This window comes from Anabas testudineus, chromosome 23 (assembly GCF_900324465.2).
Source record: "Anabas testudineus chromosome 23, fAnaTes1.2, whole genome shotgun sequence".
In the NCBI taxonomy this organism is placed as follows: domain Eukaryota; kingdom Metazoa; phylum Chordata; class Actinopteri; order Anabantiformes; family Anabantidae; genus Anabas; species Anabas testudineus.
In genome coordinates this window covers 2,173,561-2,316,809 of record NC_046631.1, presented here as the reverse complement: position 1 = coordinate 2,316,809, position 143,249 = coordinate 2,173,561, and the positions used below count along the sequence as shown (strand labels likewise).

The 143,249-nt window shown below is 42.2% G+C and overlaps 7 protein-coding genes across 16 annotated transcripts; 4 read left to right on the top strand and 3 right to left on the bottom strand.

Moving 5' to 3' along the window:
* Positions 1-23,964: 23,964 nt before the first annotated feature.
* On the bottom strand, positions 23,965-31,459 carry LOC113164196 (cAMP-regulated D2 protein). Its single transcript, XM_026363368.1, has 8 exons — positions 30,868-31,459; positions 30,476-30,677; positions 30,009-30,142; positions 29,483-29,610; positions 29,276-29,394; positions 28,727-28,867; positions 28,327-28,499; positions 23,965-24,459 (listed from the first exon to the last, which is right to left on the bottom strand). The coding sequence occupies exons 1-8, from the start codon at positions 31,351-31,353 to the stop codon at positions 24,007-24,009; spliced, it is 1,836 nt and encodes a 611-aa protein (XP_026219153.1). The 5' UTR covers positions 31,354-31,459; the 3' UTR covers positions 23,965-24,006.
* Positions 31,460-32,055: 596 nt separating this feature from the next.
* Positions 32,056-37,658, top strand: LOC113163163 (uromodulin-like 1). The gene is made up of 19 exons (XM_026361532.1): positions 32,056-32,094; positions 32,167-32,219; positions 32,316-32,376; positions 32,653-32,807; positions 32,901-32,981; positions 33,058-33,151; positions 33,329-33,592; positions 33,679-33,972; positions 34,077-34,328; positions 34,469-34,783; positions 34,877-34,998; positions 35,257-35,476; positions 35,610-35,765; positions 35,874-36,064; positions 36,144-36,295; positions 36,425-36,682; positions 36,868-37,021; positions 37,126-37,246; positions 37,522-37,658. Exons 5-19 carry the CDS (start codon positions 32,955-32,957, stop codon positions 37,644-37,646), a joined length of 2,745 nt encoding a protein of 914 aa, XP_026217317.1. The 5' UTR covers positions 32,056-32,094; positions 32,167-32,219; positions 32,316-32,376; positions 32,653-32,807; positions 32,901-32,954; the 3' UTR covers positions 37,647-37,658.
* A 683-nt stretch (positions 37,659-38,341) lies between these two features.
* On the top strand, positions 38,342-43,811 carry krr1 (KRR1 small subunit processome component homolog). Of its 2 annotated transcripts, XM_026364480.1 has the most exons (10): positions 38,342-38,442; positions 39,123-39,298; positions 39,830-39,964; positions 40,150-40,275; positions 41,109-41,192; positions 42,008-42,064; positions 42,944-43,114; positions 43,241-43,318; positions 43,445-43,541; positions 43,623-43,811. In XM_026364480.1, exons 1-10 carry the CDS (start codon positions 38,367-38,369, stop codon positions 43,775-43,777), a joined length of 1,155 nt encoding a protein of 384 aa, XP_026220265.1. In that variant the 5' UTR covers positions 38,342-38,366; the 3' UTR covers positions 43,778-43,811. The 2 variants fall into 2 exon arrangements, with proteins under 2 accessions (XP_026220265.1, XP_026220264.1); XM_026364479.1 differs by having other exon boundaries at positions 43,445-43,811.
* Positions 43,812-44,460: 649 nt separating this feature from the next.
* glipr1a (GLI pathogenesis-related 1a) lies at positions 44,461-46,666 on the bottom strand. The gene is made up of 6 exons (XM_026364481.2): positions 46,407-46,666; positions 46,079-46,327; positions 45,878-45,984; positions 45,090-45,175; positions 44,747-44,773; positions 44,461-44,657 (listed from the first exon to the last, which is right to left on the bottom strand). Exons 1-6 carry the CDS (start codon positions 46,575-46,577, stop codon positions 44,494-44,496), a joined length of 804 nt encoding a protein of 267 aa, XP_026220266.1. The 5' UTR covers positions 46,578-46,666; the 3' UTR covers positions 44,461-44,493.
* Positions 46,667-46,938: 272 nt separating this feature from the next.
* cmah (cytidine monophospho-N-acetylneuraminic acid hydroxylase) lies at positions 46,939-61,547 on the bottom strand. Of its 5 annotated transcripts, none has more exons than XM_026364474.1 (17): positions 61,367-61,546; positions 58,321-58,387; positions 57,836-57,928; positions 55,606-55,816; positions 55,433-55,524; positions 53,668-53,777; positions 53,269-53,459; positions 52,200-52,280; positions 52,034-52,100; positions 51,858-51,939; positions 51,610-51,747; positions 50,928-51,063; positions 50,532-50,675; positions 49,760-49,934; positions 49,188-49,304; positions 48,919-49,034; positions 46,939-48,481 (listed from the first exon to the last, which is right to left on the bottom strand). In XM_026364474.1, exons 4-17 carry the CDS (start codon positions 55,809-55,811, stop codon positions 48,391-48,393), a joined length of 1,746 nt encoding a protein of 581 aa, XP_026220259.1. In that variant the 5' UTR covers positions 55,812-55,816; positions 57,836-57,928; positions 58,321-58,387; positions 61,367-61,546; the 3' UTR covers positions 46,939-48,390. The 5 variants fall into 5 exon arrangements, with proteins under 5 accessions (XP_026220259.1, XP_026220258.1, XP_026220261.1 ...); XM_026364473.1 differs by having other exon boundaries at positions 57,836-57,925; XM_026364476.1 differs by lacking the exon at positions 57,836-57,928 and having other exon boundaries at positions 61,367-61,547.
* Positions 61,548-63,396: 1,849 nt separating this feature from the next.
* Positions 63,397-68,174, top strand: ccdc107 (coiled-coil domain containing 107). Its single transcript, XM_026364259.2, has 6 exons — positions 63,397-64,051; positions 65,170-65,384; positions 65,494-65,563; positions 65,665-65,755; positions 65,906-66,015; positions 66,523-68,174. The coding sequence occupies exons 1-6, from the start codon at positions 63,901-63,903 to the stop codon at positions 66,915-66,917; spliced, it is 1,032 nt and encodes a 343-aa protein (XP_026220044.1). The 5' UTR covers positions 63,397-63,900; the 3' UTR covers positions 66,918-68,174.
* Positions 68,175-71,510: 3,336 nt separating this feature from the next.
* kcnc2 (potassium voltage-gated channel, Shaw-related subfamily, member 2) lies at positions 71,511-128,878 on the top strand. Of its 5 annotated transcripts, XM_026363012.1 has the most exons (5): positions 71,513-73,387; positions 119,604-120,537; positions 122,254-122,424; positions 126,766-126,862; positions 127,644-128,878. In XM_026363012.1, exons 1-4 carry the CDS (start codon positions 72,833-72,835, stop codon positions 126,825-126,827), a joined length of 1,722 nt encoding a protein of 573 aa, XP_026218797.1. In that variant the 5' UTR covers positions 71,513-72,832; the 3' UTR covers positions 126,828-126,862; positions 127,644-128,878. The 5 variants fall into 5 exon arrangements, with proteins under 5 accessions (XP_026218798.1, XP_026218797.1, XP_026218796.1 ...); XM_026363013.1 differs by lacking the exons at positions 126,766-126,862; positions 127,644-128,878 and adding an exon at positions 122,595-125,747 and having other exon boundaries at positions 71,511-73,387; XM_026363011.1 differs by having other exon boundaries at positions 126,766-128,878.
* Positions 128,879-143,249: the final 14,371 nt, after the last annotated feature.

Below are 143,249 nucleotides of genomic sequence, written 5' to 3'. Positions count from 1 at the left end.
AGTCCATCCGTCTCCCTCGAGGTCTCGCTGCTGCATTATCGTGCATCATCGATTGGGCGCGGGGATGAAGCCGTCGGGGGGCCACCCATTTGTTTTCCCGCTGCTGTTGTTTACGATCGGTGTAATCCCCACCTATCGCTCTCTCCCTCTATCTCTCACACACACACACACACACAGTTTCCAATCCCCCAGCAGCTTCCTCATAGAGAGCCTTACTCTAAGATAAGTGACACTGAACATTACATTATTGCACTGGAGTGTAGTGTTTTGCTGATGTGTGCAGCCTAGTCTAGTCTGATTTTAATTTACATTTCCTAACATGAAAAGTATAAAATGAAACATCTAAAAGTCCTGTGCAAGCATGCACGTGTTTTGTGACTGACAGTGGAGCTGGGACTGAATTCGAATGCAGATTATTGTGCAGCGTGAAGATTCAGCTTGTGTGCCTCTCTGCCGCACTGTGCTCAGGATGGAAATCCCTCCAACGTGGCAGACAAACCAGGCAAATGTAATAGCCTGCTCTCTCCCACTGCCATCGAAGCCCCTCAGCTCTGAAAGGGTGCCACGGTGCACCCGGCAGCACCTGACAGTTGATTCTGCAAAGCCCCGGTTCTCGCACTTTGATGCCTTTCTGAGGGTGTGGACTTGAATTGTTTCGTCCGTGCGCACAGGGGCGAAACCGGCGAGGCCACTGGGATAATTGGATTGATGTTGGGATGTGTGCGGCCATCAGCGTCTCCCTTAATTCCTCTGACTCACTCATTAGGCTTGGATGCGGGTCTTTAATTATTTTCAGCACCAGCTAATTAAGGATGGAAGTATGAGGTGTGTGTGGTGTGCATGATAATAAAGGGAAAGGTGGGCCTGAGCCTCAGCGTGTTGATGGCACCAAACATTTTTCCATTTCAAAAGAACCGGGGTGAAACATCTTTAATTGCTAAGTAAATGGAAATGTGGTCATATTTTTTTTTCCCAGGGCTCACCACTTTATGTTGATTCAAAAGTTCTTAGTATGATTTGACTTAACAGCGTCAGGCTTTAGTTTAGTTTAGTTCAGCGGTGACATTGTAATGTCAGCCTTGAAAAAGCCCCGCTGCTCCGCTTCTTCCAAACAGAGAGACACCCAGCTGCACACACTCTCCCGCTTCTACTCCCACAGTGCATAAATCCACCTCCGACTGACACTTTCAAATCTCTTTTGATGTGATTCCCTTGTGCTGAGAGTAATCCTCTGAATAGTATCTCTGGAATATCTTCTTCACAGCTATGCCTTAATCCAACCTGCAGTTTATAACAAAACGCTCTTTGGACCTCCAATTAGGCAGCTTAGCTGGCTTGTGGTGAACAAATTATGGATTTTAAGTCCTGACTGTGCCAAGATGGAGCGGTTTCACCAGCCCAGGCGCCTCACAAGCTGAGCTTTGCTGCATTATATCGCGGTTGTTTACCAATCAGCTTGTTTGTTCGCCCCCTCATCGCCCCAGCCAACTCATCACCGTGTGCTCTGACCCAGGTGTCAGCTTAACTGCTCAATTTTACATTTTCTGGTAGTGTAATTTATCTGAGGTCAATCTGGCAACAATCGGGTGAACGCTGACAAGTGCGGGGTCAAACCTGATGTGCAAATGTGTCTGCACGCTACGCATGCTGTTATTTCTAAGGCTGGAACAGCAGCGGTGGCGTTTTCATTCCTCTCTGAGATTACCGAGTTACCGGCTCTGTTTGGTCAGACCCGTGTTCAATTGAGCAGATGGCAGTTGCGCTTCTCTAACTATATTCAACAACCTGCTCTTGTTTGAAGTGCGGCTCGCCATTTGCCGCATCCGCCTGTGTGGCTGATGAAGCGTAAGAGCAACATTGTTCTCTCAGCACTGCGTTTCAGCATGCAGTGGAATTCTAAGGCCGCTTTTGGAGACTACTGTTCAGTGAGGGGCTTTTATGGGCCACTCTGAGTGGTGTGATGCTTTTATCATGGCAATTACCCTTTAAACAGTGCAAGGCTTGGTTAGAAGGTAATTCTTTGAGGTACAAATAATCTCCTATATGTTGAACCTCGGGGAAGCGGGGAAGATGAGGAAGCCATGAAGCACCGTTCCTAATGGAAACAGCAATCAAAACATGAAGCATCAATGCCCCATAACCTACAGGCTGATTTTAGTTCCCTGTTTGTAGAACAGGATCCGAGTGGCCTCTATAAAAAATAGGAGATGAAGGACAACCACAATAATCAGCACTCAGCCAACTGAGGGAAATATGAAAGCAACCAAACATGGAGGAATCCTTCGAGAAAATCTGTTCAAGAGTGAAACAACCGAGCCCCTCACACTGGGACCACGATTCATCTTTCAGCGTGACAATGGCCTGAAGCGTGTTTATCTCCAACTGAAAAGATGAGGACCAGATGATTTACATTGCCACACTTATTCTATTGAAATGTTCCATGAATGGATCTGTAGTTTTGAGATCTCCTCCTCATCCAGGTTTAAACTAGCTACCAAGCTTTTGTCTAAATCTCAAGTTGAACCCTACCAACATCATTATTCCTGCATCCAGAAAAGCTTCAAGTCACATAAATCCTTGTCTGCAGCTCCAGTTCCCAAAGCGAGTCGTGATGAAGACGTGCTGAAATTCGCCTGGAAAGCACTTCATCAGTTCGTGCACGTTGGACAGTGGATCACTGAGTACGCGGGTCAGGCTGTCACCCACGGGTGTTAAAGCGACTCTGCCCTGTCCTTTAGTGGTGTTTTCCAAGCCAGTGAAGAATTTTCTGCTTATACCTCCTACGGTTCAGCACAACTGGGGGCTTTGACGTCACGCTTACTGTGTGTGACCCCTGGGGACGCACCGTCCCTCAATGCGCTCTTGTTGGAGAATAGCCTGGAGGTAGCCATGATACAGTAGCCTTCGAGTGCCGTGACACAAACATAAGCCTCCTTTCTAGTGCAAACTTCATTTAGTGAAACTGTTAATACCACAGTGAAATGGCATCCTGCCAGAGTGGGGAATGCGTTTGCTACTACTACAGTAATATGACCATCAGTCAAACATGCACAGATCGCTCGTGGCTTTTCGTCTCCACATTACAGGCCGAGGACAAGCTGTGAGTAACTGTGCGCGCCGCTTCTTCACACACTCATACTGCAATAATTATCTTTGATACATTATGGATTATTAATTCAATTTTTTCTGCCCCTGCTGACTTGACACAGTTTAAAAACCAATGAGGATTTGGCATTTATACAGAAGAGTTGCTACAGAAAGCTAAAAATAGGCATTGTTAATAAAAAATGCACCAAGGAGAGCTTTTGGATGGATGTATTTTTGCTGTTATGTATCAAAAGAGCCTTTTATTCATGGAAATCATGAGGGTAAATCCAGAGAGAGTTTCATTCCTCCATCTACAGGACTATCTACAGTGTGATTTCACATATGAGCGAGGTTAAGGGAGAACTGTTTGACGGTAGAACCCTGAGAAAGAATTAAAAAATCCTGTCACGTGCATCAAATGGATTGTTTCTTTGATAATAACCATTTTTACATTCATACAAACACACACATGACCCGAGTCAGCACTTTTTTTGATACACAAAGTTGCTTACTCAGCATTGACAGATCATTGGTGTCTCCATTAAAAGCTCACTTCACCCAGAGCACGACGTTGCTTTCCCACAAAGCTTCTGTGAATTCTATTTAATTTGTTGCTGCTTGTCAAAAGTGCTCCCTACTGTTCCCATTCAGCTCCACTCAATTATGGTACCGTGTTCCCTTCTGAAAGACTGACAGCGCTGACAGCTTGTTGGTTGATCCCTCCAAGACGTCTCCGAGGACGTGGCTTAATTATAACCTCTTTTCATCCACAAATTCTGGCAGAGGCCGGTCTCTGTGGAGGAAGAGTCATCCATCTCCCCTGCCCACGGTTTGGCACTCATTTGCAATGCAGATTATTATTTTTTTTCCTTCCACTATTGTAGTATTTTAAATGTAAAAACAGTGCACAAGAGGTCATGCACAGGGATACTGTAGAAAGTAGCTGTACATGTATAAAGAAGATGATGTGATGTCTCCATTCTAGTAGACAAAGAATACACTTTGTGCACCTTTGAGGTGAGGTGTGTTAGGCAGTTGGTGGTATCAGGCTGAATAATGTACAGAACTGGCATAAGGGAGGGAGCAGGCTGCTGCAGGAAATTCACTTTCCTCCATCTCAGTCACAGGTTTGCTTTCAGAGTCCGGGGCCCTTACCTTCCGTCCATGCCCTGCCGTCTCCCGGAGACATGTTAGCGGCGCTGATGCGTGAAATTGTAAAATCGCTAATGACATTTTTCTTGCATAATGGCGTCCCCTCGAAATGGTGCTTACAGCAGCCGCTGCTTTGATTGAGTAGCGCGCGCGCGTGTGTGCGTATGTGTGTGTGTGTGTGTGTGTGTGTTGGAGGGGCATGCCTGAGGACACATGTCCTCCATTTTTCAATTTCTGCAACCCAGACTGCCAAAATAGCTTAATGTGGGTTATAAATTTAATTGGATGGATAACTGTGCCCTTTTTAATGCCACCTTTTGTCATGCCCTTGACTTCTCCTTTCAATGAAATGTTCTTTTCATTCGTGTCTGTGTTCACTTAGTTTCTATTTATTTACTGACAGATGTCATAAAACTCTTGGGTTTTTTTATATGTTAAACTAACTTTTTGATTTTATAGCTTTCATAAAAGTTAGGCAGCCATAGTGATGAACAACAGATGGACAGACAATCTGAAAACATGATGCCTCTGGCCCTGGCTATTACTGGAGCACAAGCATAAAAATAGTAAATATTCAGATTGTACATAGCCTTCAGTTATTCTTTTCAGTTGTGGGGTTTGTAGTTCATTTGAAAACCGATATAATTACACACATAGCGTACTGCAGCGCACACAGTGTGTTCATTGTAGACTAAACTGTGTTTTTGTGTAGTGTAAATGAACAAAGGCAGCAAAGAGCAGCGCAGTCCGCACCATAAAAAGACAGTGGACTATAAAAGTTTCATTCACTCCCCGACATAATTAACTGTTGCTATTTCAGGCCCAGCGTGCGACGTGCATGTTTTTTTCGCGTGTGCGTGTAGGTGTTTCTGTGTGAGCCGGTCCAACCAGAAGGTGTTTGAGGATGACACCAGTATGTTTAGACTGAAGCTGCCACAGTTTCAAATTAGTCTTCATTACGAGGCCACAGAGTGTCAGTTTGTGTATCTCCATGCTGGAGATGTACACACAGACATTCACGCGCTGTTGTTTTGCAGATTTTTTTTCTTTGCAGTGTTTTCAGGGTCAGTCTTGGCCTCGCCTCGGGCCGTGTCAGCCAATGCTATCAGACTCAAAGAGGAGCTTCTCTTCACATGAATAATAATTAGGATACTCTGTGCCAGTTCACAAAGAAATGGACCATCTGGGTTCGATCCTTCCAGCCTCACACAGTCCCTGCTGTTCAGTGTGTGTCCATCTGATGTGCCGCAGACTTCGACCATGTGGCAGAAGAACGCTTTTTATAGACAGCAGAGCTCGTCTCCTGCCACGGCGCGTTACAATCTGTGGAGTGCTGCAGACGAGCTGCACTGAAGAGGGTTGTTGTCTCTAAATGGAAGAAGATCACAATCCATATGCACACACATACACACACACACACACACACACACAGAGTTATTTCAGTTGCACTTCACAAGTTACAGAAGTTGTACTGTCTTCATATTGTTGGATTGGATTTACAGTTTGGATTTCTGAGCTACTGTTTTCACCATATCTGAATTTCTTCATGTACTTGTTGGAGTAAACATTATTATAAACCAATTTACATAACTGACGTATAGCTCATAAGCACTGTGCTCAGCTTGAGTTGCCTTTACCACTCATTACCAATTTCAGCCATTCAGTATGTATGCCACTTATTGAGGTCTGGGTTAAGGCACAAGCATTTTTTTTCTCATTGGCTACTCAGCCTGCAGCACCTCACTGGAGATTCGTAGGCGTTTCTCGGGCTACATGGGATGGATAATCCCTCAGGCGAATTCTGGGCCTGCCCCAGGGTCTCTTTACACACCTCCACAGGGAGGTGTCCAAAGAAGATGCACAGACATCTCAAGAAAGAGCGGTGCTACTCTGAGCTTCTCCCACTTTCTGTGGGCTTTCACTGTTGTAATTGTGCTAACTGATTGTAGAGAGCCCTGTATGATGGGGACTAATAAAAAATGAAATGTGCAAAGGAGCTCAAGCTCCTCTTTTCCAATAGAAATACAATTCTCCCTGCCTTCTCTCACCTTGTCAAGCTGCAGGCTGGCACGAGGATCCAATAAATTAACAGAGTCTAAGCCTGTCTCCTGTATTCCTGCCGTGTGTCTTCGCATTTAGCTGCTCTAAAGTATATTCCCCGCTGAAAATCTTGACCTACCCTACTCCACGAGAGCTCTGTGGCAGAAGGTGGTTTGAAAATATTAAACGGCGCCTCAGCTTTATTCATATTTCTGTGTAGACCACATTCAGACCTGTTGTATAACGCGAGCAGCTACTGAATGAATTACACTGTATAGGTTTTTTTTCTTGTGACGAGATATTTTGCACAGTTGCTATTATATTATTATATTTTTCTTTTTATGCTTCTGCACCGGTAATAGCTGAGGCTGGAGTCAGTATGTTTTTGCGTTGCCCCTACGTCTTGGTTGCATATACACTAATCTTTTTTGAAGTCACATGATCACACCAGAAGAGCTCCATTTATTAAATGGACAGCGAACGCAGGATGGACGTAAGCAGCAAAGGCATGAAAACCTCTCTGCTGAAATGGGTTTGCTGCTAAAAAGGAAGGCAGATATAATCAGTTAACCATCAATGGATAAATAAATAGTACAAAAAAATAACTCTCTGTGAACTGATGCCAAAAGCTGCAGTCTGTTATCTTGGCAAATGGAGATGAAAACATTTGAATGTGTCTTTTCTGGGGCGGTGATGACCTCTCTGCAGCCCATCGTCTCTGATTAATAGAGGCTGCTGGTGCCCAGACCAGCCAGCCGGTGGAAAAAAAAAAAAACGGAATCGATGTGACAGTGATGGTGTTTTATGATGCCAATAAGATGCTCTCTGCGTCTCTCACCCTGTGCTATAAACGCAGACACTCACAGACTCTGTAATGGACTGGACTGGCACTTGTAAAGCCAGAACATGCTCGCGTTAAAGAAATGGGATTCCAGTGTCTCTGTCGGGTTAGAGATGAGTGGGATTTGACTATTTTGTTGCTTTTTTGTGATTCTTCACAGCGAGAATGGATTCCACATGCTGACCTAAAAATATAGCTCTTTTCCCTCTCTGCCACGCATCTCTCAGATACATTATGAATAATGGATAACATTTATATCTTGCTTGGCTATTTCCATTTCTCAAAGGCTTCAAGTGTGCCTGCCAGTGTGGAGCATGCTTGCATGTGCGTGTGAAGTGCTTTTCTGTGATGCACAGTTATAAAGATATCCAGATTAACATCGTACTTCCATTAGCAAGCTCTTGTGAAGTGGGCGGCTGAGTCTGCAACTGTTGAATGGCCTTATTTGCATGAATTAACCAGTGCACGGTGGAACAATAAAGTCTCCTGTTGATATTTAGGTACAAATATATATATATATATATATATGTAAGACATACAATTAAAGTTCTTGCAAAACATATTTTAGTTTGCAGTTTAGCTGTATAGTTACATAATTTCTAGCAGACAGTGTGTTTACAGTGCAGCCGCAGCTGAAAATGTAAAGAGAGAAGAACATCACAGCGCCGACCTGACAGTTTGAGCAGCCTTCAAAGTCTTTAAACTACATCTTTATTATTTGATCATCCTCTCTGCTCTGCAATATTCATGCACTCAAAGTCTTCTGTAAACTCAAGTGGCTCATTTAAATGCGTTCCAGTTGTGTTTGCTTGTCTGAAGTAACATTTGTTGAACTTGTTCAACCGCCAATACACCAGAGAAAAAAAAGAAAAACATGGCAACTCATCGCAGCAAATTTGTGAATCTCCAATACCACAATCTTTTTTGTGGTAAAAACTTCCTGATGTTTCTCATCCTTGTAAGAGAAGGCTCTTGTTACCCTTAAAGCAGCAGAGGACTATTCCCACATTACCAGCTGACCGTGTTTGGAAAATCAAAAATTCTCTTTGCACGAAAGAGAAAGCTTGATGTGTAGATCTTTACACAGTGTTGTGGTACATTAGAACTTACCTGATTGCTTTTTATACAGCGATGATTTACACAGTTTAAATATATACCCAGCGTTTTCTCCCACTCTTCTTCTCTCGTGCACACACAAACACACTGTCCATCCCTCTGAGGTCATGGGCCAGTCTATGAATTGGCAGAGCATGCCCAGTATGTGTCAGAGGGTATTGGTGATGTCAAAAGACCTTTAATCACCGAGTGTGTGTTTGCTGCAGAGAAAACACTGCAAGCGCCTCTGGGGAAATAACACACCATCTACGAATCCCACGTAATGTCAATAGTTCCACACTGCTGCATTCATTCATGTGCCAGCTCTTCTAAAACGCCGGGAGGCAAGCACCTGACAAAAAAACAGCCCGACAATGGTAATGAAAACTAGCCAGTGTGTTAACGTGCACAGTAATAATTAGATGCAAGGGGTCGAGACGAAAGGCAGGCTGTTGAGGTGCTGTAACGGGCCTGTGGGAGGTCCACAGCCCAGACGAGTGGCTGTGTGCCAGTGGACAACGTGGACATTTCAACAGACCGACTAAAGGCACAGTCCGAGCATTCGTTCTCCCTCCTCCAATGAGTCTTCAAGCAGATGTGCATGAAAGATGTTGCTGTCACTCAATCATATTATCATTCACTGTCAAATACTGTGTATGGCTGTTGTTCAGGCAGCTTTTACTCAGTTGTTTGTTTTACTCTAGTCCAAATAATTACTTGGGGTTTAAAGTGTTTTTTCTTCTGTTTGCACAAGGAATTGCTGAGATTTGTGAGGTTAGAGCTTCTGCAAGCTGCCAGCACCTACACTTAGCCACAAGAGATGTATGAGTTCACTGACCTCTAAGTCAGCTCTTTCTAGAAAGATGATTTCTTTGGATATATATAAAAAAAAAAAAAAGTTTTAAAGAAAAAGTGAAAATGGTGAGGTTAGTGGATTCATCATTGTTTCTGGAGGGAGATGTGAGGCTGTTGAATATTTAATGCTGTAAGTACAACAAATGCAATTTCATTTAGCGCACACACACTCACACACACACACACACACTGCAGTGTTTGACCCTTACGTGTTTTCCTCAGTTGCCTAATTTGAACATGAAGCCACTTCCCTTCCTTTACCTCACAAGTTGACTTAAATATTCTCTTTTGCACAGCTAAATTATTTCCTCAGACATGTATTGAACATGTATTATAGAGCCCTTGGCCAACGTCTGGTCAAACTCAGCTGAAGTACTTGATTCTGTTTCTAGTGGAATTCTCGTTGCAGGCGAAGAGACTGTCAGCTGTCAATGTTTGATGCAGCCCCACTCCTCTCTGTGGAGTACAGACCTAAACAGACGGAATATGTGGCTACACGTTCAATCAAGGATGTGAAATGAGTCTTTGAAAAGAATCATATCCAGTGCCGTTTGTTTATTCAATTTAACTAATGATACCACGGCTCGGGGGCCTGGACCTCGATGCCGACCGCTCCCAGGGAGCGCTTGGCCTCACTTCACAGCGCACTTCAGAGACTGCCTCGGTTTATCAAAGAAACTCCAAACCACTGCAGATTATTCCCTATTATTTCCTCAAAGAGAATCCGAAATCAGTTCTGCGCGTCTTGCAGAGGGTAAAGTCATCTTTGTTAGTGGAAGCTCCCGCTGTTCGCTCTAATTCATGTGTGACAGGTCCTTCTCTGTCCTCTCCTAATTGTGTCCTTGGGCCCTGCCGCTGCCCTGCTGGGTAATGAGAAGTAATACAGGGGTTTGATGTTTGTTTTTGTGTTTTGTTTTTTAATAATATGGATGAGCATCACTCTTTTTATTTATCAGATATTGATCTGTTTGAATCAAATCATTTGAAAAGTCTTTAGGAGTCATTTCGTTCTTTTATTTAAACCCTAATATTGTGAAAGCGTGGGGATCATCCAAGTCCATGGGTGCCATGTTTTGTTTATGTGTTCTATGGACATAGACATGATGAGGTAATACTTTAATAATTTTCCTTCCATCCATTACCTTTACTGCTTATGTTTTCTTTTTTTTTCACCTACCGTGACCTCACTGACTGATAGGTATAATCAGTTTACAGAAAGGAGCTCCTGCTCTCAGCGGATTCTGTTGAATTTAATCCATTTATATGAGCATTTCTAGTACCCGCTCTCCACGCTGAGGTCACCCTTGTGTTTGCTCAAATCCGTGCTCATGTAAAGGATTGTCTACACGTAGGATCGTTGTGTTTTTATCTGACAGAGGTTGTTAATTTGCAAAGGAACCATAAAGAAACAGATACATGCTAATAAATAAGGACTAACACCTTCATCTTTCAGTGAGTTGAATCATTAAAGACTAAAATATCAAAGTGCCCTTTGCTTTGCTCCCGTGTCTTAGTATTTCATTTAAATGTCTCTAATCTGACTTTGCAATATGATGCATGTGTTTTTATGCACTTGCCCTGCTCAGCTATGCTTCGCTGTGACCCTTGATGGAAATGCGCGCTGCATCCAGAAACCTTCTGGCCACGGTGCATGTGGTTGCCATGGAAATCGCAACGGAAAGCCTTTGTTTTATTAAATGGCTGCGAGGAATGACAAAATGCACGTGGGCGTCAGGCGTGAAGGATGTTCGATCAGGTTTTGATTTATTCACCGTGTCTCCCGTTGAGGCCATTTATTTATTTATATATGTTTTTTTAATGGAGACAAATTGCTCAGAACAAGGTTGTCGTGTATGCCTTCCCAAGAGTCTGTCCCTTTCATGGACACGGCCGGGGCTTTCATTACCTCTGAATGCTGCAACATTAGATAAATTCATGAAAAAGCAGACGGCTGCCAGAGGCTTCCTGCCTACAGTGTGCACTGGGTACACAGCCTTTGGTTGCAAACCTGGAACACTATGTAAAACCTCAGCCATTTGTCTGTGCCTGTCAATAACTCTTTTGTCTTCCTCGCTGAATACAAAGAGAGCAATTGCTTTTGTTCAGCTGCTATGCGTTTGTTTTCTCATTATCTGCACTGTTGCAGAGAAAGAATGTTCTGGGGAGAAAAATAGCACCATGTAAAGCAGTCTTTGTTAATTATCCATTGATGCTGAACTTTGGCACTGTAGCCTGCGACGAGGCATGGAGGGTTAGTTATCGGATCACTTCTATCAGTCTAAAAGATTTTATAGCACCTGTGAATTCTTTCAAATTTGTTTTGGATGCATTATGTTTTATCCATCATTTAAAGACACATCATCAAACTTTATTTTTATGTAGTGTGGTGCTGTCAACCCCAAAGGTTTGCCAGCCATGGAAAATGGATCTGACCCCAGTGTGCATGAATTAAATTTTTCAAAAAAGGAAAGGAAAGGTGGACCTGACTTGAGGATAATTAGATGTCACCCAAAATGCACCCCACATAGGCACACAGACCTGACCCAAATGGGGTTCTGGGTCGGACCCAGTGGACTCGTGAAGCCCTCCAGGTGGCAGGAGTTTTAGAAATAATGGAAATATAAAAATGCAGCTTAGTTAAAACTACAGCAACTACAATTAACAGCAGGTGTCATAAATGAGGTTAGTGTAATGTAGCCAACTGTACCCTTAAATGTATTCAATTCCTTCTTAATTATATTGTTAGATAACATTGCCCCCTCCATCCTACATGCAGTACTTGGGTCTTTGCTTTTCTCTCTCCATCCCCTTTGTTGAATACTCAACAGTTGATGCTCTGTATTTAGAGCGATGTCCGTCTTATGGTTGCTGAAACACAATACACACCTGATTGCCCATGCAGAGAGACAAACAACTTAATGCAGAAGGTTTGGGGGGGGGGGGGGGTCTCTTGGTCTGACCTTTCTTTACAGTCTGCACACAAAAGTACCCACAATCATGCTAAAAGAACATCCTCAAGGATAATAAGAGTTTCATATAATTATAATCATTTTGTTCCACATGAATCAGGATAAAGTGGTGGTCAGGAAACTTAAATTGAGAATCGTCACGGTGAATCGAAATTAAAAGTTCTTTTCTGTGTATATTATGCTTGTGCTGTACAAAATGAACAGAGGCAGCCGCCACCTATAAGACCATCCCAGTATCACACACTCATTAGGAGTCATCAGTTACAGTCAAAGGCATGATGGCTGCCTTGGCTGCAGCGTGATGCGAGTGCTAATCCTGCGTTTAAAAATCACTGATCTGAGGAGTGGATAATTCTTGATCAATAGAAGTCAATCAATATGCTATTCACAGTCCTCACTGAGTGTCACGGTGCTCACAGGAAGATGCCGCTGCTAACGGCACAGCTTTGACGGCGGTTTATTCTTGAAGAGTGCGATTGTGATTGTGTTTTCTGGGTCAAGGTACCTGCTGTATTGCCTTCTGAACACACCACCAGACATACAGATGAGCTGGCGTCACCTCTGAGGGCGCACTTGTGGCGGACCAAATGAATCTGCATTGTAAACATCCATGTGTGTCCACCATATTTACACAGATGAGGGCGCTGGCAATTAATTGAGCCTCCCACTGCGGGCCGGAGGTGAAAATATTGCGGCGAAAAGTAAATAGCCCCATGAAACTATTCATGCGGTGGACTTTTAGCGAAGGCCAGCAACAAGGTGACGCATTGGTATGCACAAGGCCCCTCTTGGTTTTTAATTAACTCAAACTGCATTGGAACGCGATGCGCATTCAAACCCAGGCTGAACCTCATCCCCTCGCCTCCTCCTCTGTCATCGGGGCAAGAATGATGCAATTTGTGCAATTTTATGATCCACTGAATGCAATTACTGGACCTGTCAGTGTTTTGGGCGTCTTTTGTCTGTGATGTATGCACTGTGCAGACTCAGCCCCTGATGCTGTTTACACACTCTGTCTATCTGCCACACACAGGCACATCCAGGCATATGGCGATGCATACACTGTAAGTGATTAGGAGTATGGGATGGTAATATTAGCTGTGCATGGAAATATATATTCCATGTAACGTGCAAGCTGGCCTTGTTTTTGCGCCAGTGCACGCATCCTCTATGGTGATGATTAGTTGCTGACTGTGTTTTCGTGTTTGTTGTGATAGTGCTGCTAAGTGATGCGCGGTAATTTATAGCTTAAAAGCTGGTTTTATTTATAACCACCGAGCACTTCCTATAGCAGGAGCCTCGCAGCATGAGGGTCCTCTGTGTGAATCCTCCTGCAGACTGAGGCATGTTCTGCGCCCGTGTGGTTTTCACATGAATACGTGTACAGTGCTACTACACTACTTATACTGTTGATGCCCTATTCTAACCTATAAATCGGTGTATGATTTGAATAATAATGAGCTATTCTCCCATTCTAATTCTTATCACGCTTTAATTGGTCAATTATTAGGAATAAGTGAGAGCTGTTCATCAATTTTTTATCTGTCAGTCTTCCAACGAGGCAGCGCGTCCTTCACCTCCCTGGAGAGTGGCTCAGCAAACACTTCATAACAGGCCTCGATCGAACCTCCACGTCTCATTAAAGTCAAAGGAGCGCTGGACAGTTCGCTCCAAGGCCACGGGGTAACTGCTCCTTTGAGCCTCAACATCCCATACCTGTTAAACTTTTCTTACATGTTGCTATGGAAACGGTTTGATAGGGTTGGAGCGTTCGAGGCTGTCATTGCAACATGCACACGCTTACCTACGCACCCCGCATGCCACTCAATCCCTGGAGGAGTGCAATGGAGTCGAATGCGGGCGCAAACTTCCCAAGCTGAACTGAACATCTACAGGGAGAGAGCGGGTGGAGGGATGGAGGAGGGGTGGAGGTCTTTCCTTTTTCTCTCATTTTCGCTCAGTCTGAGGTGTGAACACACTTGGAAACAGAGTGGGCTGAGGCAGCTGCCAGGGGGGCTCCTGCCATTTTACATCCACACTTCTCTGTCTCTGGGAAAGTGGAAATAGAAAGCGAAAGCGGGAGAGAAAATGGGATAATGTGGAGGTGGGAAGTGGAAATAGCTTGTTACTCACCATTTGGGATGGAAAGAAGCTGAGATGTACACAGGGCCTGTTCGCACCTGGCTGCAAAGATTCAATGTAGATGGATTATATTTACACCCAGCGTACCACTAACGCATCTATCTCTCTTGTCAAATTGCTGTTTGTAGTCTACCATTCACAATAAACAACCTTGTCTTGCTTGCTCTCTATTTACCTGCATCCGGAGTATCCATCTCTGTCACTATCTCAGCTGTCTGTTTGATTTGTTCCTTGTTTATTGTGTTTACACCTTGTTCTTCACGCTGCAGTGTGTAGCATCGTGCGCTGAGAGCGTAAAAGCTGGCAAAGGCCTGTGCACCTGCTGAATCCAAAAAAGACGACGTCACTTTGCCATTTTCTTGCACCCATGCAGGGTTAGCTATGGATTTTTCCGTGCTGCCCTAGTTACAGTTGCTAGGGTTTGACGCTATCACACTTCAGGGAATGGTCCATTGTCTCCAAATGGGTCCAATGGAACCCAAATGGAATGGCCAACTTATTAATACATGATTATTAAGTCAACTTCATATCTAATTAGTGCACATACTGTAGGTGATGGCGCCAGTAGGGGTTTTTGGTGTTTTGTCCAAGGACACCTGGAGGAACCAAGACTGTTTCACCAACTGATCAACTGTTTCCCCATAAAACTTAAGAGAATATATTTCAATCAACCATTTCATTTTTTTTCAGGAAATATACCAAAGGTTCCACTGTTGTCTTATGGTTTCCCACCAGTATAGTTTCTCAGCAACATGAGTGGGAGTAGTATTGAGTAACAAGTGGGTGGTGGGTATTGAAACGACTGAAATCATTATCCTCTGTCGCTGTGTGTGTGCTAGTATGTTTTAAGAATGGTTAAGTGTATAGACAGCCCGCAGGTACTTGGAGCACTTTGTTGGTTCGGCATATGGCTTTAGAATCACTTCAGAGGAGCTAAAGGTCATTTAACATCTTAGCTCCATTGAGGGCAGCAGCTCTTTGTGCCAATGGGAATATCGCCACTAAATGGCTGGCATGTAGAAATGTAATAAGCAGTGGGGGTTCATTCATGTACAAAAGAAAAAGGGGAAGAGGTGTAGTAGCTGGTGCTTGTGGGGAGCTTTGCATTAAGGGAGCAGGGGTGTGAGCAGGATGTAAAGCTGGTGGTTTCATGTTCTTTCTGGGGGGCTCTCCTCTTTGAGTCGTCGGATACTTGATACTGAGAGAGGAGATGCTGTTGTTACATTAAAGGCAACAGTTTGCAGAGGGAACTTGATGCTTTCTCTGCTGAACAGGACGGAGTTTAAGCACTTGCACAGCAATGCCCTGGTTGCTATGTGATCGCTATGTTCATCACTCTTTCCCATTTGGGAGAACAATACTATAAAAAAAAAATGCCTTAATGATCATTTCTCCATTATAATTAATCACAGATCAAAGCAACAATTTTGAATATAAATCAAATATTAATGGCATAATCATTCTTGATGATAAAATACACAATGAAGCTGCTGAAATGGATGAAAGTCATCATCTTGGTCATGTGTGTTCAGTGGATGAGGGAAAGGTTATAGAATGGGAGAAGGACAGTGACTGCCTTCCTTAAAATATGTGTGTGGGTGTGTTTAGTAGCACAGTATAGTGTCTGTGTGTGGTGTCGTGTCAAAAGCCCTTGAGGTCTGATGGTTGAGGCCATCGCTCAGTCAGCCAGAGAGTCTGAGTAAACTCAGACCCATGGTGAGGAGACACACACACACACACACCTAGAGTGGTCGATACGCACGACGCTCAGGGTAAGGGCACCACAACAAACAGCGTCAGACTCTGGAGAGCTGATGCAGAGAGACTGTGGCAGCACTGACACAGAAGAATGTAATGTGTTTTGAAAGGAGCTCAAGGCTGAGCAGGAAAGAAAGGCGCGCAGCGGGTGGGAAACGCTGGCACCGCACTGAAGTTGTGGGCTTCTTTTAGGAGAACAGTTGTCTATTTGGCTTTCGGTCAATGGTGCAGGCTTTACATGCACCCCAGCAGTCTGATTTCAGTGCACAGCGGAAAGGCGCAATAAGTTACATATTTATTGACCTGGAGCTCAGAATGACTTTAATATATCTGCAGGAGGTTGACAGGATTAATAATCAATACCTCACCAGCAGGAGGCTGGTAATTAATGTGTGCTGGTGGGCAACGTCAAACACCAAATGCCAAGGGGCGTGCTGCCAAACAGGGACCTCTGGAAAGCAAGAAACAATCAAACATGTATCCTTTCATGGCGACTGGGTTTCATTTCCAACTTATCTCATGAAATCCGAGTTGTTTTGCACGAGGCTTTTACAGTCTTTGTATGTCTGAGCTTCACATCAGCCCATAAACACATCAAAGAAGCACATCCCGCTTTCAACTCGGACAAAAATAAAATGTGGATGATAGTCGTTAATGAAAGCAAGTTGATTTACATGTCGTAATGAAGAGGATGGAGGACGACTGGAGGCCAGAAAATGCAGGTGAATGTGGAAGACTGGGACAGAGTGGGGATCAAACCAGAGTGACATAGGGGAGAGACCAGGTACTGAGGTTGTTTCTCTTGAGAGACTCCCCCAAATACACTGGAGGAGAAAACATTTACACTCCACACACTGTGTTCACTTCACTTGCTCGGTGCAAGTGCTCGGAGAAAGGCAGCAGAAGACGTTGATCAGCTGTATGGTGAAATAATCCAACCAATTATGTGTTATCTTTACTCCGTTAAGTCCAAATCATGTCCTACGTGTGCAAAACCAGTAACAGCATCACGTTTCATCCACCACTAATGTTTTGATAGCAGTGTACATTCTACATGCTGGGTTTCCGTATATGAAACACCTCGTTTTAGCTCCTGTTTCTTTAAAGCCTCCCCTCAGCCTGAACTGATTGGACAGTTTACAGAAGCCTGCCTGTAGGCCACACAGAGCCTTGAGTGAGTGGGCACAACTGACCCAAAACAGAGGTCCAGTAATGCTCCTACACAGCCCATCTGGAGTGTTTAGGGAGGGTATGAAGTCTGGACAAATGCAGTACATCGCTACATACAAGGTGCAACTAAATATAGGACTCATGTCTTACTTACATGTCTGTATGAGTTAATATGGCTCGATCCTTTTTAATGCTAATAATGATCATGTGTTAAAATCACAGGGTTGATTTAACGGAATGATTAAACAATAAACAATAGGACAAATAAAGGTAAGATATTTAGATAAACAGCATTCAAAGGGTTAAAGTACGACAAAATAGCACATGCTAAATAGTAACATATCATGAAAGGTAGCTATGGCTGTGTCCTCCTCGTGAATATTTAAAACTGATCAAATAGAAATACACACACACACACACACACACACTTTGCCCTGGCAGTGATGACAGAATCTCATTCTGGCTTCCAGCAGTGTACCTCCTGCTGTGATGCAAGTAATGATGTGACCTTCCCAAAGGTCAGGGCTGTTAGTGAAACATGGCAAACTACTGCCAGCATTAAAGCGCCAGTCACTGGATCTTTTCACCAGCGTTGTTGAATGTTTTCAGGGCCCGGGTCCGCGAGGGGGGGTGCGCCTACATTACAGCGCCCCAGCAGACAGTTCTACAACTTCATTATTCTGATAAATCTCGCGTCAGACAAAGAGGCAAACACCTCCGTACTTGCTGTAGCTCTACCTCAGCCCTCGTCAGCGTGATTGACAGCGTCTGTCTTATTGGCCCCTCTGCTTGCATACACACATGAATGATTTCATTATGTGCCAACACAGCGCTGCGTGGGCGGTGAATGGTGACTGTCAGTCATATTAAGCAATGAAAGCATCCCATAGCTATGATGTGTAGCTCTTCGCTTGAAACTAAAAAATACTTTTTTTTACACAATAAATTAATTCTGCGTTAGACCTGAAGCTACTGACTTCTTCTCATATATTTTTGTCCAAACTTAAAACTGAGAACGACACACTGCTCGTGGCATTGTTGCAATTTTAAATCTTAAATGTGGCTTCATGGGAACACGTTGACTACGTTGACGCTCTCTATCCATCTGCACCTTAATGATGCATTTAATGGTGAACACTTCAGTGTTAGTGTTGGGACTAATGTTCTCATTTCAGCCATTTCACAAACTGATTAACGACCACAGCTCCATCACTGAGACGAGTAATTACTTAATTGCACTAAAGCTAAGCGAAAGCTTTTAAAATGTAACGCGCCAAGGTGGTCTGTGCGCCGCATTATACCCCAGACATCACTGAGAAAACTCGCTGCAGAGATTTGCATGTGAGATGTGTGCTGTTGTGGAGATGGTGCTTCAAGTGGGACACGCAGTCTTATTTGTTGGTGCTTGGGGCTGGTGGTCATCTTTTGGGAACTGTAAACAAATTTTCAACAATGAAATTTCCATTGCACGTAAATGTAGTCAGTTCACAATTGGTCTCAGAGTGGCCAGAAAGGTGATCAGCTAAAACCCGTGGACCGACTGGAGCGTTTGCAGGTCATACTCAAGGAGGGGTTCCGCAGCCGTTAGTGCCACGTATTAAAATTCGGTGTTGCTCCAAGAGCTTACTGACGCGATTATTCCACATAAAGGGGAAATGGCCTCATAAACTAACTTTATGTCGGGGTTCATAAAACAGCTGCCCTGTGGGACTGTGTCTGATGAGCAGTGCAGTTAACTTAAGGTGCACCTTGAACTGTCTCAGTCATCAGTGGAGCAGCCTTGGGCTCATGGACAACTCTGATAAATATACCCAACAGTGCTGAACCACTGTGCTGCATTGATTTGTCTGTCCATCACCTGGCGGCCGTAGCTGTCTTCAGTTAACCACTGTGCTGAGGCTAAACGGGCTGCTAATGATGATTGCTAAAACAGTGCTAACCTCTGGGACAGCTTAAAGGCCTTGAACCTGACCACTTGTCCTGCACATGTCTTCTCAGATCGTCTTCTTGTTAACTTGCTGTCCTGTATTTACTCCATCCCCATTGGACCTTTCATATGCCATGCAACCACAAACGTGCAGGAAACTAATGAGGTTTATGAGAATAAACGTGCACTCTGATTGTTTAATAGACTAATAAGGGAACTTAAATGCATTCTTCTGGCCAGTAGATGTGAACTCCCTAACTTATTGGTTCTTTAACCCTTTTCTGGACCTTCCATCACATCTCATAGTTCAGTGAAGATGTAAGCCATAACCATAACAGAGCTAAAAAAAACTAATTGTGCATTTGCACACATTAAATGTATTTTACTTTCAGTCAGTTCACACAAAGCTTCTTTAAACCTATAATACATAAGGTTACTGTGTTGATGCTGTAGGTGTTTGGCTCAGTACAGTAAAAATGTCCTCTCAAGTATTATTGTTACAATAAACTTTAACAAACTGGTGACTGAACGCTGTGCTATCTCTTCCCACCCACCTGCACTTTCTTCCCTGCATAAGCCTCTACTCAGAATTACAGCGCTTTTTGTGATTTATGAGCAAATTGCTCTGTAGTCTACCTTCTGAATTTACGCTGATAGCTCTTGGGTCCAATTCAATTCAGGTTGGGGAGGGGAAGAAAAGCCCTGGTTGCTGTTTTCCCATTACATGGTAAATCTCCAGAGAATGAGACACAGGCGTGCAAGTCAGCAGAAAGTCAGATCTTCTGAAACCAGCAATTTATATGCACATGGTTTCTGTATCACAGAGTAATAAAAAAGCTGATTAAGTGCCTTTTTTTCTCTTTTAATTGCCACTTGAATGGGCCCATATGCCTAAAGGACCTACTGTGAGTGTGCAGTGTTTTTCAGACCATATTGAGGAGGATGACTTTGATAACAGGGATATACTGTATAGAGCTTAAAGCAGAATAATTGAGTCCTAAGTAGCAAATCTGATGGAAATGATGTTCTTGAGATGCAATTCACAGTTCAGGGCCTATTTCTAATCCAACTGGATAATCCAAACTTGCCACTTTGTGTTCCCCTGACATGATGTTGAGTTAATTTATTCAGCTAGAGGTTTTTCAATGAGAAACAACTTCAGTCTCATGGTGTGCTCATGCTTTAATCCATGGGCTTAGCAATTGTCTGTCATTCTGCTAAATGTTAAGCATCACTACAATGAACCAAGAGGTTGGCTGGAGGCAATACAAAAATACAAAAGCAGCCAATACACTTCTATAAATACTAAACCAGCATTTAGAAAAGCTCCATAACTATCTGTGTTTCGGCTCCTACAGCTTCCCTCTCGCCCTCTAGCTAGAGATAGTGTTGAGTGTTCGAAGATCGATATGTCTCGCAGAAAGTTTATTTTTGGCCATGAAAAAAAAAACAAATATTACTTGGGGCTGGTACAATGAAATGTGTACCTGTATAATGTTAATGCTAGTTATTGTATCCCATGGCACATGAATGATGTTATGATGCTGACTACACTCATTATTTATGCAACAAAAATGGAGGAAGATCTCAAACGAAAGGGAGCTGTTGCATAGAGAGAGGTAATAACATAAATCATGCATAAATCATTTACACTTGTATAAATGGAGCCCCAGAACAAAATAGAAACCCTTAATTAAGCACAATAATATAATATACAAACTACTTGTCATTGGTTAATTTCAGTTGTTGCATTGGTGCAGTACTGCAGTGTGAAACATTGTACAAAAGATTATGCAGCTTTGTTCAGAGTACAATAAATGGCACATCTGAGTTTGTCCTCAATTAAATTTTCCTGCAGCACTAAAATGTAATAGTAGAGAGAATCCCACTTTGGGCTCATTCAAAACAAAACGGTTACTGAAGACATAATGCGATGCTTTTGCCACAAGCCCTTCTTCTGGGTTTTGAAGTTTGGAAATAAACAACAGCATGTCTGATTTCATCTTACCTCTCATATCTGGCCTTGAGCCTTCACTGTGTAGAGACACAATTCTGCACGTGTGCTTGTGTTGCTTTTTATTCATGTCCCCCAGCTAAGAAAAAGCGAACAGACACAAATTACTCCATCATAAAAGCAAAAACTGTCTTTAAACTCTCGTGTTTCTTTTCACAAATCAAAATCAGCTGATAAATTATACCTCACGTATGCCTCTCTGTTTTCATGCCTTGAATAAATAGTGAAACATTTTGGGAAATACCGGCGTACCTGGAGAAAATCCAAGGCGCTCACATGCTGTAGCTGTATGTATCGATGTAGTGTATCGATCTTCCCTTGGCATTGTATTTACCAAAATTTCAAACTATTCCTTTAAGCTGAATGAGGTCAGTTAGATGAGAAAGATGCTGATGAAGACAACAGCTTTCACCCACTGCAGTATCCCTACAGCCATGCCACGAGACCTGGCATCTGATTTTTAATTGCGGCCACAGAGGCTACAATCGAATCCTCTTGAAATGCAAAACCAGCAACTGTGATGTAAAGTGCAACTGTGAGGGCCAGACATCAATTTCAGTTTCATACATTATCCAGGCTCTCGCTTTCATTCAGTTTTCACTCTTATCAGTTGTCACTTTAATGAGAAGCAGGATTTGGGAGATGGAGGAAGAAAGGGGCATCCTGTACAAGTCCAGCTATGGGCACGGAGCTGGGATGAAATGCAATTAATTAGCTGTGCGGCCATTTTAGACAGCTCAGTTGCAGCTCAGGCTGTGCTTTCATACTCAATGACAGTAAAAGTAAAGGTCTGCTAAGATAAAGAGGAAGCTCTGACATGCCCTGCGTGTCAGCATTTTACCAATCAATGTGCGTCTATATACAGCCAGTAAAAAAAGGTGTCCACTAGCCATAACCACAGCTGGGTCGACTGAAACTGGAACATGCTGTTCTCCAGGGCAAATATACAACAGACATCAGTGTCTCCTCTCCATGATTAGAAACATTTCAAGATGAGATGTGACTCAAGAGCAGCTGAGTCGTAGTCCCTTTTCTTCTTGCGTTGGAAAGCCTTGCTATCCATTTTCCTTGGGCTCCACTAAATAGAAAACACTTGTATAGCCGGAGTGCTCCAGAAAGGAATGCTGTACAAACAAACATATTCATCCTCGTTACAAAATAGAAGCCTTACCATGGTCTCTTATTCAGGGCCATGGAGATGATTCAGGCAGAATATGCTGCATTAATTACCACGGCCTCAGAGATGGTAACATTAAATTTTGATAATAAAATACCAAGAACATTTGCACTCAGAAGACCTGTTCTCTCCTTTATGGGGACTAATACACACTAAGGTAGAATATTTCAGTATTACCTCATTCATTTAGTTTGTCCTTTTCTTCATTAAAATGTTTGAGGGTAATAGTATGAATAGACCTCTGATGACTGTGTTTTGTATGCTTTAACCCTGCACCCTCATATACAGTTCAAGTAAATACAGCAGATCAGATCTCAATTGAGAAAAAAATGATGCTGGATATCCATACTGATTTGGACTGGGTAATGTGTATGTTTGATGGAAATAAAAATAATCAACCTACACAGGGCTGAATTTAAAGACATCATAAAAATCAAAGTGACAAAATAATGCAGCCAGTTAGGCACTCAGGAGGATGATGTCTAGACTGTAGAGGTCTGTCGGTCCCTCCATTGATATGCCTTCCCAGACCATCACTGACCCACCACCAAACCAGTAAAAAGCACAGAGCGACCTTTAATTGACTTGATGCTGTGCTACTTTTCTTGAGCAGTGTATATTGTAAGCTGCTAGGAGTTTTGACTGTACCATACTGAAACAAGCCTTCAACAAGAAATTTAATGCAATGTATTCATTTTATTGATCAGTCACTACTTTGACCTTGTCTTTTTATGTGTTTGTATGGACTTATATTATTTTGTGGATCAGTGGAAGGGACATTAACAATATGAATTTCAAAGTTTGTTGCCATTGTCCAGCTTGGATTTGATTTATTAGTGCTGTACTGAAAACTGTTGTGCTCAATGCACATGTACTTTTCATAATAAACATCTTACTCATAGTAAAGTTCTTTCCTGAGGCCCAAATCTCATTCTTCAAACTTACAGATAAAATGAGAAACTGTGATTCTGTGTGCTCATATGGCTCAAGGCCATATGAAGTATTAACAAATATAATGTACCTAAAATAATAATACAAAAAAATGATGATCTTTTATGTCTTTATTGACTAAAAAAAAAACTAAAAAAACTCACAGTGGAAAAAATATGTCAACCCTAATGACATAATGACATCAAAAAGCTAATTGGCTAATTGTTGTTAGAATGAGTTACAAAAATTAGTTTCGACTGACAAAAACCACACTAACTTTTTGAGTTCGCTCAGCACAAGAAGAATACGCCTATGTGAGTCATGCCTCACCTAAAGGAGCTTTCAGATAAGACAATCAACAATTGTTGATTTACAAAAAGCTGAAAAGAGTTATAAAGTTATGTCAAAGACTTTAGAAATTCACCAGTCTACAGTTAGTTAAACAGTCTACAAATGGAGACACAGTGGGTGGCCATTTGAAATGACCCCAAGAGCACAACAAACCATCATCAATGAGGTAAAGAAACAACCCTGTGACAGCAAAAGATTTGAAGGCATCATGGGAACTGGCTAACATATGTGTTCATAAATCTACAGTACATAAAACATTGAACAAGCAGGGTGTCTATGGCAGGACACCACAAAGAAAGCTGCTGCTTACTAAAAAGGACATTGCTGCACACCTAAAGTTTGCAAAGAGCACATTAACACTCCACAGCAGTATTGGAGAAATGTTTTGTGGACTGATGAAACTATATTTAAGTATTTGGAAAGAACACACAACACTACATCTTGTGATAAACCAAACAACTTCACCCTGCAAGATTTTGTAAATGAATTGTCCCCTCACTAGTAGATGCCCAGGTGATCCCAGAAATCACATATATGGTTCCTAGTTCCCACTTCTGCATGTGAACCTACAGTTATGTTCATGACCAGCCAACCACTGGTGTCGGAGTAGCGTGGCCAAAGGGGCAGACGCTGCTCTCGGCAGAAAGTCGTTTGTTGGGCTCGTGAGGAAGGGTCACTAGAGTGGGCAAACGTGCCCCAGTAGCACAGCATTCGATTGGACAGCAGCTTCTCTGGATGCGACAGGGTGAAGTTGGCCACAGACCCAGAGTCAAAGAGGAAGGGCAGCTCTGCGCCATGGCAGGCGTGGTGGTAGCAGAATGTCAAACCTGACCAGACACGGTAGTCTGACACCACGTGGTCGAACACATACATCCACATCTTACTGCCGGTGGCTGTGTTACTCCGTGCAGACAACCTGGCTGGACACAGGAAGACGTAATCTGTGATGATCTGAGAAGTGAAAAGGGAAAAAAACGACAGACAAGATAAATGTGAGTCGGTCAAGAGTCCGCCAGTTTCCAGAATGATAAATCAACAAGTACTGAATGAACTGACATTAGTTTTAGAGACATTTCTGGTTCCCACAGGGTGACGAGTTTGGTGATCTCCTGACTTTTCCTCTGGCACCACCATGAGGTTGTTATTTGACAGTATTTGATGAATTACCATGAAAACATATGTGGTCCCCTGGGGACAAATCCCACTAACTTGAGTGAGCTGGTTTTTATGCCAGTGTGAGAGCGACAACTGTGCCTGCAGGCATGTTTTCAGCTTATCCATGCTATTTTGATATGATGATGATGATGTGATGAGGGAATCTCTTGCAAATAGGGATTGGACTTAAGGATGAACTGATTAGATTATGCCCATTCCATTCTTTTGAATACACTATCTCAGGACCACCTTTGGGGGATCTTGACTGGTTGACTGCTTTAGTGAAGTTGAAGTGTTTAGTGCTAAATTTCAGAATGCCAACAATATAGATGAACATAACAGACACTATACTGCACCTGCTGATCACCAGCGTGTTAACATTGTCAGCACAGTATGTCAGCGTACTGATGTTGGGTTTTAACACACACAGACAAGAGGCTAATTTAGGATTCATATCCCTGTGTTGTTTTGTTACCTGTGTGACGGATGTGACTCACACCAAAGAAACAGTAATCACGGCTTTATGCAAGATGTTCTTTTCCTTCCAGAAACATCTCTTGTTCAGCTCTAACATCAGACGTTCTTTTTTATTTTTCCCTTCTTGGAGGAAAAAGCACACAAAAGCTCCCAGTCCTGACCACACTGACTCATGTAAGTATTTTAGTGCTTTTGTGTGACTGTCATTATGGACTTTAGATGTCATTTCTTTCGCTCCTTTATTCTTTATAAATGCCTTTTCCATCCCTAATTCTATAAGTATAAAGAAGTTTTATATAATCACTACCCATTTACTAGCTTATAGTCACTGACAAATGAAAAGAACTGAACCAGTTTGGCTGGTGGAGAACAGTTCTACATTTGCTAGTTACCAAGTCCGAGTCCGACCTCGAACATGAACTACAGACAATCTGCTTTGCATGTTGAAGAATGGCCCGGCTCTGTTGAAGGTGTGTGCTTTACAGCGTACCTTTCAGCTGTGTTTCTGCAGAAAAGAAAACGAGTAAAACTAATTAGCGCAACATCTACACAGAGGTGGCCTGAGGGCAGAGCAGCAGAAAAACTATTGTTCCCTCTCAGCTAAAAAGAAGCAAAAGCAAACGGAGGCAAGCCGTCTTATTTTATTTTGCCTGTTACCTGGAAACCGACGTGTCTTTTTCAGCAGCACACAACCTGCACCCACACAGTCGCACATCTGACACCTGAAAACAAACAGGCTGACTGTGGAATGCTCTCTCCTCTCTCTCTCTCACACACACACACACACACACACACAAACAGACGTGCAATTTTTCTTATCTTCACACACACACACACGCTTGTTTCAAATAAGCACAAATGTATTAATCTCTAAGGAGAACACACTGTGTCCAAAGACAAGCTCACACACACGCATGTGGGTACTGTAGACGTACAGGTAGAAATAAAGTTATGTAACGTCTGCTATGTATTCAAGTATGATGCCGTGGAGATATACTTTTCCTGTGCTCTCTCCTTTATCCACACATCCCCGCTGTTCACTTATTCATCTCTACATCTAACCAGTTTTCTCCTCTTGAGTTTGCCCCTCCACTATATTTTTCTCCACGTCTGCCCACTTTCTTGTGCGTCTTCTTTATCTTCACTGTGGTAAAATCAAGAGTGTGCAAGAAATTATCTGCTAGAAAATGGTTTAACTGTCAGTTTTTTTTTTTTTTATTTGCACAAACTGAAACTGCTGTGTAGCCATGATATGATGCCCATCCAACCAAATTACTTAAATGGTTTATCATGTTAGGGTTTGCAGGGATACAGAATCTGATGCCAGCTCTCAATGAGCAAAATGTGGGGTACAGTCTGGACAGGTCTCCAGTCTATCCCACATGATATGATGTGGGGATACATAATTAGTAATTTTATGCAACAATTCTTCAGTGATCAGATTACTTGAGGTTCTTAAAGCTGCATTAATCCTTTTTGGCCTCATGGGGGAAGAACGTCAAAACAAGCTGAACATCACCGCCCATTTGACATATGATGACCTGAAAAGTCATTGTTATTGGTAAAGTCTTGGCAAACGCTTGCATTTGTACACATCCAAGGCAGATGAGGACCAACATTAGAATTTGTTCAAGTCACTCTGCCAGCCTTTATCTGCAATTCCTCTGCTGATATCTCCTGTCGCTGTAGATGTTCATGAGAGAACGGCCACTTCTTAGTACGAGCTGCCATGCAGCATCTCAAATGGACGAACTCCCTGACTCTAGGTGGTCCACATGCTTCACCCATACAAATGATGGTTAAAAAAAAAATATTACAACAACAAAAAATAAAACACTTATATATCTTTGAGTTAGGTATAGAGACTGAAACTGAAACTGTAGCTCCCTCTGTAGGCAAATAGTAGGATGTGATAGTGGAAAGGAGCAGCACTGACATGTGTAAGGTGCTGAACAATGATGCTCTGGACTTTTCTACAAGGTGACAAACTGAGTGCATGGCCACATATACTGTGTGTAGACGGTATCCTCTAACGAATCGCTGCAGCAAAGGGAAACAGTTGTTTTCAATTCCCCTATCAGGCTTGTTGGATGTTGCTGTTAAGCGCTGGGTGGGACATTGATCCATGCATGGACGCCCACCTCGAGTAGCCACTGTTATTGATGCATGCTTGTGTTTAGGTGTGTGTGTGTGGGGCAGGCTGTGTGCTCACTTTGCTGGGAGCATGAGAAAAATCACTTCTTTTGCAGGTTGCAAAAAAACCAAACAAAAAAAACCCAAAAACAAAACAAAACAAAATATTTCCACTACCTACTTCATTATTTTTGAACACAGACAGCACATTCATTCTGGAGAGACACTTGCAAAATGTAAGCCAGCTGGAAACTAGCTGACAGTTTCCTGACAGCCACCAGATAGCTAATAATGAGGAGACAAAGCCACATAAAGTGGAAGGAAATTATATGCAATTTGCCTCAGTGTGATGAAAAGCAACTCGCTTCACTAAAATCGTCTTCCATGAACTGGACTTCAGATACGGTGTCTACGCTTAAATTAAAGCTTGTCAGTGGAAATGCAGTCTCCTTGAGTGAATTTTGCTAATTAGCGTCTGAAGATGGGCGTGCAGCAAATGTAAGAGGATGTTGTGGTCGTGATCTGAATAAACATGGAATGAAATAGCACTTGAACGCCACCGCCACAGTGTTTCCACAGTATTATGAAACAGTTTTAAAACTCTGCAGGAAATGCTGTCTGTTTCTCAGCAAGACTAAGATTCGACAATCCAGTGCTGTGACATTTGTCACCACGCCCTGTCCCCGCCGGTCCTCTGGAGAACTGCCCTTTATAAAGAGACTTCACCGTCTCCATCTTGCACTGTGAACTGTGACTGAATACTAAAGATGTCTAAGAGTTTCAAGCTCCTGATTTCCTTATATCTTCCTGTCTTTTGTGTTGAAAATCCTGAGAGGCGAGTTTTCTCTCATCCATTTGCCCAGTCCTGGTGTGTGTCTCTGAGCACTAAGACAATTAAGACAATTAGTGGTGTGGAGACAATTTAAATCAAGTTTCCACTCAGGATTAGTGCAGGTTTTGTTGGGCCTGGTCCTGCTTGGGCAGTAGCCACAGCAGCAGGGGCCAGTGACCTTCAATGCCAGTGAGGTGGGACTGTGAGATCACTGCTCTTACCTGGGCAAGCATATCCCTGCGGTCGGCATCCCTGTACAGGGGCAGGTACTTGTGCAGGACCTGCAGAGCGTGTTGCTTAAAGATGGCTGTGATGTACACGGTAGACTCCACAGCCGAGACGGGTTTATTGAAGATGGCATACACGAAGATCACCCCCTCTTCTGAGGTTGTACCTGCAGGACAGACAAACAGAGCCTCAGTCAAACAAACAAAAGGGACGTCCATGTTGCCTGTAGAGAGTTGCTGCACTGTACAAACAAAAAGGGAAGAAACCAGAGAGTTGGCTGAATATTTATTTCACAGCACTGTACACGGGAGTAGATAGAAATAGAAATAGAACATAAGTAAAGAATAGCTACTGCTTCAAATACACTGTCTGTCTTCTCTTAGTGTGTCTTACCCAGCAGCACTGGTTTGTCTTTCTGCCAGCGGCCTTTCTGGAAGGCAGTTAGAGCCTGCTCTTTTATTAACTCCCCGTCAATATACGGACCCCACGTCTCAAAAGCCTCCAGAAATCGGAATGGGTTCACAATCCTGGAACCTGAGATTGAACACAGATCAGTTAGATAGCAAATGCATGCTTTAATATTAGGATGAGGCCTTTTTTAAAGCCAGAAGCGCTGAAATGTCTGGTCACTAGTCTCTGATGTTTGGACCTGAGACTGAGTTCAGACAGGTAAAAAACAGCGGATGATCACAGAATCACTGAGTCAGTGATACTGATCAATAACCCTGTCAACCCTGCACATATATTACATTTATTTTGTGCTCCGAGGCAGTAAAATCCATCTAATTGCTCCTTTAGGGGCTCACCGCTCCTCTGTTTTTGTGATGTTGTCATCTTTTACAGATAAACATACAGTTCCCTGCCTTCTTATGTAACTGTGTGGGCAGCCCTGAGAGTTGCTCTAAATTTGGTGAGTGTAGGCTGGAGTTTGCGGCGTCCTACTTGTTTTCATCTGGGCGGCCAGGACGGCCTGCGGAGTGAGAGACAGCAGGCAGACGATGTCGCTCGCGGAGCAGTTGGTCTGTTTAGCAAAGTCTTTCCCCAGCTTCAGGGCATCGTGTCTGGGAAAGAGTTGGCAGTGAAAACAAAGCTGTCTTTGAATTGTTTAGGGTCAGGAAAAGATAGAGCCCTCAGCTGACAGTTGCTCACCTGGTCTTCAGAGGGATGGAGAAGGGCAGACTCTGCAGGACGGCTTGTTTAAACAGAGGCTTGCTGCTCTGGATCATCAGGTGAAGGCTCACCGACTGAGCGCCTGCACTCTCGCCAAATATTGTCACCTGATGGCCACAACGCAGAGGACAGGCATTAAAAGAGACACTGCATTTTTGGCATTGAATAGAATGTTCTGGGTCGTCGTGGAGCTGATTTTCTTAGCGAGGAACGGCCAGACAGTGCTTGGAGTTCTGCCTAAAGATTTGGTGACAAACATGTTCCTTGTACTCTCAGAGACCTTTACACGCTGCGTGGTGTGTTCTAAACAAGCTGTGGCGTCCAACTGACTACTCTCCCATAAAAGCCTGATTGATAGAGTCTTACTGAGATGTTCATGCTTGCTGGCAGATTTTCCCATCTGTTCAGACTTCTGAAGTCCTGTTAGAGTGACCGTTGCTCATTTCTTTGTTAAAATTTTACTGTGTGTGTGTCTTTGTGAGTGTGTGTCTGCCTGTCCACTTGCCTTGCTAGGATCACCTCCGAACATAGCAATGTTCCTCTGAACCCAAAGCAGAGCGGCCTGCTGGTCCAGGATGCCGTAATTTCCAGCGGCTGACGTATGAGGGTCCTTGCCCGACACAAGGAACCCAAATGCACCTTCAATCACACATCAGTTCACATGATCAGAAACATGTAATTAACTCCAGCAGGACATTCATTTCCTCCAAATTACCCTTCATATATCAGGCCTCCTGTTTTGAGTCTTGCAGGAAAGCAAAGTAATTACCAACAGGCTTGGCTATTACAGAAATGACATGCACACATTATCCAGCCTCTTGAGAGATAAATCTCTTCCACAAGATGCCTGCTTATCGCCTTCATCGAGACAATGTCCTTAATTTATCTCAGCACTTATATTACAATGTACAGAAAGGCCCACACTGTATTAATATACATGCTATGACACAAATACAAGTTAAGCTTTCTTACCCAGTCGATATTCTATGCTTACAACGACAGTGTGGGTGAAGTTACTGATGAAGCGTCCGTCATACAGTGGCTTGGAGGCAGATCCTGCGATAAAATCCCCACCGTGGATCCACACCATGACGGGCAGTGGGCTCCGTAGAGGGGAGCTGAAGTCCACATCCACAGGGACAAAAATGTTGAGGTAGAGACAGTCCTCACTGACCTTTTTGGTACATTGGACATACAGATATGCGTCTATGAGTCAGTTTCTGCTCATGAAAATCAATATTCTAGTAAGAAGTAAAGGAGGTTTGCATTTACTGCATGTCAGTCTGTACTAGAATACCAATGCACCCATCTCTAACATCTTCAAGTGAAACATCACAACAATGATAAATAAGTTTGTTCCTTACATTCCGAGGACACTCCTCAGCGATTGGTCCTCTGCAGGCCTGCATGCATGCCGCCCTGGGGAAGGAGGCATCGTAAACCCCTGGCCACGGACTCACAGGCCTGGGGGGCTTCCAGCGATATGAGCCAACAGGTGGGTCTGCATATGGTACCCCATAGAATACATGGGCCTTATCCAGTGTAGCCCCCTTGATCTGCCCATCTTTGGTAAACACCACAGGTCCACGAGACCCATTCGTATCCAGACTGACTGGTTTGTCCTTGCTCTGCTCTTTGATTGAGAGAACCACCGGGCGCCCCAGCTCCTTGAGGGAGTTCATCTCAAAGTCTCGGTTCGTGATGAATGGCTCGTCTCTCACCAGCACCCCGGGGTAGACACTTCTCAAAAAGCTGACAAGGTCGCTGTCATCATAATTTCTCGTCTCCTCTCCAGAGGCCGGCACTAAACTTAGAGTGCACAGCAGCAGCAAACAGTGCCAGCTCTCCATATTGTTGGAATTCTCCGGTACTTTCCCAGATTCTGCTCCTCAGATCTCTATATGTCTTGAAATGTGTCCCAGCTGAAGTAGAAAAGCTGCAGCCCCCTCAACTGAAACTCTCCACGGGCTGTGTGTGACTTCAATTTGGCTGCTCGCTTGGTAAAATGTATCAGACAAAAGCTGCTCTGTCAGCTTACTGCTGTCCGGTAGACCCTGAACAGCCGGACTTTGCCTCTGTGATGCAGGACCACTAATAGAAGACAAACCGTCTTTCCTTTGCTTAATGTAATCACAGTCACACACACACAAAGTAAGTAGGGGATAAGTCACGTTGCAGGCTTAGTGGTGGAATGAGAGCTGTTATTACATCTTCATTTTTTATCATTCAGTTTTATCAGCTACTGGTGTTTTTAATGTCAAAGAGTTACAAACAGTGGAGTGTAAAGTGTCCCATTCACTTCCACACATACAGTAGTGATGCCCAACCTTTAAGGATAAAGACACTCACACCAACATGAATGCAAAGGTCCAGACCAGATTTATTCAGCAAACAGTGAAATGTGAAAATGATGGAGAACTTGTCAATTACAAATAAATACATTTTCTTCAAAAAAGGTAAATATACTCAGTTACTCAGTGATGACGCAAGGGCCGCGCACCTGTCGCTTATTAGGAATGAGCCGCTTCCGGCTGAAGTCGGACTTTAAGAAGACACAACATGCGTTTCATCGCTGGACTTGCAAAGATAATGTAAGAACATTCGTTTTGATCAGTAACTTAAGTCACGGGACCGGGTTAATGATCTTTTTTTAACATTTCCAGGAACTCCTTTCCATTCTTCCTTTTGGTGCTGGTGCGTCTCTCCATCTCGTTTGGTGAGTTGCGCGTCACTGAGGTCTCATAATCCGGAGTGTGTCTCATAATCCGGAGTGTGTCACATTACCAGAGACTCCTGTCGTCTCCCTTTTCAGGACGGTGCCACCACATTTCCTTCTCTATATGTTGGATGAGCGAGGCCGGTGCTTTGGAGAGGTAAACGCGCTTTGGAAACGATCCTGGACGCAAAACAAACCAGGGGGCGCATCTATAGGGGGACGAGGGGGCGGTCAGCTGCAGCCCCATAATAACAATTTTAGCTGTTTTCTTCTGTAGATATGTGAAAATATTAAGCTTAGATTTTTGTAACACTTCAGTGAACCTGGAGAAGGCACCAGACTATGCCACATTTCCCATTTCCCAAATTCACCACTAGTATCAATGAAGCTTGTTGAACATGTCATTCAAGGGGATTATTTTCTTTCTCTTTAGGACAGATGGAAACATATGGCTCGATAACATAGCTTTGGAATCTATCAGTAAGGTGGGTAAAGTGATGTCCCTGACGGTGTATCCAGCTGTAGAACACAAGTTAACTCTCCAATATCGAGGCTCTGTTCACACATGGGCCATAAAGATCACTCCAAGTAAGCATCCTGATTTTTTTACCTTCAGCTTACATTTATACAGTCAAGAGTTTTTAAATGTAAAGGGACATTTGTGTTAATTTGACTGCAAAGGTACAAAGTCCATCAAAGTCAGAGGGCGGCAGAAACCTTCGGAGCATCCAACAAATGTCACTAAGGTTCTTCTACCATAACGTATGAAACTCTAATTTTCTACCGTATTGATGGAAAGCCATGTCTGATGTTTGATCCATCCGTGTTCTTTCTTCAGGACTACCTGGACATGATGAATCCCACCGAGGTGTTTGCATGTGAAAACGGCACAATATTTTTCTACCAGGATGAAAACCTCTTACTTGCCACAGGTGAGATTATCTTATTTTATGTATTTAGTATGTTCTTTAACACATTAAGACATAAACAGCACTTGCATCCTCTGTTTTTGGTAAAGCCAGGTAGACACTGAGGCAGATTTTGATGTTCAATTCTGGTTTATACTGCAAATAATGTTCATCAGTGAATTTTTTTTTTGTTCATCCTAGGACACACTACGCGTCTTCCTGTCAAGCTCAGTTCTAGGAGTACCTCCATGTTGCTGGTCTCTTGGGTGGAGCACCGTCCAGCTGTCAACGACAGTCACACTGTGACCCTGTACCACCCTGAACTGGGCTCATTTAATGCTCTCCGCATGGGCACCACCCCTAACAGACACTACTTCTTCACAGCTTTAGACTCCTGCAGCGCCTACATGGCCTGTGTGGAAATTGCAGGCACTCGCTCCTTCACCTGCCTCTCTGCTCTCACTGGTATGGACTGCTGGTTGGATGCATTGTTGAGTCATGAAAGTGACCTCTGGGTTTTGTGCAGCTGTTTCGTTTTTTTCCCTCAACAGATCCAGACAGTCCCCAAGACTTTGAGGTGACATCATGGAACAGCAGTAGCATATCGTTGGCCTGGGACTGTCCAGAGAACCTCAAGTACTCCCTCTTTCTCCTGACTATCTTTTACCTGAATACTACAGACCACATGATAGTACAGGTGCCCTTGTGGCACAAGGAGGACCGCTTCGTTTTCACCTTGTCGGACCTGCAGCCCTGCAGCAGGGTTAAGTTTGGCCTACAGACTATTTGCATGGAAGGGCTGGAACACCGCTACAGCAACATGGTCCAGAATGATGGCAACTCAGGTAAATCCTGCATGGGATAATGAACTGATTAATCCAACTATCTCTGTTTGTCAATTTCAAGCCATTTTAGATTAAAGATAGCAAGTCCATACTCTGCTCCTTAGTCCATTTCAACATCCAGGCCTTGCATCAGATATCATTTGGCCCTGACAACTACACGCTGAGGTGGGAGGTAAAGAACACATCATCCATCTCCATGTTCAGAGTATACCATGACGAGGTGCTGCATGGCACCACGCTCATCACCAACTACACTGTTGGGGGACTTCTGCCATGTCAACGGTACCAGGCTAAAGTGGAGGTGCTTTGTGGAGAAAGTGTGCTCATGAGTGCCAAGACAGTCACGGCACACACAGGTAATGCAGAAAGTGATAACATGGCAGAATGGTGAAGTACAGTTCCAGTGGTTTTGGAAAACGAGCTCAATTTATATGGCTTTTAGTTTACTGTGTGTCCAGTGTGTATATACAGTAATTTCTTCCTGATTTGTGTCCAGGACCTCGTGGTGTGTCTGAGCTCAGGTTTCACTCCAACAACTCCACTGCCATGTGGGCACCTGGCACCACTCAGCAGTCAGCGGTTGTCTTTTCTTATGAACTGTCCCAAGAGAACGGCAGCACCATCCAGAGCAGCCGCTTGACAGGCACAGAGCTGCATCTCCCAGGGCTGGAGGAAGGAAAGACGTACATCCTCGACGTGTGGGAGAATTGTTACGGACAATGGGAGTCGGAGCATTCCTCTTTATGTATTGAGGGCGCTAATTCATCCCTGCAGCCTCTTGTAAGGGCCACTGGGCCTGATCAGAGCCAAGGTCAGTTTGAGGCATCGTTAGTCTGGCAAATTTTCATAATGTTTGTTAATCATCTTTGGTCATTAAACCTAATCCAATGTGTGATTCCTGTAGAGCTGCAGGTAGATTCATCCAGCATAGGTCTCACCTTAGTGTTGCCCTGGTCACTGCCTGACGATTTCCAGAATGATGCATCGGAACCGAGAGCCAAAGTGGAGAAAATGTTCAAAGAGAAGGTGAGAGAGAAAGTGTTGTTTACAACAGTGATCACATACTGCACATCCGGTGTTCATCCTACTTGCAGACGCTCCTGTACAAACCTAGATAGAAACGAGAGGTTTTGTGTTTTTAGGAATTAAATCTAAAATATGTAAGAAAGCATTAGGATGGATGGTGATGTATGCACACATTCATGGTCCCCTGTGGATGAAGTGTAATAACTTTGGCGATCTACTGCTGTCATCAGGTCAAACTCCTTTTATCTTTGTGTGCAGCTGCAGGAGCTGTTGAAAGATTTTGACCAGCCGGCCCGTGTGGAGCTGGTCGCCATCGTACCAGCAAAAGAGCCAGACAAAACGGAGATCCTGTTCACGGCTTTTGAAGCTTTGAATACAAAAGAGGATGTCCCCCTGCCCGCTGAAGAGCAACTGGATTACATTCGTGCCCTGAATTGGATCAACATCACAGTAGAGAACGGGGTCATTCACTGGGGAGGTAGGTGATGAATTTAATAAATAACTGTACTTGCACATAGTGAACGTCCATGTCAGTAAAAACCTTTTCCAATTGATTAGCCTTGTTTTTTTATGGAATTGTATTTTCTTTGGCTTTTTGTTTTTAATGTCAGGTCCAGATCTCTGTGATTCCTCTGAGCCAACTTTGTGTCCCTTCAATTCTCTGTGCATCAACACGCTGGGCTCCTACACTTGTGTCTGCCAACATGGCTATTATGATGTGGGCTCCATCATCAAGCCTCCTGGGGCTACACATCCAGTCTGCAGTGGTATGAATTAGTAAGGCTTTATCTGTGTGTTATGTCAGTATTCTGTTGAGGACTGTGTCCCCTATACACTCTTGGCCTCTCACTGCTCTAATGCATTTTCTCCATTAGAAAAAGGCCTTTTCAGCCAGTGTCTGGATAAAGAGATGACCGGTGGAATAGCAAAGCCCTACCTGACTTCTCACATTGGCGGAAAGGTTGCTGTGAAGCTGAATGATGGGCAGTGCCCTGTGGATGAGAGGGACATCTTTTACTACTTCCGTACCTCACGAAAATCATCTGAATGTGGAACAGAGAGGCAGGTGAGTGACTGCTTAGCAGGAATGTTTGCAGTCTCTTTATTAGCATGGCTAAAAAACGCTGGGACTCTTCGTGTTTCAGGTTAACAAAACTCACATCGTGTTCCAAAACACTCTGACCGTGACTTTAACCGAAGAGCAAACCATCAGCCGGCGGGATCTGAAAGTGGTCTGGAAGTGTGTGTACCCTCGTCTTCATGTTCGCAAAGCTCAAGTCAGCGCAGATATGGAATGGTGAGCGTGGATATAAGCTGAGCTGGGGAATAAAAACATTTAATGGAAGTCGGATCAAACTTTCAATAGTATGATTTCAGATTTACTATATTTTTTTTCTTTTTAAATTAAGCTCTCTATTTGGTTCAGGTTTACCTCCCTTTCCATAGTGGAGTTGAGCTCATCGCTGCAGCTGGCTCTGACCATGACACTGTACAGAGACGAGTCATACACACATCAGTACACTGATGCTGTGTACCTGGGGCTTGAAGACACCCTGTTCTTCCAGGTGGCTCTGCAGACCAATGACTCTTTACCTTCAGATATGCTGCTGCAGGTGGAGTCGTGCTGGGCCACTGAGAGCACCAACCCCCAGGATACAGTCCAGGGGATTTTTCTTCAGGATGGGTATCTTTAAAATGTGCTGGAATGACTTATCAGCTCAGTCTAAAGATGAATTTTCTGTTTAAATGCTAGCTGCAGTTCCTTATTAATGTCAGCACTGGTTGCTCTAGTGAGATTTCTAAGTTGCTTTACAATGTGTGATGATATTTAAACAAATTGTCCTTGGGTGATCGTGATCTTATCCTCAGCTGTCCTGTTGACGACACGTTCCACTGGCTCTCTGCTAATGGCCGGACACAGAGCAGCAGATTTTCCATTCAGATGTTCACCATGCCCAAAGGGCTGCCTCTCTACTTTCACTGCCTGGCCAACATATGTGGACACGATGAGAACTGTACAAAGGTAAACCACACCACTCCAAGATGCATCCAGCAGTGACAAAGACCTACTCCTTCTTTTTCCTGTTTGACTTGTGTCTGATGAGTAACAACTGATTTTTGCTGCAGAATTGCACCAGTGACCAGCGCACGAAGAGGTCGGTGACCCAGAGGGAACGAGCTGCAGTTGTGTCTGCTGGACCTCTGGTGGTCAAGGCGAGAGGGAAGTCAGGAGTCCGACCGACGTCCTGTAAGTTTAGGTCTCAACTGAGCAGACGGAGTTTAATCTACAGTTTTTACTTGATAGGACTATATGAGTATTAATCACAACGTGGTTCAGATAAACCCAGTTTGTGGTTTGAGTATTCCAGCATGAGGTCAGATTTACTGTAACTGAAATATCTCTCGGGCTGTTTGGTTTGAAGTTTTTTAACTTTATCACAAGTCTTAACATAGTTCATTGCCAGGTGTGAATGTGCACTGTGACAACAGGTGGTCAAATTATTGGCATTCATCTCTTTGCAGGGACGGAGCACGTGACAATGATCCTCATCGTTACCGGGTCAATAGGAATTTTGGGAATTACCGTTCTCTCAGTGAGTGCGACCAAAGCTATCATGACTTACTACGAACAACTACAGCAACAATAAAGTGCTCTGAACACTATCTGAGTGTCTTGTCAGTACTGAAGTCAATTCACCTAACATTCACTTATATAAATCACTCCAACTTTAAAGGCTTATCTCATAGCTGGTATATTAAAATATGATTACATGTGAATCAAGGGGGGGGGGAAACAAATGTAAATGTGGGCTTAGTAAAAAGTAAGTCTCCAGATTGAGATAATTACACAAATTACCTATATACATCATAGTACTTAGATGTTAACATCGCTGCTCTTGATACTTTCATCATAGAAACAATCTAATGTACTGCTGCAGCACACTGGTCAGTGGTCAACTGACTCAACTGTGCATCGATGTGCTGTTTTGAAATGCTAACGAAACAAACTAGTTAGTTTGGTAATTTTGCAACATTTCCTAAATGCTACCTATGTTATTCTGCTCCCCTGATAGTTTGAAATATGTTTTCTCATACAACCTGATTAACTGTATTTGTATTAATATAACAAGTTATAAAAGCTTTAATGCTCTAAAATATATAGTGAAAATGACCAACATCTAGGTCCAGTCACGTCCATGCAAAACATTTAATTTATTTTAAATTTAAAATGTGTAGTTTCCTCTGCAGCTCCTCTGTCAGGACGTTTGTGTCGTGAACTCGCGGTGGCCGCTGGGTGGCGCTGCCTGCCGTGGAGCATCAAACATGGGAGAAGAGCGTCTGTACGTCACTTCCGCTTCTTTATAACTATGGCGTCCTCCAAGACTGGAGACGGCGTGAGTGAAACGCAAACAGGGAAAAAATCGAAAAAGAATCAAAACCAAGGTAGGTTTATGCGTGCTGCCAACGTGGAGACTGTAAATTGATAACCTGTTTCATTCTCTATGAAGGAGAGTTGAATTTAGTCGGCTAATATGCGTGGTGACATGTCTGAAGCAAGGCACACATGAGTTCAGTTAGCATTGAGTTAGCAAGTGAGCTGTGCTGCGTTGTAAACATCGTTTCTGTTTACTTGTTGGACTTTTGTCTGGAATGGGAAAAAATCGACTTTACTCAGTGAATAACCACAGCTAATTTGTTTTATGTGAATAGTTTAGCTTATGTGTTATTATTGGTGAAAGCACGCTGCTGGTGTACACGAATAATGAGAAGAGTGAAATTATTCAACTAACCCCTATAATTGTAAGTGAGAAAACGACTCCGTCTGTTTGGAACTGAGAAACTATCAAATGCATCAAATAAACTGAAGATTGATGCATATTTTCATTAACAACATTAATAAAGATTCTTACGGAGCTCCACGCACAGCTGTTCTGAAGAGCTCATTTGTTCTTTCGTTGTAAATCTTTGTTTGACGACTGTAGTACAAAGTACACACAAACCAAACCAAAACGCAGTTGGACAGGGTGGTAGTTTTCCAACACAGTGTTTTATTCTTTCATATGACATTACTATAAAGAAGACGGTGTCCAATCTTCAGTTGTTCTGATGTCTGTGTCATGCAGTGGATGAGTCTGAACTCTTGACTGTTCCCGATGGATGGAAAGAGCCGGTCTTCACCAAAGACGACAACCCCCGTGGTCTTCTGGAGGAGAGCAGCTTCGCCACACTCTTCCCCAAATACAGAGAAGCCTACCTCAAAGAGTGCTGGCCACTTGTGGAGAAGGCTTTAGGAGAGGCAGTAAGTTCAGTGATGCAACTGTCTGCAGACTTTTGTCATACACATGCAGCTCACTACAAACCTGCTTATATGTACACATGGCAGAGAAATCGGTGTACGCTACAAGAAATCTAGCTGGGGAAAGCAGGTTTTCAAATACCCTACTCTGATTATAGAAACCATGGTTATCGTTTGTATGTCAGTTTTGAAATGACTACAAAATGTGTTGGTAAAAAAATAAATGCAGTGTATGGAAACTTAAACTTTTTCTAGAAGCACTATGAAGTTTTTATTGTTCTCAAAAAAGACATAAAAGATCAGAATTTATTTCATTATTTTAGGCACATTATACTTGTTAATACTATTAACACATACTATTTATTATAGTCTTTTAATGGTACGTTTGTATTTTAGCCATGACCTCATTCCCATACTAAATGTAAAGTGACCCGAGCCTGGCAGGAATACGTCAAAGAGTTGTGCAGTGTAGGTTGGGTATTTAGGTACCCATTTTCTTTTAGTCATGTGTGATGTGGGTTCTGTTTTTTTCAGCACATAAAAGCTTCTCTGGACCTGATAGAAGGCAGCATCACAGTTTCCACCACTAAGAAAACCTTTGACCCGTATGCCATCGTAAGAGCTAGAGATCTCATTAAGCTGCTGGCCAGGAGCGTCCCATTTGAACAGGTAACCATCACTGTGGTCACATACCGTACACTGTCTCTGTGTGATGGAGTTAATTTTTGTTGTTTTGCAGCCCAAACAGTATGTATGTGATAGTACTTTGATAAACTCTTAATGAGGAAAGCATTCAAATTCAGATTTGTTTTTTTCCCAGATTTTTTCACCCTGTTTTTATTCATGTCTTTTAGGCTGTGCGGATATTACAGGATGACATGGCTTGTGACATCATTAAAATTGGCACCCTGGTTAGGAACAGAGAGCGTTTTGTAAAGAGGAGACAGCGTTTGATTGGTCCCAAGGGTTCCACCCTAAAGGTGAGCACCACACCTCAGTTCAGCTTCCATGCAGCTCATCTCAAACCTGTTGAATAGGAGCTCTTATTTCAGAGATACTCAGCAGAGTGACAAAATCACAAGACTGAGAAATATCTCAAAAACAAACATCAGAAAAACCAATGAAGCTTTTAACACTGATTCTGAGGTGAACATTTTCATTATTTATGATGAATCACGTTCTGGGTATTTATACAGGAATTACCAATAATTAGACATTTTAAAATACACTGCTCGTCAAAAGTCACTCACTCCATTTCATTGGACCGCCTTCAGCTTTGATTTGTCTCGATAAATTTCTGCTCAACATTTATTCCTCGTCCAGAGTTACATTAATTTTTCACCAAGATCTTGTAATGATGATGGGAGAGTCGGACCACTGCGCAAAGTCTTCACCAGCACATCCTAAAGATTCTCAATTAATGTATCTGATATATTCTGTAGTAAATGAGTACAGGGCAGTATGTGGGTCAAGTCAAATTATTATTGTATTCGTTCTGAGTCATCTTTTTGGATCTGTAAAACCTTACTGTAAAAAAGAAGGAAAAAATTAAACTGAGCCACATCATTAACAAAGTGATGTGCTTACTGGGTATGTTTACTGGTCTGCCTTCATTCATTATGGTGCATTTATTTGTAAATATCTCTAGGTGGCAGCATCGCTCCTAATACGCTGCAGTGTCTCAGTGTTTGTATGACTGGATCAATATATTGTAGCAACACTGTGAACAGATTGTTGTTGGGGGGTTTTTTTTTTGTTTTCTTTAAGCCTGGAGTTAAATGCTGTACTTTACTCTCCCATCTTTTTTCCTCAGGCATTAGAGTTGTTGACCAACTGCTATGTGATGGTGCAGGGCAACACGGTGTCAGCACTGGGGCCCTTTAAAGGCCTAAAGGAGGTAAGAAGTTCAAGGCTTGTTTACAGGAGTAAAAATGAATAACAACTGTCTCTATTGAGCTGTATACAGAATGGGTGCTAACACCACCCATCTAAAAATTCAGGACCTAATGTTCTGTGCGTGCTATGTGTGTTGTTTGTTGCTTGAGATAAGGTGCAAAAAAAACTTCCCTCAGGTTTAATTAGGCTGTGACGAGCTCACACAGAGGTGAGATCGGACTTATGAGCCCTGATGGGCATGGAAGGGATGATTTAAAAAAATGTAAACATTTATTAAAACAAATATAAAAGGTAAAATAATTAAGAAGAAATTATTAAAATGCAGGTGAAATGATTGTAACACTACTACTACTACTACTACTAATAATAATAATAATAATATTCGAATACTAATGATTTATGCAGCTTAATTCATCAACAGTCTGTTTTTATTTTGTGTCTTTTACATCATGTTACTTGTCATGACCACACTGTGCACTTTCAGCCAATCTCATGCCCCCTTTCTCTTAAACTAACGAGATCAACAAACCGCTGCCTGCTATTTTACGTATTGAGGTCATAGTGTGTGGTGGAGTCATTCTGCAGTGGGGGTCAAAATATCAGAATCACATCTCAATATAATGCACTCTGTCACTTTTTGACAGTTTTAACTTCTGTACATATGAGTGTATATATTTAGCTTTAAAAGAGGAGGTTGGGAGCTCTGTGTATTACATGGTATCTGTGCTGTTGGTAGCAGAAGATTAAATCAACGGCGCGAGAGAGACTTTTCTTAATAGGCCAGTGACGGAAACTATCTCTTCCTGTGTTGTTCAGGTTCGCAAAGTAGTGATGGACACAATGAAGAACGTCCACCCCATCTATAACATCAAGGTACGTTCAAACTGCAGCTGACAGAAACCAGACATTCTGCTGGGACACAACCCCACAGCAGCAGCAGGTAGCCGTAGGGTAGAATAAAAGACAGACTGAATTCATGCCCAATGAAGATGTTTTCCATCCTTGTTCTTGATCTCCTGACTGAGACAAATCTCTCTGGGTTTGTACGCCATGGCTGGCTCAACCTGGAGCTGAGGGCATTAGGTTTTGTAGTTTTAAGGTCTAGTTTTTTTTTTTTTTTGTATCACATCTAACCAGTTTACATGTACAGGTCAGTTCTTTTTGCTTTTGCTGACCTAACTGCTTAACTGTGGGGCATCAGCTTGTGCATTAGTGCAGTGTTTGAACAAGTTTCAGAAGAAGATGTTCAGAGAAAACAGCTGATCTTTTTTTTTATTTAACTTTACTCAGTGATGAGTCAAAAGCAGTGTTTGCATTTCCTGTTTCTTTCACAAAAAACAAGAAGCCTGTTATCTTCAATACTGCAGCAAAGAGAATGATGCATTTAAGGAACAAATCCTCCTACTTTCACAACCTCCGGTCCTGGTATATAAGACACACCCGAATAAATATAGTGGGAACTACACAAATATCTATATGTAATAGTGCCTACAGAAGGTTGTGGAGGGATAAAGCATATGTTAAACAAAAAGTTGTCAAACCAAAAGTCTGATAAAATCCTGACGTGATGGCGCTTAAGTCATCTTACACTCAAATTGCATTGTGGGTTAGTTAGAAATGAATGGAATAAACAACGATGCTAAGTCTGGTTCAGATGCGGCATGAAGTGTGAATCATCACCACAGAGCCACATTTTCACAGCTTCTGTTCCACCCATTCCCCACAATCCCTTTCCACGGTTGAAATCGTCAGACGCTAATGATCAAACGGGAGCTGTCCAAAGACCCTGAGCTGCGGATGCAGAACTGGGAGCGATTCCTGCCCCAGTTCCGCCACAAGAACCTATCCAAGCGCAAGGAGCCCAAGAAGAAGAGTGTGAAAAAGGAGTACACGCCGTTCCCTCCTCCACAGCCAGAGAGCAAGGTCAGGAGAAGTCTACACAGCCAATACTGTCTATACTGAATATGTGTCAGTCAAATAAGAGTGGATGTAGTCTCAACTAATAGCTGAGCGTTTATTTTTATTGCTCATTTGAATTCTTCTATGTAGGTTGATAAGGAGTTGGCCACAGGAGAATTCTTCCTGCGTGAAAGTGTGAAAAAGAGGAAGAAGATGGAGGAAATTAAGGTGAGCACTCACAAGTCTGCAGTGGCTGTTCCTTATCAAGAACAAGCAGCTGGTTCAGCATTGAGTAATAAAGTTATGGCTTCATAAATCTCTGAAATACAGCAAAAACTTGTTCCTTTTTCTCAGGTCAAACAAGCAGAGGCACTGACTAAGAAGCAAGAAGAGCGGAACAAAGCTTTCATTCCTCCTAAAGAGAAGCCTTTAATGAAGAAGACTACTAAAGGTAAAAATAGAGGGCCACATTTATCTAAAAATAAGACATCTGAAAGTGCATGCTGTGATATTTTGACCTGTTTTGTCACAGCTCCGGCAGAAAGCAAGCTGGACATCGAAGCCATCAAGGACAAAGTGAAAAAAGCCAAAACCAAGAAACTTGGGGCTCCACCAGTGAACCCCGCTCCTCCCAGCAGCACCGCCACAGACAAGAAGAAAAAGAACCAATCCAAAAACAAAAGCTAGGAGACCAGCCACACCACTTCTGTAATGCACACCACATGAGGTGGGATTTGTTGGACAGAGTAAGGACTCTGGAGGCACACAGCACGATGGGACGTCATATAAACGGAGTCAAGCTTGGGTTGGAACCAGTGATTCCAGTATAAACTATCAGAGGCATTTTTTATTGATTTTGTATGTTCAGTGTTTATATATTGCAAAATATATTTCTCCCCATCATCAAGTCTGCGTGTTCAAGAAATTAGTTTAAAGCAGATTTCTGTGTTCTTTTCTATTTGGATCTGAAGAGCAAGAAGCCGACATCAGCTTTCATTTACAACCACGATTCTGTCAACCTGATGCTTTGTTTTGGTCTCCACAAATTGCTCTGGCCTTTCAGTTGCTACATGCTGCACCCACTTGGACAGGTGGGTACGGTGGGTATTACTGCCGTTTACTGGACATAATGCTAATGAAAGCGTTTCACATGAATCCAAAACAAGAGGTACAAATCATTTTCATAGACGTGCTTGGGTAATTCTCTGTGGGCACATCACTACAAGTGGCATGTTTCACATTACACAAAGTGATTAAACCAAGAGAAATGTAGTCATAATATATATAATTATGAATCTTTTCATACAATCCAATTTTTGCAGTTTATGTACATCTTAGTTGAAACCTAAGAGCTATTGACAAAACTGGCAGCATATGTACATGTTAAGTTCAATGCAATAGCTCTAGTCATAGCAGAATGTGTTTGGGTACTTGTAGTGGACAGCATATGCTGTGAGAAAGGTGAATAATAGGGCGAGAGGCCGGAAAACGAGAATAGCCACGTAGCTTGGACGAGACTTTTCATTGCCTGGCAGGGCAGGGTCCCAGTCTGGGGTCCAGTTGTAGCCTGCAATGAAAACAAGTTCGAGCAAGTGTTTTTTAACATTAAACAGTTTTTTTTAAAGGGACACTTTTAAATGTTAGTGTTACACTTACTTTTCTCTGCGTCTCGTTCTTGGCTACCTGCAGAGATATTACAGCATGAGGCAAAATGTTGAAATACAACCTCCAGCACAGAAGTTGATCTGTTCTTGTTTTGTCTCGTTCTTGTCAAGTTATTTAGGGATACATATTTCACATGTAATTTTACATTTTTGTAAAGTGACTTGGCAAAAGCTAGAGTCAGTAGCTATGCATACAACAAAGCAAAGCTCTTGTTTGCTTCCGGTAATATGCTGCACTTGAAACGGGTGAGCTGGGAGATTAGCAGAGGTCGCACAATGTGGCCAAAATTGCCCACATTTTCTAAGTTATCATAAAAAAGGATCTGAATACTCACGACAGAGTTTCTCTTCGCAGGTGCCTTCGCACCCAGAGCAGGGTGCCCCTAGTGATTGATATGGATGCTTTGTTGACCAGTCTACCCTGCACAAGGGAACCATTGTCCAAGTTAACGTCACTTTCCCATATCGTGTTTGTTCATTCTGAGGTCGTCCTTATCAACAGAGCACATGAAAAGTGTGCCACCTCCTTTTCTATTAGGCCATTTTTACACCTTAGCTTGTTTGCTCTGGTCCAATCACTTGATAAACTTGCAAACTAGTAGCAGTTTGCATCTGCAATAGGAACAAAATTAAATACAGGAAGAAGGCACTGTGTTGTAAACTACTGCATGTTCCTGTTAGATGGGAGGGACAATTATGCAGGGGATGTATAAAACAGGTTGGTCATCTTTCAGATGCTTGTTTGTTACATTTATTGCACATTGCACTATGTCACGACTCTACAATTCATCCTGCAGCATGTTTTGGGCCAACAAATGAAGGAAGTTCTACATATAATTCACTGCACCAAGATCGAAAGCAAAACTCAAGAAACTTGAGTGTGGTTCGAGTTTGTAGGTGTGAAAGCACTCTTGGATAACATGAAGACTGAACCTTGCATAACCCTTACCCCACCCCAGCCTCAAACCCTTGTTATCAAATAGCGTTGGATGAAGAACATTTTCAAAAAGCAAACTTGAAATCTTAAAAATCAAAGGTGTGGCAGCTCTTGTTGACTATGATACAAAATATTTGAAGGTCATTAACTCAAAAGTTGTGTTATTTGTGGATGTGTGCCACTCACGGAGCGTAGTTGCATACAAAAAGGGCCCCCTCCCCATCGTAAAAATGAGCAACACTTGGGCACAGCTGGACGGCACAGCCAACTTTGTAACTGCTTGACCTCACAACCTGGAAACAACAGAAGTTTTCAGTTGTGCAGTGCAGAACACGTATCGAACACGAAACTGAAGCTGAGAATTATTAACAGTAAATGTGCACACACCTGTGTATAGTGGCCACAGACACCTCTACAAGTGTCGCTTTGGTAGGTGTAATCTTTTTTTTCACTTATCCAACTGTCCATAGCTTTGACCACACTAAATGATGATGGAGGGTAGCCCGTCCATATGTTTTCTCCTACAGAGGAGAATTTGGGGTGCATGCGGTGGACTTCAAAGAGGTGGATGTTGTGTTTAAACTCGCAGTTCTTTGCCCACGCTCTTGCAGTAATGGCAAGGGCCTCATCCCACGTCTAGATAGGCATACAGAAAATGTAAAGCATGGCAGAAACATTACTTTATCAGTGCATACTAAGTGCCAGTTTAACCTACCATGTAGAGCATGTCACTTGCAGGTGGAATAACAGACGAGCGTGCCTTGTTGTGTTCCCTCACACATTCGTCGATGAACGTCCGATCAGTGATTTCTGGTAGTTTAACTGAACTTGCCGCGGAGTTCAGAAGAATCCAGGCCCCCAGTAACATCAGCACCGTGCCCCTCATGCTTCGGATGCCAAGACGCAGAAGCAGCTGTTTGTGAAATGCATCAGTTTTAACTGTCAAAGGAAATTACACATTCAAGAGGAACAGGATGTGCTGTTTATAACCGTTTCAGTAGATAGCCGTACGTCATCATGGTTAAATATGTTGGTATGGTGAATGGAGGAAGATTTGACGGTACAGGAAATCAGGTTACAGTGAATGACTTCCCCTGGCTCTGTTCCTCTGACTTTATAACTATATAAGTCAAGAGTAAACACTCTACATGCACTTCAGATTTATAATAGTACAGTTATTGGATGATCGGACTAGGAATTAACGTGTGTCAAGAGTCAAACTGCAAGATTGAATGTATTTGGATATATGTATTTTATAGTTTTATTTTATTCATGTTCAGTCCAGTCATACAACACTGTGGATTCATCACATGCTCAAATCTAGTTCCTCCCTCCATTCTATTGTTCTCTAACGCCCCCCTGTGGCTGTAACATTTACCATCACAGACGTCATAGCAGTGGTTCCCGAACCTGGTCCTCAGACCAGACTTTGCATAACAATAGATGATCAGGGAGTACAGATGGTTAAGAAATGATTCACAGGGTCATGAGAACGATGACACTAGAACTCCCTTTATTAAACTGACGCCACAGATGAACTGTCAAACTAAAACCAACAAAATACTCAAGTAAAATACAATACAAGTGCCTCAACATTTAATTTAACTGTGAAAACTGTTTGACTCTTTTACTTGCTGCCCCCTCACTCAAGGGCATTCATGTGTCTTTCTCCTGAAACAAAACTCAGAGCAAAGGAAGCACTTGTGTACCTGGAATACATGAAGTCTTAATAACAATACAGAAAACAATTAGTTTAGGACACGAAAGTGCAGTACGTCTGACTTAACACATCACCCCTTACATTCCCCCCTTTTTATGAAAACCATCAGAGGAGCCTCTTGATGGGTAAATACAGTAGATCAATCATCCAAACATATCTTTCAAAACAATACATTGTCTTATAAAGATGTCTTTCAACAAATTAACAGTGAATGATGGTGTGAATGGGCGTCCCATTGGAGCTCCTCTGTCTTGCTTAAAAGGATCAATTAGAAAAACTAAATAGCTGTAAATGTATAACTTGAGGTACAAGGAGGTACAGTAGGCTTTCTGCTGTTGTTGGATCTTGGATTCAATGCCTTCTGTGCCACTTCTGTGCCACTGACGTACTGTATATACATCAAAATATAGAAGAATAGTTTCTTCTTAGATGCTAAGATTAACTGAACTTTGCACCTACTATGAGTAAGAAGTGATAGTGGAGTTGCACATCCCTGAGAGATTACTTAGTGCTTTGTTCAGGGTGTGACCTGCCTAACCCAATGATAGCTGGGTTATTTTCCAGCAACCTCTAATAGGAAAAGTGGTTAAAAGAACAGATGGATGGATGAATAATAAATGCTCATATTAAGAACACCTGCTGTATTACACACTAAGGTGTAGAATCAAACAAAATAAAGGTGGCGTGCATAGAAAGATGCTGACAGATGATGATGGCATGACACAGAACAAAAGTTGAAGAAAGTTAGGTTACTATAAAACTACTATAAAATTATCACAATTTTCATAAAATATTCAAAAAGAAATCCCTGAAAGATCCTGAAAAATAAAAAATGTGCAATTTACAAATACAGTACTAATTATCATGTAGTTGCTTGGTGCTAATGACCTACAGCAGAATGGTTAGCAGATCTTCATGAACCAGTAATTCAAATGGACATTCCCCAAAAGCTCCATTGCGTTGGCTCGTTTTGTAGCATTTAACGCTGAGGTGTGGGGTTCACCTGCTGCAGGAACTGGTCCCAGTCGGGTCCACGAAGTGGTAACTCTGTCTGGAAGTGGTTCCAGAACCTGGAGGTCAAGAGGTGGTCAAGGTTATGATAATAATAAAAATAATAAAGTAAAACTACAGTAAGCATTTTGTTCATTATAATTGCAGTTGAAGTCAAGCACTGAACTCACACTGACAGATCTCAGTAAACAGTGAGATGAAACAGATGACACTGTTAAGCAAACAGAAGAGTCTGCATATGTTTAAAGAAGTAGGCGAGTTTCGTTAGACAAGAACTTAAATATTAGAGCTGTCAGGGTAACAAAAGGAACTACTGTTAACACTTCTTCCCTTAGTTACAGTTAAATATGGCTTATGGTCACCGCCCAAAGATGCAGTGTTGTGGCATCCTGGAAGTCATTAGAACATGATTCCCTATCAGTAGAAAATGTCTGGTGGATTTTTAAATTGATTGATTTCAAATGACGCTTTGACACATGAGGTAAAGCGCGTTTACTTGTGGTGGTAGACGTCAGGGTCTCGGCTTATGCGGTTCTGGAAGCCGATGTACAGATCATCCCAGAGGCAGCCGTGCAGCACCACGTGTCTCATCACCCCAATCCTGTTTTTAATCTCGAAGGAGGAAACGGAGAAACTGGACTTAAATGGATCGTTATTATAAAGAAGTGTAAACTAGTGAACGAGGGTAAAAATGTACTTACTGTTGAAAACTCTCGTTCTGAATAAGATAATTTTTGTTTGTGCTCTACAGTCAGTGTGACTCACTTCGACATAGGAGTGTTCTCTGTCAGGTCTCGTGGGAGGGAACGACAGATCCAGAAAGTCCACCAAGTAGTCATAGCCGTCGGTGAGGGGTTCAAAGTTGTCATCTGACTCAATCATCTTCAAAAAACACATGTTGGAACATTTGCATTTAATCTAACAACAAGTCAGCAGTCGAAAAGAAGAAAGGGTCAGCCAGTAGGTTATATTTTCAGCCAAGCCATTAGACTGGTGCTTTTGAGTGAAAGCAGCTGTGAAAGCTCACCCAAAGTAGAAAGGCAGAGAAGGAAACAGAGGAGACCCCCTAGCTTTTAAAATGAACAGCATGAGCATTTATAGCAGTGTAATTATGAGTATCCTCATATGCTCAGGTCAGCACTGTGACCTTTAACATGGCTCCAGTGTCTTAGCCTTGCTATATTTTACATCGGGGAACCATCTGTGGGAATAAAGGAATAGGGTCTATAACAGGTCACTGGCTAGAACTGAACTAAGCATGCAAAGAAAGAGCGACAAGTGTCCACGATAGATGCTGCCAGAGAACACAGAGAATCCTTAATGTCAAGTATATTTACCCGCACAACAAGGTTGTAGTGTTTAAAGCCTGCCCAGGTGTAATAAAACTGGATCCAGCTCTGATGCTTAAATATCTCACTGCTGATGGCACTGTTCAGCTCATCCACATACAAGTCGAAATCCCAGCTGTCCTTGGAGATTTGTGCACTGGCTGGGGGATTGATGATGGCTTCACTAGGTTTGGTAGTGTAGTAAAGGAGATTTTAACATACAAATATGATGAAGCTTACACGTTTGGTGCAGTTTAAAGGACATATTCTTTGTATTACAACGTAGATGTTTTATGTAGTTTTGGTTGTCATCATCCTCATCCTCCAGTTGCTGTTTTATTAAGCTTTCTGTTGTCACGTGGCACATAAGCCGTTTACAGTTTCCTTGATTTCAGATAGTTACAATTAAAAGTTGAAAGTGCGACAATATCCGTGATATCATGGATATCAAACTTCAGCATTGTGTACATGCTGCAGCTGCGCGTGCACATGGTTTCCCTGCTCTAAGAAATTATTCTAAAGCAATCCAGGTGAGCTCACTTTTACATTCACATCCATTTGTAAATACAATGGTTTAGCCCTGCTGTGACCTGTCTGATTATCTGTCTCACTCAGTATTTCAGAGAGAGATGATAGTGCGGTGTTATTACAACCAGCCACACTGAGCGCTCTGACAGATTATGTTGATTTAGTCATTGGATAAATACTGTACACACACATACAGATGCACACACACACACACACACACACACACACACGCAGTTTTTGAGGCGTTGTCAACCTGCTCATGGGGTCCCTCAGAGCGAGGCCGAGATCCAGCACAGCGCCTGGCTTGGGCGTCCACGTCTTGATGTCTGGTGCATGTTTTGTGATGAGGGCATTGAGGTTCTCTGGGCTGTTTTTAACATTTGTCTCCTTAATGTATCTTCACACATACACAGAGAGTAGAGACACAGACAGACACTATTTAAGAAGGACACAAGGATAAAGTGAAGTCTTGTTTAGATTAGATTCACTTGCCAAGATGAATATATCAAGTCTAAGATAGAGCTAAAGACATCAGCTCTTTGACGTGATGCCATGGAAACATAAAGACAATTCAAACCCAGTTCCCTGGCTGTAATTTTTTCAACCACCGACATTGCACAGCCCATACATCAACCTGGACATACTCTACCTGTCGGATGGATGAGCCTCTACGAAGTAGCCAGCGAATGGGCAGTAGATCCTCGGCTGCAGGGATTTCACCAGCAGCGCTTTATAATTCAGCAGCTTTTTCCTTTCATTCCTGATAAACTGCTCCTTCCATGAATCTGGGTACAGAAAAACACATTCGTCTTCATGTCAGCAGTGTCATCTATTCCGAAAACTTGCAAGGGAAAAGGAAGTGAATTATTTTCTGTTACCAGTTTCTCCAAAGTCGCAAATATCAACAAACAATAAAACACAGTCATGATTGTTCGTGCCTTTGTTGAACACACCCAACCAGGTATTAAAACACGCACATCATTCTATATGTTTACTGGGTGTTCTCATGATGTTTCGTGTCTCTGTTGAACACATCTATTAAACAGAGTATAGAGTGATGGTGGAACATCGTCAGAAAGTGTTTTACTAAATGGTTAGAACACATTTTGCAGCGATATCCTCAAGCAAGTGCTTCCTGTTGTCATGGATTCGACTTGCACAGCATTTAGGAGGATCTCTGGACCATTCCTTCTCACAGAATTGCTTCAGACATATTCTTAAGAAGATCTGAGTTCCGACTGGGCCACTCCAAAAGGCAGTTCAGGAGTAGATTTACTTACTTACTTTATTGTCCAGCGAGAAGAAACATTTTATTTTTGTTGATGGTTTACCTGTGTATTTCCCTCCGTAGAAGGTCATGGGGAATCCAGATGCTCCCCCGGCAAAGTCACTCATCATCAAGTCCACTTTCTCTGGTAGCCTGCCCCCGTTCGGTCTGGTGCAGTCGACAGTGTTCAGGATCTTGTGGCCTGCATTCAAGACAACTTCAACAACCCAAACAAGCACAGTGCCAACAATCCAAGTATTTTTCACACTCTGTCACTCTAGTGGAGATATTTAAAAGATATAAATGATGCACCTTTATACTCAACAATGATGCAGGTGTCCATTTCAGGATGTACACCATCCATCAGGATCATGAATCTCAGGTGTTCATCAATCTGATGGAGAGGTGGAAGGGATGGCGGGTCTATTATTACATCATCTTTTTAAAAATGTTACTCTAACATTACCATTTGTGTCACTGTGACTTACGTTTTGCCACACACCGAAAGGAACGACATTGATGTTGGTCAGCTTAACTTGGCTTTGCTCTAAATACCTGTTGCATGAAGACAGACACCAAAATAATGGTTACTAAAAAATGTCTGTTTAAAAATAAAACATATAATAATGAACTAATTTCCATAACATTACCAACCAAAATACTGGTCTTGATGTATCACCAACATAAATGGGGACATCTGGCCTCCTTTCTGACAAGACCTTCAGTGTGGGGTAACTGGAAACAATATAAAACAGGTACAATTAAGAGAAATAGTAAATGCATCAGATGTTAAATTGATGAATGCTGTGCATCTAAAATACAGCCTTGTTTCCAAACATGTATCCAATGTAGCTAGACACAAAATAAACGTTTTGCAAATGATTTAATACCTATATTTGACCGAAAAATGCACGCCTATGATTAATTTACACTGATGAAAGGTGGGACTTTTTCTTCAGTCTCTGTTTCTCTTTTTCGACTGCTTGCTTCTGTGTCGCGGGATTAATCACACGTAACTCAATCCCAGTCGCAGAATGTTACAGAAAAAAAGTTCTTTTATCCAAAGATAACAATGAGTAAAAAAAAAAAAACAATGAGTGTCTGAGATAACGTTTTCTCTGAGATGATCATGGGAAAGCCTGCTAATAGGTGTAAATAAGAGAATACACAAAAGTGACTCCTTGTTTGAATCTATTGTGTTGGAAACTCCACCGCATATGAAAACACATCACAAGATGAAACTGAGATTGTTTATTTAATAAATATATGCTCCTTTTGGAATTGGATGCCCTAAGATTTTTTTTTTATTATTTGAGTGCATGTTCATCGCTGTGTTACATCAAGGAACTGATACCATTAACTGGCCCTCATGCTTGCCTGACCTAAATCCAATAGAATACGTCTGGGACGTTATGTTTCAGTCCATCCAACATTGCCACGTTGCACCTTAGACTGTCCTGGACCAGACCTGGCAGGAGATGCCTCAGGACATCATCTGTCATCTCGTTAGGAGGAAGTAATGGTGCCTTCTCGGATGTACAAGTTAGCCATGCCATGTGCACTAGCGCACCTGCACTCAGCCCTATCAAGGATGGAGGCTTTTGAGGGGGCAGCGTTTCTGGGTCTTGATGAAATTTGCAAATTCTTTGCAAATGTGTGTTAAAAAATGTTAGTGTTAACTATTTAGCTTTGTCAAGGCGGCTACAACTCTCGCAACATTTACCTGAGATGGTCAGAGTGCATGTGGCTGATGTAGATGAGATCTGCTGCACATAGTCTGTCCAGGGAGTCTGCTGGAGGCTCATGGAGAAGCCACCAGCCTCTGGCGAATGCGGGACCCTTTAACCACGGGTCAAACATGAACCTCAGCTCACCGAGCTGCAGCTCCATGCAGGCGTGGGTTAAGTACGTCACCTAGGAGGGAATTTCACAAAGGTGACAGATTCCTGTTTACTACCCTGATAATCATTCTGTCATGGTAAAACATCATAAAGACAAGATTGAATCCAAAAAAAGTATGAATTTAAACTTTGTCCCAGTCTGAATTTTGTGCCAATGTGCTTTCGCTTGGTTATGTTATTTCCATTTTCAGTGTAGGCTGTGAACAAAACAGGGTACAAACTTTCACTTCTCCTTCCTGGAGCTCCAGAGGCTCTCGGGGGTCAGTCAACCACGGGTCAACAGGGTTTAACTCAACCAACTGAAAGCCACCATTATCCAAGATCTCCACCTCTGTGCATATGACATAACATACTGTACATGAGCAGCAGAACACAAGAATGCACAATCTGTTGAGAATGTCCAATAAAAAAATAAAAAAATAAATAAAAGCTTATTGGTCTTGACATCACTTTGGCCTCGGAGACTGGATTTCAATTTTTAAAGCAGAAGAACAATGGCCCTTTGTCCTCCTTCCCGGTTTTAACAAATCATGTATTTACACAAACCTGGCTATATCCAACATTCAATTGAGTGTTTGCAGACATCTGGAATCCTGGAGCACCTACTGACTCTGTAAATGAACTGCTAAAATAAACCTGTTGCCTTACAGTTTTTCTCCCATCCCCTAATCTTTCCATTAAATACTGTTAGACTATATTTTTACAGTTACACCCTTAGTCATTTTTAGTCATTTTGTTCTATGAAGGTCAACTTAAAGTGAGAGAGTGTTGTAGCCCTATTGTCAACATTTCTGCACAAGTGTTCAGTTTGGCCTTCAGTTAAACTCCACACATCCGTTGTGCACACAACACAAGCCACAGAATGAACTAATTTAGATTGTAGCATGCGCATAATGTGTGAATATGGGCTTAAAAAGATTATTAATAAAATGCTGTTTTGGTGCATGTAAGTTAGAAAGGCCATGAGAATGATCACGCTAATTAGTGACTTCATAGCTGGAGCCGCTGAGCCCTGGTAAACTTCTCAAGAATTCAATGGCGACCTTTTCAAGGTTACTCAGTCAAACTTTGTGTAAAGCTGAAGAATTGTGCTGTTGGAACAGAGCGGTATCTGTACAGCACTGCAGCAAGTCCATTTATCTTCCCTGCAGAGTTGTGGGGAATTCTCTCCTTTCTCCTGCTGCCAGCAGCACAACACACAGGAGAGAAATAGTGTGAACTGCGGGTCTGTGGCCAGCATTTGTTCCCCTTCTTGTGTTACTGTCCTCCCTGTGTTAGACTGACCAATGGAAAGAACCCTGTGCCAAAAGGAAAGGAAGGACATTTCTCCCTCAAAGTTTACATCACCACAGAGAGTATAGCGTTACTTCAAATCGAAAATACATCTGCACTGCTCTGTAACGCTGAGCCTGTTTCTGAAGAATTATAATAAGCCTCACAAAGACGAGTCATTCTCTGCCAGTAGTTTTTTTTTAATTGCCGTGACACCACTAAAATCAGTTTTTTGGAAGCTTAGCAGTGGGGACCTTACATTCATGCATTCATTTCTTTAAAGCCCATTGTCTTTCAATACACTGCCTGGCCAAAAAAAGGCACTATTATATTATTATATATCAGTATCAAATTGTGGGAAAGTGATTCAAGAAACTTTAATCATAATTTACACACAACATGTGGCAGTCCAGGCCTTAACCACAATGAAAATGTTTGGCATGTGCTAGAGAGGACAGTACCCCGAGGTCTGACCCCATCATCAATAAAAGACTGTAGTAAAAACCTAATAAAACTCTAGATGAATATAAAGCCCAGGATGAAATCATCTGACCAGAATGTGTTTTTCTCCTCCAAGACAAAAGACGTCATACAACCAGGATGTGTTAACTGATATTCATGAGTAAAGCTGGTGAATTGCCTCTTTGAGTTGCTGTTTCGTCCTGCGCCTTACAGTTATTGAAACTAAATACAAGGCAGAGGTACAGATCTTACCGAGTTCATCCTGTAAGAAGCTGTCTGGTGGATTCACGTATTTCATTGTTGACACATTTAATTTCCAGTTGTGTTTAGTGCATTTAACAGTCCTGTAAAAAACAGAGCAGCCTGTCAGCTTAAATGTAAACTTTGACTCCTGTAATCCATCAATCCCCCGGTCTGTTTCTCACCTGCCATCCAGGTCCTCAATGTCTTTGATGAACAACCCCCCTTGATGCTTACACTGATTCTTGCAGGCTCTGAGGCTTTTGCCGTTCTTATATATGATGTAACATTTACCGTCCTCTGCGCTTTTCTTGAAATGAACCCCGTCTTTGAGTGAGCTGGCGGCTTCAGCATCCAGGGACAGCACCACCTTCGCTGTTTGAGCTGTCATTTTATCTGGAAACCAGAGCAAAGAAAATGATTCAAACATCAGACAGTCTCTCGCAATGTCTAATGTTTAGTTTGATGTTATTGGACTGAGTTAAAAGAAATCATGATCAGAGCAACAGATCCACCTCAGTATGTGGATCACATGTAGTGTTCTATTCTGATCTGTGGAAGTATGTACTGAATGATTGATTTCTTATTACTGTGCATGAAGCCATTTCTCATATGCTGCTATGCATTTCCATCAAAAGGTACATATTTGCTGTTTCAGATTAATAGTATTTAACTTAATTGTCTTCTGCTATTTGAAGAATGATGTACACTGGCTCATTACACATGCTGTTGGTTAAAAATTGAATTAACTTTAAACTTTTTAAACACATATGACTATATCTTCAGTTACGTCTGGCTCCAGACTCCAGTGGCCATCTGCCTCTAACTCTCTGTGGAACATGGTATTAAGTGATATGTTTTTTTTGTTTTTGTTGTTGTTGTGTTTTGCACTTACAGGCCACCGTACTTATTTATGTGAGAAAGACTGTTGCAGCCATTATGCATTAACATGTTAAAGAAGAGTACAATGATGAGAGGAAGTTGGAGAGGAGAGTGCTTTTGTGGTATTTAGAAGTACCACAAAAGAAAAAAAAAGGCGGGGGGGAAATACTTTTTCACAGAATTGTACGTGGTGCACATATAGATTCCCACACAGCATGTGTGTATAACATTGCTTGTTTGCATGCAGGACCCCCAATACCACTTCTGACATAACATGTGAGCTACACCATAAAAAGCAAATTAAATAAATCAAATTTGCAGATTGGTGTGTGACACACAGACCATGACTGATCTACTATCGAACCATTGTTGCTCGATGATGCTACGAGGTCCAACTTATTCATGCCTGTCACTGTGTTTAGTGTAAACCTGCTCTCATCTGTGAAGAGAGCAAAACCTGCACATCAGTCAGGTTGGGCAGGTTGTACAGTTGGTACGTGCATATGTGCAGTTTCAAGAATGGCTGCTGTGTCTGTGGGCGTTGGAACTTTTACTCTACATTGTCAATGCAGGACTTTTACGTGCAACCTAATACTTTTACTGCATTTTAGTTTATTAGTAGTGTCGTCACATTTTGTTAGTGTCCTCTCTCTCTCCCTCCTTTGTCTTCTAATGGTTAATGATTTCCCATCTCTCTGCTCACAGTTCTGTCCTTATCTCCTCACCCACCCAACATCATTCTTGACAAGGTAAAGTCCTTTTCTGTTCTTTTAAAAAAATATATTTTTTAGACGATTTCACTGATTTAAAAATGAATATATTGTTGTTTGATTGCAAGTGATCAAAACTAAATTATACATTTAATTAACACACTGAGCAGATGATTTAGTTTAGTGACCATGCACATCTTATTCTTTTACTGTTTTGTCGTCTTTACTCTCATGCAGTAACCTTCACTGCAGTGCTATACAGATGTTTACATAGCATGTTATTAAAATCTTCATACAATCAATATAATCCAATAATATCTGCTATTCACCCTCAACCTCATGCTTCATCCAACACAGTGAAGTCTGTTCAATTCCATGTTTTAAGCCTCCTACTCTGAATTTGAAGCCATTAAAAGCAGATCAGTGTTGAACAATGTGCTCATATCAGCTTTATCAGAGGGAGGCAGCATTATATTATCAACTGTGTCCAGTCTCACAGCAAACTGTGCCGTTAATAGAAGAACTGCTCACTTTACTGCAAAGACCACAAACTGTGGATGGAAACAAAAAGACACTTTGCACACATGCACAAACACTTTGCATTAAGCCCCTAGTCTCATTATTCCTGTGCACTTCTTCTAGTTTAGTTTTTATTCATTGGCGAAAAGCTTTTTTCTTTTTTCCAGACCAGTATTTGTCGCCGCAGTCAGCGCCGGTTCCTTTTTGCGCAACAGTTCATAATTATATATATATATATATATATATATATTTAAGCGTGGAGTTGACGTTAAACTGCAGAACAGGTCAAATACACAGGATTCACCTCCAAAAAAAAAAGATGCTGTTTGCTTCCAGGACGCGTTGTTGAAGTGCAGTGTGTGTCCAGTTCAAGCTCATAGAAGATGTCCAAGATCTACTGAGTGGAAAGTAAAGAGTGAGTGAATCAGCCTCAGAGGCAAAGGAGAGACTGAGGCTGCTTCCTCATCACGATCAGAAATGTGCAATCACATACGGTTCAATTGTTATTTAATCCTAAAACGTCTTTAAATGTACATTTAAAAATATGGCTCAACATTTTAGAAATGATAATAAAATTCCCGACAGTCTTTTATGCATAAAAACAATGTTGCAATGTGTTAACCTGCATTAAAAACAGTAATAATAATAATAATAATAATAATAATAATAATAATAATAATAATAATAATAATAATAATAATAATAATAATAACAATAATAATAATTATTATTATTATTATAGCGCCTTCTATTTCCTAGTATCAATATGAAATAAAGTTGAAGCTTCACCTTCAGTGATCAGTCCCAGGTAAACGTGTCTGACTCCACTTGCAGGTGGATCAGGTACTTCCTCACACTGATTTGTGGACACAGTGATAACGTCAGTGTGGATATTAACCAGTGTGGATATAGAGAGAGAGAGAGAGAGAACAGGCATCCATGTTACTATGATCTGGGAGAAAAGAGAGGGCTACTGCAGCTCCCAGCTCCTTAAAATCAGCAGTACTACTACAAACCAGGGGAATTATCTGCCTAGAATAAAAGTATTTATTTGTTAGAATTGTTTCTCTGTTAAAATATCAGCTTTTGCAGCAACTTTTAATGGTTATGTTTGGTCACATATGCACTTTGTACTTGGAAATGTATATTTTAGTATGTAAAACTCCTTACAGATATATTTGTTTGTGTTTTACATTTGAAAGTCGTCCCTAAACTTGAGAACACCTGGAGCACGACTGAAACGTGCACAAACATCATATAGGCCATCATGGCTGGAATGTAAATGGTAAATGGTTGTTAAAATAGAGCATAAGCGAATGGTTATCATATTATAATCTTTTATTTCTTCTTTATTGTGACAGTATATGCAGTTATAACATCATGGGGTCTCACGGGATCAAGGTCACAACAAAAGGCAAGGTGTGGAAACACACAGAGAATAGACAGAGGCAGAGACATCTCAATGTTAAGTAAACAGACCTGTGAAGCTGTAGTGATAGATGCACTCTGTGGTTTTGTATTGTCTTGTTCAAATAGGTAAAAGAAAAATAAAAACACAATGTCTGGATGGGAGCATGTGTGGCTCTATCTGTGGGCATTCGTGGCTTCTTCTTAGCCGTCCACTCCCCGTAGCACAGACATTAATGCACTGCTTAGCCTCCGTTTTTTCACTTTTGACAGACTCTGACTCTATAATATTATATATTATAATATAATAATATAATATTATACCTCATAATGTTTCTGACCTATTGCCAGTTAAACTAATTAGTTGCTAATTGCTTTTCCAGCTCTTCTTTTTTATTTATTACTTTTTACAAACTGACTTCTTTTCTTTTTTAGCCGTGTTGCAGCCATCAATTTCAGAATTACCTTATGTTTTGTCAGTTGAACCATTTGATGTGTTTTCTTTGTTTTGTTGTGAATTAAATATCCTTGCATTCTGTTTAAATGTGTATTTTACACATCACTCCAACTTTTTAGGAATTAGGGTTGTACCAAAAAGCCGGAAGCACACAAGACAATCGGGGAAGGAGCACTGGGAAGATGCCACTACACATCTACCAGAGTCAAGGTGTGTATAATAATGACACCCAGGTATGTACAGTAGTTGGACAAGGGAAAGGTAAGGCAATGGCGACATCTGGTGGCTGTGGGGAAGGTGAAAGGGAGAAGGGACAAAGCAAAGGACCATAACCCAAGAGAGCTCATGCTCAAAGTCATGAACTGATGGCCGGGCAATTTACTTTACAATTTACTGGGAGAGCGCAGAATTCATGGTTTCATGGTGTTTTGATAACGGTCAAACCACCTTCGGCAGCTGTACTATGACCTCCAGCCAGTGCTTGCAACTGTAAAACGTGGAACAGTGGTGAACCTTCCTAGGAGTAGTCAGCCTACCAAAATTACTCCAAGAGCACAACGATGACACATTCAGGAGGTAATAAAAGAACCCAGAACAACATCTAAAGAATTGTAGGCTTCCTTTTCCTCCGTTAAAAGAGATCCAAGGTGGAAACCACCGCTGACTTGAATCCAATAGCTCGTTTGCCAAAAAACAAGGATAACTACATTTTTTTTTAAAGGGGGGCCTAGAGCTGCTCAAGTGGGGTTGTTGGGTTTTTTTTTATAATATATATAATATTCTGTATACAGTTATATTTGTAAGGTCTTGAATCTTATACTGCAAAGTGCCCAAACTGCATTTTGTATTTACTCGAGTAATCTTTGTGTAAGATTAAAAATCTTTTGTTTTTGTTTTTTGTTTTTTTGTTGTTATTTTCTTAAAAAATTTGAAAAAGCCACTTGGTCAGCTTACTCGGTGTACAAAACACAATTTATCAGACCCCCAGAAAATTATGTCATAATCATAAACAATATACATTTTAGGGAATGGGGTCTAATGAAGGGAAGAAACGACCTTTTCTACTCTTTATTCTTGTAGCATTAGTGTTGTCACATTTTCTTAGTGTCCTCTCTCTCACTTCTTTGTGTTGGTTGATGATTTTCCATCCCACATCCTTCCTGACAAGGTAACCCTTTTTTCTAACCCTTTTTTTTTTTTTTTTTGCCTACATGTCACGATATCACTGGATTGAAAACTATTATATTGTCTAATTGTCCATACAAAATAAAATGATGAATATTCTTTCATTTTATTGTGTATAGCATATGATGTAGTGGAGTAGTAACATCACACATTTCTTGCTTTTAATATCTTTGTCTTTACACTACCACACCCTTGCTGCCTTTAATCTTCATTTACTTCTCCTTTCTACATTAACTAGTTTCCAATACATATTACTGCACATATACAGACGTTTACATAGCATGCTAAATCTTCATACATTCATCAGCAAACTGTTGACTGACTTTCACTCACTGACTTGTTGCTGTGCTGCTATTCAACCTCAACCTCATGCTTCATCTAACACAGTGAAGTCAGTTAAATTCCATGTTTCAAGCCTCCTACTCTAATTTTAAAGTCAATAAAAGTAGATCAGTGTTGAACAATGTGCTCATGTCAGCTTTATCAGAGCAGCAGTGTATTATCACTGTTTTCAGCACTATATCAACTCTCTCCAGTCTCACAGTAAACTGTGGATCTCTCCATGCAAACTGCCACCACTCCCGCACTGTTCGGTCTACTGCAAAAACCACAAACTGTAAATAGAAAGGCACTAGTGGAGGATGGCACACATGCACAAACACTTTGCATTAAGCCCCTAGTCTTATTATTCCTGTGCACTTTTTGCGCAACAATTAATTATTATACATATATATAAGTTTGGAGTTGACGTTAAACTGCAGAACAGGTCAAATCCACAGGACTCACCTCCAAAAATTATGCTGTTTGCTTCCAGGACGCGTTGTTGAAGTGCAGTGTGTGTCCAGTTCAAGCTTATGGTGAATGTCCATAAGGAAAGTAAAGAGTCAGTGTATCAGCGTCAGAGGCAAATGAGAGACGGAGGCTGCTTCCTTATCTCAAGACTGAGAGAATCTACAGGGTGCAGCATTGCTGTCTGACTTCTTCAAAATTAGCAAGACGGACCTGTTGTCAAATCCATGTGTACACAATAAACATCTGGATGTATTATTATTATTATTATTATTATTATTATTATTATTAGTAGTAGTAGTAGTAGTAGTAGTAGTAGTAGTAGTAGTAGTAGTATTAGTATTATTATTATTACATCTGGCATAATTGTTCACTTGGACATAGGTGATCTGGAAATCGCAGATATCTTTCTAAATTAAATGTTGTGCTGGCTGACATTTTAGGTTTAGGCTTTAAATTGTATTTCCCTTAAAATGACTGTTACAATGCTCCCACAAATAATCTGAGAGAGAGTTCTCCTTTTACATTTGACTCTTGTGAAACTGCCATTGTTATAACTTAAAGGGATTCTTGTGAAGTTTGCCATTGTCCTTTGTGAGACCTTTATCTTAGGGAGTCATACAGGATGTTCCCGCGTGGAATTCACCACAAGAATCAACTGCAAGGTCACAACTGTTTGTTACGTCTTTAGATATAAACAGAAAAACGTCTCCCTCCCATCTAACATCCATAAAAGGAACTGTGTGTGTAAGACACTTTCAGTTTTGCCTCAGTCAGCTGATGTGCTGAGGAGTGCATACTGCTGTTTTGGGGATCTCTAACGATGCTCATGTTCTCAACTGTTCTTGTTGATCCATTCTGTGCACGTTGCTCAGGGATTTCCTTCTTTTTTAGGACAATCCAAACTGATTTATGGGCTATGGCAACATTTTCTGCAATAACACTGTTTTTTTTTTCTTTCTTGTTCCTCAGATTCACGGTGGTTTGCCGACAAATTCTGGAGCAAGCACTAGGAGATGAATGTGAAACAGGGTTTAAAAAAAAAAGGCTAAGTGGCACTTACATTGATATTTTACAGTCCATATACATTAAGTCCATCACAGACTACAAGGGGTTGAACACCTGCCTTATTACATACAGTACAAATCTACACCTTAATGTGAGAACAGAGAAATTCTCACTATAGTTGCATTGACGACAGGTCAACAATTTCTTTGCTGGTCACCTGGCAACTGCATGTTTCACACAAAACTCCCAGAAGAGTTGCTGGAACATCACAACAAAACCCTGTTGCTGTTTTTTAGGGGCAAAAGCAGCAGGTAAACAGGTGACTATGATGCACAGATGACACAAAGTCAAATGTGGAAAGAGAAACATCCCCTCGTTCGGAAGGCGCTGCCCATGTCCAGCAGTAGAGAGCTGCAGGCATGGTGCCAAAATAAAGGTCTGACTACACGAGAAGCAAGAAATAAGCACGTAGCTTCTTATCACGTCGCACCAGCTGTGATAGAGGGCGGCACTGATAGGGGATATGAGCTACTGAGCACAACAAGCCTCAACGAGCTTTCAGAAATGCCCAAATTCCTGCTTCTTCCAGTAAACTAAACATCCTACCACCATATTTGTAAGTCATATAAAGGACAGGCTCTACCCAGAACAATCTGGTTGTTTTGATACTATAAATACAATAAATATTTACTGCTAATACTTGCAGGCAAATGACATGAAAACACTATACTTACAGTATACTTGAGTAAAAGATTGAAATACTTCACCACTTGTCTACGTGCTGATTCATGTTAATGGATGCAATCATTCTAATCTAATGTCTTCAAATGTTTGTCTTTTTTTTGGGAGTTTCACTGGACAGTGTTTTCCTGTTGTTTTGCAAGGAACCGTTAAAATGATAAGATCTGCAGAGACGCTTTGAAATGCTTTTAATGGGTGGACTGCAGATTTAATCTTTAACCTAAATTTAGGTTTGGAATGGCACAGGCATTCATGCACACATGCACGCAATTATCAAGGAAAAAAAAAAAAAAAACACGTGCTGATAGAGATAATCATGGGAAAAAAAAAAAGTGAAGCTATTAATGATTTTATTGTGAAGCGTCCTGTACAGCATTAGGTTCAGTACATCTTAGAACAGATGGGACCTGCTGTTCAAACTGCTGTCATTATATTCAGAAGCAGCATCGGGGTGTGGAAATTAGATTTGTGTGGACACCTGCTCATGCAGCCATAACTGGAAATGAGAAAGTTGATAAATTAGCCAAGCAAAGAACACACAGGACTTCATGAGGGGTAGACAGTAGAGGCTTGGGTGGCCTGTAGGTGGCAGCAGTGCGACTATTTTGGATGCCGGCTGCCTTAAAACACCAGAGAAGAAGAAGAAGAAGAAGAAGGAAGAAGAAGCAGCTTCGGCCCGAACAAGCTCGTTTCAGGCATCATCTGGCACAGAGGTGTCTTTTTATACTGTCCTGACAGCTCAGCGTGTCCTCCCCGTCTCCCGTCTTTTCGGCCACACCACCATGGTTTTGTCCACATCACAACAAGTCGCCCTGGCTTTCACCGCCGTGCTGTTTACGTTTGTCGTCCTGCCGAGGTTGTTCGGCGTCGGCGGCGGCGGCGGCGGCACCGGGGCGAAGGACGCTCGGTTTGACCCTCGTTACACCAGAAAAGGTAAGAAATACCTCCACCTGTCGCAGGAGGGAGCGACACAGAGCAACACGGGTCCTTTACTGTGATCTACTGTTTCATTTCGCCTTGAGCGCACTAACGTAGCCTCTCCTCTCCCCCATCGACGCTAACGCTAGCTATTACAAAATAAAAGCCCCGACACGGGACCGCTGCACAGTGCACGGTCCACAGAGATGGAGCTCAGTGCCACACCTCAGGGTGTGACGGTGCACGGATGTGCGCACCCATTCATATGCAGCTATCTGTTTATATGAGCAATCACTAAGAGGAAGGTCCTGTTCTCTTCGCCAGCCGGATGCCCTCCAGCAGCTGCCAGCAGCTGTTGTGAGACTGTCAGGGACCTGTTGACATGAAAGTCATCAAACCAGTTTCCGTGTTTTAAAGATGAGGCTGGAGGTTTGGACCATCTGTGATGAGGCTGTGTACTAGTATCTGGTGATACAGCACATGCTACGATGATGGAGGGTTACAGTTCACTATATACAACAATGTGATGAAATGATGCAAAACTGTGAAGATTACATTATATGCATGTTGACTATAACAAAAATGTAGAAAATCACTGGCTTGATTCTGTAAAGAGGGCCTCTGCCTTGTCCACCTTCATGTCAAGAGGCTGTGAAGTAACCACAGTAATGTTTTTCAATCATTTAGTCTATGAAATGGCACAAATACAGATGAAATCCCACTATAATTCCCACAGCAAGCCAGCGTTTGCACAAGTCTAAAGAACCAAACAAGATAGATGGCTCTAGAAGATTCTGCCAGGTCAGTTAGAAAAGTTGCATTCTCCCACTCATATCATATCAATAATTTAAGCGGATGAACATAGTATTTTTAACCGGGCCCTCCCACATTTGGATCTGGTAGCTTCTAAGAAATAAAAACAAAATTTATGGTGGAGTGGCTTATTGTATACTTTACAAGTATCAGATCAGTATCAGTGTCTGCTGATGCACAGTTTTAAAGGAACTTCATGTCCTATTATGCCAGGAACAAGCTGTACAGCTGTTGAGCTGAGACTGTTGAGCTGTCTTGTGTCCGGCAAGAAAGGACAATTTCAAATTTTCAAACGAACTGAAAGTCCATTTGGCTTTCAGGTCCAGGCCCAGGTGCAGTCAGAGGCCAGCCCATCAATGTGAACGCCCCCGGCTCACCCCAGAGTCCCGAGAACGTGCAGCAGATGAAGAAGCTTATGGAGCAAGAGCTGAAGAGTGACAAGTACAAGTCCAACAACAACAAGGGCTACGTGTTCACACTGATGCCTCTCTACGCCATCGGAGTTGGGGTGTTCGCAGCTTACAAGTTTTTGAAGGTGAGTGGTGATACCTGCGACCCCAAAATCACATGGTCAGAGCTGACCTCTTTGAAAAACTTATAAGTAAGTGCAAAATGTGTATGGCTGTATTCATCTGAACCCGCAGATCAAGTCTGCAGATGACAAGGCGCAGAAGGACAAATTTGCCAAAGGGGCCAAAAAATCAGTGGAGGCAGGTGTGTACACGACATTTCCTACACACTTGGTTACCATGAGAACGTGAGACATAAGGCTGTTCTCTCTTTATCTTCTACTGTGTGTGTTTGTTTTTGGGCAGAGAACCAGTTGAACGAGCTCGAACAAAGGCTGGCACAGACGGAGAGGATGCTCAATTCCATCCTCACCCAGCTGGACCCGCTCACCAACTGGTGAGTGATGATGACCGTCGGTTTACATGTGTCGAGGTGTGCTCCGTGAATAAGCGGCATCGTCTTAGCTTCATGTTGAAACTAAGACTTTCCCGTGGGATCTTTTGCTGTGTGGTGTAGAGAAAGTTTTCACTTTTCTTTTCCCTGCAGTGTGAAGTCAGTGGCCCAAGATCAGAAAAACGAGATCATGTCTCAACTCCAGACTATTCGGTACCTGATGAAGAAGAGAGGAATGGACTGTCCCCCAATCAACATCAACGGTGGGCTCATCATCTGTTCACACTGCAGCCTTATCCAGTCTAGAATTACTATGGAAGCCCATTCGTTTATGTCAGATATTATGCAGTAGAGACATATATGTGTCTTGTGATAAAACCACTGTTTGAAACTCAGACTGAGACACAGGTCTTGGTTTGTTTTGCATGTCATTTTACAGATACAAATGTGGTTTAAGGTCAGAACACACGTGCGCAGCGGCGTGTGGTAAAGTTGTGAACGAGTGACACAGGTGTGAACATGTGACCTTTGAGCCGTGGCTGTTGCAGGTGGACTGACATGTTTTGCATGAAGCTTGTGGTTTGGTAACTGGAGGTGTATTCAAATCAGAGTGGTTGATGCAGACAGTACAGATATCAGCACGGCTCCACTGTCTTTATATAGTCGGCATGATATTGACTAAATCTTTTTAACCTTACTGTAAATTTACATTATACACAACTTATTACATAAGGTAGTTTACTTAATATTGCTCGTTTTGTCTCTTTCAGAGACGTCTTGCAATCGCAATCTGGACGACCTCATCGAGTCCCTCGGGGCGTCAGCAACAGAAGCTTCTGCGGAGGACAAACGGACGTCTGCAGCGGCTGAGGCTTCTGAAATGGTCTACCAGAAGCATTCAGACGCTAAAGACGAAGCTGCAGCAGAAGGTGAAGAGATGAAGCAGCTCACACCAGGGGGATCTGAGGGGGAAAAGATACAGGAAGGAGGTGTGGTAGAAGAAGAAGAAGAAGAAGAGGAGGAGGAGGAGGACGTAGAAGAAGAAGATGATGAAGAAGGATTGGAGGAGTCTGAGCTCTTGGCTTCACTAGAGCCTCCAAACATTGAGGAGGTTGGAGCAGAGCAGCTTCCGTCCGGCCTCAGGCGACGCAACAGACCCGATTGAACCGACTGCAGGACTCCTGCACTGTACAGACATGTGACAGATTATTCTGAATATTTATTATTTGAAATATTTTCCTTCAAAACTGCTTTGCATACATGCTGTTAATGCATTAGTAAGAAACGGTAACCTTTCAAGGACAACTCCAACTATAAACACTTGAACACCTGAGCTTGAATTTTGCTTCTGCGTTGGAGCTACACCGTAGGTCTGGCGTAGGCACTGTGTAGCCCAAAAATGTTTGTAGTGCACCAGAATAATTCACGGTGTGTGTGTGTGTATGTGTGTGTGAGTGTCTGCATCTTGTTGCTCCTCTCACTTTGCACCACGTGGAGAAAGAACAAACTCTCATAGTGGTTTGAGTCTTTGAGCTGACGTGAAAATAGAGCCCGTTGTCGAGTCATTTTCTAACGCTAATTATTACCTTTGACGTCACCATTCCACTATGATAAAGGCCACCTGAGCTTGGCTAAGACAGAGCTTCTATCAAACACAGCTCTGTGCTGCTGCTGCCTTGAGGTTGCTTTTAGTATAACAACAAGTCAGATGACAAAAATGCAGAATCCACAGAAGCCTTATCATTAAACAACCATTGCTTTCCCATTTTATTTTTGACTATATACCAAATTAGCTTTAACCATAAAGGAACTGACATTAATGCTGCTGGATGTGATGAGTCTACTTATACTGCATTAATATTATAACTTGTGAACTTGGGTTTGCGGCATGTTGTTAATACATCAAATCACATTTGTGCATGTTTTGTTTTCTGTAACACTTTTGCCTGCACTGTGCGACTGCATGATAGTTTATACATTGACAAGGAAAACGACAATCATTTGATCATCAATTATTTAGCTCCACTTTTATGTCACATATACAGCTGAGGATAATACTGTGATTCCATTGAACTTTGCATTATATGATAGTCGACCAGGTGGTAGTGAAGCGTGCTAAAATGTGGTAGTTATCGTATTCCCCTGTAGGACGTAATTTACTGTCTAATAATGAAAGTCATGACTCCGTTGGAATGAACTGTTTTACCTGTACACTTTGCAGGGTGTTGTTGGCCTCATAATTTCTGTTCTATCTTCACATCGATGTCTCAATTCTTTGCCTTAAATTATTTTGTAAAAGTTCTGTGTAGGTTTTTACCTTTTGTTGAATGTTGTATGTTTCAGGTGGGGGGGGAGGGGGTTGAGTGGGAAAAAAACAAAACAAACTCAGCTTGACTTAGTAGAAATTAAAATTGAGATGTGACACTTTGGTTTATGACTCGTATCATGCGTAGAGACAGTTAGTGAAGGTAAGTAGAAGGTGATGGGTTAAACTGTTGCCAACCATCATCCAGCCAACGTGGAACAACATTAGCATTCATTTGGAGTGTCGTCTCCAAATGTCACTCAACCACCAGGTGAACTTCACCAGAACATGTCAACAAGTTGAGGTAATGTTGAAGAAATAATTACATGTCATTAAATGAGATCAAGTGTTCTGATGCAGCCTTCCATCACCTTTATCTAAGTCAGGAGTATTAACAAATATAATATGCAAAAAATATAATAACACAAAAGAAATTCTGATCTTTTATGTTTTTAAGTGAGAGCAGCCATAGAATTCTAGTGTGTTCTGATGCATCTCCAGCAAGAACATTACAGGAAAAAACTTGCAGTAGTGGAAATGGGCTCATAGTGTTGAATGTTTTTTGCACCTGCATTTAAAGAAATGTTTAGTACACTAGTTGAAGGTAGGAGTTTAGTGAGCAGTAACAGCATGCACACCTTTTAATGGATAAATGTTACCTGAAGGATTTTACAAAAGTCTAATAAGCTGTCATCAAATATGTTGCATTTCCCCTCCCCGCCAGCAGATGTCGCTACAGGCTGTGTCCGACCACACACACACACACACACACACACACGTGTTTGGGATCAGCAGCAGTCTCCACAGTAACGCCAATTAATGCCAAGTAATGCCATAAATAGCTACAGACAAAATCACAGCTGATGATTTCTCAGTCACTTTTGTTTTTTTCTTTTAAGTTTAGAGTCAGCACATCGTCTCTTAAGGCTGATTCAAGGTCCAGAGATCACTGAAGGGCTCCCTGTAACCATCAGAGGGCACCACAGGACAGCAGCTAGCTAAGATGAAGGTAATCAGCACCAAGCACTTGGTAGATTTCACTTATTCTATGTGGAAAATAGAAATGTATGGATGTTTAAAGAGAGCCAAGCACAGAATGTCATTAAGAGAAAGAGCAATGACGACCTGCAGTAAAAGAATCACTCCTATAACCTCTGTCTGAACACTTCCTCCAAAGTAACCTGCTAAAATAAACCAGTCCCTCTTATCATAACTCATAATTAAACATGCAGAGTTTATTAATGACTTTCTCTCATGCAGCGCAGGAATAAATAAATAAATAAATAAATAAAAAAAAAAGATCTGGGATTCATTGCAAATGAGCTTGGCTCTCTCAATTAGGAAATCAACATTTTAATCAGCTCAGTTTTCTTCCACTGGGATTTCTGCCTAATTCCATCCAAGGACCCGTGGTTAGCGGGATAATTTGTTTGTTTACTGTGCTCCATGCTCGTGAATGGAGAGTTTGCAGCAAGAGTCTGCATGGGCCGCAAGACAAAAACTCCCTCCTGTCAGAGCTGCACTTAACTTGCAATTACACACACACACACACACACACACACACACACACACACACACACACACAAAAAAAAACAAATGCTCAAGAGGTGTTGAGCTTTTCTTATGTTTAAAGGGCCGAAATGTTTATAGTGAGTTTAGCAGAGCTAAAGAAAGTAAGAAAAATACTTTGTCATGATTCGAAAAGACTTGTGAAATGGGACCATTTTATATTTTGAGGTTTCAGACGAAGACCTGTCCTGTCGCTCCCCAGATGCCTCCAGAGTCAGCAGGATTGTGTTGTCGGGCCTCTGGGAGGCAGTCCGAGGTATTGTGCTTCATCAGATACGTATAAACCCAGCAGACAGTCTGTGCAGGAGGAGACAGAAAGTTCCGACTGAAAGGGGGCCTCTCGCCTCTCTCTGCCAAGGTCAGTGGAAGTAAGACACTTCAGTAGTTTTAGTTTATGTGAAAGTCAAACTGTGCCCTAGTATCTAGATGTTTATTCTGTCTTTATTGAACAAAATGTCTTCTCCTTCTTCCAGATCAGCTTCTTGTATTTAATAGAAAAAAATCATTTCTGTGACCTAGATTCAGTTTTTCTTTGATAGTGCATCTACTAAATCTCCTACTTAGAAAACACTGAGCATAATCAGATCATACCCGCTTCTCACTGATGTTATTGGGATTTTGAATTCAAACCAGTCAAGGCTGCCTGTCTGGCCTTCAGCCCCCTCTGGGACTGATCTGGTGACTGTACTTGGAGAGGTAAATTGGCTAGTCGAGGATGAGGTCCTTGGCTTTCCAGTAGACTTTCTCCCTCTCTCTCTTTGATAGAGATCAGCAATCTGGCTGCTCTATTTTTAGTGGGGATATTACAGGGAACGATAAGAGAGACTCTGGATTCTGTTTGCTTCCTGTATCGGGCTGTGCAAGGATGGCTGTTTACAGGCAAGATGCATCTTGACCCACTATAGTCCCCAGTATCTGTGTGATGAATGGCGTCATTAGTAAAGTATTAAAGGGGCATCGCACCGCGCTTTTCAGAATTTTCCACCTGCTTCATTTTAAATTGAAATGGGAAGCATCGTGTTCTAGGAGATGATTAATGTAACCACAGTAGACAGTTTTTCCAAGAGTTTGTTTACTGGCCGACCTCAGCTGACCTCTGCTGGCGATCCAGTAAAGTCAGCCTCTTTGTAAACCTCCACTGGAAAATGATGTGATGTTTCTCAGTGGCTGGCAGCAGCAGATCCCTCTGTCCACTACTCTTGTTCATACTGACCACTTCCCTAAACTCTGACAATGACAGTGTTTGGGGGCTAATATCCATAGTCTTTACTCAAAAGTTGTGGATCTAAAGCTAATATGAGGCTTCAGTTGGTGCATGTCTTCCAGAGTTAAATCCCATGTTTCCCTGGACAGCACAGAGACTACATCCAGGCCATATAGCACCCTTGTTATCTATTATTATGCCCGTGTGATATGATCCACTCTGTTATTTCAAGAGACCGTACGTAATTGCAACCTGATTACATTTTCTATTTCCATAATGACCATATGTTCACAATTAACCAACAAGTCGCCAATACGTTAATACTTAGCGTGTCACAATATGAAATTTACACAGGCAACACATTTCTTTTTTCTTCTGCCGTAACATCAGATTTACAGCTTCCTCTTTTCAGCAAAAATATCCCATCTTGCACTTCAATAATCAGCTATGTGAATTCAACGTGACACTTGGCACTTGGTTAAGGTCAGGGGAAGATTGTGGATTGGCTTAATGAAGAAAAAACTTCCCACATTCCCAAATACGATATATTTCGCAGGTTTAAAGATGTGGACATTTACCCAGCAGAGAGGGTCTGCTTTAACATCCTGCCGCTGTAGCTTGTAGTTGTTTTGCTCAAACTATATTTGGGATTACAAACCAAGTGGTTTGAAGAAAAGTCCTTTTATGAAGATCAGATCCATTCATATTTATGTGATTTCAACCCTTTGCTTTCTAAAATAAGTCTAGTTTTCACAGCTGGACAGCATATAAATCACTGAAGAAGTGAGGTGTTTCACTGTTAAGTGGGTTATTACTATAATGGTCATGCAATTTAAGTTACAGCAAAGAAAAACCCCTCAGCAGCAAATGTGATCGAGAAGATGAGTAATTAGGTTACTCAGGGGTTACAGTTTTACATGGCAGCCTTACAACGGGGAATAATGATGCATAATTATAGGCAAGAGGCCTCTCGTGTCTTCATGTTGATTGAGCTGTGCTTAGATTCCCTGAAGACGTTTCCTCCTCATGCACTGTGGAGAGCAGAGCCTGTCAGATGACGTGCCCACAGGCAGACAGCTGCTTTTCTGTCCTTATCCGCAAAACCCTGTGGTTTTCAAAAGCACCGGGACGCTCAGTCACTGATGGCAATAGAGCTCGGCTGGGTCTGGATATTTGTTCGTGACCATTCCCTGGAATTGTAAGGGTCCTTGTGAATGGGATTCAAACTGAAAGAAACATTTGAGTCAGGAGGTAGTGTAGCTGTCGTGTTCTGTGTTCACTATGAATACCTGGAGGATGGAAGTGATATGAGGCCACAGACTTCAAATACTCCTCCTATTATTATTGAATTTATAAAATGGAATCCAGCAGATCACTGGAGCTGTTTTTGTGTCATGTTTCACCACCAGTGGTCCTTCACTGTCTGGCTCCCAACACTTCTTACTTTCATGTGAAACCTTCATCTCAAATGTTGATTGCTACTGTAGCTGCCACATCATTGGAGATGACAGATCAGTGACTTTTCCTAAGTAAGAGAGGCAGCATTGAATTTTTCTTTTTAAAGGAAACACTCTCCACTGTGTGTGGAGTCTTACGCCGATGCGCGGTTGTGCGTCTTGGAGAGGGGCAGGGACGCTGGAGACGCGCAACGGCAGCAGCAGCAGCAGCAGCAGCAGCGCAGTCTATTTGGAGCCACCGGTTGAGATCATTCAACACTCCCGGAACAGTGACTGTCTGGACGGACTGTGGGATACACACCGACGTCCTCCATCACCAACAGAATGATCCAGAACAAACGATGGACCCCATCATCGCCACTCTACACAGCGACGACAGCATCGGATGAGTGAAGTCGGACAATGCTGCGCATCACGACCGAATCCATGGAGCTTGTTTGAACAGGACTGTGGGTGTGTGTGCGCGCGTCGGGCTCGCCGTTACCTCCGGACTGCACTCGCCAACTTCCCCCCGCTTCCCATCAAGTCATGTCTGAAACAGAGCGATGGGCAAGTTTGACGACAACGAGAGGATAATCCTCAACGTCGGGGGCACGAGGCACGAAACCTATAAGAGCACCCTGAAGACCCTTCCGGGGACTCGCCTGGCCCTGCTCGCCTCCGACTCGGACATCGACTCCGTGCTGGATCAGCTGCAACAAGTCCCCGGCTTCATCGAGTACAACGCGCGGACCAACGAGTACTTCTTCGACCGCCACCCGGGCGTCTTCGCCTACGTGCTCAACTACTACCGGACCGGGAAGCTCCACTGCCCGGCGGATGTGTGCGGACCGCTGTTCGAGGAGGAGCTCTCCTTCTGGGGCATCGATGAGACGGACGTGGAGCCCTGCTGCTGGATGACATACCGGCAGCACCGGGACGCGGAGGAAGCTCTGGACGTGTTCGAGCTCAACGTGGACAACGGGGACGAGGACGACGAGATAGGGAAGCGGCTCGGCATTGAGGACGTGGCCGCCGACGGTAACATCAGCCTGTGGAGGAAGTGGCAGCCGGTGATCTGGAATCTATTCGAGGATCCCTACTCCTCCAGGGCGGCGAGGGTAAGGGCGCACGGCTGGAGCGCACACACAGTCACCCCCAATGCACGCACATCCTCCGCAGCGCACACTGCACCCAGCCCATGTGGATGAGTTATTGTAACGCAAACATGTTGCAGGAAGGACAACTTCCAGTGTTTGCGCTAAAGAGGGAGAGGATCATTACTTTCAATTCAGGTTCAACCACTCTGACGCTGATGTGAGAACAGGTGCTGCTGCTCCCACCTGTCAGGAGCACACAAGGTGTTAACACAGTCGGGATGGGTATTCATAGCAGCAGCGGTGCACTTGAAATGTGTAGGCCTGTGCCAAACAGAGGTCATAGCCTACATTTGTTGCAGCCGGGTTCTGTTTATTTTAGCTGCGCATCCTATATCTGTCTGTCTTCACGTTTCCCTGTGGCACAGGCTTTGTTTGTGGGGTTACAGCTCTAGAAATGTCACTTCAGCAGTCACATCATGTTAGTATCCTACTGAGATCTCATTCAGTGCATTCATGTTTCATAATTAGGTTTATTAATGGCTTTTCACAGTGCACAGTTTGAACTAAGAGCTTTTACTGTGTCTGGAGTGCAAAAAAACACATGTTAAGAGTTAAGATTGAGCATCTCAGTGGACAAAAGTGATCCATATGTTCTGAAATAGAAATGATCTGTGCAGGACAGGAGCTCTGTCGAGCTGCCCCTCGGGCTGCAGGTGAATTGGAGTTAATGGGGAGGGAACTGTTCCGTCACTGGCAATCTGAAGTGTCACTGCTGGCTATGATGTCACCTGGAGATGGAAATGAATGCACAGCAACAGCTACAGGAATGCCTTCATGATATCACAGGCGTGTGTGTGTGTGTGTGTGTGTCAGGTCAGTAGGGGTGATCACAGCAAGCAAAACCTGTTTCAGCGTTCCTGTGGGTACCTGACTGCAACTTATCCTTCGAGTGGACCACAGTAGCAAGTAAAAGAAGCAGCTCACGGTTTGATTTGTGCTGTGATTACATCATTCCTCCTCTTCATTGTCTGCAAGTGCCTGTGTGAACAGGGTTACATAGACTTTTCTATCAGGTCGAAGGAAATAATACAGCAGCGTATTCAATTAGGAAATATGAATCCAGTCACGAGCACTGTTGAGCGTTCTTCCCACATTAGCTCTCGCACAATCAATCACGTTGAAATGGAAACTGATGACCAGAATATTCTGCTCATCATCTGTTGTTTCCTCGCGTTCATCCACCAGATTTCACTGGTGATTTCTTGGAAGTTATTCTTGGCGATTACCCTGCTGACTGAGGCGCTAACTGAGATGTAACAGAAGTAAATATTGAGTTAGTTTTCCAGCGATGCCTCGCTGGCAGAAGGGGAGCTGATGGAGCTGAATGCTTGTGTTTACTACACGCATACATCTGTCTCCCTGTACCAACAGTCGAGCGGCACAGTAACAAAGTCATGCCACGTCTTTCTTTCACCAGCGCCTCTCTGTAGCATGTGTTTGTTTTTTTTTTGTTTTTTTTAGAAATGCCTTCAGATCTCTGTCATCTCCATGTGAACTGCGTTCCCTGATAGTCAACGCAGATATTTCTGCTTTTAATGAAGGCCTATTGGATTACACACAAGACACCGGAGAAAGTGTGTGTGTGTGTGTGTGTGTGTGTGTGTGTGTGTGTGTGTGTGTGTGTGTGTGTGTGTGTGTGTGTGTGTGTGTGTGTGTGTGTGTGTGTGTGTGTGTGAGACAAAGACATAATGCAGGGTGTGAACATGAGTGTGTATGTGATTAAAAGAAGGCCCTCAGCGGCTATAATCCACCCCCCTGACGAGGCCCCAGGAGAGAGTAATGTAGAATAATCCTCTGTGGAAATGAAAGGTGTCAGTGGAAATCTCAGTCCTCTAACACAGGTTTACCTTTGACCCTGACATCACAGCGCTGACGGTATTAACTGTGAAGTGCTCTTAAACTGCACAAAGACCATTCAATAGAGCAGTGAATGAAGACGTGGATGATGTACGTCCTCTGCTCGGCGCCCATCACGTGGCATCGATTTATATATCGTCATATTGCGGGTGCTGCAAACATCACACAGGCTTCCAAAAAAAAAAGATCGGCCGACTCTTTACTGCAAGTCAGAAGTTAGATCAAGTGAAAGAATGAGGAGAAAGAGAACTTCAAGAAACAGTTTTCTACTCAGAACGTAGAAACACTGAAGGCAAAGTGTGCTTTCATTGCTCTGAGGCTGGGACTCTATCAACTTGTACACTCCAGTGTTAAATTTTCACTCTGCCACACTGCAGCAGAACGTGTGAAGTGTGGAGAGAAATGAACAATGATGTCTAGACGGCTCAGTGTCATTATAAACAAATGCAATAACAAGACTAAAACCCATGGTTGACAGTAAAGAATCTGAATGCTAGCAGGGGGTTATGGGAGTTGTGGTCTGAATTTAGCAACAGCGTGACAGCGCACCACTCCTCTTCATTCATTAGGAGTGTAATCAGTGACGTCAGACAACAACTCTGTGTCAGCTCGGCTGTTAGTGTCTGTCAGGAAGGCCTCCCTGTTTGTTTCTCCAGGTAATCTGAAAACCCCCAAAAGTCTGATTCCCTCCTCCTAACCGACTCATCCACGAGTGTTCGTGTGCCAGCAGTCAGCAGTAGCAGGCGTGTTTCTCTGGACTCCCCACGCTGTTTCTATTGTTGTAACCATCCTGTTCTCCGCTCCCTCTCAACGCTGCCTCTTTAATCTGCATGCAGTATGTTTTACCAGTGGCTGTCGGTGTGCTCACTTGTCTGTGTGAATTTCTCGTAGACTTTTTTTCTGTTTCTCATGATTGTTTTTTCTGAAAAGAAGGAGAAAATCTGACTGTTTTCTATGTGTGTAGGTGTGTGTATGTGTCTTCTCCTATGTGTTAATCTGTTTGTTTGTCCCTCTCATGTCTCTATAGTTGGCCATTTCTGGATTTGGATGGTAAAAAAAAAAAAAAAGAAGACAGGAATAAATAACACCCACCACCTTCTTCATTTCCCATATCTGCGCTCTGAGGCAGAGGTTTTAGCTGATGCCTGACTTTGTAAACCCCCCCCCCACCCCGCCACAGCACTTCACCCTCAACACCCCCTCATCCTCCCCGTGATCTCATCTGAGACTGCAGCTTGCTTTCTGCCACTTAAGAGGTTAAAAACCCAAACCGTCTGGGTGCTGCCTGCTGCACGCCTGAAGATACCAAATCCAGGCTGCACGCTCAGCCTGCCTGTTGTCATGGCAACATCATTGCTCATCACCACAGCCTGTTTTCATTGAGATCTGTCCGGTGCGTGTAACTGATTGATTTCAGAAACCTGCTCAACCATGAACCCTTATTGCTCAGTAACCCATTGTGTGCTATCTTGTTAGTTTTGGGGCAGTGATGCAAAAAAGGATGTCGGAACATCTCTAACACAACTGATCCACGTGTGCATGTCTCTTTAACTGCTTTCTTATTGTTGTCAGAGGTGATGTGCTTCAGCTTCATTACTTTCTGCCTCCGTCTAACTGGAGCCACAGGTGGACGAGGGCCTGTCCACCCCATCAGAGCGCCCTTCTAAAACGCACTGTGTCAGAGTCCGAGGTTGAAGCCAGGAAATGAGGCTGATCTGCTGCAAGCAGACGGCGAGGCATCATTGAGTAAATAGAGTCTGACGTGTAAACAGCACGCTGGGTAGGAGAGCAGGGGCAAATAGCAGGCCGAGCGTGGGAGGTGACGGCACGCCGCTGGGCATGTTTGTAGCCGCTGCCAGTCACATTAATCTGCCCCGCCAATCATCTTCCTGTGCTGCTTTGGTAACTACAATAGCTCAGTGTACAGGAGGAGTGCAGAGGGTGGCAGCTATGGTAATTAGGAGAGAGGCTGGAAAGAGGAAGACTTTCCTATGAGCAGTTATATTTGTTATAGGTGTAGTTGTTACTATGTACTCGTCACTGTAAAGTTCATTCAGCACAGTGTGTCCAACGTGCGTCAGCAGTTCTCTTCGGTTAACTTCTTCCACAGTGACAGTAGAAACATGTGAATGTAATTTCTGTGACATCACCTGTGATCGCGTTAGGGGAAGTTTTGAATTCTCCACATACTGTAGGTGCAACTTGTTGTTGGTTTGTTCTCTGACGTTATCATGGAACCTTAGGGCTCTTTCATAATATACACAAGCTATTTAAGGCCACACAAATATTTTATATACTTGGAGAATGTGCATCAGTTGATGCCAACCCAGTCCCCTGAACATCACATTAGAATGCAACTAAACTGCAGCCACAATTCAATTTTTGTAGAGAAAGTTCATATTTTGGTTTAAATTCTTCCCCGAGCCTTAACTCATTGCTGTTAGTTTGTTAACCATAAAATACTTTTAACACAAAACCGGACGTTGAACTGCATGAACAGATATTTTTGCAGAAAAGAAAACTGGATGTTGCAGATCACATGGTTTGATAGACAAAAATCCATTGTAGTATTAAGGGATTTACTTGTTATTTACGTATAATTACGTTTCCCACAAAAACATGTGGTTGCAGGACACTGAGTTGTCTTGGTGCATGGAAGGCGGATTTTTACCTGGGCAAAACCTACAAGTGACCACAATAACAAAACTGCAGTGTATATATAAAGGTTTGGTGAATGTGAAATATTAGTTTAGCCATGACTGTGTTTTATAAATATGTTAAATCAGTTAGCAAAGCAGATATCCCCCCAACAACAAAAGGAGAAAGGGCAGGAAGGTGTTTTTGTCGGCACACATTGGAGAATAAGAGCAGCCTGTTGTATAGTTAATGAAGGGGGACTTGTTCAGTATGCACAATCGGACTCCATGACTCGCAGTTGCTCGCTATATACAGCATCCCGTCTGGCCTTGTTATCTCTGTCTGGCGTGGCACACGCAAACGGACATGCACGCACTCAAACACCCAAACGAAGGCCGCGCCCACTCCCTCTCCCTTGCAAAGGGACTTTTAAATTATTCCGCAGCAGATTAAAGCGCCAGATTTACCTGATGACAGGGTTACCGTGAGGCCTTAAACAGGGTCTCTTGAACAGACTCCGGACCTTTGAAACAGAATATTGACAACAAATATCACACAAATAAACGGTGGTGCTGGAAGGTTTGCAAGCTCTTTAGAATTTCCCCTATTTCTGCAAATACACGAGTCACAGCATGATCCGATTTTCAAATCCTAATACGAGATAAAAAATGTATTCATTTATTTACTCATGGTGTAAAATAATCCAATCTCATTATGGAAACTTTTAGTGAGGTTTAAAATAATGGATGGCAAGCCCCATCATATAATGTCATATTTATGCAGAAATGGAGAAAACTGCAAGGGCTTCACAAACTTTTACTGGCTGCCGCATACAGAGATGTTCTGGTTTATACAGTATGTAAGCAGGGAAGACTACGTTGTACTCTGGTTGGCATGATATGCATTTGATTCAGAATGATGCATTTTGCAGCATGAGATGAGTGCATGTATAAATTTCCGTCCCGACAGGACTCCTCTTTGTCTCATTAAAGGCTTCAACAGGTGTTAATTCAACAGAGCAGCTGACAAGAGTGGCGCATTTTATTAACCCACTTCCACCCTCTGTCTTCCTGCAGCATCCAGGCTGGGCTCCTACAGGTGCACATTGAGGGGGAGGTGGGGTAACAGTATAAGGGTTAGTCATCAGGTCATGTGTCTGTTGTGGAAATGTGTGGAAACAGTTGTTGGTGTGACAGTCGCCTCAAAATGGAAGACATGGTGGGTGGTTTATGCAAAATGCACATGACTCAGTATTAGCCATATTGGATGCACTCTGTTGCTCAATTTGCAAACAGAAACTGGTGTCACGATGAGTAGAGACTGCGAGGAGCTCTGCTGCAAGTGGAACAGATCAAAGAGAAGGAGACGTGTCTTGTACTTTGATGTCCGTCTCAGCAGGAGAGCGCCCTGAAAGGTACTGGATTATAGATACACTTCAGAGTCAGAAGTGCACTTAGATAGTGGTTAGATGAGAGTTACAGTATGTATCATGCATTTATGGATGCAATGGCGTGCATGCTAAAGGTGTGCTCCTCCCCATTACCTGCCAGGAGTGGCCCCAGTTTGGCCCCTGGAGCTCTGTGGGCTTGCAGCAGACGTGCCGCGTGTTTGGACTGAATGCTGAATAATTAATTCTTATCCATTCACTCTAAAAGATTGAGTGCCTCCCAAGGACAATGGATTTACTGAAAGTTCTTCTCTCTGGCACCGATTGTACAACCCCGAGGCTCGCACATTAAAAGGTAATTAATAAATCAGACTTTCAGCATGATTTGTGCTTCTTGACTCTGCGGCCCAGCTGGCTGACTGCGGCGGAGTCGCTGTTCCACAGAGTGTAGAGTGGATTCAGTGAGAGCAGGTTGAGTTTGAATGTCTCATTTATTTTCCATTAATTCTATTCAGTAGATTGAATGTTACATTTTTCCCCCCATATTTCTCAATGTGTTCCAGAATTGAGGACAAGAGATGGATCGTTCCAGTGAGCATAGATTTTGTGAACACACCATTTTAATCTTACTTCTGGATCCACTGACAATATCACTCATTGTTTGCAGCACAACAAACATTAAACACTATAAAAACTATACATATCAACTCTCTTTTGCCTGGGTTGGTAGTCTACCATCATTGCCTGCAACCTGGTTCCCTTGGTTGTTCATGTCTTGTTGAAACCTGCTGCCTGTTCCCGCAGGAAGAAAAATGAGAGTGAAACAAAACATTAAAGCAACAGGTGGTAAATAAAGATGATAAAATGCTCTGAAAAGCTTGGGGCAGCTGTGAGATCTTAAAAAAAATAATTTCAGTGTTATAGAAACTGTTAACTGGTATGTATGTATGTGTGTGTGTGTGTGTGTGTGTGTATATATATGTATATATTATAATATCAGGGAGTGGGAGGCCTCAGCAGAAAACGGTGGACTACTCATAAGTCTGGCACTAGCTTAAGTTGCATATTGTAACTGTAACAAAATGTTTTGTGTATGAAAGTACCATTTTGACTTGTCAGTGATGTGCACTTACTGTCTAAAAAAATAACCCAAATCTTCCAGTCTGTCTGTTTGATATCCCGTTACTTAGCAGCTGAAGGCTGATGTAGTCTTTTGTCATCCAAGCCACAAACTACTGCAGAAAGTATTCACCCCTGCAAAAGATTAACTCACATTTGGTAGGAAGGCAGCAACAGAGACTTCCAGACTTCGCAGACAAAGGTCAGGCCACATTTTCATGGAGGTGTTTATACCCAGCACCATCTTATTTATATGCTAACAGTCTCATTTATAACATGGTAAGCTCCTGGGTGACAGCAGACAGCCGAGCTATTCCCACAGCTTTTATTGGGAAATAATCCAACCCCTACCCAACCTCTGTAGGCACAGACAAGGGTCAAACTGCAAACTGAAAATGTCACTTCAGCAAGCAGATGACGGGGGCGTGACTTGCACAGAGAGTTGTCATGTTGTAATGATGGTGGCTAGATGTGGGCTGTCGCGCTCATATCCTCTAAATAAAGATAAAAAGTGAAGCTGTATATGACATCAGTGCCAATCGAGGTTAGGTTATGTTACTGTTATCATAGTCAAATACTGTGCTTCAGAGGGAAACAACATGAAATAACTCTTGCACCTTGGAGACCAGAGTCGAGCACTACGTTGCTATGGAAATGTAACTGTAAATACTGTTAATGGAGCTTCTTTGAGAACTGTCAGGGTTTTTTTTCTGGTTTTTGATGATGGCATATGGTAATGCCGGCTCCGCCAGCCTGATATCGACTGCAGTCAGTAACAGAAACCTCCCAGGAGATCATCTCGTGGAGAAGAAAGTTAACTGTATGAAGGATCGGTGGATTGCCTCCGCCCACTAATACACATAGTCAGGCATATAGGAGATCGCAAGGACTGTTTCCTTATACTTCCTTACAAAGTTCTTCAAGAAATCCACAAATACACAATACATAGAAGAGATTTTCCCATGCTAATAGATGTTAAAGATGTGTGTATGAGTCACGGTGAGTGAGGAGACTTTTAAATGTAGTAAACATGAGCTGCCTTTGAAGATGAACTTTTAACAAACTGAACTTCTTCCAGTCCAGTCCGTTTCACTTTCCCTCGTGGGACTCGCAGCTTGTTTGATTTGATGCCGAGAACATTGTCGGGTAAACCTCATGCTCTGCTGAACAATCCTCTCTCTCTCTCTTGAAACTCCATTCACACAACCATGTGGTTTAAAGTGTACAGTATGAAGTGTTTTATAATTAGAACTGAGTGAAATCTGTTTTGAGGAAAAATATTCCTTTAAATTGTCACTAATATTTAAATGATGCAGAGAACTCCTCTGTGGTACAATTGTGGAAGTTAAGGGGTAAGAAACTGGTTGGTGTTTAGGTTATTGTGTACAGCTATGACTCCCTACGTTAATTTTATAGAGGCTTTAAAGACGTTTATTATAGCCACTATAACATGACTGACACCAAGCAGGAAAAAAATTTCTTTATATTTCTTAAGTACAAGAGAGAAAAGAAGAATTCCTTCAGTGGGGATCAGGGCCTGTGGTCTGAGGACACTGTGTGCTGAACATATTAAATAAAGAACGCTACTATACCTTTGATTTATTTTTAATACAACTGCAACATGGTTGTCTATCCCTACGAGACATGGCGAAACCAAGCTGTGTTGTGGAGTAACAGTACAGCTCTGTCTATGGTTTCAACTGGAAGGCAATTAATGGTAATACTTAGATATCTCAGTGATCAGGAGGAAAGGTCTACATATATATTTCTACTACAAAATCATCCAGTGAAAACCTAAATCTTAATACGGATGAAAGCTGTTTTTTTGCTTCAGTGCCAGCATTTAAATTAGAAGACTATGGAATTACATTTCAGAAAGGCTTCAAGAGTTACTGAAGTGAGAGTGAGCTGACCCTAACCCCGCACTGCAGCGCTGGAGTCCCTCTCCGCCCGAGCCTTCCACTATGGTTCACTGATACCGCCTCGGCGGAGCCAATCCCATTAGTAATTCTCTACTGGATTTAAGCTCCCGGGGACCCAGAGGATCCCTCAGACCCGTGCAGCCCTCTCCTGTTCGACGCGCTCGCAGACAGAAGAAGATAGTCACGCCTGGGTGCATTTGCTCTCCAGTAAAAACCTCCAGAGGTTTGCTTGGACAAAGATATAGCAGAGTACCGTCTCTGAAGGAAGAGGTTAAAGGCCCCGCGTCTGAGGAGGTTTCATTCTGCTCAATATACTGTACGTTTGCAGCAACTGTTTATGGAAGACAGGCGTTGTCCACGGTGGATGATGATGATGATGATGATGATGATGATGTGTCCGATTCCTCCTCAGTGCGTTTCATACTTGAAGTAATAAATTTGCTTCATGGAGTGAAACTCAAACTCCAAATGTAGTAAAATGTGGGGGCAATAGTTTAATCCACTGAACTTTATGTAAATGTGCAGCATGCTCTGCACACAAGAACCAATCCATTTGACCAAAGAGGCTTCCACCAAATAAATACACCGACTCTCCATGCGTGTCTTCTCAGAACATATTAATGTCAGGATTTCTTAACTTGCATGCCTCCTCTTTCTCTCCACCTATCAGGACTCTGACAGCCTGGAGGAAGGACAGAGAATGCCTCTGTAGTAGCCGGTTGATAAAGAAGCAGGGTTGAGAAGTGAGAAGCCTCATTAAGGTAACACAAGGTTTTCGGAACGCAACGAAACAGAGATAATGAGACTCTGAAGATAGGGTCGTACACAAACGGCATTTTGCTGGAATGGAAAATCAAATAGTGTTAGTAGAGAAACTGACAGGTAGATTGATAGGAACACTTGAATACTATTTAAAGTGGCCATATTATGCTTATTTTGGGGTTTATATTTTATTCTGGGTCTTCGTTGATACAAGTTTCAAGTTAAAAAAATGCAATTACATGTTATGACCCCTTTAAGGTTAGCCTTGGGCAAAATAATTAAAATCAAATAATGCAAATCTGTGAATCTGCGTCTTCCACAGCGCCTCTGCAGGTGCCAAATTAGACGTGTACTGTACAGTACAGTACATCAGGTGTGTTTACTGTGGGGGCAGAAAAGGAAGAGCAAAAACATGACGGTCCCACAGGGCTATTCAGCTCTGGCAGGACATGATTCATTACTCACCTGCCCCTGATAGAATGTGAGCAACAGCCTTTCTTTCTAGAAATCCCTAGTTCCCTACGCTGGTCACTGGTTTGGCACTGATTAAATATCTCATGAGAGAATGAAGATACAGCGATTTGGTTCTTAATTTGACATTGTTCCCACGGGCTACAGTTGAATTGAAAGACAGATTAGCATTTGTCCAGACTGGGAACAAAAACTAACTAACTAACTTTAGAGGGCGACTGGTGTTTGGACGTAGACCTGTCAGTAAAGTTTTGGATCATAGGTAATATGACATTAACTACAAGCCACCAAGTCGAACTGTGTGTGTGTGTATCACCCATTCTTCCTGTTGTCTCCACCCTTCTCTCTCTCCTTCTTCCTCTGGTCACGACTCCATGTGGGTCTTTGTCCACATTTTGTGGGTCTCAGTGCTGCACACACCGGTGACTGAAATAACATAAATTTTTGGGTCAGCAGCAGTTTATGTGTAATTAAAAAGTGACCTGCTTCTGCTTCTGGAGCAAACCACTCAACAAAAGTGATTAGAACGTTTAACTGTCACAGGCATCTTCTGCCTGTGTCCAAAAAGTGATTTTGTCCTTAAATTCTCCCATGTGTTCTGTTTATGTGCAGATATGACTCATAGTAGTCAGTAACATGAGTATCATCCTTAATATCAGCCTTTGCTGGTGTCAGTGGGAGTCGAGTAAAAATCATTAATTTCAAAACATGAGTAGGAGAAACACGTAGAGTGAATAACATCAATTTTATAAAAACTGCTCTTCTGGGCGTGCGTTAGTCGTAGTGTAAACATTTCACAACCTAAAGTGATGAGAAGTGGCGACGAGAGGTTTTCTGCATGTGTGTCAGAGCACAATGCTGATTCACTCCCACACCAGCAATTTGGTGGTTGACTCACAAATCTTGAGCGTTGCGGGAATCGAGCCGGGACTGTGAGAACATCACCCGGGGCGCTGTTCCACAAATGACTCCAAAATTAATCTCATCTGTTTGGTGATAACGCTCGAAAAGTCATCGGCGGTACAAATGCCTTCATTTAACCCAGTGACGTCCAAGCATATGGCACGCAGAGATCCAAGCGGCTGCAGGTCACTTCGCTGTCTGGCTGAAGGTTTTATCATCAGTGAACTGACGATAGACTGCACAGATGTGTGCGTTGGCTAATTTATTAGTTAGTTGTTAGTTGTTAGTTGTTGTTGTTTTGTGTTTGCCTATTAACCTAAATTGGATTCTTTGTGGTAGAAGCGATTTTTGGCTTCATATGGATCTAACATATCGTCAGTCTGACTGTTCCCCCACCTGTTCTTCAATACTGTCCTGCCACAGTTGACCTGAATTCTGTGGGAATCGGATCAGCTCGACATCGAGGGGTAACCGAGCATCCGCTCCCGCAGGCCGAGGAGCCATTTTAAGAGCTTGACTTGGGCGCCGCTCGAGCGCAAGAAACGCAAGCCTCTCGTCGGCGTCGCCTGCCGTTATCCAAGGACAACTACGCCTCTCACTGCTCTGCAGATGGAGGATGCTCACCCCGTGTGTGTAAGAGCAGATGCACGCCACTGTGTGCCAGCCCAGTAATGCCTCGTGGCATGTGAAATATCTTAAATTACCACTGCTGCTTACTGTCAGGGAAGAGGAGCTTTTTAAGTCAGGAAGCGTTTCAACTAAACGGCTGTTTAATCTACCTCCTAGCTTCACAACTCAATTCAGTGCAGGTTAACTCCTCTTAACACAGCTGTGCATAAAAATGCAATTCGACACTTAAAACATCCTGTTACAATCACAACAGGGGCAGTGCCACCTTTGGGCCTCCCTCTGGTTCGAGTCTGACATTTTTAGGAAATCTAGTCTATGACACTAAAGACTGCACCAGGGATCTGATATTTTCATATCATAGTTTCATGGACAGGGGGGGGAAAGAAACGATGAGAAGGAGTGAGGAAGAAGACAGCAGGAAGGAGCTGAGGGGGAAAAACAGCAAAGTCACTATGTGTCTTGAGTTTTATCTCAATTACCTCAGATATCACATTTAGGTGCTGAACATGGTCTGATTTTGAGGTAAACACTTTGACTTTGGCAGGAGCAAAAAAAAAAAGCCAGAGATTAAGACGTTCTAAAGTGTCAGTGACGCAGACTGCAGCTCAAGGTTGTTAGGATATTAAAGGCAGCGTGTTTCACCTAACAGGCTGCAGCAGGTCGCAGGGTTCACGGAGTCCAGCTCCTTAGGACTGATGCAAATAGCTGTTCCACATTGAAACATAACGACACGACGAGGACGTCCAAAACTGACATCTGAGAGCTGTTTGTGCAAGGCCGACTGGAGAATGACCTACTGTGTGACCTAAAAACATATGAAGACCTCATCCTTCTTTTTAAACAAGCCATTTAACATTGGTTACCAACTTACTAACTTTATTATTGTTAGTTTTTTCAGGGATGAACTGTGAAGAGGCCAAAACAGCCAAATTACATTTGTCCTGATAATCTGCCTCGCCTTTGTTTTGGTTAAATCAAGTGAATTGTACCTTTATTTACCTTTATTTTTATTTTGCTGCAACAGAGTTATTAGTGTGAGTTAATTATAATGTTTAGATCCACTCTAATAAGGATACTTTAGTTAGTCAAAGTAGAAGTAAATTATGTGGTGATAGCAGCTTAGAAATAATATTTTAACCCCATGTTTTTATGTTCTCATTATTCAACAGGTCTTGGGTTCGTTTTGAGTTTTTGAGCAGCAATTAGCCATCCTGGCTAATCACAGATGGTTAAGAACTATATGAGCGTCTAGCTAATAGATCTTGCTCCACAATAGTGGAGCATAACAACCAGAATCAGCCCAGATGCGACTTGGGTCGAGGACTATATAAGGGTAGGGGTTGCTGTCACTGCAGAAACCATAATTGAAGTTCGATGCCGTTCGGCAATTGTGAGACTGCAAACATTACAAGTGTGGACCATTTAGTGCAATATCGTTCCACTATTTATGCAGCAGGCAGCTATGGGAGTAAAAACAATCAGGCGCTGTGTGAGATCTGCAGATTGTGCACCGGCTGCAGTGTCAGATTTAAATGCTGTTGTGTGTCTGCCTGTTCTCACAACCCAGCATGTAAATACAAGCCTCTCCTCTGTAGCACCCTCGTATTCCGCCCTCCTCAGACACAGGCAATTATGCTATTCACTCTCTGCCAGGCTCTGCCTCGAACCATGACTCTCTTCCCCCATTAGAACTCACTTAAGCAGCCGGTGGAGTTGTGGAGAGGGTCTCGTTTTTCTGCGCGGACGCGCGCACACGCACGTGCACACACTTACACTTAGACTACTATAAGTATAAGTGGCCTTCCAAATGCTGAGAAATCTTAATGTGAGTGAGAGTCGGAGAAGCTCCATCTTCATCTTGTATCACTCAGCTCCTGCCCACTTCAGCTTCCCGCACCTCTTTAAATTACACACAAGAAGGTTTCAGACCTATCTGCTCCCTCCTCTTCTCCAATTCCTCTTTTTGAGTCACGCTGGGTGATAATTGTGGTTGTAACTTACATCTTTCATCGTCATCTTCATTTTGTTCGTAGTATTATTGCAGCATCTATAGTAGTAATAAACAAATGGAATCTGACTCATTGTAGTATTACAATCAACATGGAATTATGAATGTGTCTGTCCGTAAGCCATCGCTGTCTCTATCATGTGAAGCGACTCTGTTCTCCCTTTTGATCTTTTGCTCCCTGTCTGCGAGCGCGGAAAGCAGGAGGGCCGTGGCATCGGAGGAGCCCTGCCTTGACGCCATCTGTGCAGCTCTGGCTCTCCACGCTCACCGTCACATGATGACACTAATGTCACCGCGTGGCCCACATGCGTGCCTTGACACTACATACACGTTTACGGTACACATAAACTACATTTACATTAACCACACTTGGCAGATGCTCTACCTGCAGTGTCTCTGCATGAATGATTAAAATAACTCATAGCTGATGGGTGGGAGGGAGAAACCAAAGCTTTGACCTCAATGTAAACATACATAAGAATAACCTGTGTTTGTATGTAACTTGTATTAGTATTGGAAGCACTATTGGGATAGTTTGGATTGATAGGTTGACACTGATTGTTCTTGGATCTGTTTTTTTAGGTGAGCCCCTCTTATATTTGGAAATGTATTTATTCTAGTGTTCACTGGTCTTTGTAGAATCCTAAGTTTGAATAATTTGTTCAAGATCCTCAAAAGCCTCATCTGCACTTATTTATTTGTATATTCTGTAATTTCTGGGTGATTGTCGCTTATCGTTGTGAGGTGAAGTGCTGAACAGCTATTGCACAATAAAGAAGGCACAGACAAAACACCAGTGTTGATATGTAATTTAGACTAAAATACAAGAAATTCCTGTGAACTTTGGTGCGCCGTCCTTTTTTATGTATGAACCAAATTGTAGTAGCCACTGCATGTGCTTTTGGGATGGTCTAAGAGAATCTAAAATATCCCTTGTGACAGCAGCGTGACACACAAATTGTAGTCCTTTTCTGTGAAATTGATTGGTCATGTGTGTAGAGGCGCGAAATGTCCCTTAAAAGCCCTTTCCTCATTCTTTACACAAATCGCTTTTCTTGTAATTGCAGCTCTATGAATTCCTTTCAAAGGGATTCAAAGGCTGGTCAGAAAGTGTGCATCGTTCCACATTTTCCGGAATTGTGCAGAGGTGATGAGAGAGATGCCACAGACACAGAATGCTTTGAGAGCAAAGGGGTAACTCCTTACTTGAATAAATATTATAAACTGGTCATTCAGTGTGATATGCTATTTATTTTCAGGGTGTCCCTCTTAGCGAATATGAAGGGTGAATCATCATTATCATATGACTCAGCATTAGTGTCCCATTATAGTAAAACTTGTCAATAATATTGTACAATCCTGAAACACTGAATGCTTTAGTATGACGATATTGGATCCTGGTTACATGTGATAAAGGACCCACATACATAACCTTGAAAGCACCTTGCTTATATTCAGCAGATGTTTGGTTTTGCAATAAATCACGGACTCCCCGTCCTCTTTGCCCTGAGTATGAGCATTAGTGCAATCTGCCGTGTGACCTCAGCTGATTTTGTTATGCGCGGCTTTCCAACTGTGACAAACTGCAGGCTGCCACATGTAAGCACGTCCCTCCTTGAACCCATAAACCCTGGCATTTTGGAGGCGTTTCTGTAGTTATTCCTGGTTCCCCGCTAACAAAGAGTACAGTAGCGCTTAGCAGAGGACTGCAACTTCCATTTTCAAGCATTTCTGGAACAAAGCTTGAGGAGTTTGGTTGACGGTGTTCAACAGACAGAAGTCAAGTGTTTCCAAGTTGCCACTTTTTCAAACTGTACAAACTCTTGCAGCTCATTTGCTTATGTAAGCCACTTACCCTCAAATGTTTCTCTGGGTAAACCATCACCAAAAAAGTCCAAAGCTTTTTTTAAATGTGTACTTTATGTAGTTTTTTATGTGTTGTGACAAGTGAAGTTACTCAGGAGAAAGTGGGCGCAGGGAAGTGCCCTAGGCGCCCTGACATCCAACAGTCCTCCCACTCAGCTGGCAGAGGACCATGGTCGGAAAGGAAGGTTGTTTTCCCAGCAACTGTTAGTGTCCTCCTAGCTTTAACACGGTTTAGTTTCCTCAGCTGTACAAGTTGGATGCCGACCTTAGACCACGCTGCAGTGCTGCAACTGGTTATTATTTGTTATAGTTATTATGTGCAGTACGTTTCACACTTTATCACTTGGCCTGCACTGAACTCAAATAAGGCTCCACAAACTGTAGTGACACACAAATTCAGTTTTTCTCCCCAAAATCAGCACTAATATTCAGTTTTTGTTGAAAATGTTTCATTCAGCTGTATGCTACTGTTGAACCATACGAATCACAACCACTCCAAAACAAATCAAACGAAAAATATAATATCTAAACAAGAATGCTATTGACAAAATGTCTGGTTTTACAGTAAAGGCTGAGGACAACATTAACTTTAAAAAGCACTATAGTGAGTCACATGCAGGAAGTAGCCACTTAACCATCGAAGGAGTCTTATTTCAACCTCAGGTTCAGTGGTTTCTTACCCTGCTACACTCAAATGCCCAAAACAAAGCCAACCTCTTTCTCATTAATGCATACTTTAAAGATAGAATTACACTCCTGGCTCTGGGCTAAAAGAAGTCAGGTGAGGCTTCTGAATTTATGTTAATGTGTTCGTCCATGTGTAGTGAAATACCAGTGAATTTGCATAGATATTGCTCATTTTCTTTAGAAAATAATGTGCACTGACCATTCAAGATTCTACTGAAGCTGTCACTCATTGTCACTGTAGTAGGAGCTGTGTCTTTAGGTTTCAAAGTGCGAGGAGGAAGTTTTCTTCTTCAGGCCACAATGTCTTTCAGATAGTCTAAAATATTAATGTGTGTTTGATCACAGGTGTGTGTGTGTGTGTGTGTGTGTGTGTGTGTGTGTCAGGACTATTTATAAAGAAGCTATTCTTGGAGTAGGTCTAAAAGGTTGTGGTAAAATAGTGCAAGAGGACAGGGAGAACACTGCAGGGATGAATTGGAACATCTCTTTAATGTAAGAAAAAAGGACCCAAAGACCTAGTTACACCTGAGTACAGAACTGGAGGCGCTTTGCTTTCCATTTCAAGCTTAGTGTATTGTTTACACTGTGAAATTTGCTTCTCCTTTTCATTAAAGCCACCCTCTTTTTATTTGTCCCCTTTATCGTCCTTTCTAGATTAGGGGTCAGCTTCTGTTTCTCTACTATGACCGCTAGATTCGTCTCCGGTTACCTTTCTTATTTGAGGCATTTGCCCTTTTAAGAGGTTTGGAAAAATGTAAACATGATCTTGGTATTAAGAAAAAATGACTCGGAAGATGCTAAATTTCCTATCGTCATGGTAGCTGTCCACTTGGTTGGTGTTTGTGCCGCTTTTATACCAGCCATTCACAGGAGGATGGAGTCAGCTCTGTTGTCATGGAGATGGTGCACTCAGGCAAAGAAATCGGAATAGTTTAAAATTAATGATAACTTAACCCATGACATGTGAAAATGATGCGCTATCCGAGTAGCCTAACTTATTCTGAAAATAACAATGGTCTATGTGATATGTCTAGGTAAAAACCCAGTCAAACCAGAAAATGGCACAACCTCTCCCGGATGTCCAGAGAGTCTCCTGCATATTAATAGTGGCTATGTGACGTCTACAAATTATACATCTTATCCCAGCACTCTTCTTGTTGGAAGCCAGCACATCATTTTCTTTTGTGCATGTTCTTTTATGTAAAGAAAGTGACACCCTCTTTACACACAAGGCGTAGCGCGAGCAGCCTGTGAACAGCAGCACTGCTGTTCATGCAACCAAAACTGCCCTTACACTGCCTTTACTCGCCATAAATGAACCCGCAGAGCAAATATCCCAATGAAGTGAATTCATTTCACTTGGAAATGGGTTGTTTAAAATGCTGGTTTGACCATGCCTTATAGTGACAGTAACTTCATTCTTTAGATAAAGGAAGTGATAACTGACCATAGAGGGTTCAGAGGCTTAAGCAACTTACAGAGATATATATATATAATAATACATTGTGGGTTTACTGTTACATCTTGAATAGATGTCAACTTATGTATTTTGTAAGCACATGTTCATGCTAATCAATGCCTTGTTCTCTCCTCTCCATCTTCATTTTCCTGACTTTAACCATATGAGGGCATCGCCTTGCCCTTCATTCTCCTCCATCCTTGCTCCCCCCACCCCTCTCACTGCTTTAGTCTGTAGTTATGTGTTTTTAGTGTCCCTTAACACAGGCAACGGTGTCAGAAGGGGCTTGTAAAACTGTCATGTTGGGAATGGAAGGCGCCTGGCCCCGAGGAGAGCAATTAGAGCCTCACAAAAGGTCATGTTTTATGGGCTCTTCTTTTAACCCCTCCAAATAGAGGTGATTATGGAGGAGGGTACAATCCAGTGACCTACTGTCACTGGATGCCACAGCGCCTTGTGTTCCCTCTCAACCTGATGCTCCCATAATAACAGTCATGCAGCTTTTTTACTGCTGTGACCGTCACGGCTTCCAAATGTATAAAAGTGTCCATGGCCTTCAGTCTTAAGATGTCTGAAAGGCATTTAGTGACAAGTGACACACCCATTACATCAACAGTCTTATTGGCAACCTGTTTTGTTGTATTATCAGATAAGGGTGGAAGTAGGAATCAATACCAGTGATTCAGGTGCAGTGCAATTAGCCTGTCTGGCAGGTTGGACTGCAAACAAAGATTATGTTTCGGATTACTGCGCTCACTAATCTGTAACTTCAACAGACCTGCATTTGGATGAAAACATAGAGACTTCCAATAAGTGAGATAAAATTAAATAGTAATTTCCTACTAGACAAGCCTGGAATTCTGATCTTACCAGATATTTGACTTTAACTCTTGGCTGTAATATATGGTCATTTTCTGGTCATTCTGTAAAAAAATATGCACTGTTTTTATCATATTTTATTAGGGACTGTGTTGCTTTAATATGCGCGGCACCCTCATTTGTTGCCTCACATTTCACTTTGAAACCAAACCCCTCTCTTCAAAGACTGAAAGTTAGTTCTGAGGTCAAGTCAGTTCGATTTTCTATTTCAAGGAGGGTAGGAAGGAGTTTAAGCCTAAGAAGGGATGCAGTACGAGAAGTTCCTGTCACCGGGATAGAGAAAGAATAGCCACGGGGCTCAAATGTGAACCACATCTGAGCCACTGTGTACTTGTGCCAAGTATAAAAGTGCTACTACAAAATAACACTTCTTTCTTCACTCCAGTCCCATTTCTGGAATGCTCATCTGTCAGCACCTTCTAAACTCACCCGCTGGCCTTTCCATTTAATTCAGGGTCATTTGATGTTTAATCCCACATTGGCAGTGTTTAGCTGGTGTTAGTAATGGACACAATTCTTTCCAGTAAGTCAAACAATAGAAGGAAATTAAAGTGGCATTAGGTAATCGATGAGTGATTTACCGAAATGTACTGACAAAAACAATAATAGAACTAGACCCACTGTATGGTGGCCTGTATTTATTATTATTAAAGAGATGTTCTACATGCAAAAAAGGCCTGAACCAATAAGCTGTCACAGTGGTTAAGTACTTTTAATAGTACAGTAGTAGAATCCAGAGTCCATTTGTTGTGTTGGCACCTTTCTTTCTAAAAAAGACTATAAAGAAGATGATGTTTACTATTACCTGTCCACATTTGCTGTGGTGGCGTCATGGTAAATCAGAAGAGAGACTGAGTGCTCACAAAAAAGGAAAGCCAAGGTCAGAGATCCATTATCCATTTACTAGGGATAGGCACCAGTCGCCACGTAATGGCAGAATATGTGCTGCTGTGCTAAGACAGGTGAATTTGTCTGGGACTGCGAAGGCTGGATTTATTTAAAGCATTCAGGAAAGTCCTCTTGTTAAATGTGTGCATTAGTCAATGCATGAGGATGCCATTAAGGAATTCTGATGCCCCTGTACAACTGGCTAATTCGGGCTCCCAACCTTGATGCAAATAAAAGCTCTAGCAATGTCTCTGTTATTGGAATTGATTATATAAAGCTACAAACTAGCACAAGCATTAGACTCGATCAGTGGGATTTAGTGCTATATAAATTGACTGTACTTTAACTGAATTTAAATGAAATTGAATAAAAGAGAATTCCCAGAAACGTGGTAATTATGATGAAATTCTCCAACTGGTTAGAAAAGTGAACCTCACTCAAAATCATTTAAAGTTAATGGATGAAAATCTCCTCTCAAAGCCACCAGTATGGCCTTTTAGTGGGTTTGAACATTTACACAGGAAGTTAAAACAAGATGTAAATAAATCATGATAAGCACGACAGACATTAGTAGCTAAGCGATTTGTCAGAACAGATTAGGGTGATGGAAGGAGATGGAAAGTTCAGGTGGAAATTGGCTGGAGAGAGGACCTGGTCTGGAAGTGCCTTCAGATCCACTCATGACTGGGTGCAGAATTGCTCTGTAGTTCTGTAAAGCTCACTAGTCGTCATGTATTCCCAGCTTGGTTTCCCGGCTGAGAGCAATGGAGCAGACAGCTTCGCTTGTGGAGGAAGCCGGGGATGATCAGTCAGGAACGGTGAAGAACACCGGGGCAGAAAACACAGACACACCTGGGACCAGCTCGAGTCTGTGCAAGTCTGCTGGTGTTCTCTCTACGCTCTGTGTCTCAATGATTTTGACCTACATTCACAACCTTCTTCCATGAGATGGATATTCTTAGATGTCCACTATCTTTAGAGCGTCATTCTTTAAGGGGCGATCAGAACCCCGTTTCCCCCACAGGTATAACGACATTTCTTTACTTCACATTTATTTGTTCAGTAAGAAAGTGATCTTTGAATCCTAGAAGGATGGACACTTGAATCCCCACTAATGACGGTCATCTTGTGCAACGGCACATTTGAAATCTTTTTGCGCTAAGGAGCTTAAGGGCACTTAAGACAGTTCCTTCTGCTTTGAGCACATAATTAGCTTCAAATGTAGCATATTATTTAAAACCCATTTCACCTCATAAACTTCTGTTGAACTATTCTTTTGGCAGACACAACCATCTTTCCCCTGTCCTTCCTCATTATTCTTCTCCTGAATGTTTTATCTTCCCTATAATCCCTACTGAAATGGTGCGTGTCTCCACGCCGAGCAGGGTAAGACGAGATGTGTGGCCACATTGCTCCAAGTCTGCCTGGCACTGATCCTGCTGGCAAAGCCTTCCTTCGATCTCCTTTGAAGAAGCTTTTGCACACTTTTTAACGAGACAGCGCGGCTCTACTCTTCCCCTAGTCAGCCACACAAAACAGCAAAGATCCCTGTGTTTTCCTAACACACAGCTTGAGGTCTAGATGTATAGCCAGAAATCCTTTTTGTCCTCTTTCAGGTGTTTGTTGTGCTGCTCACGCGGCATCTCTCTCTTTTCCCACCTTCACACCCCTGGAGGCGTGCTGTGGTTTGAATGTGGGTATTTTTAGAACATTAATGAATTGACTTAAGGTGTAAAACGGCTGCCACAGGAGGTCAGACACTGGTCATTTGTCACCAGGATGAAGTAAGCAAGCTTGAAAAACGAAAGTAGCTTTGTTTGGAGTGCCAAGTCATCTCAAGCCAATCTACTGGAACCAGAGGGCCCAGTATTTTGCAGGCCAGATTGGGGGAGCCAGACTCTCCATCTCTCCTTCATCTTTTCCTGTCACACATGGCCCGAAGGCATTGTCCGCCAAATGCAAAGACATAAATATCCTCCACCATAAAAACACGTCTCTTCCCCAACTGTCTGTCGGTGCCTGTGAGCATTGTATGATAGTGTATAAAGTGCCTTCAGTCCCAACGGTGTATAAGGAGCCTCTGGCAAAACATGCTCTCCTTTTTTGTCCCACGGTTTTCAGGTATTCCACCAACTCTGTTCTACTTCCCATAGCAATCTATTCCAACTCAACTGATGTGTTTCGCAGTGCTGTCGAGGACAGGAAATGTATTGAATTGATTGCATTAAATGAAAACAACTTAGATACTGTATGTAGTAGTAGCATCTAGCCACAGATACCTGAAGGGCTGGGAGAAGTAGAATGGATTGATTGATTCTCTAAGAATCACATATGTGCAATAAATAAATAAAAAGCATGTATTATTATGTAGAAATCTAACTGTTCTCGGCATTAAAGCAGGCAGCAGCTCAAGCTGTCCTCTGAGGGGCAGCCGGCCTTGCTCACTGCATGCCCTGCCATTGATTTTTAACTCACTCTGCCCAACTCACACCAATAAACATACTTGGTGTGTGCCTATTTCAAAGCTCTGGTATAGAAGAAAATTTGCAGGGTCACATGCATGATCAATAACTTACAATATACAGTACATGCACAGTAACACACATTTATTATCTTATTTAAGCTACAAAAAAAAAAAAAAATCTAAGATATTTGTACACTTGGATGGAATACAGATGTTGTCATTAAGATTTGAGTGCAAACTTTGGTGAGGCCTGGCGTTTGCTAACACTTCTCAGATAACTGTAGCTACAGACACCTCCTTCCCCAGGAGGTGCACTCCTCCTGCAGTCGAATGTAAAAGGGGGCAGCACAATAGCGCTACTCATCTAAAACGGCACAGGAGTCAATTGAAAAGCCTTTCTCTTTTCTTTACCTGCCACTGTGACAACAAATGGGGAAGCTCGCTTCATCCTCCCCCAGGGTTTGTGTTAAAGAACTAAGTGGAGGAAAGCCAAGGGAAGCTGGAGCTGGAGGTGGAGGTGGAGGAGGAGGGGGGGATGATGTGTGAGGTGTTTTGAACTCCAGGTGCAGTGAAGCGTAGCGTCCAAGCCGCACCAACAGACAGCTCCATTGGTCACCGTTTACACATAAAGAAGCCCGGATAACTACTCATTTATCATGCTATAAACTGGACCAGGTTCCAAATGAGCTTCCTTAGCAAATTCTCCACTTACTCCTGTTTACAATATTACTGCAACTAGTAAATAAACAGGATTGTACAAATGCTTTTTAAATTGTTATATGTATTACATTAGATAAACCTTTTTAATATGAAGAGGTAACAATTACAGGATGAACCTGGGTATGAAAGGTAATTCTTCCACTCTGCAAATCCTCAGTGTTGGGTCAATACAGTATGTAAACAATACTGGATTAAATTTACCCAGTGAAGTGGGTAGAAAGGTATCAAGAAAATAGATATTTTTTTGGTCCAGGAGCAATGTAGAAATAAACCATCACTGGATTACAACAACACACTGGTCTGGATTTGTATAATAGAGTGTTATCTTGTAAATATGAGTTTTAGAGTGATAATAGTTAGACTTTTACAAGGCTTTTAACTTCAATTAGGCCCAATTGAACACATACATGCACATCCTACAACCATGAAACTTTAATTACAGGACAACAGAATATTGGTGTGATGAAATGTCTACTTCTATAACGTAGATGTTACTTGCTGTTTCTTATTAATGATGTAACTTTTCGTGTGATCACGCTTAATATTCCAAGTCTTACTCTGAGCTACTTTTTACATATATATCGTTTCTGCTCACCAACCACTACTACTATGCTACTTTCCATACTTTTCTTCTTTTCACGGTGGCTACGATAGCGACCAAATATCTGCAAAAGTAATGATATTTCCATCATCCTCTGCTGTATTTTGTATTTTAGCGCTAATTATGGAACATGCATTAATGTGTTGTTAGTGTGAAGGTAGCATGCAATCATTAGTATTTACCTCAATGCATCACTGCGTTTAAGTTCATTCCCACTAGCATAGCAGTATACTCTGATCATATCATTCCACTCTCACTAGAAGACAATCTATTGAAACACATACCACCAAAGTCTAGATTTAGGTATCTTCTAAATTGTTGTGTATCTGTAATCAAGGCTTCTAGTGTCACTATGAACTTTTCACTTTTACTGTTGGCAGATTCTCCTTGACCGATGATGTGGGCAGGGGAACTCAAATCAATTAATCAATAAAGAGAGACAATGCTGTTTTCTTCCTCACGCAACTTCTTGAGCCATTTTTCTGCTGCTTGCTGCTGTACTAAAGAGAGGGCGGTAACAATTTCAGAACAATTCTCAGGTCTCATTTTTAATGCGGATTCCCAGTTGGTTTTGTAATGTGAACTCTTATCAGCACTGCGGTCTTGCAGACAGGATAATTTAGACATTTCTGGCTTTATAAAATTAAATTTGTATCTGTTTTAATGATTAAAACAGAGACACACAAAAACTAATGAAGTTCTGTCTTGCCTTCGTCTTGTTTCATCAATCATTATAAACGTACCATTCTCTCTCTGCCACTGATGGCAGTGACCTTGAGGCAGCAGAGAATTTGGAAATCGCACACCTGTTGGAGAGTCAAGGGAGGGATGGATGTCTGGTTTCTCTAGCAGATCCCGGTCTGATTTAGAAGCTGGGGGATGTGAGCGAGGAAGTGTGTGTTTTTATTACAGAAGGTGATACCCAGGCCTTCTTGTAGGAGAGAGACACACAGACAGGGAAAAAGATTGGCGCAAGAGAGGGAGTGAAAAGCAAAAAAGGCTGCAAGATCCCAGATGGAGGCTGGGTAATGTGAGTATTTGTTGTATTTTTTGCTTTTTTTCTATCTGAGTCTTTCGCTTCCTCCCACGTCGCTACTTTTTCTTCTCTTGAGTATTGCATGAATGCAGCAGCGATACAGTTTGCTACTACCATTAGACCGCTGCACAACAGCACGCCACTCATTCTCCAAGCTGCTCATTCACAAACAATACGTGTACCCACACACCCGTAAGGGTGCTGACACATACCCGCAACCTTCATCTCTGCTTGATCTCTTTTCGTATCTTAGAACACTGTATAGTTTCCCTCCCTCTAGCAATTTATTTCATGTTAACACAGCATCAATCTGCAGGGCTGCCCTCTCACTCCACACATCCATCTGTTGCTGCGCTGCTTATCTTAGTCACCTTCAGGGAAAACAAATGGTGTTTATATCCATTCTGCCTCGCCGCTTAGATCACCTCCACCTCAGTGTGTTTGTGGATCCCTGCATGCTGCACAGAGGCTGGTTGGTTCATGCTACACTACAGTATGTGTAAGCAAGTACTGTATCCGTCCTGCTGAAGGGTTGTTCAGCAAGACACTGTCCTCATCCTCATCTCTGAAGGGGGTATAATGCAAACAGAACATCCATATAATGTTCTTCTTGTACATAAAAAGTGTAGTGTGAACAGCAGCAGCAGCAGCTCAGATTATCTGTATGTTTCAAAACTGGAGAGGGTCAGGCACAGTAGCAGGGGAAGATTTACAGATGTCATGCTGTGTGTCGATGTGGTCCTCAAGTTAGCGAAAGTTGATCAGATCAGTGTTGGCATGTTTTTAGCCGATTCAATTGAATCTATCACCCTCCAACTCTGATTGGCTCATCAGCTTGCTCAGTACAGTCTTCAGTGCACCAGCTGTTGTGTTGGTCATCGCTGCTAGTATGATGTTGCCTTGGGGTGCCTCCACCCTCAAGACATCTCAAGTGGTTACACATTAGCATTTGGAAGATAGACTGTCTACATCAAACTGGAACAACCATCAGTTACTGTTTTAGGTCAGGATGTTCTACAACACCGGCTTATCACCCACTTACACTGCAGTGTTGGCACCCCTCATGGGTAGGTTAGAATCCATTCACACTTTGACACTTGAACTTGTGGAAACACATTATGGTGGGAGAACAGTCCACATGTGACCTTTAAGGTGTTAATGACACCGTGGAGGTTCAATACGTCTGGTGTCCCAACCACACAGGACTGTGAAAGCTTTTTGGATGAGAGGTGAAACATCTTCAGGAATGTCAAGCAAATCTAGCTGGTACTAAGTAGTACCTTTGGTTTGGTGGAGGTTTGCCAAAGACCACCTCAACTCCACAGTGCTAAGGGGAAGAAGATTTGTGGACTGATAAAATTAATGCTGAATTGTTTGCAGCATTAAGCATGGTGTCAATTATGAAGTACAGTGAGGAAGCATCATGATGTGGGGCTCTTTTGATGCCTCTGTAGATAGGAAAATGAATTTCCAAGTATATCAAGATGTCCTACAGGATAATGTCAGCTCAGTCCTGATAGTATCCTAGAGCTACCGAAACTCAGTAGAAGCAGATGATGCAGCAGGACTATGAGAGTAAACATTAAAGTACATTTATTACAGAATAAAACACAAAATCCCCCTTTGGGATTGGCCCATTCAGATGCCTCACACCTGAAGTACTCAGGCAGTATAGAAATGACATGGAAGAATTAATGCATGTACTAATATAAATAATCAGAAATGTGGATAATGTTAGAATAATTTATACAGGAAGGTGAATAACTTCAAGTGGGGTGGGTTGGGAGTGCAGGGGCAGCTGCCCCCTTTGCCCCCCTGTAGCTCTGTCTCTGAGAAACTACTTCAACTAATACATACAAATCTGACATCATAACTAATGGCCAATGTGTTTGGAGACATGAACAAAATCCCAGCATAAACTGACTCAGAACCATGCTAAAGGGCTGTAACAGAACCCTGAGGTTCTCAGAAATGACAAATGACTTCTGGGTCCTCAGTGGTACCGTAGCCCAGTCCAGTAGTAAGTGCAAACAAACAAAAGTTTGTGGATTCTGTGCCCAGTGTGTGTGACAGCAGCAAAAACGATCAATGCCTGATGTGTTCAAGTAGAAAATGAAAAATAGACGCTCACTTACAGGCTTTTATTTTTTTAGGCTAGAAGAAGCTTTGAGTTTGTTGTGTTGTAGTGAATCCATCTCTCCTCTAATCGCTGCTGTGGGCTTCCTTTGGTTCTCTACGCTGCTGTTCTTCTCAGCAGCTTCTTATGCTCCTTTCGCTCCCCACAGGCTAATTGGCCCTAACTTGATCTGAAATGCCAGATAGGCTCACCCATAATGCCTAGCGATGATGTCTATCTGCTGGGGGCTGTTCTTCTGCGTTTCAGCAAAGCCAGCATACTGTCTTTGTGTGTGTGTGTGTTTGTGTGAGACTAAGTCTGTGTGTTTGGGTGGGGGTAGTGCACCAATCTGTGTGTCTGTGTGTTTGAGTCTTAGGGGTGGCTGTGATGTCTGTGTGCATATTTGTGTGTGTCTGTCTACAAGTGCGTGCCAGACTGTCTGCATGGTACACAGCGAACACTGGCTGCTCCCAAATGTCAGTTTGTGTGGCGCAGGTTGCCTGGCAGCGTGCAGGGTTTGAGTGAACACGCTAATTTGATGAGAAGCCACATTGTAGTGAAATTAATGCAGATTTGCTCACTCTTTATCCAGATTATCACAATTCCAAACCTTATTATGTAAGCTTAATATTGAAAATAATAAATCCCATTACTGTAATTGCTGTAGTCTGAGAGCTGCATCAATCAGCTGTTTGGCACAACACTGCCTTAAAGAGGTAAATGATACTTTTATAGGGGCCTTGATTTAACAGTACATATTTATTTGTGTGTGTATTATGTACTGTAGTGTCATTTTTGAGGAGTCAATATCATCCAATACTCAGATGCAGCATCTCTGTGATTTGTTGTGATGGAAGTCGAGTTTGACTTCAGCCCCACATAATGGAAGTGGCTGCTTATTGGTTAGTTACTTTCACAGCGACATGTGCTGGTGGTAAGCAATGATGGAAAGAGCTGTGGCCAGAAATTTAAATATCTTTCCATTTGTGGTACAGTACTGGCCTCTGACCTTTAAAGCACACCAGTGGTTCTCACTGCTCTGTCAGGGTTGGAAACATGGAAACGAACTGAAGGTCAAATGTTGAATTCATGTCAGCGACATGGCCCGCACATGGTGTGTACTTTTGTCCACCTGTCCACTGGATGTATTGCGTTCCTTCCTATTGAAAGTCAGAGCCTCAGAGTTGCTTCCCCATATTTTACTCTCACTACTTGGGAAGTTAGCGTGATAGTAATGGGGGCTGCTTCATGAATCATTAAGCACATTTTTCCTACAATGCAGTGTGATTTGGCTAAATGGACATGGACGATGAGAGCTTTTCCATCTTATCTTTATTATTTAACGAGGAATGCTTGGAGGATGGATGGCTGGGATGGTAGCGTGTGAGACACAAGAAGCAACCACATTCATTATCATCACTTTGTTTTCGTCTGGCTCTCTCTCTCCCCCTCTGCTTGTTCATAATTTCTGTCATCCTTTTTCTACAGTATTCCATTCTTTATGCCTTCCTTGTGGCATCAGTAGTTACTCATTTCTACATTTACTGCCTCCTTGGTCTCACAGGGTTTTTATCTAGTCAGCTTTCTAACATAAATAAATACATATTTATTGGCAGAGTGTTATGGCCTAAGTTCTCCCAGTTGGACATTACATCTTGAGGATGGTATTTGAAAGGGTTCATCCTCTGGAAAGCATGAATATGAGACTTTTATGACAATGTGCCAAGTAGATGTTGTATAAAGTGGATATTTGGTGTCTTGTGGGATGTGTCAGAAGAGCTCTAAAATCTTTTGCATTCATCCAGTGAGGACTATAGATATTCAAAACAAATTTCATAGAAATCTGGCCAGTTGATGTGGGTACACACCGTTTCAGACAAACGTTCCCATCAATGTCAAGCAGTATGAGGAATCATGGTGTGTAAATTATTCAAATACACATTTGGGGAAAAGCTGCCTGCAGTTGTGGATGTATCTTATCCTGTATCTGTGTATAGCTCATAGTGATAGATGTGTACCAAGCTGACATCGAAGACCTAAAGGCAACTGGACAGAGTCTTTGCTTCATGTCATGATCTCAACTCTTTATACCAGCAGGTGGCAGTAGTCTGTATGTATGTGATTCATTGTGCTCAATTGGCTGAAAAGCTACAGGAAGGGGGGGTCTGACCTGTAATAGTTACTTAGTACTTTGTGGGACATGCTGCAAAAATCAGAATCACAGATGCTCACCAACAGCCCAACGTTACCCCACAACCATCCGTCCTACCAACTAAAGCACGAATCTGCATCTAAACAACAGGTGAGACTAAATTGAAAAGGGAAATTTTAGATGTCAGTGATGCTTTATGTAACTTTGATTTTGGCACTAGGTCTCATTTTCATTAGATGAGATAAGGTTAAGAATGCTTTGAGCATGTGTATTGGTCAAACTAGTTTGAACCAGTAAAGAGCAGACATCAAAACTGTAGCCAGGATTCCCCTAAGTCAGTAATATGTGAATATATTAGTAATGTAAATCTGTAAAGCTTCTTAAAGATAGTTTGATGTATGACTAAGAATAGACACATCCACTTAGACAACTGAGCCTCTAGCTTTTGTTCTGCTCCTGAGAATTCCTTAATCAGTGACTGCTGCAGGTCACAGAGGCTCACAAGCCCCTTTTTTACACTTCCTCTTTAAGGTGGCTTTACAGCGCCAATACACCGCCTCACTGTGCTGTATAAGAGGCACCAAGCCAGTGTATTATTATGATTAACCAGACCCCAGTCTTACTCCATCTCCAACTTTTTACTGTACCTTCTTGCTGCACAGCTGCACATCGTAGTGGTCCAAGTAGCGTGTCTCCTCCAGCATGGCCCACATGTAGCTGCAGGAAACTGAATCTGTGACATGACAGTTTATGATTATGTTTTACAATGTGTGCATCAATTGTGTTTTAAGAGCAAATCATTTCTTTACAAATTACATGACATTGCATTTACCAGTAATGCGTTGAAGGAGATGTAAACCTTACCTGCATGTTATACGTCGCATTAACTGCCAAAGCTGGGGTGTCTTTTAAATGTATTCAAATATATGGATGCTACATGGTCCTGTTTATATTATGTTGGATTGTATACTTGTGCTAGACCCACATTTGGCAGAGCACACACAGATCCTAGTTCCCTCAGACATGGCAGATGTGACCACACAGGCTGAATATAACTTTGACTTGGATCAGACTCTGGGTCAGGTCTTGGTCACTAGGATACACCACATAGGAACTGTGTATCTTAAACAAAACGATGACACTGAATGATTCGTTTTTTCATAAATACATAAAAATCGGCTTTGCATCTCTACAATCCAGTGAGAGCTTCAACATGCAGTGTCACCTGAGTGATCAGTCAGGACCAGAATATAAATCTGATATGAATTATTCAGCACACAAGCCACAAATAGAGCGGCAACAGATATGTGGCTTTGATCATTTTCAAAATGACGAATGCCTCGTTGTATCAGACAGAAGAAGAACAGTATTACAGATTAGCAGCACTGTCAAGTGGAGGTCATCACACGTGGGGGAACGGTTTGTGAGAACTGTCTTCAATATTTTGTTAACAAATGATGCTAATGCAGTCAAAGTATTGCTGAATACAATCTGTATTCATTCGCTTAGGTTTTTCCAGCGGCACCCTGCACTTGAATGGACAACATGGTCAGTTAATGCATACAACTGTCAGTTTCTGTCATGCCTTAAAATAATTACAATGTATGCACAGTGCCAGGTCTTAAGACACCACAGCAGATAAATAATTCATATCCTGCAGCACATACAGAAGCTCCCATGGGTGGAAACAAACTGAAAAACAATCATAATAATAATAATTAAATGCTTTATTGATCCCCTTGGGCAAATTGTTTTTGGCTCTACTACATGTCCTCAACATGTGGCCAGTAAGAACTGGGAGTCGAACCACTGACCTGGATGCTATATTTGCCTGTATCACAGGAGAGGAGGGGCATCAAATGGAAGAGGTGGTGTTTCACACTTAGCCTCTGGTCACTCATCAGTCACAAGACCCGGATCTGGAGGGAAAAAAAAGCTTGCCTTGACCTTCATTTGCATTAACATTCAGGTTTCTGGGACTCCCGGCCTGAGTCTATGTCGGTATGTCCTGTGTGTATGTCCCTGGGACTGGTGAAGGTGAGAGGGGGGTGTTAGTGCAGATACATCAAACATACATTTATTCATTGTTAAGGTAACTAGACTTCCCAGCCCAGGTCCTCTCCGTTTGACAAAGGCATCAAATTCCAATTTAAAGAGCAATTGTTCAGAGTGGCTGACAGTCAAACATGTGGGTAATGCTAATGGTTGCATCATTATAGCTGCAGTGTCTGAATGTGAGCAGGGACGGCCCATTAAAACGAAAGAGCACCTTTAGTGTTAGGTGCCCCCAAAATAAGAAGCATGCTGTACATGGTGTAAAAGTCCACTTACATTGCCCCAAATATAGTAGTTACATGTCTATAATGTTAAGATCGTCAGTAAATGTCCTCACACTGTGGGCTGGCTTCTCGTTAAATACATCACCACCACATTTTCAACCATTGTTCCCATATTCAGAGTTCAAGGGCTGGTGATTCAATGGTTGGAAATGTCCTTTACACCTTTTAATGCAATTCTTCAGATATATCAGTCGGTATTTAGATTTAAAAATAATATGATTGACAACTTAACAACACAAATGTTGGGAGTTGTTCGGCGGGCAATATTAAAACACAAGCTCATCATGACACTCCATAGCCAGCGTGTATTACATTCTCTCTGACCTTTCGTGGGTCAGTGGTAAATCCCATGAGGGAATATGTCACTGGCTGGACTACTCTATATGGCACACTGCTCACATTTTGCCCACGGGGCATCCATCTTGCTGAGCATAATAGCAAAAGTGAGACCTGCAATTTCAAGTTGCCTCGGGAGGTAGACGGGCCTGCGCGCGAGCCAGCTCAGCCCGGCAATCAGCCCCGAGCAGCAGCTTCCCTGCTGTCCAGCTGGGGACAAATACATGAAGGTGATAACAGAATGCTGTCAGTCATGCTGTGTGGGGTTTCAGGCTGATTAGTAGAGGAGGCTATTTTTGGGAACATTTTCTTTAAAAGTGCATTTGACCACATGAGAAAACAGCAGCTAGACACAAAAACTCCCAGTTCTGCCAAAAAAAAAAACAAACAAAAAAAGAACTCTTGTTTCTTTGTAACACACACTGATGCTGCTGTTGCTGCTGTTGCTGTCAAACAGTAGTTGGAAACTATTTTAGAAAGCACACAAATTATGACAGCAGACAGAAATGCATTCATGTGAAATTATTGTTGTCAATATGAGCAGGGGAAAACAGCATCAGTAAGTGTGGTTTTATTGATTGGTAGGTGAAAAGACGTCTTAAAACTGTCCTTTAAAAAGTTTTTAAGCCTCACGCATGTCAGTATTATTGTACACTCGTCAGATTAGTCTATTAGTAGAATTTCAAAGTCTGCCAAAACTGAACTGCACTCAATGATACTGAAGAAAAGTTCTTCTCAGCCAAGTTCTCAGCTATAGTCAGGAGACTCTTCTTTACTGTGATCTCTAAGCAGCTTTCTAGGCAACGGACATCTGGGATAATCATATCCTCCTGAACGTGTAAGTCACACTGAATCTTAAAATATGTATATCATGTCTGTGCGCTTGAATTTAAGTTATGACTCAGAAGAGTATGACTGTGACCAAATGGCAGCAAAATTTCCTGGTGTTGTTCATTAGAGAAGTCAAACGATGATGATGTAAAATGTGATTATATGGAGAAAAAAACACTAAAAAACATATAAAAACATGTGCCTGTTTCTTTAAATGCTGAAAAAAGAACAGTTGTATGTGTTTCTGCAAAACAGTCGAGAGGTTTGTGGTGAATGGTTGAGCATACTGTACATTTTCAACTTTGACACTGGGAACTCACTTTGTTTTGTCTTTAATCGAAACACAAATGGCCTACACTCCTGTTGTTCCTGAACGCCTCACAGCATGAATGGCCTACTCTCTGTACTGTCCCTGAATGCACTGACCACTGACTGGCAGCAGGTTAGGTGGGGATAGGTGACGATTGGGGATCGTGACACGTGGTTTTGGCCTTGATTTCAGAACCATTACACTTCGATAACCATATAGTTATCCAAAAATAAGAGAATAGGTCCTGCCCAGCACACAGTTGAAATATACAGTGTGTGCTACAGGTGGTTATAGTTGCTTATATTTAAGTTTAAGGTTTACATATATTGGCAAATGATTTCACAACTTACTGAATAGTTTCTAGTTTCTAGAATAGTTTGAATCTCTACATCTCAATGTAGCTAAGATCAATCAAAAAAATCTGAATTAAATCAGTATATATAACAATTCAAATGAGCCTAATACTTTTATAATACCATGTTGTGTCAAAGTAGAAACACAATGTCAGACTGTCAGTGAATGTCACACCAATGCAGGCTGACTTCCCCTGATTTTTTCCTGGACTTTTGTTTTGGCGCAGGCTGTCATATCAGCCTGTATTCAGTGTCTAACTATCTGGATGCTTGCTGCATGCAGTTATTATCTCGGGCACTGAGTGCTGCCAGACATAATGAGACTAAAGAGTCTCAGGTACAAATCTGTGCTTGAATGTTGGTTCAGAAACGTCATGTTGTCAAAACACATCAGCATTCCGCTCAGGGACGATCAGCGCAGCCATTGTCGATTCTGGCCTTGTGTTTTGTCACAGAGCTCCTCATCTGCCACTTGCATGTTGCTCATCGCCATAGCAACAGTGGCTTTCCGTACCTCGTCTCTCGGCGAGAGCCACGGGCCAGATGATGTTGAATAATGCTGATCAGCTGTGGGAATCAGTGAATGGAGCAGACACAGTGTGATGAGTTTGTCTCGCGAATAGAGTTCCCCCCATGCAACGTGACTTTTTTTTATTTAATGATTGCTAGCGTGTCACTCAAGTCTATTGTTATGAAGAATTATGACATATGCACAGATTAGACTCTTGGTGTTTTGGCAAAGCAAAATGCTGAAAGTTCATATTATATTACATTACTAAGCAAAAATTGTTCAGTATAAAGAAATGTGATGCTTGACATACAAGCTGGATTTGCTCAGTTGTATGTGGGATCATGTAGTATTCAGTGACCTTTTCTTTAAGTTTGGAATTGTGTGCTGAATATCTTGTATTATAGAGATCATATTACGCTTTGTAAGATAACTGTAGTGATGATGGGTGTCCATATTACATAACAGCCGTGTATATAGAGGAACTCACACAAAAACTTCCATAACTCTGTCCACAGCAACAAATGTGAAACAAATTACTATTTTAAACTAGTCATAAACAAAAAAATATATAATAATAAACCTTGGGGTGAGGTAAAAATCCATCATAATTACTAATACTATCATACCACAAGCACAGATTTCCATACCACCTCCTTCCTTACATCTCTTCCTTTTGTTTGTCACAACTCATCATATTATCTTAATGCAGCTGTGAAGGTTGTTTAACTCGGCTTTATTTCACTAATTCACGAGTCCAGACTGTAAATTGTGTAAAACCGAGCCCCTATTCCAGAGGCATCGGCTTTGACCTTGAACCACCGTGTGAGATGTCACATCCCATGGTTTATTTATCAGAGCCCGGAGGTGAACAATACTCCCACACTGAATTGGCAGACGAGAAATTGTGATAATTCATATGCACAGCTCACACCGGAGTTGAATTTCAACAGTCTCCTATTACTCCTACCACGATGAGGGAGCAGAACATTTTACCCAGATTGCTCTGCTTTCGGACGCCGTCTGCCTTCTGCTATTGACCCAGTTCGGTTAAAGCTTTTTGGCTAAATTAAGCCAATCAAATCTGGAACAGGAAGCTCATCAGAACCCAAGTAACAGCAAAGTGACAGCTAAAAGGCTCATTTACTGGAGATCGCACACGTGTTTTATAGCAGGCTGTGATTGAAGCGAAGCGCAGCGGATGTCAGCGGGAGGTAATGTGTGTGCGCTCTTGTGTGTGGACACAAAAAAAAGAGGGTTATGTATAACAGTTTGAACAGGCTGGTTCCTCTCCTTCATTCCTGCTCTCTCTATAATTGCATGTTTGTTTCTTTTAAATGACAATAATTTATTCATGTATTCAGGAAATCTTGGGAGGGATGAGCAAACGCCTGCCAACTGGGCTTTTAATCACAACAGGAAAAAAAAGGCCGGATACTGACATCAATTTTTACACTGCAACATGGAGGCAGATACACACAAGGCACACACACACACACACACACACACACACACACACAGATACACACCAGAGACACACGCAAATCATATGTTTCTCTCCACTTATTGGCAAATGGATGACAGGAGGAAGGAGCCCTCCAATCTGTGTTTTACCAAGCTGGATATACTACCATGCAGAGTGTTCCTTCCTAAAAGACCCTGACGTGCTGTAGAAGGCAGGCTAAGGACATTTCGTCTGTCCGCTCTGTCTCTCCGCTGTTGCACAAATCGCCCCATTTTGTGTGTGAATGAAAGGCCAAAACCCCCATTTTGCCATTTTTGATATTCAAGGAAACCAAATACTACTATTGGCTTGGTGTGTCACAGCCCTAAGGCTAACATAGGATATTCTCTACATTCAGATTTCACTTAACAGTTTTATCACTGGCATTTGTGAAACAGATTTTCTATATTTTCTGGAGACGTCTGCTTTGATCTGTCAGTGCTATGTTTGCTTGTTTTGCTAAGTAGTCAAAGTAGTGAGAGATGGGATTCTGTGCCAAAAAACAATCCCCTTGGATGTCTGATTTTCACAGTGTGTCTGAGCCACCTGGATGTTGGACTTGTCAATATTTGTCTGACAGAAGCAGCCAGTGTTGAATCAATCCAGAATAACTCGCATAAGACAAAATGAAAACAAACTGCAGAGACCGTGCATTACACATTTTGCAAAAAAAAAAAAACACACTACCTTGCATGTCTGCCACTCTCCACCACGACCAACTCTTGATCCCGTTGTCAAACCAGGCTCCCTGCATTAAGTGACAGCCAGGCCCCGAGCTTCTTTTGTGCTACACCAAATCAAACACGTCGCGGGCCACTGAAATATCAAGGCTGTTAAGTCAAATGAGGCTACCCGTCTTCCATTGGAGCCATGTCTTTCTCATCCTCCTCTGTTTCAGATTATCATGTTGGACTCTCAGATGTGTCCCAGCCTTGAAATGTGATTAATGTCACATTTAGTCTCTGAGGATTTGGGAGCGGGATTTTGATGAAGAATCAAAGGGTTGCGTCTTGTATTGGGAACATGGGCGGTCAATGTGGGGAAACGGGTGTATGTAATGGCGTCTTTGGGGCTATTATGATTAGTGATGATTTGAATAGAAACTTTCTTTAGAGACTGGGGTGGCTCGGGGACAAGAAATCGATGGATGCTACATTCCCTCTGTGACACTGAGAAAAGAAGGGATAAAAGCTGTCTGAGGATTTACACAGTATGCCCAACTTATGCAGCAATTCTCATTCAAGTACTACTTAAAAAAGGAGTCTGAATTCTCTAAAACATTAACATTAACATCACGTTAGACTTTATTTTCACTGTATTTTTAATCATTTAATATTTTATTGCCATATTTCAGGACTACATCCTCTATACAGGATGCCTCCTAACCACCAAATCACGACCACCTCCAAGTCTCCCCTTCCGAGTGAGACACCGTTGAAGGATGGCGTGTCACTGAACACATCATCGCAGCCATCACTGATATTTACGCTGCCACACAGCAGCTCACATGCACACGGGTTTTCACGTGTGCGTCTGATCCATGAGCGCAATCCTGAAATACCGATCGTCAGGTGAACAGATGAAAGAGCGAGGCAGCGAGAGAGAAGCGTGGTGGTTATATTTAGCATCGCACTCTCCCTGGGATCTTCAGGCACAAGTATTTTTATCTGACTGCAGAGGTTGAATACAGCTTTTGTTTCATTTTGAGCTCACATGCTCACTTTCGTTTGTCTCTTAAATGCTTTGTTGTCTAAAAACTTTGCAGCAGGCTGACAGAGATTTTGCATTCTACGGGACAGATGGTAAAAGGAAACTGATCAGAGCTCTTCTCAGGATTGGTAGTTTAATAAGTAGCTTCGTCTGTGTTGCAAAAATATTTTGAAGGCCAGTGAAGAATTTTTTTTCATCAACATAAGTCATACAATAAGATGCCAATCATACAATATACATCTCAATTCAAAGAAAGTTTCTGATTATTCACGTGTACTTCTATGTCTGCGTGCAAAGCTCCACCTTTATTTAGGTGTTGTGAAAATGCAAATGTTACACCAATTAGTGTTTTTGTGTTGTTATCCGCTGCCATGAAATCTATATTTTTTATACTGTAAGTTTAATATGCATTAAACTACCAGTTGTACATTTTAAAAGATATCATTCATATCATGTGACGCTATCTGGCGCTAAGAGAGCGCAGAGCCTCTGTGTAAATGAAGTTGATGGCGGCTGGTGGTGATTTATCTGTCTCTACCTCAGCACCCCCCCCCCCACCCCCACTCCCACCCCTCCATCGCTGACTTCACCGACTTAAACTGACAATGAATTATTCAAATTGGAACGCCTGGAAATTTTTGATAGGCTATTTTTAGCGCCGGCGTCTGGTTGGTTGCCAAAAGCTACAGCTTTAGAAGGGTTCCCCAAGCGAGCTGGCAGTCATGTCACAGCGAGCTGTATAATGAGGATGAGTAGGAAACACGTGAGTTTGGTGGGGGGGCAAGAAAGAGGGGAAAAGCAAATCCTCCGGTCATGTAGAAAGACTTGAGTGTTGTTGTTCTTTCTTCTCTTAGGAGCCGGCGATTTGTTTTCGGTGACGCCCACTCGCATCCATCCTCTATCAGTTGTTGATTCTAAAATGTGCTACGAAAACAATTTATTGAAACCCATTCTTTTAGGTGATTGAGTGACAGTAAAGCCTGCTCTTGTTTTGTCATCTGTCTGTGCTGAAAAAAACAACAACAAAAAAAGTAATTCTTTTATGATGTTCAGCGAGAGGGAGACAGGAAATGAGAAAGAGGGGGAAACCCTTTTCTCTGCCAAAGAGCACAACCATTCATTTTCCCCTCTGCTGCCTCCTCCTCCGCCTCCCATTTTTTTCTCCCTCCTCACCATCTCTCTGTCTCTCTCTCTCCACCCTTTGCGATTCACCATCTTGAGCTGTCAAAGACAAAAAAATAAAAATAAAAGAGAGAAAAGGTGCCGTTACCATGGTGGCAGATGATCAGAAGTGCAGCCCCATAGTACGACAAAATCCTGCTTTTGTTTGGGGACTGTATTGTAACGTAGGACAATTCATTAGTATCCCTCTATTCTTCCATCTCTGATATTCCATGGGACTCATCACTGTCCTCCCAGGCACTCGCTTTATTTTTATCTCGCTTTATTTAATAAAAGAAATATCATCCAGCCTTGTCTCTATAGAATAACGCTGAGATGGAAATCAATTACTTGGTGGTTTAATTATGTATGCGCTACGATGGTCTTTAAATGAGCCATTCAGCTAACTACACTGCATAATGTTGACTTAACCAATGTTTAATTTTAGCAACGAGAGCTCAATGTGACAGAACTTGCAAACACAGACATCGCGTCTACATCCCGGCATGCACCGTTCTCCCCTCCTACAAGCTGGCTCACCCATCACACGGCATGTCTAAGCAGATATGCTAGATGTGCATGAAGCTAATGGGCTTGAGTCTGAAGATGACGGTTATCAAAAAGTTGCCCCCCCCCCCCCCCCAACCCCACAGGATGTGCTGGGAAGTCCAACAGTTCAAACACACAGTTTGTAGACAGGCTTTACTCAAACCCCACAGAACTCTTTGGTGGTTTCAACTCCAGCCAGATTTGCAAAGTCGCTGTCGTTTGTCGTTAGTCTTGCTCAGAATTTTCTACACTTGTCTCTTTATGCTCTATTTGCATATGTATTTAGCAGACTGTCCTATCCGGAGTGAATTACAATGAGCGCAGCAGCAGCAGGAAACGGCATAAATAAACATAAGCACTCGTCAGACACTTTCTCCTTCATTGACACCTAAAAGGTCAAAGGAGTGAATAAGATCTTGCAGGCGTGAAAAACAAGGAGTCACTTTTTTTTTTTCTTTTTTTTTTGACATCCTTGTCAAGCTGTCTCTTGTTTATTTTTTTCTAGATCTCAGACGAAGCTTGTGCAAAAGAGCAACATCTCCACTTTAACGATGTCCACATTGACAGCACGTCATGACAAAGTGTGACTTTTCATGTGTGATTGTTGACTGCTGGATTCTGCACCACTAAAATTAAAACCAGGCTCTAAAGGTTGTGCTGTATATTACAAAGCAGTTCCTCAACAGACTTAAATGTATTAGAAATGTGTGTGTTATTTCTCTGGTGACTTAAACAATGGAGGGAACTGCCATGTATACATATGACTACAGATCCAGAAGTGTATCAGTTGGAGCAGGGTACCTGCGCCTTGCATGTGTCTACAGTTGCAAAATAGTAGTAGTATACTGTGTATTTTTAGGAAACAGTTATTTTATAGTTTGCATTAGCTCTGTGTGCTCTTTTATTTTTAATTTTTTTTAAATTGGCTCTATTTAAACCATGCTGAATTACCTATTACCAGTTGTTGTTTGTAGTGTATCCATGGACGTGGAGGCAGTTTTCACTGGATTACTTTGATATTGAAGAAAACCTCAAAATGTTAGAATTCTCAAGCAAGTTTGGGAGTTATTACGAAGGTTACTACAAAGATTTCTGAGCACATTAAGGATGGTTATTTGCGACGGATGTCAAATGATTATACCCTGTGGAAGTGTAAAACTGAAGCTATCATGTCTGCGTGTACCTATTTGACTCAGAAAAGAGCTGCAACTTTTTTTTTTTTTTATGCAAATTGTGCCAATCATGCACTAAGAGCTTTAAACTACTTTAATTGCCTCCATGGGGATGTCTGTGTGTCACAAACCGGATGCAGCGCCAACTGCTGACCATGTTGATAAGTGGGCCAAGTCAGCAGCAGGTCGTGCCTCTCCCTTCACACACTATATAGTACACTGTGCAGCTACGGTGTGGTCAAATTTAGGCAACTAAAGATGAGGAAAATACTTTGTAGCATCTTTCTGCATCTTTTGCATCCAAGTCTGACCTACTGCAGGAAAGGTTCACCACGACCTCCACACTCTCACCTTGCAAGATGGTGATCCTAGTGCCATTGGAAAATGATGTGTTGATTCACATGTTGTGTGATATATGGAGGTTTCACTGCTATGGAGACAGGTGCAGTTGTTCTTCATGCTCTGCATTTGAACCTTACTGAGTCTATTTGGCTTTTGTTTGCAAGCTCTGCTTTATTGGTTACTAGGCAGCATGAGAAAAGGGATGGAGAGAGAGATACATAGACCAAGACGCTCCCGTCATTAAGTAGGTGATCAGTGTCTCTCCCTGGTGTGTTGTCGGTAACGTGGGTTGGTAGCGATGTGGAGGCGAAGGGGAGGGGGTCGCTTTGAAGTGACACGACACCACTGAGTGACAGACGCAGAGCAACACTCACAGGGATATCTCTGCCCGGGGGTCTCTGCTTCCAGCTGGAGCTGGAGCTGAGCTCTGTGTCTGTGAGACAGCTCTGACTGCGTGCATCCTTATCTCTGAGAATACATTCATACCCAGTCATGTTGTTGTCATTTAAAAGGAGGCGAAACTGACCCCTTAGCTCCATAAATACAGTAACCATGACGTTTTTTTGTTATTAGACTATCTACAGTATCTATCTACAGTATAAAGGCTAATTTACATAATAAAACATACTAAAGGTGGCATATTAGAAATAGATTTAATAAGGCACCTTCAACGATGTAAAAGGAGTGTATGTCTTTTTTTTGCATTAGTATTGAGACGCCCTGGAATGAGTGAACCAAAATAGTCCATTTGTGGGATACGCGACAAAAACAACAGGCTAAAAGGCACCACCTGGTTATTAAAGGCTTTTATTGATCTGTAATGCATAGGAGAGTTATTTATTAACAGAATTTAGTTACAGGATATTAGATTATTAGAAAGTGGTATCAAGTGGATTTATATTGGGTAATACGACTCAAGGGTAATTTTCCTTCCACACAGTATGAGATACATGCTTGATGCCAGTGATGCCTTCATTCTTGTGGACGTGCAGTTTAACATGTCTCCATGCTTCACGTGTATACACAGTGGAAAAATCCCAAATCCAGATTGAAATTATAACTGGGCAATCAAGCAGAAACAGAAGGCATGCCACATACAAGCTCGAATCCCCAAACCCCACAGGTTTAATTATGTCAGTGTGTGTGAGTGTGCAAGTGTTTCTGAAATCCTCCTGATCTGTGTCAGCACCTCCGGGGTACCCTTAGCTTGATGATGTCATGGCAGTTTACACAGGGCCAAAACAGTATGGCAGTGGATGGTGGTCCGAGGCCAGGATCGGAGCGCACAGCTTCCAGTCATGGTGTCAAACAGATGGTGGCAGTCCCAAGGAGGTGGGGGCAGCGAGCGCTCTGATTGGCTGAGCCAGCAGGGCGGTTTCTGAAATGGAGCCTGAGCCTGGGCCCGGGGTTTGTGTGTTGTGGAGGGGGGGGCGGGGGGGGGGGGGGGGGGGGGGGGGGGGGGGGAAGGTTTAGTGGGAGGTGCCAAGGTTTGCCCGTCCAACGTGCTGCTGCGCCAAAAGGGATGAAGGGATGTACAGAAAAATGTATACTCGGTTCGTCACTGATTGTTGACAGGCCTGTTCGTCACCTGCAGACCACCAAGTTCTTCCTTTCCATTAGTTCTCTGTATCACTTACTGTGCAACAACCTCAGGCTGTATAGCTCCCCTGTCAGCGACCTGCTATGCCAGCTCTGGCGGCTTCACACCAAGTGGCAGATGTAAGTGAAGACGTTTGATCTGGCATTTTGCTCATGTCTTTTTCTCCCCGGCTTTGGACAGGCAGAGTTCCAGGGTGGTAGAGACGTCTTGTAAAAAAAATGATGTGATTATGAGGAAGGCCTCCCTGATGCAGGGGCTGTGACAGCCATCACAGCAGTATGTGTTGCATCAGTGTTTGGGGGGGGACTGCAAACTCACTCTGTTAGTATAGTAAAGAGATACACAGAGCTTGTGAATGAAGCATTTTAAAGAGTTTGCTTTCACTGTCTCCTCTTTACATGTCCTTATTTTGAAATAACATGTGCTATCATTCTGCCCAGTTCCTTCTGGATGAGGACTAAGGCAGCATGGATGTGATAATAACGTGTTAGAGGAAACATGTTTATGATTGATTCTCTCTGAGAGGAGACTTCCTGTGAGTGACTGACTTATTCTAGGCTTCAAGTGAAGCAGCATTCACATGACAACATTCAGCTCGTGCACTATGAAGATCATTTAGTTCTTTATAGTGAATAAGAATGATCAACAGCATGTTTCTACTTGCAAGAAGATCATTAATATTTCATACAATCAACACAATAAAAAACTATAGTGTCTAGTTGCTACTGTAGATGCTAGTTGCCCATGAACACGGAAATGTTCACTTCCTAAATCTTTACGATTAAATTCCAGCAGCAAAACTTTTGCTCCTCAGTTAGAAAAAAGATTTAAGCCAACTGCAGTTTTGTAACTGGGGAAAGTAAGATTACAGGTGGGACATCATCTTACTGTGTTGGCGGCATTTCATATAAAAAAAGTTACATAATGTAGCTGTAAGATGATGACATGGATTGAAGTTAATATTGAAATTGTACTTTATGTTCCATGGAAATTATGCTTTGAAAAGTTAAGATATAGTATTATACAGACATATGCATTTGGGCAGTTTACAGCAGAGCAACCCAGACCATGCTGGAGAAATGATATATCTCATCTGGCGTGGAAACAGCTTGGGATCAAATGTTTATGGCTCTGTGTAGATTTTAATAGATGTTGACAAAATAAACTATTATCAACATGAACGGAAAACAAAACAAAATTAGTACCCTCATTAATAGGGGATCGTTAATACTGTATCTGCAGCAACTTTAATAGCAATCTGCCCAGTATTGGTACTTTGGCCTCGATCAAAATGGCAGACAGAACATTTTTACTTTAGATATCAAATGGGAGGAAAATGTATTAAACTCCTCTGTACCCTCAGGCTGTCTACCATTTCTCTCGTCCTCATGGGTGAATGTTATATTGTGTTTCCTGCTTCTGTAGTGTCTAATCGTTGTTGAGCCCATGTTCAGAGTTCGATATGAAGGTCACATGTTTGACCTCTGTGACAGCCACCATGGCTTATGTCACGAGTGAGAACGAACAAGAAAACTGATCGCTTTAAATATGATGAAAAAGACGGCAGCAAAATGGGGCATGTCCTCAAGCTAAATTAAATCTGCATTGTTCAGAGATGGACTGTCTGTGCTACATCCGCCCTGCGCTGCCTTCAAAGAGCGGCTTAGAGTACAGAACTTATTTAGCATGCAGCGTGTGTGTGCTGGAAATCTGGATGGCGAGAAGCATGTGCCTGTTGCGATCACATGGTAGAGTAGCACCTTTGCATTTTTAATGTCCATCATAAATAACCTTGTGAGGCCGCGTGTGTGTTTATAAACCGTGTATGCGTGTGTGTTTGGTGTCTGGTTTAATGTGACATGATTCAGCTGTTAGAGGCTGGCATGCACCAGGGAGAGAGGATATATCCGCGCTCTGCAGACGCCAACACGACAAACTTAAAGCCCAGCACGAGGCAGCAGTTGTCATTAGTTGGCACAGCATCCAAACCTGCCAAAGAACACAGCTCAGGTAGTCCTGCAGTTAACGTCATGATAAGAGGGAGACAGACACGGAGGCAGAGAGAGGGGGCATGTCTGAACTGAAGGAGTGGGAGCACGTTTAAAGGAAATATCCACTCTGCAACACCTTTACTTTTTTAAAGCTATTTATTATTATGCATACATCAGCCGCAGCTGATATGGGCCGTGTCATGGTGTGTGAGCACTTTGTACACAGCCTCCATATGACTTGCTTTCCATTAATAAATGCAGAGTGAGTAGCAAGCCGATCTCACAGCTAAGTGTAAACAGCTCTATATTAACAGCAGCCTCATCCGATCAAATGCAGTAAAGACACAGAAGACACATTAAAACCTCCATACTCTACTTTGTGATAACTTTCAGTACATAAACACCAAGTGCACACACCATGCATCGATGGGAGTTTAAGGAACAATGGGTGAAACATAATAGAAAATGCAAAGTAAGACAAAACTCAAATTCTCTTTATATAAAGAGCTGCAGAGTGATGCAGTGTAACTTCATCAAACTGAAGGTGCCAGTGAATGAGCTGAAAAGGCTGTTACAGGCACATTTACTGTATAATAATAAATAATATGAAGAGAGTGCTATGCTAACAGCAGTAGAGTGAATGCACAGTGTTCAGGAGCTTGGTGACCCAAATAGTGGCAATGATATTTTTGAGAGTGAGCGTGTGAGTCATGCAATCCAAAAACAAGGCAGGGTGTGAAACGACTTCTTTAGAGCTACAGTAAGGAGGCAGAGCGTACCAGTGCGTGGACTGTGGGAGGAAGGTGGAGAAGGAGCATAGTAGGCTGCGTGTGTGGAAATCTGCTCTGTCCAGATCTCAGATTGAGCAGCGGATGTTAGCTCAGTCGAGGGAAGCTGAATATCTGGGTGCATCTGTTGGTTCCCAAATCACAAAACAAGATTTGTATACGACTCATTTAATGCTGCCACCATGTCAATTCTGATGTAGTGTATCAACATGTTGTCATTTTGCCAGTCAAAGACAAATTAACACTGCATGATCAGTGTTATTGTCTTTGCTTCGAAATTGTAAAATGTTTTGCATTTGTGCTGCTGAGTCACTGCCCCCTGTCAACATCCCTTGCTTACCCTTGACACAATAGATATTCTATGATATCACCCTGTCTTGCCGCTAATACCTCACTTAAAGCTGGGGAATTTATTGCATCCTGATAGAAACGCCTTATTTCCGTCCTTTTTCATGTTGGCAGTGGATATAAATGGAGGGGACAGCAAATAGCACCCAAGAGGACTATTTAGGCGTCGCCATCTCCGACTTTGCCCTTGGACACTGTTGCCTAGTCACAAGGGGGACGAGTGAGGAAAGATGCCTTTCATTTGTAGACATTTTAACATTGCAAAGCATGTGTTGAGCTCTATATTGAAAATAAGTGATGACAGACAGTGTTTAAAATGGGGGAGTGATCTGTACCCTGCAGTGGTACATTTATCAAGACAGTCTACACTTAAATTTCTCACGAAACATGGCAGGCGCCATGTTAAAGAATTTTAATTGTAGTCAGATGTGTAGTGTAACTCATTGTAACTGTCACAACTCTGTGGTTAGATGCAAATTTGAGTAATTACCAACCAATAAGGAGTTAATTGCTAAATAATTAGTACCTAATCAGTATAGCGTGAAAATTGAGTCATCACTGTTTGACAAAATAATCTTACCACTGACTCTCCTTTTATCCTTTGCTTTCAACAGCATCTAAAGATCTGCATCATCAGATACAGTAGATTCTCTTGTGTCATGGGTCAAGAGTTCATCGTGTTCCAATCAGTATCCCTGAACAGAAACAAAGATTATAATAAAAACAGAGAAAAAAAAATAAGTTTTTTTAAAAAACAAATTAATGACACTGGCCTGAACAAAAATGATGGCACCCCTAGAAAAGATTAAACCATAGGGACATGTTAAACTAAAGTGTATCCTGTAATCAGTCACTCTGACAATTTAAAAGGTGGAAGGTCACTGTGCTGTTTGATATCATGGTTTGTACCACACTGAACATGTGAAAGGTAAAGGCTGTAAGACCATCTCCAAGCAGCTTGATGTTCCTGTGACTACAGTTGCACATAATATTCAGATGTTTAAGGTCCACAGGACGTCCCCTGGAAAGTCACATCAGCTCTATGTTCAGACACGGAAACATGAAGCATACAAAGGAAGGTACACTGTACCTACTGTGAAACATGGAGGAGGCTGAGTTGTGTTCTGCATCTGGGACACGGTGCTTAAATCTGTGCAGGGTACAATGAAATCTCAAGACTATCAAAGTATTCTGGAGGAAAATGTTTTGCCCAGTGTCAGAAAGCTTGGTCTCTGCCACAGGTCATGTGACTCCAACAGGATAATGACGTAAAACACACCTGGAAACACATGAGAATGGCTGAGAACGAATCCTGGCCTTCTATGAGTCCTGATCTTAATCATATTAACATCTGTGGAAATAGCTGAAACATGCAGTTTGGAATAGGAACCATTCAAAACTAATTCAGCTTTGCTATTTCCCATTGATTATAAAGTCTAACACTGAATTGATCTTCCTGCTTGGTTTACTGGCAACAGCCCAATATAAGTAAATGAAATCTGTTTGCATCTGCACCGTGCTACATTTCCACCATGAGCATGGGGAAGTGCGTGTTTATTTGTTGTTCAATTGCTCCTGTCTCTGAAGACCATTTAAATTGATGCAATTTAATTAAATTTGTGTCAGGTCGCACTCAAGGGTAAAGTTGTGATGTGTCATGGGCGCTGTATGTACGCCACTATATAGAACATCAACACTGAATTAATCTGATATGTATGTGAAGGACTGATAGTAACATATGTTCTTTTTTTTCTGTTTTTCTCCTTTGTAGTTTATTGCCTTTGCATCTTTGTTCTTCATCCTGGTCTCCATCACCACCTTCTGCTTGGAGACTCATGAAGCTTTCAACAAGATCATCAACAAGACTGAGCTGATGCGGAACAGCAGTGTGGCGGACCCGGGCCCTCAGTATGAGATTGAAACTGACCCAGCTCTCACCTATGTGGAGGGCGTTTGTGTCTTCTGGTTCACAATTGAATTCTTGGTGCGTGTGACCTTCTGCCCAGTGAAGTTGGAGTTTGTTAAGAGTGTGCTCAACATTATTGATTTTGTGGCCATCTTGCCTTTCTACTTGGAGGTAGGGCTTAGCGGCCTTTCTTCAAAGGCGGCCAAGGATGTGCTGGGTTTCCTCAGGGTGGTGCGCTTTGTTCGTATCCTGCGCATCTTCAAGCTAACGCGTCATTTCGTCGGGCTAAGGGTGTTGGGCCATACATTAAGGGCCAGCACCAATGAATTTCTGCTGCTTATCATCTTTCTGGCGTTGGGAGTGTTAATTTTTGCCACCATGATTTACTACGCCGAACGAATCGGCGCCAAACCCAATGACCCAACTGCCAGCGTCCACACAAAGTTCAAGAACATACCTATTGGATTCTGGTGGGCCGTGGTCACCATGACTACACTGGGCTATGGTGACATGTATCCAGAGACCTGGTCTGGCATGGTAGTGGGCGCACTATGTGCTTTAGCTGGCGTGCTGACGATAGCCATGCCTGTGCCAGTTATCGTCAATAACTTTGGGATGTACTACTCCCTGGCCATGGCCAAGCAGAAGCTGCCCAAGAAAAGGAAGAAACACATCCCTCAGGCAGTGCAGGGAGGGTCCCCGACCTACTGCAAAACTGATCTCAACACCACCTGCAACAGCACTCAAGGTGACCTGTGCCATGTCAAGGGGAGCAGAGTACTAGAACGCAACCGTTCAGGTAAGTCTCTATGAAGTTATTGTAGAGGTGATATTTATGTAGTGACAGTGAATGCATCAGGGACTTCTGCTCAGGTAGAACGCAGTAGCCATATGACAGATGCCCCTGGAGACTCATGAACAGAAGACTTTTTACCTCGCAGGCTACATTTCTGGTTTCTACGGTGATAAGCATGACCATGAGAAAGGCACTGAGAGTAGGAGAAGGTTTTGTTAAATAGCTCATGCTTGTAAGAATTCACAGTTGTTGTGTCCAAGTTTTTCTTCCAGCAGGGATTGTTCATTTGCCTTTCAGACCGTAGGTGGCTGTTTTCCCCTCTGGGCCCGTGTCAGTAATTTGCTCTGACACATCTCGTATTGATGGAAATTAGTGTCAGCCTCTGTACACCGACTTTCTTTGAATTCTAGCTAAGACATTCCTGAGGCTAGGCCACTCTGGGCTCCTCTCAGTCTATTTGTTTATTAGGTCTCGGAAATCGCACACTGTATTTAATAAGTATAGAATTATTCATGCCTCAACTGAATGCACAAACAGAATGAATCTGCTTTAGTCACCTGTATGATTTCCTTAAAGGCCTTTTAAAAGACAATATGCAATACTTTTTCTCTTCAATATGCTGTATGTTGCAATATAAAAGGTTCTATTTAACATAAACTGTATTTAATTTTGTTAATATGAGGGGGCATACCAGCTTATTGAGAATAAATAATCAAAGGCAATTATTGAACCTTTAACTTAAACTTGTCTTTTATTCTCGCTTTATGAACATGTTCTAGGAGAAAACCCAGCCAGTACTACCTCTCCAGCCCAAGTCTGGTAAAGCTTACTCCTCTGCGACTAAGGCCTCCATCGTCATCCAAAAACACATAAAAGAGCCACACTGATGTAATTCATGACACAATACATCACAACAATTGGCATTGTCAGCTGTGAAACTGTCACTGCATCTTCAATCTGTGGAGAGTAACAGCACATACAAATGCAATGGTACAGTGCTTTTATGTGCATTTAACAGCTTTTTGACAGAGGCACGAGCTGTTGTAACAAGACTAGAGCTCTAGAGACAGTACTGGTTGGCGGGACAAAAACATTCCTGAGTAAAATGCAAAAACGTTATCCAGCAAATACAGTTCAACCATCCTCCAATTATGTCAATTAAATTTTAACGCCGTCTGTGTACCTAAGAACAAAATGTGACCATGTAACCTTTGACCTCTGCTGTGCTACATAGTGGTGACATTTAGTGCATGCTTTTAATGTGGGAGGCTGCTTGATGTTTGCTGTGACTGTGACTGTGTTCCCCATTCCCTTACTTCCCCAAATCCTCTCTCAGGGTGGACGTTTCCCATTTAATGTTTCCCAGAGAGGACACTTTGGTGCTATTGGCACAATTTAACTCTTACACTTTACACTTTAACACTTTTACTTCAGTTCTTATTATATTTAGCTACTGAAAAAGCAATACAATATATTCCATACTCGATCAATCCATCATTAACTTCCAATTCATGAAAAAACTAAGTTTTTAATAACTTTTTAAAAGACATAAGTGAAGTTGTGAGTTTAATCTCTACTGGTGAACTGTTCCATAATTACACAAAGAGTGATTTTGGGAGAGTTAAATTATACCTATTAAAGAATCTAACTGGGAAAAACAGGATGTGGACTTTCCTACTGCAGCTAACCATCTAACTTGTGTGATTTTGTCCTGTGCAGTTCTGTCAGCCGACTGTAGCGGGGGCAGTGACCTGACCATGTCTCCAGAGGAAAGAGTCCCGATGCGAAGCTCCAGCACCAGGGAGCAGGATCGCCGTAGTACGGGGACATGCTTCCTACTTGCTGCTAGTGACTACACTTGTCCTGCAGACGGAGGAATACGAAAAACAGGTAGCGGCATGTGGTGATTGAGCTGCATTACAAGCCAGTATTTAATTAAACTTTGAATAAATATTTTAAAGTATGGCTAAACGTATAATGTGAGTTTTAAAATAGTTTTAAAAAGATCTTTAAAACACAGTCATTAGTCCAAATCCTCATCAGCTGATCCATGTCCTTAGCGACTAGGGACACCAACATCACTGGAGGGTGGAAGGCATTTTGTTCAGGCCTAGTCAGATAAGGTAACGTACAGTAACCTGTGGACCTTGTGTTGTGGTACATAACACAACGTTTTTAGCAATTCTGAGGGGCAACAGTGTCCATGCAGCTGACTCAGAACTGTTGCTTTCTTAACAATTTATTCAGGTTTTCTTGTTGCCTGGAAACACTTGAATAAATTTCTGACCCAGTGCCTCACTTCTTTTTTTGTTTTTTTGTTTTTTTGGCTGTTGCCTGGTACATTGTCCATCTACTGCTCCCAAATAAGCCTGGTGTATCATCTGCCTCTAAGGTGACGATACACTGCAGATAGTTCATGCAGGCAGGAATTCAAATGGTTTAAGTAGACGTCCAACCATCCAAGTTCTGCAAATTAGTATAATAAGTGTTGTTTTCGTTCAACACTAAAGGTAATTAAGAGCAACGCAAATCCCTAAACCCTCCCTGAGTATGATTCTCACTAGAGCCCTGATGTACTCAAGAGAAATCTGATGCTGGTCAGGTCTACAGCTGCTAAGCTGTGATTGAACAATTGCTGCTTCAGGCCACTTCACTGTAGCAAACAATCAATTCTAAATGAAGAAGTCCAAGTCAAACACGATGACTTGACCGGGGGTCCTGTTACAACCCCAGGATGACCTGATTCTTGTCTCTGAACACGGAATCCTCGCTGGCAGAGGAAGTTTCGACTAGCTGTTGAAACAGTTTCCATCGATTCCCAGGAGCAATAGCATTGATAAAATGTGTCTTTAAATCTTGCCGTCAGATTCAACAGCAATGCATCAGTGGAAAGGTCGGACTCACAAAGAGCTTGACCTTCCAAACACTTTGACCCAAGCTAAAGGTCATCATTAAGTTCACATTTACACAAACGCCTGCTGCTGTTCCGTGCAGTTTCAAAGGCAGAATAGGTCGTTTAGTGAAATGTATAAACGGGACGCTGCACACTGTTGAAATGAGGTCATGTGGCAGCTGATTTGATGGGCATTCATTGTAGCAAACACATTCTATTATTATAAAACACTTGTAATTACAGTCTCTTTTTGGCCAGCTAAAATAATCTATCACGTAAGGCCTAAGGGTAATTAACGCCTCAACTTTATCTCAAGCATCTTGAGGCGCTAATTCTGAGTTAAGCTGCACTTAATTGTCTTGCATCAGAGTCGATCTGAATGTCCTGCTCTCAGCGTTATTGCGTATAGCCTCACAGTGCTACTGTACTCATTCGGTAGCAGGCAAATCGTTGTTTTGCCATTCAAGTGCCTCATTTTGTTCAGTTGAATTCCAGCTCTCCTTTTGAGAAGAACTCTGATCATTCGGATTTACAATAATACAAAATACAGTGTAGTGACAAATAAAATAACTTGTTGATGATTTTCAAGCTGGCCAAGTCTAAAAGGTTAAACTGCTGCACATCTAGTCCAGATAATACAGAGAGCACATCATGGTGGTCTCCGTTATAGCAGGGCTCCTCGCCCAGCAGCTGTGTCTTCATCTCTGCTGCTTCAGTCGGCGGTTGCAGCCGCTGCCACGCTAACACTAATGCATAAAACATCAGGTCCTTTCTAGTCCTTGCTACCTACTGGCATAGACCCAGGCCGTCCTTTGTTGTGCCTGGTTCTGAAACAGCCCTGGTTTAATTTACTGTACACCATTCCTCTTGGTAAAACAAATGGGTGCCGTACGCAGTATGGTGATGAGGCCACATTTCCATTAGCTGTTCCTCATCAGCGTTTACGCCGGCTGATTGGCATGCTCCATTAATGATCCGGCTGCTTTTGGCTTGCTTGTTTATTTTTGCACAGAGTGACCGAATGCAAATGAGCCAGCATGCGTCACATGCTGCATTTTGAATAGTTTGACTTCACTTAATATGTGAAGTCTGCGTAGATAATTAAAAGATTAATAATTAACCTTCATTATCATCAGTATGACAAGGCTACAAATGAAATGAAAACATGCATAAACACATTTGATCCATAATGTGCATGTTTGTAGTCTTAATATGTGCACTTGCTATCATATCGCATATATTAGAACTTTTTAAGTGGTGAATATTACGCTAATATAATAACACGCTGCATATTTATCATTACTTTTATAACATTTCTACACTTTCTTAGAATGATAAATACTAATGGTGATGGTATAAGATGAATGACTGCTGTTACTCTAATTTCCACATGTATAGAGGAACAATATTTCTTATTTGACTGATAGTTCAGACTCTCACTCTCACAGACATCTCCCCCCACCTGTGCGAGCTAAAGCCAAAGAACCACTTTTGGCTAAATAGCAACTTCAAATAGTAATATATAATAATATATATTTATATATATTTAAATTATTTTATAGTAGTAATCATTTAATTCGTTTTTCTGTTTTTTCATACAGTTCCAACCAGTCAGAGTTTGACTTCCTGTTTTCTGACACATGGACAAAATTCACTTTGTCTTCCCCTAGATAAGAGGGGCTTAGGGATCAAGTTTGCTTCTAGTCACACTGTACATTTCACTGGATAGATTTCATATCATCGGATATATAAATATAACCAGCAATAGAATTCTTTTTGAATTATACCAACTTCAGGCAAAATAGAAGCTGTAACTTATTCCTTAGTGGAATAAGAAATTCTGCATCATTAGACAGAAAAGCTGTGGTTCTTTGGCTCTACCTGCTCAGCTTATGAGATTATTTCTCTCTCCAAATCACCAACAGCTATAATATGTGCTATCTCAGACAGACAGTCTGCCTTATTGTCACTGTTAGGAGATGTGTTGTGCATGCACTCACCATACAGTATGTTCCTCTGTCTCACTCCTGTCTCCTGTCTTGTCTCGGTTCACTCGGCTGGCTCGGACTCGGATCATTGCCTGCCTTCGTGCCTGCCTGCCTGCCTGCCTGCGTGCCTGCCTGCCTGCCTGCCTGTGTGTGTTAATGTCCTGTTCCTGCACCACCACAACCACCACCTCTCTGTCGCACCCTCATCTGAAGGCTATGAGAAATCCCGGAGCTTAAACAACATAGCGGGCTTGACTGGTAGCGCCCTAAGGTTGTCTCCTGTGACCTCGCCCTACGGATCGCCCTGCCCGCTGCAGCGCTCCCGCTCCCCTATCCCCTCCATCCTGTGAGACGTCCAGCCGCGGGCCAGTTTGGCCTAAACCACCCTAGATCCTACCGCCCCCTCCCCATCAAACCTCCACTCTTTGATATTATATCGAACTCTGTTCTAGATATTGTGACTAGTGCATAAGTACTTAACTTTGTAGCTAAGACTAATGTTGGGCAACCTGAGCAACTCCTTACTTTCCCCTTGTCCTTGAAGGTACATGTGCTTAGCTACCATCCTTAAATAACTAGTCAGTTCTCCTGTGTCACTTGGAGTTCCCTGTAGTTCGATGTTGTCCTACTTTGACACTTGCAATAAAAGAACTCTGACTGGTGGCTCCAGAAGTAGCAGCCATAACATTTAATAAAAAAAACATATTAATAATCAGGGATATTAGATGTTGCTATATTTAGATACTTTGAAAAAAGATGTGCTTCCAAAAAAAGAAAGAGCGATGTCACTTCATTTTAACCTCATACGACTGTGACTCCTGTGTCTTTGTTTTTTGCTACTTTATTTTTGGGATGCAGGTGGGGGAGGGATTGGGTGCTGGGATTGAAAGGACTTGTCTTTGACTCGCACGAGCACACTCACGTAGCCCGTCAGTCTTCGCCTGCTGCAGGGCCCGCTCATGTTTTTGCATGGATCATCCCGTAACCATCGTCTGTGGCGAGGAGAAGGGACGAGGCAGACAGAGGGAAAGGCGATACACCCAGGAGTGTTTCTTTTTATTTATTACTCAACTTGTATTATCTCATTTTGATGATATTCCCATTTGCTTCACCAACAATCCACCAAGGGGACTAAAGACACAAAATGCCAGCTGGGTGTTCGCTTCTCTCTGCATGTGTGGTTTGATTTTTTTTACCCTTTATTTTGTGTGTGTGTGTGTGTATTAATTTATTATTTTCTGGCTTTCTCTGCTGCTATTTCCGATTAACTTGTCTCCCCCCTTTATGTAATTTGTTTTTCTTTGACGGAGCGCCACCAAAGCTGTTGTGTCTCTGGTTGTTCACTCACAGATAACTGCAAAGAGGTTGTCTTTACTGGTTTCACACAAGCAGAGAGCAGCGTTCTATCTTAATGGCTTTGGGGGAAAGGCACCGCCATGGCAGAAAGGTAACTTTCTGAGCAGTGCAGAACCCTCTCACTTTCGCACTCATGAATTATGATTTGTGCATGTCTGTGTGCGTGTGAGTGTGAACTAAAAACCAGGGTTATTCAATAACCCTAAGGAGAAATTCCAGTATGTGCTTGCAGGCACAAGCGCAAATATGCACACTTGTCGGCACCATCAAAGGTGTTGCTTGTAGCATTTTAATCAGTGTACCATTACCATATTCATATTAAGACATATGTATAATTACTAATTGTGTATTTGAGGGGCAAATCTGCTTTTTGCATCATGTACCACCAGACTCTGTTGAAGAAATGCATGATTTTTACACCCAAAATCATATTAATTTTGTTGCAAAAAAACTGTTAACAGGTGTGGGCCAGCAGACATAACCATGCAGCAGTGTGCCTCACCCATCCCTACAGTATGTCTATACCAATAGCACAAGGTTGCTTAGCAACTGGCTCACAGCTAGATGCATCTTACACGTAGCTCGGCAAAAAGTCAAACAATTAAAATAAAGAAGAGCTCTCACAAATATTTCTCTTTATCTGTATAAAAAAATATTGAATCACCCTCCACTTAAACTACTGCAATAGAGCTTTTTATAATTCTGGACATATGCTGAAAGAACACTACACATGACTATACATTCGTACCAGGTTCTCCTCTTGTGCAGATATTTGAAGTAGCCAGTGTGTGCATGGCGAGGCCTTCTGAAATGATGCTCAGCAGAGACAGATGCATTCTGTGTATTTAGAGATGTGTTTATATTTTATTCAGACAATTCATTTCCTATTTGAATGGTGATGATGGTGGGATAAGACTGTCATCAGCATGAGGACCTAGTGCAGTGGGAGGACCCCATTTGGAGCCATAAGGCCACTCCTGCAGGACAATACGGAATGAGGACGCACATGCAGTAAAACCCACCGACAGGCAGCCACCCAGCTCATGGCTCAGCGAGCAGGAAAGCAACTTAATGCTACAAGGACTTCGATAAGCATTTGATCTTTTCCTGATTTCTCTTTTGGTTTTCCTGTTTTGGAACTGTGGAGAAAATGGAAAAAAAAAGGGCAGGGGAAGGGGAGCGGGGGCAAATGGACACATCCTTAAAAGAGACTATTTACTGTATAGATACTGCTCCTGTAAATAAGATGACAACACAGCACACCTGGGCCGAGCGGCTCCCTCCACACATCTGTCTTTTAATGGCAAGTTAGGTAACAACGGTGGTCGGTTGCCAAGTTGCGCCATTACACTCAACGTCAATCACTTTTCTTGCTGTGGTATCCCCCGTTGCAATAAGTGTATTAACATGTATCAGTTGAGGCACTTTGTGTTCTAAAAATGGAGTGTATTCATATATGAACTTCTACATACAGTATATACAGTATAGAGAGACAAACGTGCTAAGTTGAATAAATGTGACATCCTGGTCATATCTGCTTTTGTTTCCCTTTGGAAATTTTCGGTAGGTTAATTGCTCTGCTGTGTGTTTAATGTGTGTGTATCCTAAATCTCCAGGGTAAGATCTGCAGTTCGAAAGGCCAGGTCAGCAGAGAGCAGGGCCTAGTGTCGACGCTGTCATTCTTCCAGTTAGCTTTTAGCACAAACTCGAATGAGACAGTCCCCCTGTGAGGCAGTCGCCGTTGTAAAAGTCCCCCCCCCCCCCCATCCCCCATCACCTCACCTGAGCTGTGCATTTAACATGCAAGTACCCTGTGTTAGTGCTGCAAATGTTTTTGTTTTTTTTTTATTTTCACATACCAAAATTTCTTACCAGACTATTCCTCAGAACTCCTGGTGGCTACAAAAAAAAAAACTGCATAACTTGATTCTTCCAAACTTTTTTTTTTTCCCCTTTGTAAGGGGGCGGAGCAAAAGTGTAGCAGAAGTCGACCAAGTTATTTCAAGCGGGGCTTCTACAACGGCTGCATCTGCACTGTAGCAATCCCCTACGCCCCCCCCCAAACAATCAGATCGGATTTGCAATAAGCACCCACAAAAAAAAAAAAGAAAAAAAAAAAAGAAAAGCACCGATCCACACTGTGATTTCAGCAGCCCGTGAAAAATAAGAAGGCAGAGGGAAAACGCAGCTCTGAAAGCTGACAGACAGGACCGGCAGGTGGCACAAATGATGTGTTGTGTTGGTTGCGACCTGCACAGTTGTTGGCTTGCTGTTAAAGTGTCACCCTGTACCCCCACTATCCTCCTCGTCTAGTACACACGCTGCTTTCCTCTTTGAATCGACAAAGGGGGTACCATTCTTTGTGTATTTTTAGGATGACGTAACTTGAAAAAAAAAAAATAATAAGGTGTTTATTTTTTCGAATCCAGAACATGTATTTTTGTGTCTTACTGTTGAGTACATTGCTCTTACCTGTAAAAGTCATGGTAGTCTGATGCTGTGCTTCTCCATCGTGTCCTCAAAAAAGCTGTCAGGGCTTTTGATCCGACTTCATGTTTTGTATGTTTTACTGTGAGGAAAGTTCTAGTTTGAAGTCTGTATTTGTGGAGCCTTTTGTTGGCATTCTAAAGTGCATGCTCAAAAAAACATGTCAGATTGTAAATGTAAAAAAAAAAAAAAGGTGACATACTGTATATCACAGTCAAAACAATGTGTATAGAGTAAAGGTAAATGCTATGTGAAAGATTCACATAAACTATTTATCTTTTAATCGGTTTCTTTGCTTCATTTGTGCTATTTCCCTGAAGGAGTGATTGGAGCTTCACGTCACACGTGTGCGTGACTCCTATCAGCCAAACAAAGAGCAGCTGCACCTGTCTGGCACTTCGGCGTTGATTTCTCCCCGCAGGTTCAGGCTGAGACGATGTTATTCTCCCACTTCCTGCGTCTCCTGCTCATTCTTCAGCTCACGTCCAGCAAATCAGCAGCCGCTCGGCTCGACTGTATCTCCGAGACATCCCGACTATCTTTACTCCCGTCGCTATGGAAACAGCCGCAGACGTGCCAAAAGAGACGTAAACCAGCCAGAGCTGGGAGAGTGTGTGGTTTTTTTTTTTTCAGGATAGGAGGCCCCCCCCCCAATCCTACACCCACCCTCCTTCTCCCTGCCTGGGGAGGAAGCTGGTGTACGCTTCTAACTGCTGAAACCCCAAAATACCAAATTCGTGACATGAATATTGCGTCAGAGGCTGTTTCCAACTTTCTGATTCTCTTTACATTCCCAGTGAAACACTAAGAAAACACATACTTCACCCAAACTAAATGACAGATGTACACTTAATAGGTGCAGTAGATTAATAGATACATGCACAGAGCGCAACAGTGTCACTGAGGTCTGATTATTCATTATTGTATTAAAAACTTGGCATAAAGAAATATATAAGTGAAAAACAATAGTGTGTGTTACTGAACTTCTACCATTACAACAAAAGTTGACATGATAGTGAGAGGTTTATAATAGGAATAGGAGACATTTATAATACTGATGCTGCTTCAGGTGTTGTGCGTATGTTAAAGCACACTGCACATGATTCTTCTGATTATTAGCCTCTATATTGTATATTTGTCCTCACTGTATGAGTGAAATTAAGAAGCTGGGCCCTGATGCTACTATATTGCAATGTGGCATTTAAATCCCGATAAGTGGCATGTAATGAGGTTGGAGTAGTAGAGGAGGGCAGCATGAGTCAGACGGTAGAGTGGGGGCTCCGTTTACAGGCTCTGTTATGGGTGCCTGCTCAAAAAGCCACGAGGAATGCTGTAAATTACGCACACGCTGACATGGATCCCCTTATTGACAGCCACTAGGGCAGCGCTAAGTGCCACAGTGACACGCGGGGAAACAAGAAATGGCAGCATTGGCAACAGAACATTAATAATAAAATAAACAAACAAACTAGAAACCATGAGACGAGATGAGACACCGGGGAGTGACAAAGCTGCTGCTGCTATTTCTACCAATCCAGTCTTCAAGGTTTCTGTGATAGGTTTCACTAATACTGTGGGCTTCATCGTAATATGTCATAATATTAATGCAGTTCATTTTCTGAAACTGGATATTAAAGGAGCAGTGTGTTGGGTTTAGAGCGGTCTGTTTGCACAAATGGAATACAGTATTCATTATTTTATTATATTTAACAACTATTTGCTTAGTGACTAATCTCTATTAGACTGAAAACACAGGTCATCCACACTGTTCCTGAACGCCTCACGCCTTGTGTTGAAGCTGACAGCTCTCGCTACAGCAACTAGCACACTAGGCACACTGATTACTTTTTTCAAGTTTGCACACAGAAACAGAGCTGCTCCTGATTTTAGATCAAGCTAAATCATGCACCAACCGTGATGAAAGTTCCTTCATCCTTCCACCAGATGTCCCCACACTGTCCCTCTTTTCTTGGTCACCTGACTCACCTCTACCAATCTACACACACCTGACATCCATTGTTTGCCTCATTACCTGTCAGTATAAATGCCTGTCGTGCTCTCCTTCTTGGTTGTTAGTTTATCTATTGATCCATTTTCTTAAGTCCATGTCCACTCAAAGGTCACAGGAGTGCTTGAGCCTATCCCAGCTGTCGTTGGGCGTAGAGGTGGGGTACACCCTGCCTATGTTTGATTCATGGGTTACACTAACTTTTACAGTTCAGTTTACTACATCTCTCCATCTCTACCCACAAATCTCTACCAATTTGCGACAAATATCACTCGTGGCCTTTGCAACCCATTGAGATGTATGCAAATGAAATGGGGAAAAACAAATAGTTCATAAAAGTTAAGGACAGACCAGCGTCGACCTCAACAACACCTGCACAAAGTCACCACAGGAATTAGACTTTCTGAAGAATAGGAGCTGTGTCCACATCAAACAAGGTGAGTCAGCTGCTGTTTTATGTTCTATAAGCCCTGTGGTTTGTGTGGAGAGGTAAATGTCTGATTAATGAAGATGCATGTGTCAGCTCTCATGAGATTACTTAACTCCGACGTGAACCCTTTCTCTGCACGGCCTCCAAAGTGAAATGCCTCCGCTGCACAGCAAGTGAAGCCACTGTTTCAAACAATACAAGTGAAAATGCCTTGAATCCTGACACATAAAGAGATCATAGGTTGCGTGCATCCAGCAGCGCCCTAATGAGCCAGTGGAGCTGAGGTGAGCCTGTGCGCACCGTTTGATCAGCAGACTAGAGTTCAGCGCAGTGTGGTGGATTTGTAGCTTCACAGAGGCTGATGAGTGTTTTCGTCGTCCCATGATGCAGTTAAGTCCCCACACGACCTGTGAACTCGGCGTCTGATATTTGAAATGATGCTCGCACACTCGGATTCCATTATTATTACATGTGCAATAGATCTGATTTGAAAAGCTGGACTGAGCATTAAGAACTTTCTAATGTAACATTCGCACAGCAGTGGAAATAAGACAGCCTCTGTGTGTGTGTGTGTGTGTGTGGGTGTGTGTGTGTGTGTGTGTGTATAGAATCATACTGTTGTAGTGCAGCTTAAGTAACAGCCTAATGTAGCCACACATCCCCCTTAATGGATTTGGACTAAAACATTAAACACCACGAGAGGCTGTCTGGGCCTCGTTGTTTATTTGTGCCGTGGTGCATTCAGGCGCCAAATTGCTGAAAGAAACGCTGGAAGTGTCTGATGGCATCTATTCTCGGCTTATCTCCTCGCAGTCACCGACTCTCAGCTGATGTGTAATTAGCAGAAAATGCTTAAAAAAAATCCGCCGCACGCAAAATCAACGGTAATAACTTCCCCAGGGTGTGATGCGCTTTGTGTAGTTGTGTGTGCGTCTCTTTATTTCTCAACCGCTTTATCACCTACCAGTCACTGTGCCCTGAATTTATGTCATCTCATGTTTGCTGTGTTCCCGTCAGCTTAGCTCCTAGCCTACAGATGTACATTTATTAGTTTGATTGACAGGTGTCTCAGCTTATCACTCACATCTTTGGCATAATTTGCACTTTCGCTAATTAAAAAAAAAGATTGTTAATCCAAATTAAAGTTTCACAACATGATTTGTGTAGCATTGGTTTTTAGAAAATGGCAGAATTCCAAATATTCCAAGAGAAAAGAAGCATTTCTAATAAAAAAAAAAAAAAATGTTGGTAAGACCTCAGAGCCTTAATAAGCGTTGAGGGGGCCCCGTTGATTAACGTAGGTCGAGGCCCCTTAACCCCCAATTCTTCAAGTGCCTGACTAACAGCAAAGACAGATAGAAAATGGATGTTTAATTTGGAATTAAAGGCTGTAGTTCACAGAATAAAGTTTTACTGCTCTTAATTGTCCTCTGGATTATTGCCAGGAGCAGCGTCAGAGATGAATTCTAATGTGCCCCGTATTGGTAGGAGCCGAGCAGAGGCGCCCCACGAACAGAGAATAATTCAGATGACTGTGATTTAAATGTAGCCAAATAATCACAAACCCTCCTGGAAGACTGTTCATGTGCCCATATTTCAGTTTGTGACTTGTTCTTCTGTCCTAATTGTCTCGCTTAACTGCTTTTCTTCTGACTGTTAAGTAGCCAGACATGAGAGTAAAGTGTAAGTCCATGTGGAGAAGTGGGACCGAGGGGTCATTGATCTTTAGGCGCCAGGAAACCCTGTTCTCCCGTTTCCGCTGTAATGCAACTTAATGGATTATCAGCATTTGAATGGTAATTTTTAAAAAGAGGGAGTTGGTGTTTGTGTTTCCTGGTAATAAAAAAACAAATTCACAGAGAGAGAGAAGCAGGGTCTCATTCGCCAATAAGGTTAAGCTCTGATCTGAGGCTTTATTTCTGGGCAGGGAGCAAAACTGGGAGCGTCATTAGACACACGGGGGAACAAGAACCTAAAGGCTGCTAGGAGCTTTGCATCCCCGTTGTTGCCATGCAACGCAAACTTCAACGACTTGAACGCCGCATCTAATTAGTGTTCCGCCGCCCAACTAGCAGAAAAGGAAATCATGTTTTTGAGGAGTAAAATGGAAAAAGATGAACGTAGAGGTAGCACTGTTGAAGCGTGGGTTTAAAGGTGCAGTTCACCCAAAACTGCAGCGTTAAAACCCATTTGATGTATTTAGCATTACAGTGTGTTGCAATTATAATATTTTGGATATTTTAACGTAGTTTTACCTGCGTCACATCTACGTTGATTAAAGTAAAACACTCATGTTACAAGAAAAATCATTTTTTGCATTGCGTCCACTCGCTCATCTGTTGATTATGCAGGCAGAGACTTTCCACAGAGCACAGACACAGCCTGTCCACTCCTAATAGAATTTAAAATTCAACATAGGCAGATTTCATCTGCACTTAACAGCATAATGAGGCCATAACGTTCCACCAAACTGTGCTTTACAGGTGCTGCGGGATGAGCAGTTTAATTCAAGAATGAAACATCCACCTGCTACTTCATTCTGAGTCATGCACTGAGATCTTTGCCTTTTATGAGAACCGTCATCAATGGCAGTTAGCAGTTTTACCTGCCTCAAACAGGTGATGTTGAAATCCAGCTCTTCAGGTTATAGCTTGAGTAAGCAGCATCCTTACAAGCGAGTTGCACTAAGTAAATGATGCAGTGCAAAAGGTGGATAGGCTAGTTAACTCTACTTAAACTGTTTTCTTAATGATTTCTGACAGCTATATTACACATGAGCTCCATTTATCCAGCTGTCCATCAGTTTAATCCCCCTCCATAAGTGCCTTAAGGCGTGTTGTCATCCAACAGTAATCAATTGGTCCATTTATCAAACTCCACGCTGCAGCACCATTCATTCACAGAGCGTTATGTGCATTGGCTGTATCCTATCTGAGCATCTTCAGTGCATGTGATTGTATCTACCTTGGGCATAATGTACAGAGGAACTGTTCTGTTTAGGGACCACTGTTGACAGCTAATGGTAAAATCATGATCCCTTGAGCTCTTATGTTAGTGCTCAGTTGAGCTACGGGCATGTGTGCTGATTACATTCAGGCTGAAGGTCGGTGAAGGACAGTGATTTTTTTTTTTAAGGGGGAAAAATTGCTCGTCCCCATTCAGCGCTTCATAAAGCGCTCACTTAGCCATGCAGCTAATGTGTCCACGAGAATAATGTTTTACAAATGACAAATTTCATTTCCATTCCTTGCAGTGGGTTTCAGCCCCTTGTTCTATCATCTGAATTAGTCCTGTCTTGCCCTCCAACGGACAGATCGGGCAAGGTAATTACTTCCATTAGCCCCTTTTCACCTCCTGCGATAGTCAGGATTCATTAAGCTTATCAGTTTATTAATCCACATATAATTAAGCGCTGGGACCTCCAGGGTCCTGCTCATCAAAAAGGAAAATCACCTGTCCCCGCTATCAGCCGGTGACGTTCGTTAAGCATGACCCTAACAGTCGCACAGGGTCGCCCGCCCTCAGACACTCGAATTAGCCTCAAGTTTCTTTGGCGTAACCGAAGTTAATTAAAATATCTCCTAATTTTGGTTTTAATTAACTAAGAAACATTCACATGCCTACAATTTTATATGAGAACACACCGTTTTTATGTTCTGTCCTTGAATGCATCACCAACTCGGCTCTTTTCTCTCTATTGAACACTCTCTACATAGAAGATGGAATGTAATCTGGAAAAAAACCCAAATGTTCACAAATAAAATTATAATTAATTAATTTATTTATTTTATTTTTTCAAGTTTGGTTGACTTTGAGTCCATCTGTTCACTTTAGACCTGTTTCCAGAGACAATTGGTTGAAAACTAATGACTTTTGAACTAATGACCAGTACCAGACAGGAAACTGGTTAATGCAGTGGATCAATACAATCATCTGGGTACATTGGCCTTGTTTGTTTGTTGTTGTTGTTATACTCATTAGATTGTAGCTGAAATGTTTATCCCTCCTGCAGCTATAGTTGCCTGATCATTACTTTAAATTACAACTCTTACCTTACTCCTTCCTGATTAGATGACTCTAAACACACTGACACCACTCTCCAAGCTGAAAATATGGACATTCGAAGGTCTGGGGTCAATTTGGAATTACCCATCTAGTACCATGATAAGACCATTAATTGCTAGGTGTAGTAAAAAGTAAATATTTGCTAACAAGATTACATAATTATTTCATAAAGTCAAAATATTGTGTTCACTTCGCTTTGCTGCCCCCAAGTGGCCAAAAAGAAAAATCTGTTCAGTTTTAAAGCTGCGGACCCAAGAGATTCTTTAGAAATTAAGAAACATGAATAATGAGATTATGACACAGTAACTGCCTGTTTTGTTTTCTCACTTTAAGGCAAAGCAAAAAAAATAAAAAAAAAAAAAAAGCTAAACGCCGTCTATAAATAAGTGTCCAAGTGTCCTTGGACAGGACATCTTCTCTAGTTAAAATTCAGCCACACATAACGTTAACATTTGTCCATTAGATGGTCTCATGCTAGTCTACTAGACATATTTCACAAGAATAAGTAGATTTACTGCAGCTCTCACAGTACGTCCTCCATGTATATTGTAAAGCATCCTGCACATTGAGTTTCCTCATTGAAAGGGTTTTTGCTTCGTGGTTACGGAATTATTGAGACAGATAGATTTCCTTAAGCGTTCATCTGGGTGTGAAGAATGTGAATCTGACATAGCCGGGACAGAGCAAAGAAGCAGCCAGACACCTCATCGTAGAAGGTTCAGCTGTCCTCAAGCGGTCCTTCCTTAATGCAAGATGTGGTTGCTAGGAAAGGGAGTCAGGAGACTGTAGGAGCTGGAGTTCGTCTCTGAAAGATGGACGGAAGGAAAGAGCCACTGGATGACACTGACCCCCGTGTGTCAACATCATTTAGTACTACTGTGTGCAAGTTATTGTACCACGTCAGTGTGTGATGCACATGGGTTTGACTTTCTGAGTCTGTGTTTGACAGCACCTTGTCACATTAAGATAAGTTATAGAGCTTGTCTCTACTAAAAAGTGATTTGAAAAAAGTTGCGTTGTGTAGCTTTAAATACCTGAGAGTTACTAATAATTAAAGTTGGGTATGTGTTTTCAGATTGAATTAAAAAAGTAGAGCTTAAGGGGTTAAAAAGACTGGGAGGGGGGGAAACAAATCTCAGCAACAACATCCACCTCAGGCACACAGCATGGGGAGCATGTCTGTCCTTTCCACCAGAATTCCCAAGCAGACGTAGCAGCAGCAGGCCCGCTCTGCATCCATCAAGCTGACAGAGAGGGTAAATGCAGCAGCTACAATTTCACACGCAGCTCGTACGCAGGCGATGTTTTACAGAGTGAAGCTGGGCGACAAGTGACTCCAGTGCCCGGGAAACAGGGCTCCCGTGGTACAGAGAGCGAGAGAAGTAGATAGAAAGACACGCAGAACCATGAAGATGACTGGTGAAACAGTGACCTTTGAGGTAAAGCAAAGCAGGTGAACTGGAGCAGGATGGGAGATGATTTTAAACTTTAATAAAATGGAGTAGACTACGAGATTTAACGTTATCCTGCTGAAATAAAGGAGGCTGCTGGGGAAAAAAAAAACACACCGCCACACCTTTTCCTTCCACTCAACTTTCCATTAATGTGCTTGGACACAGCTCTCTGTGCACAACCAGCGTCTTTAGCAATGACCTTTTGTGGTTTACCCTCCTTGTGGAGGGTGTCAATGACTGTCTTCTGGACAACTTTCAAGTCAGCAGTCTTCCCCATGATTGTGTAGCCTCCTGAACCAGACTGAGAGACCATTTAAAGGCTCAGGAAACATTTACATTGAACTTTTTTTTTTTTTTTTTTTGAAAAGTACGACAAAGTTAGATGTAAGGAAGGCCGATCATGCTTTAGTATGCATGGATAATATAAAAACTTAAGATGCACGGTGCAAAACAATGTTGAAATACCACAGCAGCTTCCTGCATTCGCTCTGCATCCCCAAAGTGTCAGGAGTTGCTTGGCAACAGGCACAGAGGTGAATCGCAGTGCTAAAATGGTGGCATCTGAAAAGCAACAAAAAAAAAAAAAAAAAAAAACTCTTTATACGCAGTGATCGCTCTGCTTCGAATGATTTGAAAGAAAAGTAAAAGAAACAGAAACGCTGAGCAAATGTCGCCTGTTGAGGTCGTTTTTATTTCAATGCTGTAAACGATTTCTGCAGCTTTTAAAAAAAAAAAAGTAAATGAAAAATGAATAATTTAAAGACTCTGGAAGTGTGCATTTGGTTTGAAGTGCTGGGTTCTTGGTGGATTCTGCTTCAGCTCTGTATGTATTTATGAGAACAGCTTGAGAGTTTTCAATATATTAACCAAGGCGAGGTTAGTGAAACTGGACTTCAGTCTATTTTCCTTCAGTTTCTTTTTTCTCTTGCATGTTTGTGAAGTTCATGAAGATTCACGGGGGGGGTTATTTTTTTATTTTCCCTCAGCTGAAACATTTTAACTTGCACCGACGTGTCTTTGCATAACAAGCTGAAGCTGCTCTCTTCACATCACATCAAACGCAAGGTTTCTGGGTTCTTTTCTATTCACACAGACAATGAACTGAAATAAAAAAAATTGCTCTAGTCAGAGTAAAGCTACTGTATGTCATAATAAAAAAGTCTTTATCTTGTATCCATGGAGACTGTGACATACTGAATTTGAGTTGTTAACCTTTAAGCTGAAGGTGCTGAGGTTTTCTCTGGCATCACAAAGATTCGTCCTTGGAGCTTTCAGCAGAGCTTCAGCCGTAGAAAAATGCCGTTTTTATCGTCCCATCTTCTCGGAGCTTCTGAATGAAAGTCCTTCCAGCGAGTGTAAGTCGGACGTTTTGAAGCTGGCTGATTCGTTGGAGGGCTGGCAGAGGTCAAATAAGACACAAGACAAATGGCCGTCCCTTTTGTGCCGCTAGAACATGACGAATTAGACACTCAAATGTTTGACCAGAGCAGATCAATCAGGCAAAGGACAGTGTCGTTTCTCATCATTGGTAATTCAGAAGATTGTAATATGTCTCATAACTTCATCTCTTAGTGTATTTCTCTATTTGGTGTCACTTTATATATAAATGTTTTCATTTCCCTTTTTTAAATGGAAAACCATTTAAATGCTGATTACTTTAATGTTTCAGACATAATCGTAATGAGGACATAACTAAACCTCCGTAATTGCCGCCCAAATATGTCTGAATTCCTTCGCAGGAAGATTTGTGGCATAACCTTTCTCCGTCTTTAAACCTGATTACAGTCATTACTGCGGATTGACATATGGGGAGGCCATGCTTCAGGAGGACGCCATCTGGCGTAATGTTTGCTGGCAGGCCTTCACGTTTACTGTATACAGGACAGGGAGGCGCTTTTGCGTGGACAAGGATGAAGCATTCTTCACTGTGGCTGCTTCGCCTCATTTGTACCTGCTTTGAATACACAATAAGCCCATTTATCAGATAGGAAGTCCATTGCGTAACAGTCAGCCACCACATGGAGACGACTGACAGCTGAAGTGAATAAAACCGATTATCTTGTTACCTTGACAACTTTGAAGGAGTGGAATATGCTCCAGTTGAAAGTTGTGAGTACCGGGTTGCAAGTTAACACCCTTTCACAAGGGTCAGAGTGATCTAGCCACACACTAGTGTGAGGGCATCCTCAAGTTGCCAGGTACTGTGAGTATTAATATATGAATAGATTCCATATATGAATTTTTCTAAAACATTTTCCACATCAATAGCTTTACTTTTTCCAAACCAGACCAAAGAGAAGGAGCAGATACACTCACTTGTCTCCTCCATGTGAGTGCTACCCCCAGGGTCTCCTCTTCCCTCCAGTGAACGTCTTAATCTCGACTCGGGGTTGCTGGGCATGTTTTGGCAGAAAACCTTGGTCGGAGATGGATGATGTTCGTGTCCAAGTGTGGGTTCATGTCTCAAAATAACCTGCCTGATATATGTGTGTGTACACCCAGCACAAATAAACCATTGATTAAACACAGCAACAGTGAATTTCTACTGCTGACCATATGGTAAATTCACTTATTCTCTCTCTCTTTGCTAAAGGTAACCAATAGGACACATGTTGCAGTAAAACGTGAACATACAGTAAGTCTGCTTTTGCTAATGAATGGAGGTAGTTTTTTGTCAACTGATGGAAGCATCTATTTGATCAGAAGGAGAATTATGATGAGCAGCAGCTTAGCAGTGGGTGTTTATGACTGCTGAGTAAACACCGAGCTTATTGAGCAGAGCCCACACACCTGGTCAGTGCGTGAAAAATAAAAGCTGGCAGATGGTTTTTCATGGCTGCGTTTGTCTGGTCTCCACCAACACAACTCGACTTCCTCCTGCTGCATGATTTAAATGGAAGACCTTGACTGCCGTTCATATGTACACACTGCAGGATCGCAGATGTTCACAGGAGACACTGTTGAACCTTTATTGTGTTTGGGTAGTCGCATTTAAACTAATTGCACAATTGTATTTAGGTTTATTCAGACATATGCATACACTTCAGTAAATTCATCTGGTCTAGCTGTAGCCAGTCAGTCGATATATCATGATGCACAATACTATTATGAATTAACCATTTGTACTTAGGTAGGTGTAGGTTTCCAATGCAGGATAAAATATTTCTACACTGTGATACTTTTACTTAAGTTAAAAGATCTAAGGACATCTTCCACCACTGCTCGGCAGAACTAGAGAAATAGTTGCTATAGTAACAGGATCTTTGGCCTTTTTTTCTATTAATTAGACTTTTTTTTTCACCTTTAAATCTTTCTTTGCAATACACAGCAACAATTAGAATATGTTTCTCTTTTTAAAGTGTTTTGTTTCACTGTGCAAAGTCAATCTGGGCATGGATACAGTCCTCTGTGTTCCTAATTCAGGCCATTCTCTTAGCTTTTCCCCCCATTTGCCCTTCAAACGGCAACTATCCTCTCGTAGATCACCATGGCAACAGGGTACACTCTCAGGACAAAGTAGCATCATATTGAAAAGGATTATGTAAGAGAAATTTAGATTGAAATGAGTTCTGACAAACATAATTGTGGGTCCAATCAAGTACAACATGAAATGATAAATGATTTAAGAGCTGCGTCAGAAATGTGTGTGTGTGTGTGTGTGTGTGTGTGTGTGTGTGTGTGTGTGTGTGTGTGTGTGTGTGTGTGTGTGTGTGTGTGTGTTCAATTTATTTATATACAGGATAGCCCTGTGACTGAACTGTGACTGACACTGTAAGAGTACATGTTTTAAACAGGACAAACATAATGCTACATTGAATTTCTAATGATGTGGACCATCATACACCGCATCTCTTCTGCTACCAGATGCATCAGGACAGAAGATGACACCACATATCATTATCACTTGCTCAGTGACATGTCCCCAGCTTTTTTTTTTTTGGCTACCCTTGTATCTGTCAAAGAGCATTTGTGTCTTTTGAAAAGTAGGACTGAGTCACGATAAATGTTTAACCATAACTGGTCGAGGCAGATGGCCGCCCAATATGAGCCTGGTTCTGCTGGAGGTTTCTTCCTGTAAAGGGAGTTTGTATAGGGATTTGGCGCTGTACAAATAAAATTGAATTGAATTGGCTTACTCTTGATTGCTCACTATCCAAAGCTGGAACTGGGTTACAGTAAAAAGGAAAATTACATTAATTAGAAATAAAGTAGAAATAGAAATAGTAGATGCAGTCAGGCTCATCATTAATTTTAAAGTGTTTGACAAAAGTTCATATACATATATAAGAACAACCTAATAGAGTTAATAACACAAGGATTGCCTTTAATGACCTAAATGAAAACACCAGTGACATGTTCATGTCATAACACTGCCTCCATAATGTTTGGCAGATGATGTGGTATGCTCGTATCATATTCTGTTCCTTTCTGTTCTCATCCTGGTACAAATGAATCTTGGTTTCATTAGTTAAAAGAATCTCATTTCAAAATTTCTCACGTGATTTGAGGTGTTTTCTGGAAAAGTGTAATCTGGCTTTTGTGTTGTTGAGCATCAAATCTCTGTACCCACATTCATAAAGCATCTCTTAACTGTTGACTTTGACATTGACAATGTCCTCTGTGGTCTTCCAAAAATGGGGTTATGTGTATGAAAAGGACAAATACAGAGGACAATTTACCAAAATAAAATCTTTGTTCTGTTACTTACAAATCTTGCAGTCGGTGTTGACACACAAAAGTAATCATTTATGCAGATGACACTTTTATGTGCACAGATGTGAATGGATGATTTATGCCACTGACTAACCATGAATGGCAAACAGTGAAAGATCTTAGGCTAACTGCGTTCTTCTGTTGCTTATGAACATCAGAAGATATATCGAAAGCGCAAGTGAGTGTTGTCATTGAGAGAGAGGACACAGACTGTATGTTTGGAGACAAGTGCAACAGTGCACGCGATCACAGCACACATGGTAGAGTGTGAGATCTCAGATAGCTGTGTGCGTGTTATGTTAATAGGACCATCTATCACTCCGAATGCATGTTGACAGTTCCTCTTGGACTTGCACTCTGGATCAAGGACATTATATTGACATGAACGTGTGTCTCTCATTTCACGCTTTTCTGTTTTTCCCTGTATTATGGAATTACATAGTTGAGTTTACATAGTTTTACTCAGACACATGGTAGAACTCCAACTACAAGGTCATAGACCCCATTGTAGGAATTACGGTGTAAAGCACTTTTGTGCTGACATGATTTAATAGCATGCAAATATTTTAGACAAAATAGGTCTAGCTATACACTGAGTATTCTAAAACGCAGCATAACATGCCTGCACTAGCCGTTTCTCCCGTGCTTTACCATCGCTGGCTCATTTCACAGTTGTGTGGCTACTAGCTGATTAGTACTGACCAGTTATTCTCATCTATACAGCCTAGCTGTTTCTATCCTTTCTTGAAATGTATTTGTGAATGATTAAATTCATGAATTCATCTTTTTTTTTATCCCTCCCAGTCATATACATCTCTTTTTTATCTTCTCCTGAGTCGGTTCATTCTCCATCCTATCAGATTTGTCACATTTCTTTCAGTCATTTGCCCAGCATTTCTATCTGTGTCCTGCCCATCCTTCTCCACCTCCACGTCTGCCGCTCTTTTTCCTCTTTTTCTTCAGGTGTCGCAGCTTTGACCTTCGCAGAAATCAGTATTCATCACAAGTGGAGACCTATCAAAATGTAAATGATAGCCCAAGTAGAGGTTGCAGTGTGGGAGTGGGTGCATTGTGTGCCCAATGAGCCGTGCCTCCAGGGGCCACCCAAATTCATCTGGCAAGAGTGTTGCAAATGGTTGACAGGCCCGATGATGTCACTGCTCCTTTCCTCTCCCCTCTCGAGCTGCAGCTGGTGTGGATACCAGCTTACACAGTTGGCCTTCACTGGGAGGACTCAATAGAGACGATAGCTGGCTTGAAAAGCAGTGCCACCATCATGAATTAAGTTTCTTTCATTTGTCTTTGCTCATCTCTGTGCTAG

Bases quoted from the DNA above. Each gene is read 5' to 3' on its own strand.
- cmah (XM_026364476.1), bottom strand. From the start codon at position 55,811: ATGACAGCTCAAACAGCGAAGGTGGTGCTGTCCCTGGATGCTGAAGCC. The intron at 55,525-55,605 runs GTGAGAAACAGA...TGTTTTTTACAG, and splicing joins ATTGAGGACCTGGATGGCAG to GACTGTTAAATGCACTAAAC. The intron at 53,460-53,667 runs GTTTGTACCCTG...ATTCCCTCCTAG, and splicing joins TCCAGGAAGGAGAAGTGAAA to GTGACGTACTTAACCCACGC.
- krr1 (XM_026364479.1), top strand. From the start codon at position 38,367: ATGGCGTCCTCCAAGACTGGAGACGGCGTGAGTGAAACGCAAACAGGG. The intron at 39,299-39,829 runs GTAAGTTCAGTG...TGTTTTTTTCAG, and splicing joins AGAAGGCTTTAGGAGAGGCA to CACATAAAAGCTTCTCTGGA. The intron at 41,193-42,007 runs GTAAGAAGTTCA...TGTGTTGTTCAG, and splicing joins CCTTTAAAGGCCTAAAGGAG to GTTCGCAAAGTAGTGATGGA.
- LOC113164196 (XM_026363368.1), bottom strand. From the start codon at position 31,353: ATGGAGAGCTGGCACTGTTTGCTGCTGCTGTGCACTCTAAGTTTAGTG. The intron at 29,611-30,008 runs GCAAGTGGACAG...TGTGGCCATCAG, and splicing joins TCGGAGGTGATCCTAGCAAG to GTGACAATATTTGGCGAGAG. The intron at 28,868-29,275 runs GTAGGACGCCGC...GTTCAATCTCAG, and splicing joins GGCCGCCCAGATGAAAACAA to GTTCCAGGATTGTGAACCCA.
- glipr1a (XM_026364481.2), bottom strand. From the start codon at position 46,577: ATGAGGGGCACGGTGCTGATGTTACTGGGGGCCTGGATTCTTCTGAAC. The intron at 46,328-46,406 runs GTAGGTTAAACT...ATGCCTATCTAG, and splicing joins CAAGTGACATGCTCTACATG to ACGTGGGATGAGGCCCTTGC. The intron at 45,176-45,877 runs GTGAGTGGCACA...TCCCTTGTGCAG, and splicing joins TTTGTATGCAACTACGCTCC to GGTAGACTGGTCAACAAAGC.
- LOC113163163 (XM_026361532.1), top strand. From the start codon at position 32,955: ATGTCACTAAGGTTCTTCTACCATAAC. The intron at 34,784-34,876 runs GTCAGTTTGAGG...TGATTCCTGTAG, and splicing joins TGGGCCTGATCAGAGCCAAG to AGCTGCAGGTAGATTCATCC. The intron at 36,296-36,424 runs GTGAGCGTGGAT...TATTTGGTTCAG, and splicing joins GTCAGCGCAGATATGGAATG to GTTTACCTCCCTTTCCATAG.
- kcnc2 (XM_026363010.1), top strand. From the start codon at position 72,833: ATGGGCAAGTTTGACGACAACGAGAGGATAATCCTCAACGTCGGGGGC. The intron at 73,388-119,603 runs GTAAGGGCGCAC...TCTCCTTTGTAG, and splicing joins ACTCCTCCAGGGCGGCGAGG to TTTATTGCCTTTGCATCTTT. The intron at 120,538-122,253 runs GTAAGTCTCTAT...TGTCCTGTGCAG, and splicing joins ACTAGAACGCAACCGTTCAG to TTCTGTCAGCCGACTGTAGC.
- ccdc107 (XM_026364259.2), top strand. From the start codon at position 63,901: ATGGTTTTGTCCACATCACAACAAGTCGCCCTGGCTTTCACCGCCGTG. The intron at 65,564-65,664 runs GTGTGTACACGA...GTTTTTGGGCAG, and splicing joins CAAAAAATCAGTGGAGGCAG to AGAACCAGTTGAACGAGCTC. The intron at 65,756-65,905 runs GTGAGTGATGAT...TTTTCCCTGCAG, and splicing joins CTGGACCCGCTCACCAACTG to TGTGAAGTCAGTGGCCCAAG.